The sequence below is a fragment of the Lynx rufus genome, unplaced genomic scaffold, assembly GCF_022079265.1.
Source record: "Lynx rufus isolate CCGP_SWC_20201006 ecotype Redwood Valley unplaced genomic scaffold, mLynRuf1.p SCAF_2, whole genome shotgun sequence".
Classification (NCBI taxonomy): domain Eukaryota; kingdom Metazoa; phylum Chordata; class Mammalia; order Carnivora; family Felidae; genus Lynx; species Lynx rufus.
In genome coordinates this window covers 99,021,789-99,165,967 of record NW_025814834.1, presented here as the reverse complement: position 1 = coordinate 99,165,967, position 144,179 = coordinate 99,021,789, and the positions used below count along the sequence as shown (strand labels likewise).

General features: G+C 37.3%; 1 pseudogene; it reads right to left on the bottom strand.

Annotated features, from left to right (window-relative positions):
- Nucleotides 1-33,910: 33,910 nt before the first annotated feature.
- Nucleotides 33,911-91,522, bottom strand: LOC124514223 (nucleophosmin-like; annotated as a pseudogene).
- Nucleotides 91,523-144,179: the final 52,657 nt, after the last annotated feature.

Here is a 144,179-nt window from a genome sequence, read left to right as displayed (position 1 = left end):
ATGAATGAATAACCTGGTGCCATATGAGGTATAATTTTGAGAAGAGATGCTATGTTTGAGCTAGCACTTCCCACCACTTGTCCTGGGCATGTAGAGCCCTTAGTTGGAGAGTCTCAATAGGACTGCGTGCACTGGAGAAGTTCCCCAAAGGACAAGCTGTTGTTACTAGAGAAAATTAAACGAATGTCTAGCAAGTAAAACTGACATGTCTAGTGTGTTGTCATTTTAAGAGGAGATTTACCTTGACTTTCAATTGTCATTCATATGATTAATTAAATGCATTACCCGAATCAATGATGGCTTACCTTGCTCCTAAAAGGACTTAGAAAAAGGAGGACCAGGTAGTGAAAGCGATGTTAGGAAAGAAAGACTCCTCCAGCTAAATCTCTCGAAGAATTTCTCCTGTGAAAAGTCCTTTATTTTGATTAGCATTTATTTCCCTAACATGTAAAAAACCTGTTCTAGCATGCCAACTATTTGTCAGATGTTGATGGAGGATTAAGTTACTTTGGTATTTTCATCCTGCTGGCAAAACGATATGATGAAACCTCATCCTAGCAAACAGGGACTGGAGACAGGTAGGAGGGGAGGATGTGTCTCTAAGTACAGTACTCTGGGAGATCCCTGTCCTGTGTTAGGGAGGTGAGGGCTGCAGGGATGGGCTCCTGGACTTCCACAAGTCACCCTGAGCATCTCCCACAGAGAAGGAAGACTGAGAAGAGGAGAGGGAACGCAAGAGTGGAGAGCTTCCAGGGCAAGTATCATAAGTAGTAACGAGTCTGTGCCCCTCCAACAGAGGTCACAGATGTGCGGTTCACACGCAGAGCATCCGCTGAAAGAGCAGGCAGTTACCTGTCCTTCCTTTCCATCTTAGTCCAGCTTAAATGTTCTATCCTACATTTCTATCATTTTCATTTTACAGACAGGGAAACTGAGATTCAAAAAAATAATAAAATAAAATAACTCTCTTATAAGTCCATACAGCTAAGCAGTAGTTGAACAGGAATTCTAGAGCAGAACGTTTAGCCCCCAGAGTTCCCCTTTTGACCCTGTGCTATATGGCCACACTGTTTCCCAGTCTTAATTTTCCCCACCTAGGGGTGAAACAGTTTGTCCCTTATTAAGATATTTAAGCAATCAGCTGAGAAGCTGTATGTCCTGGAGACTGGACCATAGTAATGAGGGGGGGGGGGACAGTGGGTAAAAGCTTCCTAGCCTTCCTCCAATCACCCAGGCAGGCAGCATGCTCATGGACTAGAGAGGTCTTTAGCTATAATTGCGGTTTTAATTCTATGTACCAAGCACTGTGAGGGGTGCTTTTACATATTTTATCTCATTCTATCCTCACAAAAGCTTTGTCAGGCAAGTAAGACAATGTGCATCACACAGCCAAGGAAGCAGGCTAAAGTGTCTTTCCCAAGGTCACATAGCTAGTCCTTGACAGGGCTGAGAATATAACCCACGTCACTTGATTCCCAGTCTCACACTTTTTGCACTGTCCTGTGCTATCCTTTGGGACGCTGATAATTGCAAGTCACTATGTGACCTTCTTGGATGCCAGCCTTCTGAAATAAGAACACACAGATCTCCGGATTTCCTGAGATGGGAATAAGGAGGCCTCCTATTGATTCTATCGCTCCACTGTTTCTCCTTGAAGTCTTACAGATTTCCCTTTCCATCAAGCTTTCTTTACAAATAGGGCTTAGGAAAGGCTGGAGGGATGTTTATCTGTCAGACAGATTTCTCTCCTGCAGAAATGTTAGCCTTTTCACATACCACTGCATCCTGCCTTAAAAATGTGTTGTAAACTGAGAGATGTCTTCTGGGACCAGAATGATGGAGGAGACACCTTCAGTCAGAAACAAGTTCAGGCCATAGCTCAAGACCCTCTATTTAGCTCAGGTGAGGGCAAAGTCTTAGTGAATTTTTCCTGCTTTATGGAAACTTGTCTGATTAAATTCCAACAAACTGAGTTAAATAAGCTGGTAATAATTAATATCTAGCATACTGTAAGTACCTATCCTAGTCATTGCTATAAGCAGAAAATAAAAAATACTCTTGTTTTACATTTTTTAAGGTTGTAACAATTGCTAAAGATCATAACCATTTCTTCTCTACTACACATCTATTGCTTTTGTTAATCAATGTAGATGGTGACAATTATAGAGGTTACATTCATATAGGTTTCCATGTTCTATGTAATACTTAACACAGTTACTGTGCATTTCTGAGAGTTCAGCAAACACTTATTGATTGAAGGACTGATGTAGTAGATAGTTATCCACCCTAGGGTTATCGCTAAAAATAATCCCAAAAATTCTGGGAGAGTCTCTCATGGCCTGACTGTTTGTAAACCATGAAAAAAGTCTAAGTGATCAGAAATACAGATGTATTGCACTAAAACGTTTAGGCTTTAGTTTCTAAGTTTGTACCATGTAGCACATAGCCAAAAAAAATAAAAATAAAAGGAAAGTTGGATATTTTTTTTTTAGACAGAGAGTGAGTGGGGGAGGGGCAGAAAGAGAGGGAGACACAGAATCCGAAGCAGGCTCAGGTCCCGAGCTGTCAGCACAAAGCCTGACATGGATCAAACTCACCAAATGTGAGATCATAACCTGAGCTGGAAGTCAGATCCTTAACTGACTGAGCCACCTAGGTGCTCCTGGATCACTTTTTACAAACAAATTAAGTCCCCAATTCTGTCTAAGTAAAGTGAAGGGGAAATTAATCTTGACCCAAATTATCAGTACTGACTCTTTTCAGAAATTTTATTTTCTAAATAATTAACCATAAAATTTTCTGATTTTAATGAACTTTGTCATTCATGAAATCAAACATTCAATTTATCTTTCTAAATAGTATCCAATTATTTGGCATCATTAAGATATGTTCAACTAGTTATTCAAACCTTTGCCTGGATGTTCATGCATTTCTCCATTCATTTATCAGATGCTTACCAAGGAGCAAGAATAAGTTAGGAACCATGCTAGGCAGTGGGGACATAGGACAAACAAGATGGGTTTTGTACTTGAGAAATTTAGTTTTTAGGATGACACAAAGGTAGATTTATCATAAGAGTATGTAACTGGGAAGAGGCATGAGCATGTTTGCATTTTAGGAGGAGAAAACCAATAGAGGGTGACGTGTGATATTGCCTAGAAAGGGGCAGTTGAAAATGCAAAATCCCAGAGGAAATAGAAGAAGGTGGAGTCCTGAGAGTACATGAAGAGGGCTTGGACTGGACCTGAGACCCATCTTCCAACACAAGTAGGGAGAACAATATGAGTAACAGAAATCTAGAGAGGTTTGGGAAGGTAACGATAGCTGTGAGAGTAAACCAGGAGAAATTGCCCCTTGAAAGTTCCAAAGGCCCCTAATAATTGCTAATTGCTCTAGTTAATGACTTTGTATTTATCTTAGAAAAAAATTGACTGTAATTTATGAACAATATTTGTGTGCTCTTTTCTCACAAATTCAGGTTTTCATTTGACACCTCAAATACCTGAAGATGGTAGTTACCGTGGAAGCTTATGAGAGACCCAGGATATTTCCCCCCTTTGATGGTGATGCCTGGTTATAAGCAAACCCTCTGTCACTCTTGCGAAAAGCTGATTTGCTTGCACGTTAAAAAGAATAAAATCTCATAAGCAGAGGGATGGAACCGATATGGATAATAATCAGTATGTTTATTATCGCTTAAAATAGAGAAATAAAGGAGAGTGGCAACTGTCTCAAAGATTTTTATATTGGACTCCTGAAACTTCTGGACCCTTGGCTTATTTTAAGGAAACCAAAATAGGGCTAACCTAGCAGAAAATATTCATGTCTGCCTTTTTGCAAGCACTGAAAACTCTCTGGTCTCAAAGCATGGAAATGTTATAAAAAGTGGGTGTCATTATTATAATAGCTCTATATTTTTCTGGGCCAGAAGCCTTTTTCTTCTTTTTCTTTTGTTGTTGTTATTTTTGGATAACTGTAGAAATAAATACAAGGATGTGCTTTTTATGGACAGAACTATGTCTCCCCAAAATTCCTATGTCAAAGCCCTGGCCCCAATTCCTTAGAATGTGACTATATATGGAGACAGCATCTTTAAAGAGATCTTTAAGTTAAAATGAGGCTGTTACAGTACACTCTAACCCAGTCTGGCTGGTGTTTGTATGAGGATGAGATAACAAGGGATAGCTGTGCAGAGTAAAGGCCACATGAGGACACAGGGAGGAGACTGCCACCTGCTGGCCAAGGAGAGGGGCCTCACAAGAAACCAGACCTGCCGACACATTGATCTTGGTCTTCCAGTCTAGAGAACTGTAAGAACATAAATTTCTGTAGTTTAAGCCTCCCAGCCTGTGGTATCTTGTTATGATAGGTGTGGCAAAGTAACGCATATACAGTGCCACAAAGATTAGTATTTCTAACTGCTCCAAATAACAGCAAAAATTCAGAAGTATGCTATCTTAGATCTTCTTAGATATTTTCCTGTGATAATTCTTCCTGGATCTGGGAAACAATTGGCTTAAGAAACCAATGTTACTAGAGTGTGGTACCACAAGGCCTTGTCCATTTTGTCTCAAGAAATTATTTCTATAAGTTCTTCCTATGGAAGGAAATGGAAGCAACTGAATCTTTCTCTGTCATGATTATGTCTGCTACTTTATAATAATTCTATTTGAAAACAGCAAAGTCAAGCCTTTCTGGCCCAAATGATAAAATAAGTTGATAGTGGATATTATCACTACAAACATCTAAAATATAGGGGGTGCCTGGGTGGCTCAGTCGGTTGAGCATCTGACTCTGATCTCAGCTCAGGTCGTGATCCCACAGTTTATGAGATTGAGTCTGGCATTGGGTTCTGCTCTGAGAGTACAGAGCCTGCTTGGGATTCTCTCTCTCCCTCTCTCCTGCCCCTCCCCTGCTCACACTCACTCACTCACTCTCTGTCTTTCCCTTTCTCTCAAAATAACTAAACAAACTTAAAGATAGATAGATAGATAGATAGATAGATAGATAGATAGATAGATAGATAGATAAAGTAGGTAGGTAGGTAGGTAGATATTAAGAAGAGGGTCAGAGGGGCGCCTGGGTGGCGCAGTCGGTTAAGCGTCCGACTTCAGCCAGGTCACGATCTCGCGGTCCGTGAGTTCGAGCCACCACATCAGGCTCTGGGCTGATGGCTCAGAGCCTGGAGCCTGTTTCCGATTCTGTGTCTCCCTCTCTCTCTGCCCCTCCCCCATTCACGCTCTGTCTCTCTCTGTCCCAAAAATAAATAAAAACGTTGAAAAAAAAATTTAAAGAAGAGGGTCAGAGAACCTCCTGCCATTTCTGGAGAAAGGAGTGAACCAAGTCGTATTTACAAGGCTCTACCATCGATGAACATTTTGACTATCTGTCCCTTCTGAGGCTAGAAGTCCTGAGCATTTAAAACAAAAGAATAAAACCTCTCTAGCAAAAGGCTGAGAAACCAGGGCTGGAAATAGATTCTCTTGTTTGATATTATAATGGGTAGGAAATAAAGAGGTCTTGTTTTTCATTGATTTCTGTCTCTTCATATTATGTTCTAAACGTTTTGAAAAAGAATCAGTTAATCAATTTGGTCCTGGAAAAAAAAAAAGAACATCATCACCAGTGTTAGCCAAAGATCTCAAAATAAGTAGGATATCTAATCAACTACTGACTGATATTGAGGGAAGATGGAATAGCACAGCATCTGCAGAAGAACAGATAATGTTGGAGATGTCTGCTCTGAAGAAAAAGAGATGGGGCCAGAAAAGAAGTAACAAATCTGTGCAAAGGTATCCAGGGTGCAACTGAAGTTGGGAGCAAAACTTGTAGGGACTCAGAACCAGGCTTAAGACTTCATACCACCCCTGTTACTCCACCCACAGCCTACCTTCAAGCGATCACCAAGACCTGTATTTCTAGTACCTCTCAAATGTGTGGTCTCTGCTTTCTTTCTGCCTCTGCCTAGTTCACACCATCTTCTCCTTTAATATGGGGGCAGTGGTATGGGGGTAAGAACCGGAGTTCATATCCTGACTGTAACACTTATTGGTTGTGTGACTTGAGCAAGTTATTTAAACTTCCTAACAAGTTTTTTCTTATTTGTGCTTATTTTAACATTTTTATAATGTTTATTTATTTTTGAGGGAGAAAGAGGGACAGAGCACAAGCAGGGGCCGGGCAGAGAGAGAGGGAGACACAGACTCTGAAGCAGGCTCCAGACTCTGAGCTGTCAGCACAGAGCCTGACACAAGATTTGAACTCACAAACTGTGAGATCGTGGCCTAAGCAGAAGTCAGATGCTTAACCAACTGAGCCACCTAGGTGCCCCAATGTTAACATATTAATGTGATATTAATAGAACCTACCTTATGGCATTATTTCAAACATTAAGTGGAATTTGTGTAAAATTGTTGGTATATAATAAGAGAAAACTATTAGCTATCATTATTCACTTTCATATAGGACTATACTGAAAAACAAACAAAACAAGAAATGTTAAGTTATTCTTCCCTCAAGCCTTGTTCCCTTTTCAATCTATAGTATATACTGTAGCCAGAATGAGCCTTCTAAAATACAAATGATACTGAGTCAGTCTTCTGCTGAAAAACTGTTAAATGGTTCATATCACATTAACATAAATAGCAAAGTCCTTAGCGACATTAATGAAATCCTTCTTCATGTGGCCCCAGCTTACATCTCTAATATGATCTTCCTCGATTTCACTCTCCCTCATTCCCTCTACTCTGTTCTGGAGCCATATTAATCCATCTGATTCATCAAATCTGTTATGTTCTTCCTTCCTTTTGGGATTCTACACTGCCACCTGCCACTGACTTTGCCTAGACTTCTCCCTCTTTCTCTCCCATTTCCTTAGGCTTGGACTCAGTTTAAAGACCACTTCTTCAAGGTAGGCTTTCCTGACCTCAATAATAGGGTCAATTGTCCCTCTTATGGATCATTGCCCACTACTTCCCTTCTCATTGCATGTCCTATGCTATGGTCTGTTGTCTCAATTGGAATGTAAACTGAGAAGGTCTAGAACTAAGCTCTCTGGCATTAAAAGGTTTTAGCACTGTGAGGCACTCAACCATGAGAGCCATCATCAAGAAGATCAGCCCTACAGAACTGTAACAAAAAGTATTTCTCAGGACCAAGTTCTTCTTGGAACTTGGAAATTTAATTGAAGTTAATCAAATCCTAATAAGTGATATTAACATACCTCCAACAAGAAAATGTCAACTGGGTGCAGGGGGTAGTTTAGTACAAAATATGGACAAATCAGTCACAAAGGCAGAATACAATGTCCAGGGCAATAATGTCACAACTTATGAACCTGAACAGGTTTATTTGACAAGTGTACCCTCATAGCAGAGATGGATGCACTAGGATATTAAAATCCCTCTCTAATTTCTTGTGATATAATATTATGTTCATTGAAGCACACTTCTAATTTTAATTTGACTCTCCATTTAGATTCACCAGGAAGGCTACATGTGCATCAATCAGCTAAAAAACTCTCTGGCTGACTCTTTACTTCTGCTGCTCATAGCAAATTGAATTAAAAAAAAAAAGTTGGTATGGTAAATAATATTGATAAGAGTCTCTCATGGATTTGGTTAAAAAGAGACTATCTCAGGGCACCTGGGTGGCTCAGCTGGTTAAGCATCTGATTCTTGATTTCAGCCCAGGCCCTGATCTTACATTTCATGAGATGCAGCTCCGAGTTGGACTCTGCACTGACAGCAAGAAGCCTGCATGGGATTTTCTCTCTCCCTGTCTCTGCCCCTCCCACACTCATGCTCTCTTTCTCAAAAATAAATAAATAAGCATTTTTTTAAAAAAGAGACCATCTCTAAATTAGAAAGGAAAGGAAAGGAAAGGAAAGGAAAGGAAAGGAAAGGAAAGGAAAGGAAAGGAAAGGAAAGGAAAGGAAAGGAAAGGAAAGGAAAGGAAAGGAAAGGAAAGGAAAGGAAAAGAAAAGAAAAGAAAAGGGACAATAAAGCTGGCTGGCTCAGTCAGTAGAACATGTGACTCATGATCTTGGGGTCATGAGTTTGAGCCCCACAGTGGACACAGAGATTACTTAAAAAAAATTTTAGGGGCTTTTGGGTGTCTCAGTCAGTTAAGCGTCTGATTTCTGCTCAGGTCATGATCTCACGGTGAGTTCGAGCCCTGCATTGGGCTCTCTGCTGTCAGCACAGAGCCTGCTTCAGATCCTTTGTCCCCTTTCTCTCTGCCCTTTCCCCACTGGTTCTCTCTCTTGATCTCAAAATAAATAAACTTTAAAAACTTTTAAATAAAAATAAATAAAAAAATAAAAAGAGACCATCTCTGAAGGACGGAACAAGTCTGGATGCCATTCCAAAATTAATGTCATGGATCCACTAAATTAAGATGGAACCTTGGAAATGTGTAGCCACACGAAAGGACTGCCCTTTCTTGAGGTCCTCTTAGAGTGAGTGGTCAGTGTTTGTCTGTGGTCTTGTTCTCTGTGGTTGTGTTGTTTTATTTAATGGAATAACAGTTCCATTATCTGTAAAACCACACAATTAATTAATAAAACAGAAATGTTTCTGGACTAGACTTTAGTCAATGCCTATTAAAGTGGCAAAATTGCTTTTTCCAAGAGTCTTTATGCTTTTTTAGTGTGATTGACTTTTCACATCCAGCTTTTGTTTTCTTTCTTTTCCTGTTTGAACAGCTAGGTTGCATTATACTTTTATTATGCCTCTATTCTACCTGAGAACAATTAAAAATCATTTTCAGAGCTTTATTTCTCATTGTAGGAGTTGTGAGCATTTCTGATAGAGAAAATTACTTTAAAATAATGCTATTTTTCTGAAAATTTCTGTCCTATTGGCAAGTAGGTAGAAATTCAAATGATGTGACAGTGGGGAGAAACTACTTTCTTCCTACACTTCTCACTGATTGTTCTGGTCCATTTCTAAGGGATTGCTTTCTTTCAGGTTACCCTTCTTTGACTACACTTGCTATTCAAACTCATTTATAACTTTAAGTTATAAAGAAGACCATAGAATTGGTAAATCCTCCTATTACTTGAGGATTTGCCCTACATTTTGAAATGCGGATAAAACTTGCCTCAACATCTATATGTTTGGTTCTCAACGATGAATATGTACTATAATCACCTGGAAAGCTTGGAATACCCAGATTTCTAGACCCTGTCACTAGAAATTCTGACCAGTAGGTCTGGGGTGGGGCTAGAACTAGCATTTGTTAAAAATTTTCATGTGGCTCTGATGCTGCACTTCTGGAGACTGACCACACTTTGGGCCTTTACTTTTTATTTCTGATGGAAAGGACTTTAGCCAAAGGCCAGAAACAGTGCCTAGTCTCCCTCTTAGTTCTGGTAAGTTTCTGGGTTCATTGCATCCTGGAGGTGAAAGCCATACATAATTGGGCTGGTGTGCACAACCCACAAAGATGCTCAGAAGTTTATGGTATACATTTTACCAAGACACATTTCATTTTTAGTGGTAAAGTTCTAGCTGCTACTCATAACCTACAAAATGGGTTATTCTTTCTGCAGATTTCCTTGGAGCCTTCATCTGGGTCTATTCAGTAAGCAGTACTGCCACCTTCTGATTTTCAATTGAAAATGTATATACTTAAGGGTTTTCCTTTTTGTTGAATTTGTTAGGTACTCAGCAAGTATTTATTTTAAGATCTTTTCTTCATGAATTTGTTTTCTCCCTTGGATCTCTTATTTTCAATGTTGCTTGTTGTTTCCTGTTTGCACATTTCTATATGAAGTTCTTGTACTATAATCACAGCCCCTCAGTCTTTTATCAACTCTGGCCCAAGGAAACCTCCCTTCCTTTATGAGTCTGGAGTCATGTGCAAAAAAAATATACCAAAGATTACTAAGTTTCTTGTGAGTGGGCTGGTTTTCAAAGATTATTTCTCAAGAGGCATCAAACCCCAGTGAATAGTCTTTTTTGTAAAACTCATTTAAAAAATACCTTTGTCCACCTAACAGAGATTTGTCCTCAAAACACCCTCCACCCCCATATTTGATATTTCATAGAACCCAAAACTATTGAATGAAAAGCTGTTTGTGTATTTTCCTTCAGATGGAAAAATAGACCATTGGAGTTTGTTGGAAGTAGAGAACTTAATCTAATCAACCCTGTGATTTTTGCCTCATAGAGAAAGGTCAAAAGCTGGCTCAAGGTTATATGTATTTAGTGGCAGAGCTGGGACTCTTTCCAAACACAGCCTACTTCTCTGGACAGACCTGGCTCACAAGAGTGCAAATACTATCTCTGGACCATTTCTGTGTCCAAAGGAATGCAATGCTGCAATTGACAAGCCTGGTTCATGTTCCCACCCCTGTGATCAAGGGTCAAGGTTTCTGACCTGACCTGGGAAAGTCATGCCTTTGAAAAAACCTAGGCTTAGAATAAAGTCACTCTCCTAGATTCATATAACTAGAAAAAGGCACAGTTGGAGCTCAGATGAGGTTGTGACTCCAGAGCCCTGGAGTGTTCAGTCCTCCACTGCCCTAAGTTAGAATTATAGGTAAGACATAAAAAGATGATCTTGAGGGGAAAGTGATGACTTTCTGCATCTTTTCCTCACAACTCCTCTGACATAATGAGGTCTTCATTATCCTTCTCCCTGCCTGCCTCCCATTCAGTCACCCTTCCACCTGAGTAAGACTAGGGAAAGATTGTCCAGTGCTAAGACTATTCCATACTGTGTTCTCAGACTTTAGAGGAATGGAAAAGAGTCAAAGGTGAAGACTAAGGATGAAAACCTGACCCTTATTTGTACAATTTCCATTTCTCTATTAGTACAAACTAGTTCTTGATCATGAGCAAATTTATCCCAGTGTCTTAATTTTAGCCTCTGGCATTGGATATTAGTCGTGCCTCACAGGATTATATGAAAATTAAGTGAATTGTGACGACAATGATAGACAGATAGAAGACACTCAGTAAAGAGTGACTCTCATGGTGCCTGGGTGGTTCAGTTGGTTAAACATCCAACTTTGGCTCAGGTCATGATCTCACTGTTCATGAGTTCGAACCCCATGTTGGGCTCTGTGCTGACATCTCAGAGCCTGAAGCCTGCTTCAGATTCTGCTCCTCTTCCACTCATACTCTGTCTCTCTCTCTCTCAAAATTAATGTTAAATTTTTTTTTAAAAAAAAAGAATGACTCTCACTGCAAAAATTTTTATTATTGGCATTATCACCTCAAAAAAAGGTGGTCAGAGTGACAGATCTTATCTTCCCTACTTAGAACTACCTCTGTCCCCTACTTGTAGTAGTCCTTTACTACACAAATCTCAAATAATTTGGACTAAAAAAGCTGACTGAATTTGTGTAGCCATCAGGGAATAACATGTTGGTTTTCCTAAGAGTGAATATTTGAAATCATCCATTAAGGAAAAATAACCCTGCCCCGTGCCCATTTGCAAGGCCAGCAGTGGACAGTGGTTTGGGGACTTGGGCACCATGTTGGCACAGGGACCCAGGCTGCCAATTAACATATCCCAGGGCTCCTTTTATTTTTATCCTTTAAAAACAACCTGCTGGATCATACATGACATCCAATCCTGCCTTATTAACTAGAAACTAAATGAGCATTCAAGAAATTTAATTGAAAGCGATACTCAGAATGCTAATAAGCCTCTGGTCAGGAGGGAGATTGATGTTCCCAGCTGCAAACCCAGCCTGGAGGAAGAGTCTCTGAAGATCTTGTCACCAGAGGCAGACTAAGCTTCTATTTGCTGCCACAGCCTTCCTCACAGGCTCACTTTCACCGCTCTCCCAGCTGTCTACCTGCTACCCAAATTCCTACTTAATCAGTCTCCCCCAGAGAGGCCTCTACCTACTGGCTCCATACCACATCAAGCACGAGGCCAACAGTGTACTTTTGTTGGTAAAAATGAAAAAAAGTTCCTCTGAGTGAGATTGTTAAGCAAATAGAAAGGATGATGCTAGGAAAATGAGGGTGCAAACATTTGAATCCCTTCCTTCTCCATGCAGAAAACCTAGAAAACCACATATGTCCTCGTCTCTAAGAAAGAGCATTTTTCTGGAAACACACTTCAAGATAGACTGCGCGATTCAAACCGTGTGTGTATGTTAAAAAGTGGGTTTCCATTCCCAGCAATTAATAATATTAGAGGATCCTAATCACACTTTGGCCTTTAAGCACATCTTTTCATGATAAATTTCCAGGAACAAGAATATTCTTGAATTTTTATTTTTCCTTCATAATTCAAAACACAGCTGACCTGCTTAAATCTTAAAAGGTGTTCAGAAATGTAAATGTAAATATATATTCATAGTCATTACATTTTGCTCTTCTATAATTGAAACAAAAAAATCAAAGCAAAAAATAAAGCAAAGTAAAATTTCCCAATAGTTACAAAAACAAATATTTCAGCACAGACAAAAATGGAGATAATGATGAAACAGAAGTACTGATTGGGAGGCCATGCTATTAGGTCTCACTTAAAATGTTTATTCCCCAGTGGCTTTTGGAAACTTGCATTTAGCCGACAAAAGAGGCACTGAAAGTATCATCCGATAACAGATAAAAGTGTGAATCATATGAAAAGTTGAGGAGGTGAGTATTTCAAAGTATAAACGCTCCCCGTAGCTGCTTGCCTTGGGCCTGAACATTGATTTAAGGAATCACAGCCTCATCTGAGGCACTTGACTGACTACTTTAGCTTTTCTCAAATGAATTGCAAGACTTTTGCTGAAACCACTTCTGTTCAATTACGCACTGGACCTCTTACAAGATAAAAAGAAGCTTTTATTCTTATTTGTCGTTTTAGTTTAGGAGAGCAAAGGAAGTTTACTATGAGCACATACTCTGGGGAATGACTGATCTTGATCAAATTTCATCTCTAACACTGACTAACTGGGCAAACAAATCTTGGAAACAGTTTCTTCTTCCTTATAAAAGGGATACTAGTATCTATTCCAGAAGACTATTTTAAGAGGTAGAGTAATATACATAAAAACATCTAGTACAGTGGATCTGGTACATAGGAATGCTCAGTAAATGTTAGCCACATGTATCATTTCCATTATCAGATCAAATGCTTTAGATGCCATGAAGAGGAGTCAAGACTTTCCTCCATAGGAGATGTAGAGCAACTGAAGGAGCAGGTGCATCATCAGATGTAGCCTTTGAATCATGGAAACTGTGTGGAAGGTGGATGTAAGAGGGGACTAGGCATGGAGGCAGGAAGATCAAATAGGAGACTGCTTTACAGCTCCCGCTTGGTCAGGGTTGACCTCACAAATCAAAGTACTAGCTAAGCACACCGGAGGGAAGCTTTCACAATTGGGTGATAGAGAAAAGCAAGCAAAGAAGAGCCATAGCAGAGGAACAGACTTGCTCAGTCAGTTATGGTTGTCTGCACTCTCAAAATTGTGCTTTCAAATACTGGCAAAACAAGAGGAAATAGTCTATTCAAATCTTCCCACTGAAAAAGATAAAAACTTGCACATAGCCAAATTAAAAATTAAAATTGATGTCATTCCAAATGCTTAATTCAGAAATAGCAAGATCTCTTTGGGAAGCTGTCAGCTTTGACAGCAACATCTTTTGTTTATAAGACTGTATTGGTAAGGCCCTTGTTAGTTTTCCAAAGCATCTTCACAGTAAATCTGCAAGATAAGTAGGGCAGACACTAGAGAAGAATTACAGAATGAATGTATACCCTGGAAGAGTCATTGGAGACAATCTAGTCTAACTTCTTCTATTATATGCATGAGGATATTGGAGCACAGGAAAAAGCAGTGACTTCTTCACCTATGGCATTGTCAGGACGCAAAAGATTATGCTATGTAACATATAAACCCCAACATCTCAGTGGTTTAGCCTTTAAAATTTTTGCCTATACAAAATCTGTTACAATTTGGACAGCTCACCAGGGCAGTGCTGTTCTAAGTCATGATTTTCTTCTAAGAAATGACTTTATAGACTTGTACAGTTTCCATTCTGTAAGCTCATCATATTTTTGCCCTTTTAGAAACACTGTGCCAGATGAAGAGAGCTCATGAGTTGCCAGGGCTAGTCAAGACAGACCCAGCTTAGAAATGACATGTGTAAATTCTGCCCATAGTCTATTGCCAAAACTAGTAACAAGGGTCTGGAAAATGCAGTGTTTCGTGTGTCCAGAAAGTAGAGGAGAATCAGATATAGGTGGACATCGGTAATCTCTACCACAGGAGTGGTCCAAAACTCAGTTTTCCTGGTGGCCTCTTTCTAATAGTATGTGGCTTCTGGGAATTATCCCTCACTGCAACAGGTGCTGGAAACTGGAGAAGACTAATTGGAAATTTCAGAAAACTCTAATGTTATCTGAACTCTAAATACATTTTTTTCCTCATAGATTTGAGGGAAATAACTTGTTTAACTTCATTCCTTCCAAATATAACTGACTATCTTAAAAAAGAATTATTGAGCTTCCAGGGGATGGAATCTTTATTTTTTCCTTTTAATGCTTGCAACAAGCTACTGAGATTGCTATTGTTAGCCCCAGTGTAGATCAGAATTTTTTGGCGGCAAATAACAGAAAATTAAAAGATTACCTCAAGTTAAAAAAAAAAAAAAAAAAAACAAAACCTAAAAGGAGAAATTATATTGAAGAGGCCCAGGGCTAATGGAGACTCAAATGGGAAAAGTCTTAGGGAAACCAAACTTCCGACAAATGCAATTGGGTTTTATTCAAAATTTGCTGCTGCTTGCTCAGGAGCTGTCCTGTCTTCCACAAGCAACTCTCAGCTTCTCTGAAGCAGTCTGTCTGGTTCGTCCTACATCCTCTGTCACTACCCACCGTTTTCTGCTTTTAGTTTCTTAGTGCTTTATCACTGCTCCTTGTAAATACCTCAAAATCATTCAGCAGGAGTCTCTGTGTCTTGGCCACCCTGAATTATGGGTAGTCCCCTCACTACTAACTGGCCTGGTCTCTTAACATTCCAGTTGCAAACTTCAAAATACTGTATACCTGGTTTATTCTAACGAACCAGGCCTTGTAAATTCTATGTCATCAGCCCACTTAAGGATCAGCTGCTCTTGGATCCGGCACCCAACTAAGCACAAACCTATGCACCTGTGTCTTGGTCAAAGAAGTTGGAGGGGCGCCTCAGTCAGTGAAGCGTCCAACTTTAGCTCAGGTCATGATCTCACAGTCTGTGAGTTTGAGCCTCGCGTCGGGCTCTGTGCTGACAGCTCAGAGCCTGAAGCCTGCTTCAGAGTCTGCGTCTCCCTCTCTCTCTGCCCCTCCCCTGCCCATGCTCTGTCTCTCTCTGTCTCAAAAATAAATAAAAACATTAAAAAATTAAAAAAAAAGAAGTTGGAGAAGCAGTGGTCACGGACACTTTGGGCAGGAGCAAGGACAGGAAGCTACCTACAGAAAGTGGAGTGGGCAGGCAGATAGTAATTGATACACCTAATCTTATGCAAGGTCACTGCTATGGTCTAAATATTTATGTGCCCCCTTACTACCACCAAATTCATATGCTAAAAACCTAATCCCCCAGAAATGATCCATAGAGTAATTAGGGCCTTTAGGAGGTGAGTAGGTTATGAGCATGGAGCTCCCTTGAATGGAATTTGTGGTCTTATAAAAGAGATTCCAGAGAGCTCTCCAGCCCCTTCCACCCTTGAGGACACCATGAGAAGTCTGGGAGCAAGAACAGAGCCCTAACCTAACAATGCTTACACCCTGATCGTGGACTCTCAGCCTCCAGAACTATGAACAATAAATTTCTGTTGTTTATAAGCCACCCATTCTGTGGTGTTTTGTTATATTAGACCAAATGGGCTGACTCACAATGCTACTAAATGTCAGTGTGAGGTTTAAATGCAAAATTGCCTGTCACCTCAGGATCAAACTGAATGAGGAAAGCTTAGGAGCAATACATATGCTGGGACTTAGTCTCTCCTCTTATTACCTCTTACCCTAGATCCTCAACCCTTAAACCAGTTACAGGTCTAGCTAAATAGACACCTCAGAAAAGTAAAGTGTTTTGCCAAAGCTGAAAAAAGTATTTTAGTGCACATTTAGAGATACTCCTAATTGAATCAACCAAACACCAAGTCTGAATGACTAGATAAAAATATTTCCAGACTGGAACTTTGAATTTGGTCTCTTGGGCACACTCACCAATTTGAATCTGCCCAAGTGGGAGCACTACTTGGTTTCAGGGCAAGAATTAATTTTATATCCTTATTTCAAAATTTGTGAATGTGTGTCACTAACAATTCTGATGATTAAACTTTGTCACAAAATCCTAAGTGACATTACACAAAACACTTAGCCCCTTTGCACCTCAGTTTGTGCAACACTAAAATAAGAGGAACTGTATTTTTTTATTATTTTTTTTTCAACGTTTATTTATTTTTGGGACAGAGAGAGACAGAGCATGAACGGGGGAGGGGCAGAGAGAGAGGGAGACACAGAATCGGAAACAGGCTCCAGGCTCTGAGCCATCAGCCCAGAGCCCGACGCGGGGCTCGAACTCACGGACCGCGAGATCGTGACCTGGCTGAAGTCGGACGCTTAACCGACTGCGCCACCCAGGCGCCCCAAGAGGAACTGTATTAAATTACCTCCTAGGGTCCTTACAGATATAAAATTCTATGACTAGCTCACCTTACAAATTTAACATGCAAACGTCTACATCTACTGATTACAACCCGAGGCAAGATCATTTTCCTCAATGCTCATCTTAAATAGCACCCAAGAATCCTTGAAGAGATTTTCTTTTTCACTAAACTGCAGCACTGTCCAGTAGAACTCTCTGTGGCGATGGATAGGGTCTATATCTGCCTAATACAATGGCCTCTGGTCACATGTGACTATTGAGCAGTTCAAATTCAGCTAGTACAACAGAAAAACTGAATTTTTACTTTTACTTAAATTTAAAAATGTAGACAGCCATATGTGGCTAGTGGCTACCACATTGAACAATGTAGGACTGGAGGAGTGTATACTGTGAATGACAAAAGGGAAGTTAAGAGGTAATGATACTATTTTGATGTATAAATTAATATTTGAAAACCAGTAGGGCTTCCAATTTCACATGGAATTGTAGACTCCTTTTTTTTTTTTCTTAGATTTTAGGTAACAATCTATTCTGCGATGATACAGACCTTTCAGAAGCAGGGAAAGAGATTGATGATTTCTCAAGCTGTAGCTCTCTGTGTCAGAAGAGTGACTAATTCACCTAGATAAATATCAACACTTTCTTGAAAAAAAAAAGTAGCAATGGTCTCTTACAATATGTCTCATCAGAGATTTAAGATATTTACATAAGGTTCTTTGCCAAAGACAGTAGCAGGACAAAAGTGTAGATATAAAAGTCTTTAGCAACTTACTGGATTTGAAATTTGGAGCCCTGAATTTCAGTTTTATCTTTGTCATCAATGACTATTTTCTTTAATTCTTTTTTAAGAGAGCAAGAGGGAGAGGGGCAGAGAGAGAGGGAATGAAAGAATCTTAAGCCGGTTCCATGCTCAGCACACAGACCACCAAGGGGCTCGATACCACGATCCTGAGATCATGACCTGAGCTGAAATCAAGAATCGAACACTCGGCCACCTGAGGTACTCAGGCACCCCAATGACTATTTTCTTTTATGCTAAATTACCAATTAATGTAAAATTCACCATGAATTTAAAAGCAGCTTTGGGGGAAGAAAGGTAGTGGTAGAGGAAAGACATCAGGTTTTCCAGCTAACTGACTGTAGCCTTCATTAAAGAGGCTACTACCTAAATTTCAGTAGCAACATTTAAGAGTATAAAATGTCTCCACAGGTACAATCTAACAAATCTCATAAATGATTTTGTCATTTGTGGGTCTGTAAAGCGCCATAAGGGAAAGCTGATTTTTTATTCTCCAAACTTAGATTAACTTCTTCAACCTCTTTAGAAGGGATGGTATAAGTGAGCAATAACAAGATTCCATCTTAATTTCCTATTTGTTGAAACTCTTACTTTCATTTATTTTTCTCTGATGGAATTATATATTTCTAAAAATTAAATTAAAAAGCTTTTCTTGAATACCAACAAGACACTTTTGACAGATGTTCCATGCCTAAGTGATACTCTTTTATGACACATGGATCAATCACAAAACAGTCTGAGCTCTCTCAGATTTACTCAGATTTACGCTGAAGGATCAAGCACTTTCTACTGCCTTTGAGGGCTTCGCACAGCATGTGGCATGCTATCTACTTCACGTGCAATAACTTCTCATTGCAAATGGTCTCCTAATGAACATTTTTAGAGAAATCTTAGTGGTAAGTTAAGAGTATAAAATAAGTTAAGATTCTAATTGTTTGTGGTGATACCAGGAAAATTAACAGTGTGGATGATTGGATGGGCTTCCATGCATGGTTGATTCACAGAGACCCAAGCAGTCATGACTGTCACAAATCACTTTCTCTGTTTCTCAGCTGTCAAGTGGTTGTTGTGTTTTCAAATGTGTGTGTGTCTTATATTTGAATAAATATGGTAGTCATTATTTTAGGCAAGTCTCTTTAATTAACTGAGTCATCCATAAAATGGGATACATGAGGCCAATTTACCACTCTTTCCCAAAGAGTAGATCTTTATACTTCTAAAATACTATGATTTTTAGAGACCTTATGAATTGTCCACTTCAAAGATAAACTAGTTTAGGACATAGTCAAGATGACTGTCTTATTTTCATACAGTAAGACATTGTTTAAACAGAATGCTCAAGAAGAAGGATCTCCTAGTTAACTAAAATTACTACATAACTGAGGTGTGGACCATATCTCTCCCTGCTTGTATTATGTATGTAAGGCCTACTTCCTATTTACTGTTTGGTGTAAGGATAAATATTAGTTGTACAAGGGAAGACAACCTAGGATATTATGATCATTATTTTGGGGTTTAGATATGGAAGATTAAGAAAGAAATGATATAGTGTGTTAGCAGGACACATCCGAGGTCCATGTCTTCATGTTGACTGTACTTATTGTTTATACCAAAGAACAACAAACTTTGTCCACCAAGTGACACATAACCAAAACACTGGTTATGTCAAGCACACTTTGGTGTATAATTCTAAGCAAGCTAGTTGTAACTCCAAATTCTTTTCTTAAACATTTTGTAGATCAACTGAGTGATAGGAGCAAATTTTTAGTAAGAGCATTAAGTGCTTTTATTATTTTTTTTAAAAAGATAATCATTTTCACTGGGAATTTTACTATTATCAGCACACTGTTTTTGATGTGTCTCCAGTCCAGTGTGAAAATCAGACATCTACACCATTTATTTAGCAACCCTGTAACATGTTATTTTCTGTTTTCATCATTTGTATTTATCATGTCTATGATCATACTGTAAAATGGAATATTCTCTTAAATTCATTGTGTGTACTGAGTACTTAGTGATATATGTGGATAGTGATATATTAATAGTCATCTGTCAATATACCAGCCATATATATATATATATATATATATATATGTATACACATTCACATACATGTATGTGTATACATATGCATGTGTATCTGTATATGTACACATACACATGTATACATATATACACACATGTATACCAGCCTGTGTACGTGTTTGTGTGTTCAATGCTTTTGTATCACAATAAAGTAATTACTGAATTAACAATTCTTATTAGTTGCATTCTGATTAACAATAACCTTGCTCTACCAATCAGCTTTCATTCTAATTAAAAAAATAAATTAATGTTTATTTATTTTTGAGAGGCAGAGTGAGAGTGGGGGAGGGGCAGAGAGAAAGGGAGACACAGAATTTGAAGCACACTCCAGGCTCTGAGCTGTCAGCACAGAGCCCAATGCAGGGCTCGAACCAAGAACCACAAGATCATGACCTGAGCTGAAGTCAGAGGCTCAACCAACTGAGCCACCCAGGTTCCCTATCTTTCATTCTAATTTTTAACATGCCTTTTTTTTTTTTATACTAGGAGTTTTAATATAAAGCTAGTGGTACATAGGTTCTAACATTTTTCAGATTATTCATAGTTAAAGGTCTTAAAAATGTTGTTGGCAGAATAAAATATTTGTCTTTCATGAGACTTGCAAAATTATTTCAAAGAAATATGGAAAAGAATATCTTAAACATATCAGTATTAGTTTTTTTTTTTTTTGCACTTTCAACCAAGGAGGATGGTCCTTTCATATTCTAACCTCTTCAATGAATAAAGCATTAATTTTCCTCCCACTGACAACTAGGCCATTAAGAGATTATACAACATTCAAAAGAAAGTTGGGGAAGATTATTTATTATCAATACAAATTGAATTACTGAGAATTTTCCACTAGAGGACATTTTCTTCTCAATTGTTACCATCAGTTTGGTGCTTAATTACTCTCCTACTTTCAAGTGGGATCAGTGACTGTTACAATTCCTTTTATAGAGCACATTTTCTGCTCAGGGACAACAGAAAGATTTATAGTCCCATATATGTTTTTCTTTTCTGCTATCAAATCTCTACATGGTCCTCAGACCTCAGGTAGAGGCTAGAAGATGTACTATAACACTAATGCATTCATATTTTTTTTTAATTGAAAGACTGTTTAACAAATGACTTATCTATTCAGGGAGACTGTTACCATTATGAAATAAGATCAATTTTTTTTCTCTTTTTTATTCTTAGTTGTTATAATTTTGTTTGTGCCTTTCTTAGTTCTTACTTCCAAATTATTGCTGATGGCACATAGAGAGTAAAAGCTTAACATTTCAGAACACTCAGAATTCATTTTCTTTATTAGTGTAGTATAAAACAAGAAATAGAGGCTCATTCAGATTGCATCAACTAATAGAGATAATATCATCTCCAAATAATGGAGATTTACATCATCTAGGTCTCACAGAAACCCAAAGAAAACCTTAAAAATATCCTTAGAAAGCTAAACCCCAAAGAGGCTTGAATTTTACAGAACCTAGAACATAGTTCAGGAAATTTCAAGGAGCCAAGCAAGGCCTCTGGGCACCGAGACAGCTCATAACTTCATTCTTAAGGGCATTGTTTTGGTTTTTCCTTGATGCTCAACCATCAACATGCCAGAATTCCTCTGGTCTTTTCTGCTTCTCTCTGTGCCAGCATTGGGTATCATGAAGTCAAAGGGCCATCTCTGATATCATCACCTCTTACTGGGGTATCAGGGCTACATGATCCAGAACTTGATTATCTATTTCCTAGGTAATATAATGAAGTATAGAATTGTGAATTGTTGCTTTGAAATTAATTTCTGTATTTTAGGAATTAGATTATATTTTTCTCCCAAAAAAACTTTGGCTACCACTACACTGCTGAGGATACTAGTATCCTAGGAATGCTTATCATATCCATAGATTTTGGAAGATTTTAGAAAATTCCTGGGAATGTTCCACATCACCTCTCCCCAACACACACACACACACACACACACACACACACCCCACAGAGTCAGAAACACACAAAAGTTACAGTTTTAACTTTAGCACCTAGCCCTACCATTTTTCTTTTTGAAAATTATGGGCACTAAACAAATGCCTATTGCTTGAAGGGATGATAGTTTGAATGATTTTATCTTGGATTATACAACCTTAGAAGGGGGATAGCACGCTGCCTTAAATAATTTGTATTGTTCAGTCCAGTGCCAAGTATAACCTGAAAATTAATATAATGTTCCTGATGACTAAGGTGGGAAACTATATAGATGTTTCTGTGTTACAAAAGGCCTTTAGATGAATTAGCATTGACTTCATGTGGTCTGTCTGGGAGACATATTTGTAGCCTTAAAACACTTTAATGGTTCAACCTAGCTATTCTACTTATAAGAATCCATCTTGTAAATAATCCTAGAATCAAAAATACATCAGCATTTTATTATAAAATTGTTTATAATTGTAAAAAAAATGAAAGCATTCAAATATCTCATTAAATCTTATTGTGCTATAGACATAAATATATACCATGTGGATATTGAAAAATTTTTAATAAAAAACCCCATAAAACTCTTAATGACATGTTTAAAAAACTCGGAATTAAGATATAGTAGGAAACCATTTAGAAATTATATATGGGGGCTCCTGGGTGGCTCAGTTGGTTAAGCATCTGACTAAGCTCAGGTCATGATCTCATGGTTCATGAGTTCCAGCCCTGCATCAGGTTCTGTGCTGCTACGGCAGAGCTTGCTTTGGTTCCTCTGTGTCCCTCTCTCTCTCTGCCCCTTCTTGGTCATTCTCATTCTCTCTGCCTCTCAAAAATACACTAAAAAAATTAAAAAAGTAAATGTGTATGTGGTGTGTATATAAAAAGACACAGAGAGAAGTTTAAGAGGATATATAAAACATATTAATAATGGATATTTCTAGTGAATAAGATTATGGTTGACATACATCTTCTTCATGGTTTTCTAAATTTCTCAAAACTTCTCTGATAAATATGTAATGCTTTTATGATAAATGAGAGAAATAAGTATAATTTTATCTTTTATATAAAGTATAATACTAACACCTTATTATTAAAAGATGCCATGTGTTTTAAATGTTAACTTATAGTTAACTTATGTTAACTTTATGTGCCCCTGAGGTCACACCACATCACAGGAAAGAAAGACCTCGTACTCTGAAGTCAAGTTTTCCTGTGAACAGGTCCTTATTCTGTCTCATTCCTCACATGTGACTTGAGAGGATCACTTGAGTTTATTCACTTTATTTTTTTTTTATTTTTAAAATTTTTTTAACCTTTATTTATTTTTGAGACAGAGAGAGACAGAGCATGAATAGGGGAGGGTCAGAGAGAGGGAGACACAGAATCTGAAACAGGCTCCGGGCTCTGAGCTGGCAGCACAGAGGCCGATGCGGGGCTTGAACTCACGGACTGTGAGATCATGACCTGAGCTGAAGTCAGACGCTTAACTGACTGAGCCACCCAGGCACCCCATGTTTATTGACTTTAAAATGGGATCACAACATTAGCTTTTCTATATTACTCATAGAATTTCTATGAGTAATAAAAAGAGTTAATAAATACATTAAACCAACTTGCAAAACTAGTATGCAGTAGCCATTCAGTAAATGTAGATGACAATGATGATTATAACTTGGTTTTGCTTTTCATCACTCAATGGAAAATTGCATATTTTCAAAGAAAACATTTTGGGACCTTTGAAAGAAGCATTCCTGCATATATGGAGTAAAAAATTCCAAATCAAGTAAAGAAAGCATAGCATGCTAATTAAATTATAACTTCATGCTAGCTTGATTTTTCTAACCCTCAAGTGTTTTATTTAAAATATAAATAAAGAGCAAAACATTTCACTCTTCTCAGATTTGTTCACTCATCCTATGAGAGATATCTCAAAAGATTAAAAAAATGTGGGCAATTTTAAAGTACAAGCAAAGGGTCAGGCTGGTTCTTCTATTAATAAATATCACAAGGCATTTACTATGTTCCAGGCACTCACCAATTTAAGCACTTTGCAAACAAGCCTTCATTTTACCCTTACAACATTCTTATGCTAGATTCTATCATCATCTTCACTTTCAAGGTGAGGAATCTGATACACAGAGATGTTCAGTAAGTTCCCCCAGGTCACACAACTGATAAAGGGCAACCTAAAAGCAAGCCTAGGCAGTTTGAATCCTGAACCCATGCTTTCCAACTCCCAGCTCTCCTGAATCAACACTTCTGTGCATTCTTCTTGTACCTTGATTTGAAGATTTCCCCTAAAGCTTCTACTGGATTTCTATGGAATTCTTTGCTAGTGGGCCGAGCTTGGGTGTATATAATACCTACTCACTACAATATAAACTCCCTGGAGACAGAACTATTTCCTGCCATGTTTATTGTCACACAGCACAAAGTACAGTGTCTGGAAGAGAGGATACTCACATATTGATGAGTAAATGGACAAATGGATTGATAATAATCCAAATTTGTTTTCCCCTAATTTTAATCTTTTTTTTTAATCCTGCTTTCTTTGGAAGTATGTGAGGCCCAACAGGTAAATTTAAAGCACAAATCATAGTGCCTAGACCTTTTTTTTTTCTCTATATGCCTTGGAGGACTTGTGCCTTCATGATATGAAAAGAAAGCAAAATCCATATCCCCAATGTGTGGGCTCCACCTCAGTTGGAAGAAATCTATCTTCTAGAACAGTCCTTGTGTACATCTCTACTATGTAATGAATTCCTTATCTACACTATTTTCTTCTTCTTCTTCTTCTTCTTCTTCTTCTTCTTCTTCTACTTTTAAAATTTTTGTTGAATATCTAAAGTCTCTTTATTAAGTTAGAGTCTTGTTTGGGAAAGGATGGGCCTCAGAGACCAGGATGAAATCTGAAGAAGGGAAGTTGGCAAGCCAGCAGTGAGGCCATCAAGGTACCTGTGAGTGACTCATGAATAGAGCATAATGTATAAATTTGTCAAATCACTATGTTGTACACCTGAAACTAATGTAACTTGTATATCGATTATATGTAAATAAAAAATTAAAAATAATAAAAGAAAGAAAGGAAGGCTGAGTTATATAGAAGGAGGGGCTGGAGTTGACCTGGGGAGTTGGTGAGATGGCTTGAAGTGTACTATGGGAAAGAGTCTAGGTGAGACATGTTCCAGTACACTGATTATTTCTTATCTATGCTTTTATTCTACATAGCATCTAGACAGTACTTGGGACTAGTAGGTGCTCCAGAAATATTTTATCTTTAAAGGCAAAAGGCCAAAATGACTTTCATAAAAACAAGGGATGTATTCTATAGCAGAAGTTGGTTAACTTTTTCATAAAGGGACATTTTTGCTTTGCAGGCCACATTGCCTCTGCTGTAACTAAACTTTGCCTTTGTAACATGAAAGCAGCTGTAGACAAAAAGCAACTAAGTCCTAATAAAACTTTATTTATAAAAACAGGGTGTGGGCTAGATTTGGCCCACAGGCCATAATGGTTTGCTAACTTCTGTTCTTTACTAAGCCCCACACTGTAGTTTTCTCTTTGCATTCTTCCTACATACCAAAGGGTAGATTAGGCAGGAGAGAGAATGAATTTATCTATAAAACTGTTCCCATTACTAGAAAACCTCAAGAGAATGTGTCCTCCTGAAAATATGTCAAATGCTTCATTTGCATATGCAAAGACAATACGAGGGTTTATTTTATATATCTTTCCCTGCATGAAATCTTTTCCTAAATTCATCTCAATTTTCCTTTAAAACTCTTCATCCTTCCAAACGTTTAAAAGATAATAAATAAAAAATTCCTATTAAAGATAATGTGCTTTCAGGGATCTCTCTGCAAAGAGGAAATGAAGGAAAATATTCTTATTAGGACCTATCACCATCATATAGATTGATCTCTGATTCACCAATTATAAATTGGGAGTTTGCTTTATCAATCAACTCCATCACTTTTCTTATAATATCCCTTTAGGATATTGGAAATAAAACTACTCCTTGGCAATTTCTTAAGGCAAAGGGGAAAAAGTATCTATATAGAAAAAATCTTTGCTGGAAATAAAATTAGAGGCAGATGCAAAGCACCATGCAACTAAGTGGTAAAGTGTATTTCAATAATAATCACCTTTTTACTTCTTTTTTTTTATATATATGAAGTTTATTGACAAATTGGTTTCCATACAACACCCAGTGCTCATCCCAAAAGGTGCCCTCCTCAATACCCATCACCCACCCGCCCCTCCCTCCCACCCCCCATCAACCCTCAGTTTGTTCTCAGTTTTTAACAGTCTCTTATGCTTTGGCTCTCTCCCACTCTAACGTCTTTTTTTTTTTCCTTCCCCTCCCCCATGGGTTCCTGTTAAGTTTCTCAGGATCCACATAAGAGTGAAACCATATGGTATCTGTCTTTCTCTGTATGGCTTATTTCACTTAGCATCACACTCTCCAGTTCCATCCACGTTGCTACAAAAGGCCATATTTCATTTTTTCTCATTGCCACGTAGTATTCCATTGTGTATATAAACCACAATTTCTTTATCCATTCATCAGTTGATGGACATTTAGGCTCTTTCCATAATTTGGCTATTGTTGAGAGTGCTGCTATGAACATTGGGGTACAAGTGCCCCTATGCATCAGTACTCCTGTATCCCTTGGGTAGATTCCTAGCAGTGCTATTGCTGGGTCATAAGGTAGGTCTATTTTTAATTTTCTGAGGAACCTCCACACTACTTTCCAGAGCGGCTGCACCAATTTGCATTCCCACCAACAGTGCAAGAGGGTTCCTGTTTCTCCACATCCTCTCCAGCATCTATAGTCTCCTGATTTGTTCATTTTGGCCACTCTGACTGGCGTGAGGTGATACCTGAGTGTGGTTTTGATTTGTATTTCCCTGATAAGGAGCGACGCTGAACATCTTTTCATGTGCCTGTTGGCCATCTGGATGTCTTCTTTAGAGAAGTGTCTATTCATGTTTTCTGCCCATTTCTTCACTGGGTTATTTGTTTTTCGGGTGTGGAGTTTGGTGAGCTCTTTATAGATTTTAGATACTAGCCCTTTGTCCGATATGTCATTTGCAAATATCTTTTCCCATTCCGTTGGTTGCCTTTTAGTTTTGTTGGTTGTTTCCTTTGCTGTGCAGAAGCTTTTTATCTTCATAAGGTCCCAGTAATTCACTTTTGCTTTTAATTCCCTTGCCTTTGGGGATGTGTCGAGTAAGAGATTGCTACGGCTGAGGTCAGAGAGGTCTTTTCCTGCTTTCTCCTCTAAGGTTTTGACGGTTTCCTGTCTCACATTTAGGTCCTTTATCCATTTTGAGTTTATTTTTGTAAATGGTGTGAGAAAGTGGTCTAGTTTCAACCTTCTGCATGTTGCTGTCCAGTTCTCCCAGCACCATTTGTTAAAGAGGCTGTCTTTTTTCCATTGGATGTTCTTTCCTGCTTTGTCAAAGATGAGTTGGCCATACGTTTGGTCTAGTTCTGGGGTTTCTATTCTATTCCATTGGTCTGTGTGTCTGTTTTTGTGCCAATACCATGCTGTCTTGATGATGACAGCTTTGTAGTAGAGGCTGAAGTCTGGGATTGTGATGCCTCCTGCTTTGGTCTTCTTCTTCAAAATTCCTTTGGCTATTCGGGGCCTTTTGTGGTTCCATATGAATTTTAGGATTGCTTGTTCTAGTTTCGAGAAGAATGCTGGTGCAATTTTGATTGGGATTGCATTGAATGTGTAGATAGCTTTGGGTAGTATTGACATTTTGACAATATTTATTTTTCCAATCCATGAGCAGGGAATGTCTTTCCATTTCTTTAAATCTTCTTCAATTACCTTCATAAGCTTTCTATAGTTTTCAGCATACAGATCCTTTACATCTTTGGTTAGATTTATTCCTAGGTATTTTATGCTTCTTGGTGCAATTGTGAATGGGATCAATTTCTTTATTTGTCTTTCTGTTGCTTCATTGTTAGTGTATAAGAATGCAACGGATTTCTGTACATTGATTTTGTATCCTGCAACTTTGCTGAATTCATGTATCAGTTCTAGCAGACTTTTGGTGGAGTCTATCGGATTTTCCATGTATAATATCATGTCATCTGCAAAAAGCGAAAGCTTGACTTCATCTTTGCCAATGTTGATGCCTTTGATTTCCTTTTGTTGTCTGATTGCTGATGCTAGAACTTCCAGCACTATGTTAAACAACAACGGTGAGAGTGGGCATCCCTGTCGTGTTCCTGATCTCAGGGAAAAAGCTCTCAGTTTTTCGCCGTTGAGGATGATGTTAGCTGTGGGCTTTTCATAAATGGCTTTTATGATCTTTAAGTATGTTCCTTCTATCCCGACTTTCTCAAGGGTTTTTATTAAGAAAGGGTGCTGGATTTTGTCAAAGGCCTTTTCTGCATCGATTGACAGGATCATATGGTTCTTCTCTTTTTTTTTGTTAATGTGATGTATCACGTTGATTGATTTGCGAATGTTGAACCAGCCCTGCATCCCAGGAATGAATCCCACTTGATCATGGTGAATAATTCTTTTTATATGCTGTTGAATTCGATTTGCTGGTATCTTATTGAGAATTTTGGCATCCATATTCATCAGGGATATTGGCCTGTAGTTCTCTTTTTTTACTGGGTCTCTGTCTGGTTTAGGAATCAAAGTAATACTGGCTTCATAGAATGAGTCTGGAAGTTTTCCTTCCCTTTCTATTTCTTGGAATAGCTTGAGAAGGATAGGTATTATCTCTGCTGTAAACGTCTGGTAGAACTCCCCTGGGAAGCCATCTGGTCCTGGACTCTTATTTGTTGGGAGATTTTTGATAACCGATTCAATTTCTTCGCTGGTTATGGGTCTGTTCAAGCTTTCTATTTCCTCCTGATTGAGTTTTGGAAGAGTGTGGGTGTTCAGGAATTTGTCCATTTCTTCCAGGTTGTCCAATTTGTTGGCATATAATTTTTCATAGTATTCCCTGATAATTGTTTGTATCTCTGAGGGATTGGTTGTAATAATTCCATTTTCATTCATGATTTTATCGATTTGGGTCATCTCCCTTTTCTTTTTGAGAAGCCTGGCTAGAGGTTTGTCAATTTTGTTTATTTTTTCAAAAAACCAACTCTTGGTTTCGTTGATGTGCTCTACAGTTTTTTTTAGATTCTATATTGTTTATTTCTGCTCTGATCTTTATTATTTCTCTTCTTCTGCTGGGTTTAGGCTGCCTTTGCTGTTCTGCTTCGATTTCCTTTAGGTGTGCTGTTAGATTTTGTATTTGGGATTTTTCTTGTTTCTTGAGATAGGCCTGGATTGCAATGTATTTTCCTCTCAGGACTGCCTTCGCTGCGTCCCAAAGCGTTTGGATTGTTGTATTTTCATTTTCGTTTGTTTCCATATATTTTTTGATTTCTTCTCTAATTGCCTGGTTGACCCACTCATTCTTTAGTAGGGTGTTCTTTAACCTCCATGCTTTTGGAGGCTTTCCAGACTTTTTCCTGTGGTTGATTTCAAGCTTCATAGCATTGTGGTCTGAAAGTATGCATGGTATAATTTCAATTCTTGTAAACTTATGAAGGGCTGTTTTGTGACCCAGTATATGATCTATCTTGGAGAATGTTCCATGTGCACTCGAGAAGAAAGTATATTCTGTTGCTTTGGGATGCAGAGTTCTAAATAGATCTGTCAAGTCCATCTGATCCAGTGTCTCATTCAGGGCCCTTGTTTCTTTATTGACCGTGTGTCTAGATGATCTATCCATTTCTGTAAGTGGGGTGTTAAAGTCCCCAGCAATTACCACATTCTTATCAATAAGGTTGCTTCTGTTTATGAGTAATTGTTTTATATATTTGGGGGCTCCGGTATTCGGCGCATAGACATTTATAATTGTTAGCTCTTCCTGATGGATAGACCCTGTAACTATTATATAATGTCCTTCTTCATCTCTTGTTACAGCCTTTAATTTAAAGTCTAGTTTGTCTGATATAAGTATGGCTACTCCAGCTTTCTTCTGGCTTCCAGTAGCATGATAAATAGTTCTCCATCCCCTCACTCTGAATCTAAAGGTGTCCTCAGGTCTAAAATGAGTCTCTTGTAGACAGCAAATAGATGGGTCTTGTTTTTTTATCCATTCTGATACCCTATGTCTTTTGGTTGGCGCATTTAATCCATTTACATTCAGTGTTATTATAGAAAGATACGGGTTTAGAGTCATTGTGATGTCTGTATGTTTTATGCTTGTAGTGATGTCTCTGGTACTTTGTCTCACAGGGTCCCCCTTAGGATCTCTTGTAGGGCTGGTTTAGTGGTGACAAATTCCTTCAGTTTTTGTTTGTTTGGGAAGACCTTTATCTCTCCTTCTATTCTAAATGACAGACTTGCTGGATAAAGGATTCTCGGCTGCATATTTTTGCTGTCTAGCACCCTGAAAATCTCGTGCCAATTCTTTCTGGCCTGCCAAGTTTCAAAAGAGAGATCAGTCACGAGTCTTATAGGTCTCCCTTTATATGTGAGGGCACGTTTACCCCTTGCTGCTTTCAGAATTTTCTCTTTATCCTTGTATTTTGCCAGTTTCACTATGATATGTCGTGCAGAAGATCGATTCAAGTTACGTCTGAAGGGAGTTCTCTGTGCCTCTTGGATTTCAATGCCTTTTTCCTTCCCCAGTTCAGGGAAGTTCTCAGCTATAATTTCTTCAAATACCCCTTCAGCACCTTTCCCTCTCTCTTCCTCCTCTGGGATACCAATTATGCGTATATTATTTCTTTTTAGTGTATCACTTACTTCTCTAATTTTCCCCTCATACTCCTGGATTTTTTTATCTCTCTTTTTCTCAGCTTCCTCTTTTTCCATAACTTTATCTTCTAGTTCACCTATTCTCTCCTCCGCCTCTTCCATCCGAGCCGTGGTGGTTTGCATTTTGTTTTGCATTTCCTTTAAAGCGTTTTTCAGCTCCTCGTGACTGTTCCTTAGTCCCTTGATCTCTGTAGCAAGAGATTCTCTGCTGTCCTGTATGCTGTTTTCCAGCCCAGCAATTAATTTTATGACTATTATTCTAAATACACTTTCTGTTATATTATTTAAATCCTTTTTGATCAGCTCATTAGCTGTTGTTATTTCCTGGAGATTCTTCTGAGGGGAATTCTTCCGCTTGGTCATTTTGGATAGTCCCTGGTGTGGTGAGGGCCTGCAGGGCACTTCCCCTGTGCTGTGGTGTATAACTGGAGTTGGTGGGCGGGGCCGCAGTCCGACCTGATGTCTGCCCCCAGCCCACCGCTGGGGCCACAGTCAGACTGGTGTGTGCCTTCTCTTCCCCTCTCCTAGGGGCGGGATTCACTGTGGGGTGGCGTGGCCCGTCTGGGCTACTTGCACACTGCCAGGCTTGTGATGCTGGGGATCTGTCGTATTAGCTGGGGTGGGAAGGCAAGGTGCACGGCGGCAGGGGGGGCAGGCTTAGCTCGCTTCTCCTTAGGTGATCCACTTCAGGAGGGGCCCTGTGGCAGCCGGAGGGAGTCAGATCCGCTGCCGGAGGTTTGGCTCCGCAGAAGCACAGAGTTGGGTGTTTGCGCGGAGCGAGCAATTTCCCTGGCCGGAACCGGTTCCCTTTGGGATTTTGGCTGGGGGATGGGCGGGGGAGATGGCGCTGGCGAGCGCCTTTGTTCCCCGCCAAACTGAGCTCTGTCGTCCGGGGGCTCCGCAGCTCACCCTCCCTTTGTCCTCCAGCCTTCCCGGTTTCCGAGCAGAGCTGTTAACTTATGACCTCCCAGACGCTAAGTCGCGCTTGCTGTCGGAACACAGTCCGTCAGGCCCCTCTGCTTTTGCAAGCCGGACTCGGGGGCTCTGCTTGGCTGGCGAGCCGCCCCTCCGCCCCGGCTTCCTCCCGCCAGTCCGTGGAGCGCGCACCGCCTCGCCGCCCTTCCTACCCTCTTCCGTGGGCCTCTCGTCTGCACTTGGGTCTGGTGACTCTGTTCTGCTAATCCTCTGGCGGTTTTCTGGGTTATTTAGGCAGGTGTAGGTGGAATCTAAGTGATCAGCAGGACGCGCGGTGAGCCCAGCGTCCTCCTACGCCGCCATCTTCCCAGAATCCGGGCTCACCTTTTTACTTCTAATCTAAACAATGTATTAATTAGCACCCAACCAGAGAAATAGAAACTTGTATTTAAATGAGGAAATGCAAGGCAGGAGATTGTGTACATATGTAATTAAGGAATTGACAAGCTAAAGAGGAAAGAGGCCATGTTACTAGAACCCAAAGGAATCAGGATGGTCCTGATGCAAGAGGTGGGTCACTGAGAAGCAGCCAGTGCTGAGCTTCCCCCAAGGCTTAGAGAGGAGAAATAGTCCTGGTTTCTCCCTTCTTGTCTCCCACCAATGCCTCCTGTTGGTTGACTCCATTGTAAAGAAGCTGACAAAACAGCCTGGGAAACAGCCTGAAGGGTTAGCTCCTTATGATAAGGGGCTAAGCAGAGAAAGAGGAAAAAAATGAATGTAAGGGTAACATGTCTGGAACAGTACAAAAGAAAAAGGTGAGAGGGTAACTTCGAACAGACACATTGACATTGACTACAAAGTCCATGAGACTTGAGAAACCACATGCTCTTGACCTGTACAGAGGGGTCCCTCAGTAAAAATTTACTGACTAAATGAGTTAGAGAGGAATGCTGCTAAGAATTTTCACCCGACACAGCATTAGCTTCAAATTCTCCCTGCTCCATTTTCTTGCCTTTCCTTCCTCCCTCCCTTTTTACACCACAGCCACCCAGCTGTTCAGCTGAGCCATACTTGCAATTAAACTAAAAATATTGTTCATCTGAGGCACTGTCTCCTTGAAAAGTGAGGTGCTTAGTTTTCTGTCTCTGTAGTGTCCATTAGCAAGTGTCAGTGGTGGGGCTGGAGGAGGAACACTGGAGGTGGACACAGGGAACTATCACGTGCAAGGTCTGTGGATCCACTGCTCTGGCCTTTGCTCTTGGGCAACAGAAGAGTGCATTAAGCTGGGCTCTCAATTTCTCACCTACCCTGGGCTGCCAACCCATGGTTCTATATTCCAGCTACTGAAAGGACTCACAGTGCTCTCATGACCCATTTTTTTTTTTCCCAGAGAGGTCCTCAAGCAAAACTACTGGATTCCCAAGCAGTGCAGGAGTTCTGTTAAACAAGTAGCCCCCAAAACTTGTAAATTGTATTTTCTTTTTTTTTTTGTAATGTTTTTATTTATTTTTGAGACAGAGAGAGACAGAGCATGAGCAGGGGAGGGGCAGAGAGAGAGGGAGACACAGAATCTGAAACAAGCTCCAGGCTCCAAGCTGTCAGCACAGAGCCCGACATGGGGCTCGAACTCACGGACCATGAGATCATGACCCTAGCCAAAGTTGGTCGTCTAACTGACTGAGCCACCCAGGCGCCCCTATAAATTGTATTTTCTTTGCAATGAAACATATTTGAGTTTATACTCCCAAAATACGTACATTTAAAAGACTATTGTCTCAAGACACATCAGAGACCCAAGATGAGGGTCACAACTAACAGCTGTGGATATAAATTCATGATATAAATAGTGCGTGACTAAAAATTTAGAATTTTGTTAGCTAACTACTTTTCAGATCTAATTAGATCACCCTGATTTTACCTTTTAAGAGTCAATGCTAAGAGTGGAAGTACCAGCTCTTCCTATTTATTCTACATACTCATGCATTTTTAATACTATCTTCAAATAGCAATATTTCAAGGCTCTTGTTCATTTGGTAAGGGTCATTTTAGTTAAAAGTAAAAAATATTAATAACACTACTTAATGGGGCTCCTGTGTAGAACAATGGGTTACAGTACATGGAAAGCAAATAGATTAATAAAGGCCTGATTGTCAGCCCCTCATCAGTGTAGAACCTCTTTCCCTACTCAGGATGACACCCCCATGACATGGGCATACCCATGTGACCCACAGATCCAGTGAGGGTCATAGTGTTAATCTATATACTCAGTATGAAGAAATCTTATTCCTTTATTACTTCCTTAAACAGAATTTTAAAAATATTTTCTCTTTCTGTATTCAAGAAAAAGAAAAAAAAATGATTAAATGGACCAGCAAACAGACTGAAGTATGATTAAAATTATATCGCTTTCCCCTAGAAGGAGAACTATGAGGCACTTTATAGTCCATACACTAAGCAGGTGGAAAGACTTGTGTTGTACCTGAAGAGCGAGGTTGGCCCAGGTGAGCAGGGCTTAGTGTAATGGTTCCATTCTCCACTAGATGGCGCTGCTTAGCTTACTGGGATGAATTGTTGTGGCACCTATAGGTATGTAGGCGCACGTGTGGGAGGGGTGAATATGGCGTCACCCAGCTACCCAGTCTCTAGTATCGGAACTCTGTTCTCCCTGGTCAGCAATCGTGCACCTTTGTCTCCAGCTTCCATCTACTCCCCGCTTTTACACTGTCCATAACCAAGCCGTTAGGTTGCCAGGCAGCATCTCCCTCTTGAGTTTTAGCTCAGATGCGGCAGTGTTTCCCAACCCCTCACTTCTGAGGAACTGTGGCTTTGACCGAGAGTTTTGGGGGGAGGGTCTTGCTGAGCAATGGCCAAGTGCCCGCCTGCCCCCAGGAACATTCGGGAGACTGCGCTGTTGCCAATTCTCAGAGACTGCAGCTGGGTGCCAGCCCACTCCTTAAAAAGTTCACGCGATAGCATTTCAGGGTTTATGGAAAAAATCACAACACGCATCTGGCTACAGGCTTCCCCCTTAAAGTCCTTGTTCCAGCAGCAGTGAATGTGGTTGCTCTCCAGGGCCCACTGGGAACTTCGCCTGTGGGGTGGTCCCAGAGCCTCTACTAAATGTCCCTCAGCAGGGGAACTGCCTCTCCCTGTGTGGCCCAAGGACCCCGTGGACCTCGCTTTCTGCTTCTGCAGATTCACCCTTCCTACCAGAGCACCACCAAGTATTGAGCTGTGGAGTTTCAGACTTTGCACTCCCCCTGTTTATAGAGTCTTAACGGAATTTAAACCCTATCCTTTCTCCTTTCTCCCTTTTTTGTTCAGTCCCTTGCATACTCTCTCTTTTCTCCCCAGCTTCTTTTGGGTGGGGGAGATGCTTTCTGTACTCTACCCCCTTGTCTGTACTCTCTCCACAAGCAAAAACAGCTCTCTGCCGTCATGGCTTCTTTCTCCCCCACTTTACCTCTCCACACCACGTACCTGCTGAATTCTCTGGTTCAGGTTATGCAGATTATTTTGTTATTCGTCAAAACAGTTTTCTATGCATGCAAGATGGCTTAGTGTTGATCTGGCTATATTTCCAAGATGGGAGATGCAAAAAACAAACAAACAAACAAACAAAAAAACCCAACAAAAAACAACTTCCATGCTGTTCCACCATCTTGGCTTCTCCCTGTGACCTAGAACTTTCACTGATAGTTAAGATGATAGGAACCTTATGAGATTAGTCTGCACAAAGTTTAAAATATAACCTGTGTGTTAGTGTGCACCAGTCTATAAATTGACCTAACAGAGATGTTCTCTCCTTTCTCTTTGCATTAGATATTCATGTCTAGCCTTGGAACCAATACAGACATTTTGCTACTATGAGAGAAGGCAGACTAAGGATAAAGCTAACACAAGGACCTAAGAGAATAAAATAGAAAAAGAGCTGCCACCTTGATCGAACCACACCTGAAGAATGAAACTTTCAGTCTTTTCAATAACTAGAGCATAAGAACCCTTATTATTTAAGTCTGTTTGTATTGGATATTTTATCACTTGCCACTAAAAATATCCTAGCTAGTGTAACCTTTTATCTCTCTGATCCTCTCTGTTTCTTTTTTTTTTTTTTCACTTATAAATTCAGTAGTTACTAAGTCATTGTTGTATTGTAGGTCTTTGTGCTTCCTGGTTTGTTGGGTTTTTGTTTTGTTTTGTTTTGGTTTGAAGTGTGTTATTCCCAAAGTTTGCCAAAATTTTCTTAGTATAAACATAACAAAATATATCGGTGTTTCCATTTTCTTTTGCCAAATGATACACTTTTTGATGATAAAGGAAAGTAAAATAAAAAGACAAAATTGAGTTATTAATTGTCGATAGAAAAGTTAAGACAGAACACAATTCTTCTATAGAAGAAGAATATATTGTGCTTTTTTTTCCTCAGAAAGTTATAAACATGAGGTTTAGAACCTCCTCCCCTAACATGATGAACTTAACATATGTTTATAGTCCCCTAAACATAACAAAGCTATTTATAAGGTATTGGGAAGAAAGATTAGGTCAGGATTGAAATACTTCCATTCTGGGATGCCTGGGTGGCTCAGTAGGTTGGGCATCTGACTTTTGCTCAGGTCATGACCTCACAGTTTGTGAGTTCAAGCCCCCCGTCAGGCTCTGTGCTGGCAGCTCAGAGCCTGGAGTCTGATTTGGATTCTGTGCTCCTCCTCTCTTTGTCCCTCCCATGCTCATGCTCTGTCTCTGTCTCTCAATAATAAATAAATGTTAAAAAAATTTAAATAGTTCCATTCTGCTGACAAAGTCACAGTCCTCTGGCTGGGTCCATGAAAGGATCTAGTTCAACTTGTCTTTTGATTTTGTGTCATTTTGTAATTGCTATTTGAAGTAATCCCTGATATTGGTGTGTTTGAGTTGCCTTGGTTTAAACACCAGAAATGTATTATCTCACAATTCTGAAGAATGGAAGTCCAAGATCAAGGTGCTAACAGGGCTTGTTCCTGCTGAGACCTCCCTCCTTGGCTTGCAGATGGCCACCTTCTCGCTGTGTTCACATGGACTTTTCTCTTAGTATGTACATTCCTGCTGTCTCTGCTTCTTCTTCAAAGGACACCAGTCCTATTGAATTAAGAACTTCCCCCCGCCCTTTATGAGCTCATTCAACCTTAAGTACCTCCTTACAAGCCCTATCTCCAAGTGTATTCACATTGTCGATTAGGGCTTCAATGTATGAATTTGAGAAAGGACAGACTTTAGCACATAGCACCCCTCTTTTTTATTGTTAACTCTACCTCTTTGTCTTTCAGCCATATAATTTTGCAATCATCCTATGCATCTGTGCACACTTATCTAAAAGGAAAAGGAGGTATTTTAAAACCAATTTACAAAAGAATATTACCATTAACTGAGGGACATTGATGCTCCAAAGTTTTAGTCATAATGACCCTGCAAAATTTGAAATCAGTCAGCATCCTATTTTGAGACAGGCATTATTTGTTTAGTTTATTTATTCAGATCCAGTTTGCCCCAGTCAATCAAAGTACCCAACACACATAAACACACTGTCCATAGAAGATTAGGCTAATATCTACAGAGCTCCATCACACCACATCTTTATCGCTGTTTCTCTACTTAAGATCATGTTTCTAAGGCCTGAAATAATTATTCCAGCTCTGCCCTTTAAAATCCTTCCCTTACTGTACAACTCACACTGAGACCTACTTCCTCTCCTAACCCTTCTGCTATTCCAGGCTACACTGATCCTCTCCATCTTCGACTCATTATTACCTGCACAATTATAGCTCAGTGTCTAATCCCATATTTGCTTGTTTTGTATTTATGGGCCTGAATTCTTCCTCTAATACATCATTCTGAGCGTCACCCTATTCCTAAATCTCATCACACCATTAAAAGACCAAGCCTTCCCTTGCTGCCTACATGGTCCTAAGCACTGTGTGGAGAGCTGACTAAAGACTCGGAAAAACTTGGGGTGTATTCCCACTTTGGAACAGCAGGAGGCAAAAGGCCTAAATCCCTTCTTTGGTATCTCCCACTTCCAGGTCTTTCCCCTTATGGCTGTTCCCCAGATATTATGTAACTGCTCTGATTAACGCACAGACACTGTATTCGAGTCAATTTTCCCTCTTGCCATTGTAAACAATAAAGATTCAGAATTGAAAACGCTCCTATTAACCTAGCATCTAAGCAAGCAGCTCTTCTAATTTAAACATTTCTATTTTATGGAGCCAGACAAATATGCTTTATTAATAATATTGTCTAGAGGACTTTAGATTCAGGTATATTTATTATACTTATAAAACCAGTCACCGTTTCCATTTCCCATGGACATCAAGCTAAACTTTGTATGAACTTTAACAACGAATGAAAATTGATTAAAATCGTACATGCAGAATTATTTTTTTCCCAAGGATAGCTAACAATTTTCTAAATAAACTTGACCTTTTCACTTCCATTCATTTTAATATAAAGGTAAATGGAAATCACATTCAAACAAGTATATCAATCCACTTGGGCAAGCCTAGAAGCAAACTTATGTCTGTGAAAACAAAAAGTAATTTAGTCTTTTTATTAAGATGTATTGTAAAATCACAGTTGTGACCTAATGCAGATTTAGTAGCTCTGTACACCTATCTATGGTTTTTCTAGTTTTTGTTTTGTTTTGTTTTCTCATTTTTTATCTTTTAATGGTTTATTTGTTTGTTTCTCCAGAATGAGGAACATAGCTCTTCAGGAGAAAGAGATTTAGATATCCTTTCTTTGGGGAATAAATATTTAAAAAAAATAATAAGTAATTATTTACTGTAAAGCCTCCATATCAATAAAATCATCTAACTTCAAATGTTAGCTTACTAATTAGTGCTTTTCAAAAGTGATTTCACATGGATAACCCACTTTAACCTCCAGAAAAGCTCATCAGTTTGCCATCCCCCTCCCCATCCTACTTACCGTACTCACTCCAGTGCAGAGACACCTAAATATAGGTCAGAGACAATATGGGCCCCAAACTGCTCAAAGAACAAAGGTAGTGGAGATTATGGCAAGAGCACAGATACAAGAGACTCTGTCTTTTTTGCACAATATCTTCCAGAGGCTTCCTTTGGATTCACTTCTTTCCTTTCCAGCCCTGCAGTTGGTTGATCTGGGGCTGCCACCCATTTTAGAGCTAGATCCTGCTATTAAGAAGGAGGAAGAATCCAGGATGGGTCCAAAGAGGTAAGGTATATCAGTCTTGTAAGGCCTCTTGCATGCCAGAAGAGGTCCTGTGACTCCCATGTGAGTAGGCCACACCATCAATGTTTAATATGACAAGGAAATATAAGGCCAGGTTTCCAGCTAGCAATTAAATGGATATTTGCCTCGAAGTGGCCTCATGGACCAGGGAGAAGGAACCAAGCATATGAGGAAATGGGGTAGGATTTAATCATTTCAAGATCAAGGGCAAACATCTTGAATCATATAAAAATGCTTATTGTACTATTTTCTAAGCTGAGGTTCAGAGAAGTTAAATGACTTCTACAGTATCACATAATAAAATAAGTGTCATCTCAATAAAGAGCACAAATGGGGACACCTGGGTGGCTCAGTCGGTTAAGCATCCATCTCCCAGTTTAGGTTCAGGTCATGGTTTCACAGTTTCATGGGTTCAAGCCCCACATTGAGCTCTGTGCTGACAGTGCAGACACTGCTTGGGATTTTCTCTCTCCCTTTCTCTTTTCCCCTCCCTGCTCATGCTGTCTCTGTCTCTCTCAAAAATATATAGATAAACTTAAAAAATTAATAAGAAAAGAAAAGAGCACAAATGTTAATTGTTCCTGCAGGGTACTTTCCAGGGTACCTCACAGTAACCTTCGAGCTGTGATGAGAACTTCTAGAATCTACAGTTTTCTGTCATTTGTGACAGCCTCTGGTACCTGTGCCCTATATGCAGGGCCATACCCAGATAATGATGGCCACCTATTGCTGCTGGACCAGGAAGATGTGGACAACAGAGACATTCACCGTGATTCTTTCCTGACACCTGGAAGTGGCTCACACTGTTTCACCCTCCTAAAAGATCTGCCCACATCACCTTAACCTAACAAAATCCTTCCTTCACTTCAAAACTTACATCCTCATTGATGGTTTCTCTGACCTTGCTCTCATAGTTGGAATGATGCTGGCGTGGTGCAGTAAGTTTTCACTAAATAACTAGCTACCAAGTACCACAAATTGGGATACGTTCAAAATACAACAATGTATGATTCTTAGTTACTCTCAAGCAACTTACAGTCTAGTGAAGTTGATTGGCAAAGAAATTGACAGTCACATCATACCACAGTAAAGTCACTCATAAAATTTCAGAGGAGGGGCTTCCTCAAAGAGAATAAATCTTGAGCTCAAATCCTCTCCCCCAAGTGCCTATATTTATAATTATTCATCCAATAGAATAATTAATCACTTTCAATCCAGAGATATCTCTCTAGGCTTTGCTGAATTGCTATTTAAATTTCTCATTTGTATTTAACTTTTCACGTTATCTTCTTAGATGACCTCAAATAGCCATTCTAACTCTGAGATTTTATAATACTATATTTTACCATCTTGACAGTGCTGTAAATTCCCACAAGGCAGAGGCTTCTTTCCATAACTGTCTTGGCTTTTCCAACAAACACACAGCATCAATTCCTGGGATGTAGCTAACACTCTGCTTTCCTGTTTTGTTTTGTTTTGTTTTTACTGAAAAAATGTATGCATGCACATAGGAGTCAAGAAAACTATTGTTCAAGAGTGGCTCCAACAATTACAGATTATGCTTTTTTTAGAAAATTTGGTTATCTTTTATAAACCTGCATTTCCCACATTTAAAATGAAAATAACAAATCCTACATTGCAGGATTGTTGTAAACATTTTTTTTAATTCATAATAAACTATCTAGCTCTCTGCCTGGTCTACAGAAATCCTAAAGCATGATCTTTAACTTATCTCAAGCATTTAACTATAGTCAGAGAGACCTGAATTCAAATACTGTCTCCTCTAGCTACAGATAGTATGACAGTGGGCAAATTATATACCCTGTGTAAACCTAAACATTTTCTTTGATAAAATGGAAACAATAATGATAGAATCCACTTGCTGATGTTTTTGTAAAGATGCAATGAAATGATTTTTGTAGAACACTTAGCAAAGTGCCAAACACATAGAAAACACTCAATAGATGTCAACTTTTAAGATTCTTTTCTGTTAACTAGATTTAGGGACATAATGTGTGAACTCCCAAGATATAATATGGAATCACATCATTTATCCAAAGATCCATTTTGGACACATTGTCCTGGAGGTACCTAAGTCCTAACTGAAGAGTAGGACAAGTCTCTCAAGTGGGGTACCTGGGTGGCTCAGTCGGTTAAGCATCTGATTTTGGCTCAGGTCATGATCTCAGAGTTCATGGGTTCAAGCCCTGTGTCAAGTTCTGTGCTGACAGCTGGAGCCTGGAGCCTGCTATGGATTCTGAATCTTGCTCTTTCTCTACCCCTCCCCTGCTCATGCTCTGTCTGTCTCTCTCTCAAAAACAAATATTAAAAAAATTTTTTTAAAAGTCAACAGCAGTAATATTGCACCATAACAAAAAAATAATATTGAAAATATTGCACCAAACATTTTCGACTGCTGCTTCACTGACAACTAAACCTACCAATGGTTGTGTGTTCACTAAGCAAGGGCTTAACAAGCTAAGAAGGCTAATGAATGTAAAGATGAAGAGGAAAGACACAAATCCTGTGTTTTTATTGCTCATAGTCTCCCTAAGGAGTGAGACATACAAAGAGAATACCAATATGTACTGATAGTTACAGGGCACTTAGGGTACAGAAGAGAGGGATAAGCTCTGTTCAGAAACAAAGCACAATAAAAACAAAAAAGAAGAAGCTCCACTTGAGATGATGCACTTGAAGTCAGTCTTGAAGGCAGAGTGAGGGTTTACCAGGCAGAACAGGTGGAAGAGGAAATGACATGCTTATAGAACCTAAGACCACAAAATGGTCCAAGAAGGCAAAGGGAAATGTTGGAATTGTTTTTGTGTTGGTCCTATGGATGTAAATTGGAGAGACACTAGAAAAGAAGAAATAGCCAACTTATCTAGGAACTCCACCTAAATTTCAGTGACTCCTGGTATTTTTGGAATTACAAATGTATTTCAATTTACAGTGAGTGTTATGCATCCTCTCTTTGGGAAGACACACACACACACACACACACACACACACTTCTATAAAATATCCTGAATACTGGACAAGGTGGGAAGTATAGTCTACAGCCAGGAAAACATTTTTTTTTAGTCTGTTATAAAAGCACATTGAGTATCAATGGGATGAAATAGTAATGGGTATAGGGACTAGTTCTCCAAAATCAATCAATCATCTTTTGTTTTGTTTCTTTTTCCTGGGAGACTGGCCCAGTTCTCATTTCAACAGCTACAACTCCTCCATAGAACACAAAAGCGCTTTGAGAGAAAATTACTCAATCTTTGGGTTTACAGATAAGACATGTGGCTCCACTTTAAGATAATCATCAAAATCCTACCCTTTGGCCACAGTTATTGATTCAGGGGAGGGCATGAGACACATGTTTGACCAAGTGATTTACTGAAAAGTTTTTCTGAAGGCTTCCAGGAAATAAGCATCCTGGCTTTTCTGGGAGGGTTTCCAGAAACAAATTGCACAATCTCTCTCTTTTCCTCTATATGGTTAAGGACATAGTATTTCCAGGGGTTACTGCCAGCCATATTCTGTGAATGTGATAGGAAGTCAAGCTTTACAATTAAGCTGGTACCATGGAAAGAAGAATGAAGAGGTTGAAAGAAACATGGCTTTTATTGATACTTTTGAGTCCCATAATCAATATAGCACTGATATCCACCTACCACTGGGCCCTTTTGATGGTAGCCACTAAGTCCCTTATGTGGTTAAATGAAACTGAATTAGATTTTGATTGGTTGTATCCAACAGTATCCTAAACAATACTTTGCCAAAAACAAAACAAAAAAAGATAGATACTCTATTTGCCCATACAGAACCCAACGCAGTGCTTCCTTTGCACTCTGCCTTGTCCCTCTCTCTTTTGGTGCTTCTGCTCTGCCCACACTGCAGGATCTCAACTCTCAGTACTTAATTCCATCTGTCTCAACAGAGATGGGAGTGTATTAGGAGGGCTTTATGCCCTGCATTTATTCAGCTGTTTAATTTGTTTGTCTTAATAAACAAACCTTCCTCCTGCTAACACTAACATTCTCTTAAAACTCAACTCTATAAACTTCCAACTAGTAGATAAACAAGTCCTAGAGATCGATATGTAACATAGTAATTATAATCAACAACACTGTATTATAAACTTCAAAGTTGCTAGGAGACTAAGTCTTAATTGTTCTCAACAGGCACAAATAATAATTATGTGACATGATAAAAGTGTTAGTAACACTACTATAGTAATAATAATATGTAAGTGCATCAAACCATCACATGGTATATCTCAAATCTATGCGATGTTATATATCAATAACATCCCAATTTAAAAAAAAACACAACTCTAGGGTTTACAATATTAATGATCTCTGCCTCTTTGCTCACTCATCAAAAACTGAGAAGTTTTTCTTCTTTATACTTAGATCTGAATCAAGAATCCCAGTGGAAAGTGAAAAATTCTCTCATAGGGATATGGAGATGGGGAGGAAAACATTCTACCATAATAATGTTTGCAATTTTTTCAGAGTCCCCCAAATGCCAAGGAACTTGTAAGAATCCCTATGTTTAAGGTAGAAATACTTGCATTACGTGTTGAGGAACTACCGAAGGAGTTTAAGGAAAGATACACCACAACCATATTTGTGTTTTTCAAAGATAACCATGGAGGAATGTTGCTAAAATACGTTCAAGTAGAACTCTCCCACATACGACATTTTATTTTTGTGCCTGGAAATTGACTTATCATTATTCATTCTTGTGAAAGACTTGTCTCCTCCCCATCCTTCTCCCTCTCATTCTCCCTCTCCCTTCCCCTCTATGTCTCCATGTTCATGCACCTTGGCCCATTCCTTCATAGTACCATCAACATGCATATAAAAGTTTCTTCTGAGTTTGACTACACTGTGAGACAATTCGGTGGAGTATTGTAGATATATCACCACTTAAAGGTTTATACTTTTATCTGCTCATACTTAGAGCAGCCTGCATAGTAATAGGATCATACTACTAAAGTGGATCATAAGGTCCAGCTTATCCACTTGTTTAAAAATGACAAGCTATTTGTCTACAAAGAAGCACAATGTCTAGCAAGTAAGATCTAGGATAATTGAATACATCACGAGAGCATTTAAAAGTAGGAATTGCCTATTTCTAACCAATGGAACTTATATTTATGGCAGTGTAACATTAAACCATAGCCAAAAGATAGTAATCAGAAAATATGGCATAGAAGGGACATCCCTGACTTACGTAGACAGTATTCAGAATATGTTAGGACTCTCTTGCCTTCATTCATTGGAATGCACCAAGTTCACCTTTTATAAAAATGTTTGTTTATTTTTTGAGGGGGGAGGCAGAGGATTCAAACCGGGCACTGTGCCAACAATAGCAAGCCCAATGCAGGGCTTGACTCTCAGTCACCAAGAGATCATGACCTGAGATGAAGTTGGACAGTTAACCAACTGAGCCACCCAGGCACCTGGGAATGTACCGTGCTCACCTTTCTAAGTGCATGCTGGAAACATGCAGGAGCTAGTTACGCAGTTACACTTGTTTTCTGAGATTCATTCAGACCATAGGTCACTCCAAAGGGTCTTGATCTCAACTTTCCAAGTTTCCCTTCAACTTTTCTAAGGTCTCCTGCCTGATTGAGTTTTGTTCTCCTGACATAGTTTAATCAAGTCTTCTACAGAGGCTGTTACTTACTTTATGACTTTATATGTTGTGTGTATAGCAAGAAGCAGCCGATCCCTCGATCTCTCTTATTACTTATTGCTGCATAGTAAACTACCTCAAAAGGTAATGACTAAAAATACAACATTTATTTCACACACTTTCTGAGGTCAGGTATTTGAAAGAGGGTCAGCTGGGTGGTTCTGGCTTAGAGTCTCTCATGATGTTGCCATCAAGGTATTGAATGGAGCTGTAGTCATTGGAGGTTTGCCTGGGGCTAGAGGATCCACTTCCAAGACAGTTCACTCACATAGCTCTTGGTAAAAGACCTTAGTTCCTTTACACATGGGCTTCTTTTTTATGATATAGTAGCTGGCTTCCTTCAGAGAGACCAACGAAGGATTATCAGAGAGAAAGAGAGGGGAGACAAGAGCAGGGGGTGGGGGAGCTACAGTGTCTCCAATGCCTAATCTTTGAAGTAACATACCATCACTTCTATCATATTCTTTTGACTACACAGACCAACTTTAATCCAATACTTTAACACAGGGACCAATTTAATACAATAATACATACTGAGGGGAATATATAAAAATGTAGTCACCAGAAAACGGGATCATCAAGTGTTTTCTGGGAGCGTGACAGCCATATACCTTCAGTGGGTTCAGAAATCCTACTGCACAGGCCACCCAATTCCCTGATCCAATTCCCATTGCCCTGTGACTTAAGGGGGAATGGAAATCTCTACCAGGTATTTTTCTTTCAATCATATCAAAATATACACGAAGAATGCATCCATATTTTCTGAAAACCATGGTGGAGTTGAGTACAAAAAAACCCAATCTTCATAAGAGGCAAAACTGTGAACTTTCAATTGTGTTATACCAGTAGATAAAAAGCAGAGTTGTAATTATGAAACCATTTATTTATAATACAAATGACACATCAAAATGCATTAAAAATGTAAGATGATCTATTCTTGAGATATGAAAGAAAGAATGACCGGGGCACCTAGGTGGCTCACTGGGTTAAGCATCCAACTCATGGTTTCGGTTCAGGTCAGGATCTTGCGGTTCATGAGTTTGAGTCTTGCATGGGGCTCTGCACTGCCAGTGAAGAGCCTGCTTAGGATTCTTTCTTTCTGCCTCTCCCCTGCTCTCTCCCTCTCTCAAAATAAGTAAACTTAAAAAAAATGACTAACTTATTTCTTTCTCTATTTTGGTATTTTTCAAATTTAAAATAATACATTTTTGTAATAAAATTAAATAAATAAAAAATAAAAGACTAAGTGGGTAAAGGAGCTTTCTTTAAACTATAAATATACTACCATTAGGCCCATATGATAAAAAATTTGTTAGTATCCAGGATTCCTAACCATAAGATATATGAAGAGTGGGAGGAAAAAAGGAATAGTGAGGTATAATATCTTTAAAAAATAATGAAAGCTAGAAGATGAAACACATTTAAAAAAAGAATTGTTTATCTGGAAAAGAAAGTAAAAGAATCATAGAAGTGTGCATTAACAGAAAGAGGTGACAGTTTGACACCTTCTAAGCTGGATACTCAAGCAGACTAAGGTTTTGTGAAACCATAAATGGAGCTTTGATTAGATGCCTAAGACCATCATGTTAGACTGAACCCAAGAGGAATAGTGATACATCTTCAAAGAAAAGAAACAAGGCTCAAATGTTGACTGAGGACCCACATCCAGGCTCGGGTGAGAGATTTTGACTGAATTTAGTATCTGCAACACTCAGAACTTTGCATAGAATAAAGTCCATCTTTGGTAAAAGTCTATGATTCTTGTTCACTAGTTTACTTTCATTTCTCAGGGAAAACAACCAGTTTTGCTAAAGAAAGCTTTGGTTGGCTCCTGGGTACCAGTGGTGAAGCTGAGTGGTAACTCTTGAGTGTTTTATGTCTGATCATTAGGCTAATGGTGACTATGTTAATGATTAAGAGCAAAGTCACAAAGTTTGACTCACTCTGCAGGACTATAATTGAATATTTTAGAAGCACATTACACCTACCCTCATGTTAAAAATGCCCCACTTTTAGGTTTCAGTATGAAATCTAGATGTGATTTTATAAAGTGAAATTATAAATACCTAAATAATGGTGAAGATGTAAAAACTAAACCAAAATCTGTAAGATAGAACTATATTTCTACCTATAAAATAGAAGTATATTTTGAAAAGGTCTGCCACTGCCTCTCCTGAAGGGGTTAGAATGTGACTTCTGGTTCATAGACAGCAAAGAGGTATATTGAGATTGAACTTACTGAAAAAATTGTTGCTGGTTCAATTCTACTAGTGTCTTTGAAGTCTTATTCATAATATGAGCTCTTCTACCTGCATAACTTACCATAAACTTACTTAGATTGTTTTATTTCTACTAACTAACCTTAGTATCTTGCTTTTCTGACAAAGGTCTTCAACTAACCATCACTCAGTTGGGCAGTTACTGATATGCACCAAAGAATCTCTACTAGGGCTGACTAGTTTAGGCCCAGTATGGCAGCTTAGAAGGGTCATTTCTGGTGGCTTTTCTGCATATCAGTTATAACCGAGATATTGTATCTATACAAAGGCAGCTCAACTATACTCACTTGAAAGAGACATCAACCAAGGATCTGACCCATTACCTGAAGAGGTGGTTGGGGAAGATGGGGCATGCTGTCTTCATAATGCTGGTCTAGATAAATTTTGTTTTCCCAATAGCTCCATAATTGAAAGAAAGCAGGAATGTCATTTCTGAGTTCCAACAATGTGGAAGACATCTTTATGCATGCTTGACTTTCATTATATTACTTGATCCTTAAAACCCTGTGTGCTATTAGTATGACCATGTATTTTTCCCTGAAGAAATTAATGCTCATAAATTAGTAACATAATAAATATGCCATAATCCAAACCCAAGCTTGCCAGCCCCCGAAGTTCATTCTTCCCTCATGACACCATGCTGTTTGTTCAAGCCAAGTAGCTTTGCCTCTCCTCTGATGACTTTTTGATTTGCCTCTCCAACTTGGCTTATGGTACACACATGCACACACACATACACACACACACACATACACTGTTTATTAGTTAGCTAAGCATTATTTTTTTTTAGTACCTGTTATTTGATTCTTTGCCAACCAACCACAAAACAAACTGTTTGACTGAATTTTTCATATTGCATCTAGTTTGCTAAATGATAAGGGACATGTAGTAATAAAATAATGTCCCAGAGGACATTTTCACATTTTACTTGCTGTTTCTCTTTTAAAATTTCCATCATTAAAAGTGCCAAACAGCTACAGGCTCTAGATATAATAGCCTCAGCTGCAAATAAAAGAACCATCTTTATGGATGGAAGGTGTGAAAAGGACTATTACATCAGTCTCTCAGCTACTCTCCCACAGAACGCTGTAGTATGTTCAAATAAATGAGGGCAGCAGTTAATAAACTGGTCTTTTAAGATTGCATAAGAATTTCCATATCTGGATTTCATATCATTTTAGAGGCAAGTAAGTGTTAATTTATTTTTTCTTTTCCCCTAATTTTTCATATGGACAAATTTAGGCACAGAGGAGGTAATGAACTTGGCAGAGGGTCAGGAGAAAGACACTGATGGAAAATGGGCACATACTACAGAATGCTGATTTTAGTGCTTCTCTCTTGCATTTCTCCTAATGGAAGCACAGCCAGCCTGTTACACTTTTATTTTATGGTTCACTGAACAGCCGCAATAACAAATTTTAAATACCTATCAAATGTCATAAAATGTCATTTAATATTGTTCTTGGTTTGTAAAGGGAAAATGAAAACTGATAAAGTTCATGTGTATTTTGTGCTGGTTCAATACCCTAAATACCATACTATGAGACTTTCAACAAATATATAGTCAATTTTAGTAATATGGTAATATTAAATAAGAGTGTGCTACATTTTTTCAAGAGAAAGCAGTCATATTAAAAAGGGTTCTTTTAATGATGCTCTAAACAATGTCTGTGGCTGCAACATGGCATAGGTTCAGTTGATAATAAAAATTGCCTTTGAACAGAGTACTCTAAATTTTTACAAGACTCCAATTCTCCTGTGCAATTATGGAATTTGAAATGTAATTCTCCCTGGAACCATAAAAGAATTAGACCAGAGAAACGCTGTTAAGAATAAGGCAAGATAAAAAGGAACTGCTTCAAAGATCCTTTTTATTTTGCTATTTCTTGGTGTCATGTTGTATTCCAAGTCACCATGTTGTTATGGAAAAAGACAACGAGAAAATCCACTTTAGGCAATTGAACATTTCTAAAATGTTGACTCAGGGATTTTCCCCCCTCTGGCTAATTACATATTAATTCACTATGGTCAGCTGTCTGTGAAATACACAAGGAATTTCCAGAGGGATAGGTGATCAGACAATGTATGACTGTGTACCAAATGTTTATTATGAACCCAGCACTGTGTTAGGCACTAGAGTCATACAAACGGTGTATAAGCTAGTCATACAAACGGTGTATAAGAACTGAGAATTGCTAATTCAAACTTGATTTCTATTATCTATTTCACATCCAATTAATTACTTAGTCCCATGGATTCCACATCCTTAATAATCTCTCATATATGCCCATTCTAGAACATCTCTAGTACCATTATCAACAACTATCAAAGTAAGTCCCTAGCTACAAGTCTCCAACGTTGTCCACTTTAGTTCACATTTAATTTTTTTTTATTTTAATTTAGAGAGAGAGAGAGAGAGAGAGAGAGAGAGAGAGCACAAGTTAGGGGAGAGGCACAGAGGCAGAGAATCTTAAGCAGTCTACATGCTCAATGCAGAGTCCAAAACAGGACTCAATCCCAAGATCTTGGGATCATGACCTGAGCCAAAATCAAGAGTTGGATACTCACTGCCTGAGCCACGCTGGTGCCCCTATGCTTTAATTTATTCTGAGGAATATTTTGGAAATAATGTGGCGATGATAACCTTCCTGCACTTCTAACTATTTCAGAGTCTTTATATTTGAAAAAAAAATTAACGTTTATTTTTGAGAGAGAGAGAGGGGGGGAGGGGTAGAGAGAGAGGGGAGACACAGAATCCAAAGCAGGCTCCAGGCTCTGACCTGTCAGCACAGCACATGGAGCTCAAATCCACAGTGAGATCATGACCTGAGCCGAAGTCGGAGGCTCAACCAATTGAGCCACCTAGGTGCCCCAGATCCCTTTTCTATATAAACTCTTAGCTTAGGTACTTATGTCTGATACTGTACCCAATGGTTATGTGGTCTTTCATGAGACATGTTATATCTTTAAAGATGATGATCATGTTTTACTCATCTTTTAGATTATTTTTTTAAGTTTATTTACTTTGAGAGCAAGAAAGTATGTGTATGTGTGTGGCAGAGGGACTGAGAGAGAAGGAGAGAGAGAATCCTAAGCTGACTCTGCTCTTGCCAGCACAGAGCCTGATGCAGGACTTGAACTCACAGACTGCGAGTTCATGACCTGAGCTGAAATCAAGAGTCAGATGATTAACCAATTGAGCCACGTAAGCATCATCTTCTAGATTTTTGACTTAAAATGACTCTGGTACATGGTTGTCAATTCGACAAAGGGATATTTATGGAATAAATGAATAAACTCAAAATAGAACATACATTAATTCCATCCTATTTATTCTTCACTCTAAATTATACCCAATGGTATCTGATTTTGTAGTATTGATTTCTAACATTTTTAAACTAAATGTTATGCTTCAACTATTAATCATATGTTTAATAATCCTGTGCTTCATCAACTATGAGATAAGACATCATAAATGGTAAGACATATTCCCTCCACAAAGATGTTAAAATTTTGGGGAGTGGAGAGAATGTGTGTATTAAATCAATGAAATAAAATTTCTTGAGGTTTTTCCATGTGCTTAGTCTGTGCTGTTTTATTTTATACTCATAATTCTTTTAATCCTCACAACAATCCTACGAGAAGGGCACTTTATTACTTTCATTTTAAAACATTTTTATTTTTATTTATTTTTACTTAAGAGAGAGACAGAGACAGAGAGAGACAGAGAGAGAGAGAGACAGAGAGAGAGAGACAGAGAGAGGGAGAGCATGAGCGAGTGAGAAGGGCAGAGAGAGAGGGAGAATCTTAAGCAGGCTTTACACTCGGTGGAGAGCCTAACATGGGGCTAGATGTCACGACCCTGGGATCATGACATGAGCTGAAATCCAGAGTTGTACACTCAAACAACTGAGCCACCCAGGTCCCCCATTTTCATTTTAAAAAGTAGTAAGATTAGTTCAAAGCAACGTAGGTAATTTTCCCAAGGTTACACAAATTGTAAGTGGCAATGCTAGGATTTAAGTCTCTATCTTAATCCGAATGTATGTTCTACTGTCTGAAACATTCATGATATTCCTTTATTTAACTCATCACTAAGAGGAAACCAAAAATGGATGTATATATATATATTACTAACCTTAACTCTATATTTTCTGGATATATCATACACAGACACACATGTAGAAACACAAATAGAGAATTTCTAAACAATGTGGGAGATATCTTTCTTTAAATATTATCTATTAAGAAATAAAATTAGCTTTGCATGTAAATTATAATATACATCTTGAAGAAAATAGATAACTCAGGAATTTAAAAAACAAAACAAACAAACAAACAAAAGCACTGAGAAATGAGTAGTATTCTGCACTGTTAATGACATCCCACACTTAAGGGCAGGTGCCTCCACACAAATGTCATCTTATTACAAATACATTATATACATATTTTACATTTTAAGATGAGAGTAGAAAATAAGTCTACCCAAATACTGAAGTGTGAATAATGCAAAAAAAATAAAATTCTAAATTTTATCATGCTGCAGGGGAATTGAATCAATAAGATGTTGAAATCAATATCATGGATTATGAAAATAATTTAACTCTTCTGGCTTGCTTTTAAGGGGTTTCAGGAGATCCAGGATCTCTGACATTAGAAAAAGTACATACCTGAATCATTTTTGTCCTTTCTGACTGCTAACTGTTCCCCATTCTTCTATAAACACAAATGCACACGGGTAACACAAGTGTGCATGCACACATACACACATTTTCCATGCCCAATTACGGTTATCCATGTCTTAGTGTCAATCCTCTGGAAAACTACAGTTGAAGATAAACTTTGTCCAACTCATTTCTTTTTTATCAAAGTCCCCAGATGTTCAATGCTACTGTGCTATACCTGGCCAACCAAGACTCCTTTGTCCCTCCCCCTTCCCAAAGTTTGCTTTCTACCCGAAAACCACCATACAATTGATGGATTCAGAGTCCATTCTTGCATGGCTGCTCTCTCCTAGAGATAACTAGATCATCTCCCTGAACTGATAATATTTCAACAAAATATTCCTTTCAGTCACTTTTTATTTTTAACCAAGGATAAACCTGGGCCAAGTCAAAATTATAAGGAAAACAAACTGCATCTTCGAAATCCAAAAATTTTAGACCTGATCCTTTATTCTTGTTCAGTAGAACCTCCTTTCTCTTCTCATCATTTAATAGCTTTCTTAGTCTCCCCAGAACTTTTTCAAAACTGGACCTCATATACATACATATTTTAGCAAAACAAACAGGGTAAAATATAACAGTTGAGTTGATGCCTACAGCTTTTTCAGCAAAGATACTCTGGGTTTAATTTACTAGAATATGTTCTTGATGAGGCAGGATCACCAAGTAGGTTTCTAATATAGGGAAGAATACATAAGAATATAGGTACTACTATAATTCTGTTTATTTACTTTCGTTGATAATGGTAACTATTAATACAGCATCCTTTATTAAACAGCCCAGAAATTACTTCCCTTATGAATCCTACCTAATTCCTCCTTTCTGACCCATGGCATCTTGTGCCCTTCTCTGTCATGGATCTTTTATTCCTACATATGCTTACCACAATTCACCTGGATTGTGGATTCCTCATATGCAGAGACTAGAGCTGGTTCACTTCTATACGCCAAGAATGTAAGAGAGGCTCATCATTAGTCTCCCTTTTCCCCCAGCTTTCCACACTAATCCAGTCATTTAGCCTCTTGGTGCCCAAGCAGAAGGGAAAACACTATTTTTTAGCACAGAATCTTCTGGGAAGTTTTTCCAACCAAGCACAGGCTTGATGTTTTTGTCATATTTCCTGCAAGAAGGTATGGCCTTCTCCACCTCCTTGGATGAATCACTACTGTCTGAGTCACTAGACAGAGCAGCAATAAGGAATATGTTCTAATCCTTAGGTGCATCTAGGTAGGAAAAATAGAGGAGAATCATTGCTCTGACACCTTAGAATCACATGTAAGTCTTTTAATGGACTGTGCCTCTGTGACTTTCCCCATGCTAAGCCCCATCCTCTTATCCATTTGACTAATTCCTACCAGCCCTTCACACTGAAGATCAATGATGACCTCTTCCATGAAGACTTCTAAGATCTCATTTTGCTTATTGATACATATTTCTCAGGATTCTACAAGTATCCTCCGTTTACAGCCATTACAATACATGATCTGTTTACTCTAATTGTTCATTTTATTCTCTGTTCCACCCACTAAATTATAAGCACCTTGAGTTGGAGTACCATGTTTTTAATATTTCTATCACAACACCCTATCATAGTATAACAAGCAAATAATATTCATATAATAAATGATTACTGATAGATGAATAAAAGGGTGAATTAAATTCAACCTTGAACTGGGTACTGTAGAAAATAAAATAGAATTGCATAACATGTTCTTCCCTGTGGATTTCTTTGAGGTGATATGACTCACACATAGGAATAGAGAGTGGCATAATATATTATACTATAAAGTGCTAAATTTATCATCTTTGGGTGTTCAAGGGGAGAAAAATGTTTTTGATAGAATTAGAAGAAATTGTTTTGTTATCGAAAAAAATGCCTTAATGGGAATAGGAAACTGTGACAGGTTAGAATTAATAGACAAGGAAGATCATTCTGCAAAGATGGGAGACTGCATATTCCCAGGTGTTTGTAGGAATGACTTAGTATCTGTGCAATAGAGCCATGCCAAAAAAAAAAAAAAAAGGCAGAAGTTTGGGACATGGCAATAGTCAGAGAAATGGGAAAGGTCTGATCCCTCATTATCACTTTCTGGCATATAAAATAGATAATAATTCCTTCAACTGAAATACCCAGTTCTCAGGGATTCCTACTAGGATTTTGAGGCAGATGCTGGGTTGAATCTCTTAAAATGTATTTTATCAGAATGGGCAAAACTTATAGACTAATATTAAAGATAAAATGTTCAAAGTCAAGGTTTGGGTTTAAAAATTAACACTGAACAAGAATCCAGTCTTTGGTTTTTAAACAAAGGAGATATGTCCAAATAAAAAATACCCAAATCAAGTGGACAATATGGTTTATAAGTAATTGAATTACCAAAGAAATCCTATATGTTTCAAAGACAGACCTGTTAATATTTAACTTCTAAGTTAATAACTACCTCCTGTGACCATACCAAAAAAAGGCCTGCCATGGAAGTACAGTTTCCAAGTAGTTTTTCCTAAAGTTCTCAGGTGTGGCCAAAAAGAATAATCTTCAGAAGTACTACAGAGGACATATGTGGAAGACATAAAGGATGACCAGTCATGCAACTGGAAGGGCTGGAGCCAGTCAACGGTTCCTCCTCACTGTCCAATAATATACCATATTTCCATCAAACAGGAACAAAGGTATGGAGATTACTGTTTCCCTTCCCTACATGGGAATATTGACTCATGTTTTACTGTTTGTTTCTTCACCAACACTGTGTAACAGGTATCTGAGGAATGGTTAAATATAGGTATTTTGCTTATATATTGCAAAATAATGAGTGTCCATCTATATATTGTTCAAATAATACACATTACAGACACACCTCAAATTTAGGGCAGGTTGCAGTAGTTGGACATAACTTTGAGTTCTCTACACTTTGAAAGAGTGAATGCATGTGTGACATATGAATTACATCAGATAGGGAAGCTTTGGAATGTTTTTTGGAGGGAGAGTGTGTGTTTTATATTTAGCAAACAAGTACTTGACTACAGTAGCTACATTCTTTCCCTGCTCATGCCCTTCTAGGAATGGCATAACAAAGGAATAAAAAGCCCTTCTATGAATGGCATAACAAAGGAATAAAAAGCCCACACAGGTGGACATGTAATTTAAGACAAAATAATTCAAGGCCCAATGCTATCTACCATAAGGATGAGGCTAATGTTAAGACATGTGACTCAAGTAGGGCCAATCAGAGTTAGCATCTTAGTTTTTCTGCTGGGGCTAACAGGGTAAATTCTATCTTTTGGAATCATGGAAAGTGAGAATTGAAAGGAACTTAGAAGCAAAGATAAGAAATAGAGAGAAGGAGTAAATCCTTGGGTTATTATGTTCTCATTTTTAGTTCTTTCAGTCTATGGGTCTATCCTTGTTTTGGCATTCTTTTCTTTGATTTTGTGAGGTACTATAGGTTTATTAATAAATTACTATATCTTGTTTTGTTGCTGCTTTAAAAAGTCCAAACAATAGAGAACATTACAAACGTATCTCAAACCGTTTAAAGCAGGCATTACTGGGGCGCCTGGGTGGCTTGGTCGGTTAAGCTTCCAACTTCGGCTCAGGTCATGATCTCACACTCTGTGAGTTTGCTCCCCATGTCGGGCTCTGAGCTGATAGCTCAGAGCCTGGAGCCTGCTTTGGATTCTGTGTGTCCCTCTCTCTCTGCCCCTCCCCTGTTCACACTCTGTGAGTGTCTCTCTCTCTCTCTCTCTCAAAAATAAGTACATATTTTAAAAATTAAAAAAAATAAAATAGATGTTATTATTTTTATCTGCAAAATGGATAAGGAAATTGATAATCAGTAAAGGCAGATAATTCTTCCAAAGTCACTTGGCTCAGTAGTTTTAGAATTGGGAAGTAAGATCTTTCTATTATAGAAAGAACAAGAATGACATGATCCTCTCAACAGATGCAGAGAAAGCATGTGACAAAATACAACACCGTTTCTTGATAAAAACCCTCAAGAGTCGTAGGATCACACCTCAAGATCATAAAAGCCATATATGAAGACCCACCACTAATATCATCCTCAATGGGGAAAAACTGAGAGCTTTCCCCCTAAGGTCAGGAACAAGACAGGGATGTCCACTCTTGCCACTGTTATTCAACATAGTATTGGAAGTCCTAGTCTCAGCAGTCAGACAACACAAAGGAATGAAAAGCATCCAAATCGCCCAGGAGGAAGTCAAACTTTCACTCTTTGCAGACGACATGATACTCTGTATGGAAAACCCAAAATATTCCGCCAAAAAACTGCTATAACTGATCCATGAATTCAGCAAAGTCACAGGATATAAAATTAATGCACAGAAATCAGTTGCATTTCTATACATCAATAATAAAGCAACAGAAAGAGAAATCAAGGAATCCATCCCATTTAAAATCACACCAAAACCATAAAATACCTAGGAATAAACCTAACCAAAGAGGTGAAAAATGTGTACAATGGAAACTATGGAAAGTTTATGAAAGAAATTGAAGAAGACACACGCAAAAAAAATGGAAAAGAATATTCCATGCTCCTGAATTGGAAGAACATATATTGTTAAAATGTCGATACTACTCAAAGCAATCTGCATAATCAATGCAATCCCTAACAAAATAACACAATTCTTTTTAATTTTAATTTTTTTAAAATTTTTTTATATATGAGGGGAGGAGAGTGGCGGAGAGAGAGGAAGACACAGAATCTGAAGCAGGCTCCAGGCTGTGAGCTGTCAGCACAGAGCCCAACGTGGGGCTCAAAACCACAGACGGCGAGATCATGACCTGAGCCGAAGTTGGATACTTAAATGACTATGCCACCCAGGCACCTCAACACCAGAATTCTTCACAGAACTAGAACAAAGTATCCTAAAATTTCTGTGGAACCCGAAAACACCCCGAATACCAAAGCAATCCTTAAAAAGACAACCAAAGCTTGAGGTATCACAATCCCAGACTTTAAGATGTATTATAAAACTGTAATCATCAATATACAGTGTGGTACTGGCACAAAAACAGACACGCAGATCAATGGAACAGACAGAATAGTGAACCCAGAAATAGATCCAGAAACGTATAGGCAACTAACCTTTGACAAAGCAGGAAAGAATATCCAATGGAATAAAAACAGTCTCATCAGCAAATGGTGCTGGGAAAAGTGGACAGAGACATGCAGAAAAATGAACCTGGACCACTTTCTTACACCATACACAAAAATAAGCTCAAAGTGGATGAAAGACCTGAACATAAGATAGGAAGTCATCAAAATCCTAGAGGAGAAAGCAGGCAGAAACCTCTTTGAACTCGGCCACAGCAACTTCTTATTCAACACACCTCCGAGGCAAGGGAAACCGAAGTAAAAATGAACTAATGAGACCTCATCAAAATAAAAAGCTTCTGCACAGAGAAGGAAACAATCAGCAAAAACAAAAAGCAACCAACAGGGTGAGAGAAGATATCTGTAAATGACATATCAGATAAAGGGTTAGTATCCAAAATCTGTAAAGAACTTATCAAACTCAACACCCAAAAAACAAATAATCCAGTGAAGGAATGGGCAAAAGACATGAATAGACACTTCTCCAAAGAAGACATCCAGATGGCCAACTGACACATGAAAAAATGCTCAACATCATTCATCGTCAGGGAAATACAAATCAAAACTACAATGAGATACCAACTCACACCAGTCAGAATGGCTAACATTAATAACTCAGGCAATGGCAGCTGTTGGCGAGGATGCAGAGAAAGAGGATCTTTTTTCCACTGCTGGTGGGAATACCAACTGGTGCAACCACTCTGGAAAACAGTATGGAGGTTCCCCAAAAAGTTAAAAATAGGATTACCCTACGTCCCAGCAATTGCACTACTCTGTATTTATCCAAGGGGTACAGGTGTGCTGTTTTCAAACAGTCCATGCACCTCAATGTTTATAGCAGCACTATTGACAATAGCCAAAGTATGGGAAGAACCCAAATATCCATCAATGGATGAATGGGTAAAGAAGATGTGGTATATGTATATATATATAATGGAGTATTACTTGGCAATCAAAAAGAAGGAAATCTTGTGAATTGCAACTATGTGGATGGAACTAGAGGGCATTGTGCTAAACAAAATTAGTCAGAGAAAGACAAATATCCTATGACTTCACTCATATGAGGAATTTAAGATACAAAACAGATGAACATAAGGGAAGGGAAGAAAAAATAATATAAAAACAAGGAGGGGGACAAAACATAAGAGGCTCAAATACAGAGAACAAACAGAGGGTTGCTGGAGGGGTTATGGGAGGGAGGATGGGTTACATGGGTAAGGAGCATTAAGGAAGACACTTGTTGGGATAAGCACTGGGTGTTATACATAGGGGATGAATCACTGGAATCTACTCCTGAAATCATTGGTGCACTATATGCTAACTAACTTGGATGTAAATTAAAAAATAAATTAATTAAAACAAAGAATTTAGTTGTAGACTTAAAATTACTTTCATACCACCACTTAGAAAATTTTCAGGGATGTAAATATGTCAAAAAATGTATGATTTACTGAAAAATAGAGTAAAAGAAAAAGGATATTTACTTTACCAATATATGGTTCTTGCATGGGCAGAAAATTATCACGTTTCTTTGAATTTTGAAATTTTCTATTTATTAATAATATGACTTAAGAAACATTATAAAAACATGCTTAATAAAAATATAGTCCCTAATTGCTTAAAATTTATGATGGTAACTGCAGTAAAAACATCTCTAAAGAAAACAAAAACAAAAACATGCCCTTTTATTTTTATTTTTTATTTTTTTAACGTTTATTTATTTTTGAGACAGAGAGAGACAGAGCATGAATGGGGGAGGGTCAGAGAGAGAGGGAGACACAGAATCTGAAACAGGCTCCAGGCTCTGAGCTGTCAGCTCAGAGCCCGACGCGGGGCTCAAACTCAGGGACCACGAGATCATGACCTGAGCCGAAGTTGACGCTTAACCGACTGAGCCACCCAGGAGCCCCCAGAATATGCCCTTTTAATACACTCACCAGGAAATTCTTGGTGACCTTGATAGTACACTGCTTTGTAAGGAGAGGTTCACTAGTTAAGAATTCAATCACAGTCAGCCATGACCACTGACTGGGTTTCTGTGGGCTTCCTTAGGTAGAGTCTGATCCATTTTACAAAAACATTAAGCATGTTAAGAACATAGCAGAAATTAGTAAAAAAACTATGCCTACACACATGAAGCCAATATGTTAGCACAGATTTCTCATGATGGAAGAGATGGTAAGTCCTCTTTGATTCACCTACTGAAAAGGATGATCATTTTCTATCCAACACCCCCTTTCCTTTGTGGAACAGGTAACCTAGTGTCTGAAGCAAGCTGAACTCCACCAGCAAAATGTGGTGAACAGGAGAAGAGAAACACAGGACCCAGCTGCTGGCAGCTGGGTAAGACCAAAGGCTTGCTGGATGTTTGATATCCTCTAGTGCAGTCAAGATTCCTACCCAATCAGAGCCCTTTAGCAAAGTACTGAGGAAGGCAGCCACCCTGGTGTGTGAACATTGTGAAAGCAGCCCAGGAGGAAAGAAAGAAAACACTTTCATGTGCTGACCTCATCCTATTTTTCCCCTTTTGTCTTTGCTTTAGCCTCTGCCTTTTATATTTCTCTCTGTACTACAGGATCCACTTCTTTCTAAACTTTGAACACCATATGAACATGTCACATGGAGAGCCATAGTGAAGTACAGGTAGAGTGAAATCAATGCCCTGAACTTTCATTTCTCATAAAGTGGTCAGAGGGTGAAAAGGAAAGTCCCTGAGAGCTCTCTCTCTATGTAACTGCCAGGAAGGTCCACTTGACTTTTAACTCCCACAGGACTCAGCTCAGGGTTACCTGAGAAATAAAATACATTAAAACCAACTTAAGCTGGGAATAGACTAAGAAAAAATCTTCCCTACTCCAAATGCTATTAATAATTTATAGGGTTCTGGGACAAGGATTCTCTGCCCAGGATGGTCAGAGGAGATCTGGGGCAGCCGGAACCTTTGAACCTATTATCACGGCTACAAGTAGCTTTCCTACACAAATATGAGCATTTTGTATTTGTGTCATGACACAGAAATACTAGCGCTGGTCACCTCTCACCTAGGCAGTGGGTTTGAACATTTCATGAGGGGACTTTGGGAAGTAAGAGAATCTCTGAGGTCCAGGAGAATAAATATTGAAAGATGGGATGTCACTGCTACAGGGGGCTGGTGTTTTGGACTCTCTGCAGGCCAAGGTAGTAGCAGCAGAGAGTCTAAGATAGGAGAAAACCTGCATTCTCATGAAAGAGCAGGATGAAGCCAGTTAAGCAGGGACCACATTAGAACTTCACTCATACTCACTGTCCCTATTACAGTCTTAATAGTGATGCAGGAAGGAACAAAAACGTTCTTTAAAAGACACAGAGTAGGGGCGCCTGGGTGGCGCAGTTGGTTAAGCGTCCGACTTCAGCCAGGTCACGATCTCGCGGTCTGTGAGTTCGAGCCCCGCGTCAGGCTCTGGGCTGATGGCTCAGAGCCTGGAGCCTGTTTCCGATTCTGTGTCTCCCTCTCTCTCTGCCCCTCCCCTGTTCATGCTCTGTCTCTCTCTGTCCCAAAAATAAATAAACGTTTGAAAAAAAAAATTAAAAAAAAAAAAAAAGACACAGAGTGTTGAACAGTTCATGCCTAGAGAAGGATGGACCTGTATATGGATTCTATATCCATCAGTTGTTAAATAGCTACATGATAACAAAGACCACTCTGGTTTTGCCTACCCATATATTCTTAGTGCTCAGCACAGTACTTGCCACACAATAGGCACTAAATAAATATTTGCCAATTAAAGAAAATACATACAAAGGAAAAAATAAAATAGGAAGAATTCATCTTACGTTGAGTCATTTACTTGACATCTCATAATCTCGGTGTCCTCATCTGCAACAGGGGGGAAACTACGCACCTCAGTAAGGAGGGTCTAAGAGGATTCATGGAGAAAGAATATATATAATTGTACTTAGTACCATGTTTAATCCATAAGACACACTTGGTAAATGCTAGCTATTGCAGTGATAAACAAAGCTTTAGACATACAGTACCCTTTAGCTTTCCAAATGGAAACCCTGACTAAAGAATGAAAACATGAGTCATACATAATCTGGAGAGCGAAGGTGGTTTTACCACAAGATGAACAGAGATAGCGTGTAGTATATAAATGCCCTTTGTACTTGTTCCACAAGTAACATAAATATCCCCTGGGAAGATGGTATCATAAAGAAGGCTAAAATTTCCCACCTTAAATTTTATATAGACTTTTACTTAGTGAGGGAAAAAGTATGCCCAATTTTAAGGGCATGTCCAATACTATTTGAAAGCAGTATAATAATAATAATAATAATAATAATAATAATAATAGAATAACTACAACAACAATCTGACAATTGCAATTTAGAATTGACTGCTGGGTAAAAACATCTAGAACTGTGGGCTTAGGCAAAGTACAAGAAAATAATCTTCTACAATTAAATAGTTGAGAGTGGTTACCACATCCTGGAAGTATTATCAGATATAAAAGAAAAAAAATGGAAGGATCAAAAGTAAACTCAAATATCATGAACCACAGAATGTCAGGGTTGAATGAGTCTCTAAAACCATGTCTCCAATTTCCAGCTGGCACCTGAATCATGAGAAGATGAATGCCAGTCCAAAGTCTTTTTTTAAGTTTATTTTTTTGAGAGAGAGACAGAGAGAGAGGGAGAGATAATAGGGTAGGAGCAGAGAGAGAGGCAGAGAGAGAATCTACACTGTCAATGTGGAGCCCAATGTGCGGCTCCAACCCACAAACCGTGAGATCATGACCTTGACCCAAAGCCAAGAGTCAAATGCTTAAATGACAGAGCCACCCAAGTGCCCCCAGTCTGAAGTCTTTCAGGATGATTTGGATTTGGCTAGATGGAAGAACAGGTCTAAAAGTATCTTACTTTTCAGAGAAAGACAAGGAAAGAGAGCAAGAGTAAAAAAGAGAGAAAGAAAGAACTAATTTAAGAGTTCCGCTGACTGTTCTAGGAAATGCTGTCAATTATACCATGCTGGAAATGAGTACAACAAGACCTAGGACTTGAATCTTAGTTTTCAGCACTCCTACTGAAGAAATGGGGCTGGGTCATAGAGAAATGCTTTACGTCATCTCTTCTAAGTTTTGCCACTGGGCAAAAACCAGGTCAGGTGTTTGCTAAATTTGCCAGACTGTCCATAGTTGGAAATAATGTAATCTTCCCTAAGCACCATAGTGCTATTTATCTGTTCTTATGATTTCAACATAATGCCACGGCTCTGTCTCACAACACAGATTGTAACAGGGACATAAAATAAAGCAAATTAATTGTTTCTCATGATAATAATGTTAGATGACAAAGAAATAAAAATAGGCTATCTTCTTTCCAAAGCATTTTAAAACCCTAACATTGAGTCATGCTCAGTCTACTCTGATCTAGCATAGACTTCACAAAATGTATTCTTTCAGAGCATTTGTTGTTGTTATTAATGCACAGATATTCCCTGCTGTTGCATAACAGTCAGCCCATGCAGAGCCTCCCTTTTTCCCACTGGAGGCAATTCTTTTAAAGGGACTTTCAGAAATCAGGAATACAGTCAGAACAATAAGCATCTCTGAACTAGATCTTACTTAATGAAAAGTAATTGTTATTTTGTTCCTCATGCCAACTTATCTGGTCCCCATGAAATAGATAGGTATTATTTTAGGAGAAGAAAATATCAAGAACAGATGAGAATGTCCATAAGAAAAAGCAAATGAAATCTGCAAGTGATTACAGAGTGACAGATTTCCCATTACACTCCAGATTCTTGGTGTCAAAGAATCAAAATGGAGCAAGAGAGTCATTGGGAATGTGGGACTGATCTATACATTAGACTGTAATGGACTTTGCACTAGGCAGTCTGATGGTGTTTTCCAAAAAGCTGTAATAGAGCAATTCGAAGAATGCAAAATGCTTGGCTGATATGACTGAACCCTGGAAAGACTTCCATTACTATGTAGCAGTCAAAATTCATCTCCTCTCCAAGTTCCTTTAATGTAAGGGCCATGTCTTAGTCATATCTGCTTTTCTGGGACTTAGCACAGTGTCTGGTCTATCGTTTAATGAAAATGTAGTTGACTGGCCCCAAAATGTATGTTTGAATTGCCTTTGTAAACAATATCTAAGGGAATGGATTTAACAAATTAAAAAAATCAGTTTGCTTTATTTTTTTCAGGGCTATATTCATCAGTATTTCATATTTTGTACCTTATACTTAAAAAGAATTATTTCACTGCATTCAAATAATACCAAATGTATTTTGGTTTGCACTAATGTTTTTACACACATTTTTATTCAACTGACCACTTATTCTAAGAAATGAAGAAATGCATCATTAGCTTTTAAAAAGAAAGACAAAATATTGAATTCTTAAAAGCTAAGGATTTCAAGAATAAAATTAGACTTCTAAGACAGAGTATATAATGTGGAACGAGAGTGGGTATTTCAATCTTCAATTTCAAGCCATTATTTCAATCTTTTCACAAACCTTTTATAACACAGGACCCAGGTGTACAAAACGGGATGAGATAGTTTTGATGGCAAACACACAGGAGATCAAAAAGGTCAGAAAGTAACTGTAGGCTGGAGTGATCACAAAATTATGGAAACCATGAAATAATGTATGAATTTCCCAAAAGAGACATCAGTGACAAAAATATTGAAAGTTCTTATTAAAACCTGCATGTTATCACTCTCCCTCATTTTAGATGTAGATGCTAATATTCATAATATTCATGATATTTTTTTGCCTGGACACTGATGTTACAGTATTTAGAAGATGTCCTCAAATATAAGCCTCAAGAGAAAGTTCCATAAAATATAAAGTACAGATGTGCCAACAGATGTGTTCTAGGTGAGTGGGCAAATGGATGTCCATTAATTACATCCTATTTTAAATAGGAGAGTTATTTTTCAAAAATACCTGTGGAGAATCCTGTCATGACTGCAGAGTCACTTCCTATATCCTACCACTTGTCAACATATTTCAATATGTTGGGCTTACTTGGCTAGGGGTAATCTACACTAACGCTCCAGCTCTTGTTCCGTGACAGACACTATAACAGAAATTAACTTCTCAATTCTTAAAAAAAAAAAAAAAGGATTGTACAATATGAGAGTGTGAAGCATTCTTGCAATCAGCTAGAGAGCCTGAAGGCGGGATTTTGTAATCCTTCTTAAAAATGTATTCTAGCAGATGTATCTCCAAAAAGCAATTTACGATGCATTATCTAAAGTCCTCCTATTGTCCTAAACATTACTGGAAGTAAGACTGACAGCTTCCTCTTCTTCACTCCCACAAACTCAGAAATAAAATATACATAGGCACACACACACACACACACACACACACACACACACACACCCCTTCATCAACTCAGTAGTAGTTAGGTAGTGCTTTAATTTCTGCAATACTAGCTAATAATCTACAATCATGAACTATACTACTTATGACATATTGCAGGGGTCATGGGACAAATGTGGCCAACCATCTGTTTTTTGTAAATAAAGCCTTACTGCAGTAAAGCTATGCTCACCTGTTGATATATTGTCTATGCTATTACAATGGCAGAATTGAGCTGATGCCACCATGACCATATGAGTCATAGAGTCTAAAATATTTACTATCTTTTCCTTACAGCTAGTTTGTTAACTCATAACCTATAGTATAAGTGTCATAATGCATCAGGAATTTATGATAACTTATAGACATAAAAACTGAGTATTTCTTCATTAAAATGATACAAAAAAAGTTCTGTAGTAGGAACACCTAGGGTTTGTTTTCAATCTAATTTTGGCAAAGTTGCAGCAATTATCTCTTAATACTATACCACCAATTACATACAGTGTTTTGCCATAGCAGAGTAAATCATGTCTATTCACATTTCAGTGTGTCAGGTATGGGAAGTTTCTTTTCTGTGTGTGTATGTATATTTATAATATATAGTCACAACTACTTAGTCAACTATTTCTAATTTATAGATAAGTAAAAAGAGGCCCAGATGGTTAATAAAAATTACCTGTTGACACGCAACTAGAATGTGGGGAATTGTGATTTGAATCCAGATCCTCTAGCTTTAAAATCTAAGTTATTCCTAGTAACAGAATAAAGACTTTCTTATTTTTTTTAATTAATTAATTATTACTTTTTTTTTTTTTTTTTAGCTTTCTAGGAAGTTAATTGGGCAAAATGCAGAGGCAACTCACAACCTAGATTTACTCACTGGCCCAAGAGTCTTCTAATATTTAGTTCTAAATAAATACTATAATTGAACAAGAAGAGTCTAAAACATAGCAGTTAGTACCATTACAATAACAGCCAGGCCTTTTAGAGAACAATTACTCTATTATCATACTAGGTAGAAAAGGAATAATTCCACAGACCATTTATGGTTCTCCCTGGAAGTGTTCTCTGCACTGGAAGCCAAGATGTTTTTTCACATTGTAACAACAGATCTCAGCTCCGCCTCTCTGTATTTCAATTTCTGCTCCAAGCAAATAAAATTTAGAATTCTCATTTGAGGTGTTCACAAATAAAATGCTTTGAAACGACTGCCCGGCATTAGAGTTTCATGAACCACTGGGGTGTAATCAGACCTTGTTTGAAAACCACATTCCAGCTCTGTGTACAATATTACCATGGCCACTGCTACTCAGGAAATCTATGCTCTAAACCAAAATGAGGGTCTCAGATTGTTGGAGGACAGAAATGGGTTTCTAATCATCAACAACCTGCTGAGAAAAGACTTCTTTTACAGAGATGCGTCCATGTGCCGATCCAAATGAAAATATAAGGAATTGCCTAAATGATTACTTTTATCCTGAAGAGTTCATTTCCTTAGAAATCATATCATCATGATAAATTTGAGAGTAAATATAGATAAGAAAAGGCAATTACCATTTTACTAATGTCTAGCCCAAATTATGGAAAGTTTGCTAGTAATGTTTAATCAATTTTCTGCATGGGTATTTAATAGTTATTAAGTCCACCAATATTTATTGAGCTTACTGAGTGCTCATCATGTGTGATGCCTGGAGATTCAAATATTAAAAAAAAAATAGATGCTGCCCTCAAGGGCTTCTGTAAATAATAATTACAATATAGGAGCAGAAATGAAATAAAGACATGGGGGAAGAGAAGAGAGAAGAAAGAACCATTCGCTAACAAACATGCAGACCTGATGAGCCAACATCTTCAGTTGGCAAAGGAGAAGAATCCAGAGTTAGTACAGCTCCAAATTTTTCCCATGGCTATAACATAGAACTCGTATGGGAATATAGGACTAGTGTGAAAACAATTTTCAGGAAGAATGAAACAGAATGACAATAACAGTAAAAAAGTAAAAATTCATTCAGATATTTGGAAATTGGATCTAATCCAGAAATAGTAAGGCAAGCACAGGCTTTATAATATATTCATGATTTTATCATAAATGAGAAGTTAGTCATCACCAAAACGTGTTTTTTTTTTCTTTTCTAATTTTCCTGCCTACTAGTTGGAAGTGAAAAAGGATTCCCCTTCATTGTAATTAAGCCATTTGTTTAATTCTTAGTCTCAAGCAGAAGGGCTTAGTAAGTAAAATGATAACTGACTGTAGCAAAAACCTAATCAATATAATGTGATTCATTCATCATGGCATGGTTTATTACAAATGCGAAGATACAGGAAGTGAAACACTCCATATCTTTTATTTTAGGAAGCTTTCACTTTCACTTCACAAATCACATGTAAAAATAGTGGTGGCTGGGTGTGCCTTCTGCAAAATGTTACTTTATCTTCCTCACATAAATAACCACCCTCATGAATCTCAATCAGGCTAGAGTTATTGCAATGATCATCAGATTAAACATGCCTTCATTTGTTCCAAAATAAAAACAGATCTATTTTGCCACAATATATTACAAATTCATCTAATGTACTCCAAATTCTTATCTGCAGTTTATATAGAAATAAACATGATACTCCTTTAACTATATTGATTTACTAAGAAGACAAACACTGCCATTGTCATTTAGCAGCTGTTAATGGCAGGCATGTTTTTAACACCTTTATTTTTAGTTTCTTCATCTATACAATGTAGGGGATAATTTAGTAGCTTGTGATGACTGAGTGGCATAATCTGTGCATGAGGTCACTAGCATAATATGCAGTGCAGAATAGGAGATCAATAAAAGTTATTTTTCTATTAGAAGAAACGCCATAAGATCCATGCCAACCCTCAAGTAACTTAGCATTTATTTCCTTGGTTTCACTCATCCAAAAATAAAGATGGAGGTCAATCGTCATTTTCTGCAGAAGAAACTCAAATCCAGTTAGTATAAAAAGACTTGAATACAGAGGGAGGTGCTACCCAAATGTGCAATAACAATTCCATATTTTACTTTTTTAAATGTATGCCAGAATGATGTTAATAATTAATAGTCTTGCCTAGACAACTATTTTCAAGATCAATATGTAGCATGTGATAAAGTTCAAACACCCATTTTTGATCATTACCAAACAACAAGTTGAGAGGTCAGCTGAGGGGGTGGTAGGAGGCAGAGAAGCCAGGACAAGATTATATTGTTCAGTTAGACGACAGACTGTAAGACTCTAAGATAGCTGACTGGAACCAGATGAAGATAAATATAAACTCCAGTCCTGCCATTCAAACTGTGTGGCCTTGGGTGAAGGACTATTTTTCTCTAAGCCTCAGTTAAATGGGTATAATAAACAAAGTTATGTCTTTGATGTTTGATATTTAAAGTGTTCTGTCCTGGAAAGTTCAGAATACCTAGTAAATATATTTTTCAAGTGTATTTAATTATGAGAAGATTATAATGGGTCAATATCAAGAGAATGGTCCATTTTGTTGGATCTAGTCCTATGAGACAGATGTATACAGAGATAGTCTTGGAACCTTTTTACTCAAATTTTGGTCCAATTTAAAAGAAGTGGAAAGCTGCAAAACTTGTTGGGAATGCTGAATCTTAGGTCTCATTTCAGTCATAAGAATTGGAAACATAACAGAAATTTTAGCAAGATTTTCAGGTAATTTGGATGCACAATGAACTTGTAGAAGCACTGATCTAGAGATGCTTTTAATGGTAATTGTTCCATGAGTGATGGCTATGACACAGTGTGTGTGTGTGTGTGTGTGTGTGTGTGTGTGTGTGTAAATAATTATGTATAAAATGTCATATACCCAGCGCACCAGTATTTGATTAGTTGCAGTGAAATCCTTTATAACTAGCAATTCTCACCATAAAACAGGTAAAATTGGCATGCTAAGTAGTTTTAGTTGTTATCTGCAGAAGTAGCCAATGTCTTACAGAGAAGTAAAAATGTTTGATGATATTAATCAGAAAATAAAAAGTAAAAATTAAAATTATTGAGCATTACCATTCCATAGGATAAGATTAACTATCTCTCTTTTTTGTTTATTTATTTTGAGAGACAGAGAGAGCAGAGGAGGGGCAGAGAGAGAGGGAGAGAGAATCCCAGGCAGGCTTCATGCTGTCAGAGCAGAGCCCAATGTGGGGCTCAAATTCATGAACTGTGAGATCACAACACCAGCCCAAACCAAGAGTTGGGTGCTTCACTAACTGAGCCACCCAGTCACCCCTAATCTCTTTATATACCATTTCTTGTCTTTGAAGGTCAGCACTGTCTTAAAGGACTCTCCAAGACAACTTATATCACAGTCACAGAGGCCAATTAAAAGTGCTAATTCTCAGATACCAAATCCCCAAATATGGTTAATCAGAATTCGTAGGAACTGAGAGTCAGAAGATGAGTTTCTTAGGATTAAGACTCTCAATCTAGAAGACTCTCAAATGACTCTCTTAGGATTAAGAGTCAGAACATGAGTTCATACTCATGTTTTCTCTTTTAGAAGGATGGTTAAAAAATATTAATGACTGGGGCCGAACTTCAAAAATTCTAATTTAATTTATTTGAGTGTGGGTTGCATACCTGGCATTTTTTAAAAGCTCCCCAGGCAATTCTAATGTGAAGCCAATATTACGAACTCCTTGTTTTCAATAGAGCTAATCCTCATGATTAGTATGAAGAATATCTCCATCAAGTTGTCCCCTCCTGACTGTGAAATGTAAACCCTGACACTAGGTTAGAAGGACAGATTGCACGGTAGGATCACAGCATATGCGTGGCTCTTTATATCCAAACATTTATTAGTCACAATCTTAAAGTCCTGATATTGGTCAGGACTCATAATACAAAAATATTTGCCATATAACTGATGATTTATCAAATCAACCCCTATTCAAACAGTTTTCCTGGCTACCACTGACAGTTATCTCTTCCCATTTTGTTATTCAAAAAAAATGTATCCGATGTTTAAAATCCATGTGCAACTGGGTCAGATTATGGAACTTCACATTTCTGCAAATGATCTGGGATTTCACATAAGTGATGTTGAAGAACCACATGCAAAGCCATTGGCAAATAACTTTCCAACAGAGATAGATCAGTTAGCAGGAAGAGATCTGGGAAGCTGATATGGGAGGATCATAAAAAGACAGTTTCAAAGAGAATTACTTGAATTTAAAAAGATTAGGTGAGGTCCTTGGGAAAACTGCTGATGTACCAAAGATTTATATAAAAAGGACCCTGCTTATGAACATGGTGCAGAAATCATCCCGAGTGAAGGATTCTGCTAACTTTAAACTTAGAAAAATATGCTGAAACATTTTTTTTTTAGTTTCCAATAATCATACACAATTGCTACTATAACCTAAAGTTGATAATAAACTAAAATTAATTGCTTTAAAAAAATTTAGTTCCATCTTTTCTAGAAGAAATTTCAAAGAGCACACTATACAATATGTGGTCTGAAATCTGATATTGCATTTTACTCGATCAACTGTCCTTGAAAATAACAACTTTTCTATAGTTTTCTTTCCTCCGTGGTATCTATCACAACAAGAGATATCTAAAGTCCAGAATCACTGCCAGAACAAAGCCATTTAAAAATTTATTACCTGCCAGGATGGGATCTTCTTTGCCAATACCAGCATGACTTGTTTATTTAAGAAAATAACAAAGTTGAAAAGCTACACTGCACAGATGGATCCTGTTACATACACTTGTTTATTGTAAAAGAAGATTTTTAGTCAAAACCTTAAAATACTTTTCCCTTTGCTCTGAGAATTTCACTTGTGGTAAAATACAATAATCTAAAATATATTACGTCATTCAATGGGGCATTGTTAATTGTGGTAAAAATGAGAAATCCATGTAAATGTACCATATTAGGAACGCTTCAGTGAAGTAAACACATTCAGTTAATTGAATATTCTAAATCTATAAAAAATAATGTTATGAAGAGTTTACAAACATCAGAGAATACTTATGTTTTAATGATAGGTGAAATGAACAGGATATACATTATCTTTTCAGTATAGTTTTAATTGAATTATAAAAACACACACATAACAAAAAACGCAACAGTGTATGTAAAACTTTTAATAGTATAGTGAGTCAGGATCATAAAAGTCATTTTTCTTCCACTTAAAATTTCCTTACATACTTCTAATTTTTATTTATTTATTTATTTATTTATTTATTTATTTATTTATTTATTTTTTATTTTTTTAATTAAAAAAATTTTTAATGTTTTTATTTATTTTTGAGACAGAGACAGAGTATGAGCAGGAGAGGGGCAGAGAGAGAGGGAGACACAGAATCCGAAGCAGGCTTCAGGCTCTGAGCTGTCAGCACAGAGCCCGACACGGGGCTCGAACACACGGACCGTGAGATCATGACCTGAGCCAAAGCCGGACACTTAACCGACTGAGCCACCCAGGCGCCCCAATTTTTATTTATTTTTTAAAGAGACAAAGACAGAGCGTGAGCAGGGGAGGGGCAGAGAGAGAGGGAAACCCAGAATCTGAAGCAAGCTCCAGGCTGTGAGCTGTCAGCACAGAGCCCAAAATCGGGCTTGAATTCACAAATCAAACCACAAACTCATGACCTGAGCCAAAGTCAGACGCTTAACTGACCAAGCCACCAAGGCGACCCTCAAATTTTTTAACATATTCCATGAAATACTTCAATTATTAGAAAAATAAAATTAAAAAACTTGCAATTTAAAGTTCACACTAATGCAAAACACTTTTTCTCAGTTTTATAAGTTTAACTAATTCATCAGGATTCTTTGTTTCCTGACAGATTACAGTGGAATATAACTGCCATTCAAGAAATTCAAGTTCAAGTATTCATAGGTTCTAGTACTGACATGCAATAAATTCACTAATGAACTTGCTTTTAATTAATATTTTAAAAAATATGATCTAAATTTTTTATAGCTAAATGAATGCATTTGATAGAATAGAAAAAATGTTACTTGTATGAAAATCAATGTTTTTAATATGACACTGGAAAAAAAATAACAAAAATAGAAACTAAACCACTAGTCACCAAATCTTCCCTATTGGACAAGTACTGAGTGGCAAATGCATGGCCTCAGTTTTTTCCTAGCACAGTCAGTTACCGTTATCTATCAAACTGAATCTACATGTGAATTACAAACTATTTGCCCATCCTATACACTATATGGAGCTATGGAAGGGGAACAGATTTAAAATCAACAACACACTTCAGACCTGCAGGCTAGGTTGGGGGTAGAGAGGATGTGTTGACAGACACAGGAACTTACAAGGTGTAATATGTCAAGCAAATTAAGTGGCATACTGAGAAAGAGAATGTTACATCTATCTTCTTACCCTTTGTACCCACCTAATATAATACTTAAATCACAGTACTAAGCCAGTAGCAGATGGCTAATAATTCACTGAACAGCAGGTAATACAATAGAAAGATGTTATTGGAACTGGGAGGACCCTAGAACACAGGGGAGGGCTGATATCATTCTTTTTGACATCACTGTTGGGAATATCCCAGTACTAGGAATAAATGTAATTAAGAAAGAATCTGCATATGGAGAAAAGGTCTCAATATTTTTTGTGAGAGTATGGACTGGTAGATATTTCACAGAGCATTTAACAACAAGCACTAATAAATTATTTGTGGAGAGCTGCTATAAATTACAAGAAGTAACACATGCAGTTCCCAGAATCAAACAATCTCCCACAAATCCCCATGATAATTTTTGTGTTAGAAGAAAAAGAGTACAAAAAGTGTAACAAGAAAGGTCAACTGGGAAAGATATGGGTTCTCACTAGCTTACAAATTGAGTCTTCCAGAAAGCAATCAGCATGACATCCTCCCCATTTCTTTGCCTCATATTTCATCTGTTATCTCCTGAAGCTGGGAAGGAGCCTGTGATTTCAAATTTTACAAATGGAACATAATCAGAAAGTGTTGACATAAATATGCAATCACAGAGTATCAACACAAACAATTCAGTCACGCAAAGAACAGTTACCTAATTTATCTATCCAAACCCTCTTTGTAGGGAGAATGGGAGAGAGAGGTAAGAAGGGAGAAAAAGACAGACAGAGGAAACTTATATTCCAGAAAGAAAACATGATAATTCTATCATTTCCATTAACACTGTTTCTCTTTGAATGCTTTTTTGGTCTGTTTTTAAGTGTGACCTTGAATCCCAATAAATAGAAAATTCATAAATACAGATTTATATAAATTATATTCAAAAAATAAGATATCTATTTGGAAAATATAAGCTTGAATGCTTTTCACTCATCATACACAAAAATACACAACAATAGAGGGGTATCAGCAAGGCGGCCAAACAAGATGTCCCCCTCATGCATACCCTATGAGCAACAATAACGTGGCATTCATCCACAGATAAAAATGACTTCCTGGGTTTTAAGAGCCAGGTAGGAGAATGTGGAACCCAAGTGAAGGTCAAAACTGAGGAGAGCCATTATGAAAAGGCAGATTTGCTCCCAGGTGGCTGACATGCCAAGTAAATTCGCAGCTACATATTCAGAAACAGTTCTATTTCCCTAAGGACTTCACCACACCATTATTTGTCTTGGTCCTGTCACTAGCACCACATGCCAAGGGACCTGGGAGGAGTTACCTCACTCATGTGTGTGTTGGGTAAAAGACGTTCAAGATTTGGTCACAGTTTTAGACCCTGAAGCGGCTCATGAATGAGCTTCAGCTCCTCTTGACCACAGTCTTGGAGCCCCTGGAGGTAAAGCTGCCAAATTTAGTCAGATCATAGATTCTGCAAGGGCCCTGTAACTGGGCTCCAAACTATCTCTGCCACAGTGTGTGAACAGTCCTTTTAATACAGTAACCTATGCCACTGGAGATCTTGAAAGGGCCCTATACTTGGTTCCCCTCACAACCAAAGTCTGACAGTAGACCTGCCAATCCAGGGACCCAGCAGGAGACAATCCCGTTTGCAATCCCAGAGATCCTGAAGAGGCTTAGAGTCAACTCAAGCCCCTCCAAGCCAATATTTATCAAAATCACTTAAAATGATAAACACCTACATTTAGGGAAAAAAAGGAAGATCTGAAATCAATAACCTAACTTTATACCTCAAGATATAGAAAAAATATAATCTAATCCCAAAGTAGCATAAGGAAGGATATAATAGAGATTAGAGAAGAAATAAATGATGAGACTGAAGAGACAACAGAAAAAAAATCAATAAAACAAAGAGTTGGGGTTTTGTTTGTTTGTTTTGAAAAAATAAACAAAATTGACTAACTTTTGGCTGTACCAAAAAAGAAGAGAGAAGACTCAAATAGATAAAATCAGAAATGAGAGAGAAGATATCACAGCTGAGAGGGCAGAAATACAAAGAATTACAAGATGTTATCATAATTATGAACAACAAAACTAAAAGAAATGGATAAATTCCTAGAAACATACAAACTCCATGACTGAACCTTGAAGAAGTATAAAAAATGAACAGATCCATAAAAACTAAGGAGAATGAAGCAGTTTTCAAAAAATTCCCAAAAAGAGGGGTGCCTGGGTGGCTCAGTCAGTTAAGCATCCGACGTCAGCTCAGGTCGTGATCTCGTGGTCCGTGAGTTTGAGCCCCGCGTCGGGCTCTGTGCTGACAGCTCAGAGACTGGAGCCTGTTTCAGACTCTGTGTTTCCCTCTCTCTGACCCTCCCCCATTCATGCTCTGTCTCTCTCTGTCTCAAAAATAAATAAACATTAAAAAAAATCCCAAAAAGAAAAGCCCAGGACCCAGATGGTTTCATGGGTGAATTCTACCAAACACTTAAACTCATGCCAATCCTTCTTAAACTCTTCCGAAATACTGGAGAGGATGAAACACTTCTAAGCTCATTTTACAAGGGCAACATTACCCTAATACCAAAGACATTTAAAGATTACAAACCAAGAAAACTACAGGCCAATATTCCTGATGAATATAAATGCAAAAATTCTTAACAAATACCAGTAACCTGGAAAGAACCTAAATGTCCATCAACTGATGAATGGATAAAGACATTGTAGTTTATATACACAATGGAATACTACTTGGCAATGAGAAAGAATGAAACATGGCCTTTTGTAGCAATGTGGATGGAGCTGGAGAGTGTTATGCTAAGTGAAATAAGTCATACAGAGAAAGACAGATACCTTATGTTTTCACTCTTATATGGATCCTGAAAAACTTAACAGAAGACCATGAGGGAGGGGAAGGAAAAAAAAAAAGTTAGAGAGGGAGAGAGCCAAACCATAAGAGACTCTTAAAAACTGAGAATAAACTGAGGGTTGATGGGGGGTGGGAGGGAGAGGAGGGTGGGTGATGGGCATTGAGGAGGGCACCTGTTGGAAGGAGCACTGGGTGTTGTATGGAAACCAATTTGACAATAAATCTCATATTAAAAAATAAAAATAAAAAAAAATAAAAACAAAAAACAAATACTAGTAACCTGAATTCAGTAACACATTACAAAGATCATACACCACAATCAAGTGGGATTTATTATTGGGATTCAAAAACAGTTCAACATACACTAATTAATAGACATGACACACCACATTAATAGAATGAGGGATAAAAATCATATCATTCTCTCAAGAGATGCAGAAAAAATTTTTGACAGAATTTAACATCCTTCCGTGGTAAAATATCTCAATCAATTGGGTATAGAAAGAACATATTTCAATGTAAAAAAGGCCATAAATGAAGAACCCACAGCTAACAATGTACTCAACAGTGAAAAGTTGGAAGTTTTCCTCAAAAATCAGGAATAAGACAAGGGTGCCCACTTTCATCTCTCCCATTTAACACAGGATTGGAAGTCCTAACCAGAGCAACAGGACAATAACAAGAAATAATAGGCATCCAGATAGGAAAAAGAGTAAAATTGTCTCCGACTGCATATGATATGTCTCATGCAAAGATAATACTAAAGACTCCACCATAAAACTATTACAACAATAAATGAATTCAGTAAATTTTCAGTATACAAAATCTGTTTTATTACTCTATACTAACAACAAACTACCTGAAAGAGAGAGAAAAAAATACAATAATATTAAAACTATAAAATACTTATTAGGAATGCATTTAACCAAGGACGTGAAAGATGGGTACACTGAACCTGTAAGACAATGATGAAGAAATTAAAGAAGACATAGACAAATGAAGAGCAATCCTGTGTCCATGGATCAGAAGATTTAAAATGTTTAAATTTTACATACTACCCAAAGTAATCTACAAATTCAGTGCAATCCCCATTAAAATCCCAAAGTCATTTTTCACAGAAAATAATCCTAAAATTTGTATGGAGTTACAAAAGACCCTAAACAGTCAAAGCAATCTGGAGAAAGAAGAACAAAGCTGGGAACATCACAATTCTTGATTTCAAAGTATATTACAAAACTATAGTAATCCAACCAGTACATACAGTAGTGGCACAGAAAACGATACATAGACCAATGAAACAGAATTCAAGAGTCCAGAAGTGTACCCATACACATGTGGTCAACTAATATTTGACAAGAGAACCAATAATACTCACTCAATTGGGGAAAGGATATTTTCAATAAATGATGTTGGGAAACTGAATATCCCCACACGAAAGAACAAAATTGGACTCTTTTCTCACACCACCCTCAAAAATTAACATGAAATAGATTAAAGATTTAATTTAAGACTAGAAGAAAACATAGAGAAAATCTCCTTGATAATTGTTTGGATATGGCACCAAAAGCATAGATAACAAAAGCAAAATTAAACAAGTGGAACTACATAAAACTAAGAAGCTTCTATGCAAGAAAGGAAAGAATCAATAAAATGAAGAGCAGCCTGTGAAGTAAAAGAAAATATTTGCAAACCGTGTATAAGGTAAATGGTTAATGTTGAAAACATATAAAGAACTCATATAACTCAATTGCAAAAAGATTAATAATCACATTGAAAATGGGCAGAGGACTTGGATAGACATTTTTCCAAAGATAATAAAAATACGGCCAAAATGTTCATAAAAAGGTGCTCAATATCACTAATCCTCAGAGAAATGCAGATCAAAACCACAATGAGACACCTCAAACCTGCTAGAATGACTTCTATAAAAAGAGAAGAAATAACAAGTGCTGGTGAGGATGCAGAGAAAGAAAACGCTTGTGCATGTTGATGAAAATGTAATTTCATGGTTGCTATGAAAAACAATATGGAGATTCCTCAAAAAGTAAAAAATAGAACACCATATGATCTAGAAATCCCATTCTCTATCTATCCATGTATTCTAGGTGTATCTGAAGGATATGAAATCACTATCTCAAAGAGATGTCTGCACCCTAATGTTCACTGCAGTATTATTCACAATAGCCAAGACATGGAAACAGTCTAAGTCCATCAATGGATGAGTTAGTAAAGAAAATATGAAATATATAGAGAGATGTAAAGAGATAAATATAATGGAATATTAATCAGCTATAAAAAAAGGAAATGAAGTCATTCAAAACAACCATGAGATGGACTGTGAGAGCATTATGTTAAGCAAGATAAGTGAGATAGACAAAGACAAAAAGCTGAACTCATAGAAAACAGAAAATAAAATTGTGATTGCCAGGGGCCAGCAGGTAGAGCAAATGGGAAGATATTGGTCAAAGGGGATGAAACTCCAATTATAAGATGAGTAAGTTCTGGGGATCTAATGTACAGCATGATGACTATAGTTCACCATTACTGTATTATATAGTTAGAAGGTACAAAGAGAGAAGATCTTAAACTGTTGTCACTACAAAAAATGTAATTATGTAAGATGATGGATGTATTCACTGACTTTATTGTGGTAATCAATTTTGCAGTGTATAAATGTATCAAATCATCACACTGTATACTTTAAAGTTATACAATGTTATGTGTTAATTATATTTTAATATAACTGGTATATTTTTAATATAAAAAAATAATTTCCAGAAATAAATTGATGATCAAACTTTCTAAAATATATACACATACACACACACCAAAAATTCTCTAAATGAGAATTAAAGGAAATTATAGAAAAAATACATGTATACCTTTAAGAATAAACAAAAATTTTAAATTCAGAAGCAATATCCATACTAGAAAATGTAAATAAATGTGCATGATAAAAAAATATGGTTAAAATTTAAGTGAGAGACAGTTGAACATATTTTCAGTTATCTATACAAGATCTTAAAAAGTAAAATTCTTATGAACAAAATTGTTCAATTTCAAAAAGCAAAGAATATAAATGGTCTTATTATAGAATATGAAATAAAAATTACCAATGAAATATGCAAAGATATTCAACTTTTCCAGTAACCCAAATGTGAAAAACGTCTACAAAAGACATCTTTCTTTTGTGTGTTTTTATCTATCAGAATGTCAAATATACAAGTTTATTAAAAACATTTTTGGCAAATAAGAATTTATAGAAATAGCCAATTCTCATATTGTGATGGTAAAAATATAAATTAATATAGGCAATATGGAAGACAATTTGGTAGTGTCTGCAAATTTTAAATTATGTACCTCCTGTGTCACTGAAATTACACTTCTACATATCTACCCTAGAAAACCATGAGACATGTGTCCAGAAGCCAGAAATAAAAAAATATTCACTTTGCCAAGAAAAAAAACAGCAAAATAACTTATTAAATGATAAAAATAACCCCAATGCCTGCTAATGGAGGAATAGCTGAATAACCTAAACTAATGAACTAAATAAATATTACAGTGGTTAATACTATGTAGCTGTTGAAATGATCAGATTTATATGTGTACCAATATTCTAACACTCCAAGATCTATTGTTTAGTGCAGAAAACAAGCTACTGAAAATTCTTGCATAATAATTCAATTCATGTAAAAATTAAAAAAAAATAAGGGCTCCTGGGTGACTCAGTCTGTTAAGCATCCGACTTTAGCACAGGTCATAAGATCTCACAGTTAGTGGGTTCAAGCCCTGCATTGGGCTCTGTGGGCTCTGTGCTGACAGCTCGGAGCCTGGAGACTGCTTCAGATTCTTTGTCTCCCTCTCCCTCTCCCCTGCTTGCCCTTGGTCTCTGTCTGTCTCTCAAATAAAACAAACAAACAAACATTACAAAAATTAAAAAAATAAGACGAAAATAAAAACATGTCATACTATGTAATTTCTGTAAGTGAATAGGTATTTGAAAGGATTCATATTAACTGATAATAATTAATACCTCTTAAGAGGATAGCTTAAAGGTAGTGACCAAATAGGTTATCAGTCTTAATTGTAGTGTTTGATTTTTTTTTGCCAAGATAATGTATCTATTAGTACTAAATAAATTAACTACAAATTTGAGTATCAACTTCATGACAGGCACTAAACTAGCCTTTGTTGAATAAATGGATGGAAGGAAGGAAAATGTTAGGCACGGAAAGAGGGAGAAAGAATGGAAGGAAAAAAGGATGTATGTGTGTAGTAAGTGGAGGCCCAGGCAAAGGTTTTGGACCTTTGGATCATACAATAGATGGGGACATATCAAAGGTTTTTCTATATTGGGGAACTACATGATCAACATTGTCCTGTGGGAGGCCAGCTGTCTGCAAGATGGGGAAGCATGGAGAGAGAGAGGAAAGGGACAGAAGTTCAGTCCTGAAAATGTAGGGATGAGTGATGACAGAGATTTAAGCAAGCTCAAATGCTTATGAAGAGTAGCAAGTAGAGAGGGAGCAGCTGATTCCAAGAAAGGAGAAACATAATAGTGCAGGGCTCTATACTCCAGGGAAGTGCAGGAAAGAAGATCCTGAAAAGAGTGAAGATACTATCCTTACGCAGAAGAGAGGACACATCCTCCCTCATAGCAAGTGAAAAGAATGAACAGAAGGAAATGGAGATGCAAGGCACTGATGACGATGCAGTGGCAGGAACACAGAGCAGTATGTGTGCAGCCATGTGATTTTCCCCCGCAGGGCTTTGCAGGCTAGGTGCAGGTAGGAGATTACAAGATCTTGGACTCATCTTGGGGATGTGCCACGTGGGTACAAATATAGTCATATTTCAGAGATCCCCATATGGGACAGGAGTAAAATAAAAAGCCCCAAAGTCTGAAAAGTATATGGGAGTGAAGTAAAGAGGAAGAGCAAAGGATGGGGTGAAAGAAGTTTTTCTCTCTCATGCTTTTTTGTTTTTGTTTTTTTAAAGCAGTTATTTAATGGGAATGTTCTACATTCTGGGCATTGTTCTAAGGCTGAGGTGACTTACAGAAAAGGCAGAAAAAAATTCTTATTCTTATGGACCTTATGATGTAGTGGGAGGCACAGAGATAAATGTGTAAACTAAATATGTAAACAAGAAAAAAACATGTTTTCATAGGACTAAAACTATGTAGGAAATAAAAGCTACTTGCTGGAAAGAGTGGTTAGTGAGTATTTTAACAGAACTCTGAGAAGAACGCATTTGAGCAAAAATCTAAATAATGTAAAAGAGGCAGCCAAGCAAAGATCTAAGAGAAATGTTTCAGGCGGAAGGAAAAAAAAAATAGTACAAAAGCCTGAGGCTGGACTAAGCTTGGCCTCTTCAAAGAAAGGAGATAGAAAAATTCCTGTAACTAGAGTATAGTGATTAAAGGGGAGGGATAGGAAATAGGATCTAAGAGGTCAGTAGGGAACAAATTGTACAGGGCTTTCAAAGAGTATAGATAATGTCCTATTGGCAACAGGAAGCCAATGGAGAGTTATAAGAAGGTGGTGATAGGATCTGATTTAGTCTCTAAGAAAAGCAGAGGAGCAAAAGTCAAGCTGGTAGCCAAATAAGAGAATACTGAGAGGTCCAGGTGTGATAAAATGGCAGCCAGAATGCCTACGATAGTGGTAAAAGTGGCAAGTGGTGTTTGGATGCAGGGTAAGTTTTGGAAACAACACCAATAGGACTTGCTTATGCATCTGATATGAAGAAACAAGGCAAATAATTGAGAAAAAGATATAATTCAGTAGAGAGGTGGAAGGACAGGAAGTTAAGTAGAATGTGCAAATGTAAAATAATAGAAGTATCTGTTACATGAGAAAGAAAATTTCAACATGTTGTCATTGAGGAGGGTGATTAATCTGAAATAATGATGAAGACCATTGTTTAAGAGGTCAAACTGAAAGAGTGGGTTCTGTGATGAGATATCACATGGGGTGGTAGCAGGGCTTGGCATGAATAAAGGCAATAATTGAGAAGCTAAAATATTTAATGAATTGAGGGAAGAGGTAGGAGAGTGGTAGTTACCAGATGATAAAAGCCCCAGATAAGCAAAACTTCTTATATAGAGGTGAAAATTAATGAGTTATGTGTAGGAATGGGGAGTGGGTTTTATTCAAATCCTTACACAAGGTATATAGCATTGGGAAATCAGAAATCTTAGTGTAAGAAAGTACAGAGAAAGTGAGTCAGGCCAGAGAGAAATCACGTGGCCAGGGAAGCAGCTGAGAATACAACATTGGTTTTCACTGAATCTCTCAGTGGCAAGCAGTACTGAAATTCAGAGGGAGTCTAATGTGGACCCTGAGAAACTTAACAGAAGACCATGGGGGAGGGGAAGGGGGGAAAAAAGTTACAGAGAAGGAAGAAGGCAAACCATAAGAGACTCTTAAAAACTAAGAATAAAGTGATTGTTGAAGGGGGATGGAAGGGAGGGGAAAGTGGGTGATGGGCATTGAGGAGGGCACCTGTTGGGATGAGCACTGGGTGTCATATGGAAACCAATTTGACAATACATTTGATATTTAAAAAAATAAACAAATAAACTTGGAAAAAAAATAAATTCAGAGTGAGAAAAATAGGATGCGAATTTGGTAGAGCATGTGGGTAGGTGAACACGCCAGTGGGTGGATGGTCCTAGAGATTTGTATCTTGCAGTGTGACTGAGAGTAACAGGGATAAAACAACAGTGAGTTTATCTGGCTATGATATTTACAAAACAATGTGAAGTCAGCTCTTAAGCAGATGAAAGTGCTTTTGCAAGAATGAAAAATGTCGTGAAAGTTATCCAAGGGATTGGTTTTTCTGAACCTATCCAAAAACCAGGGGCATCCATAGCAAGCCTGGAACTTAGGAACAGAGGAGCAGTGGCTGGGTGGGCAGGTTGCACTTGAGGGATGAATTCTGAGGCATGATGAACAATATGGTATAGTCATATAGTCACAGCTAGCAGAAGAGGGACATTTATAATGTAAATAGGGAAAGAGAATGTAAGGACAGCAAAAAAGAGAGTCCTGGAGGATAGCAAATTTGTTATCATGAAGAGGGGAGAATCTAAGCATGGAAGACCACCATCACTCTAAGGAAGGGAGAAGTTGGTAAAGGAACATAAAAAAATGAGATCTATGCACAAAGAGGTGTTGAGGAAAACAACAGTTTCAAAATGAGATACTTGGCAGAATCTGCTATTTCATCAAGGTCCTAATACTTTAGTATCACTAACTATTACATTTACAGAAGGGTAATGCACACCTTATGAAAGTCCCAAATGGCTAGTGCCTTGGGTAACCTCCTTTACTTTTGTTCCAGAGAAAGATGGAACATGCTTGTTTTGGCTTCAGATCCACACGGACTCCCTTATTCTGCTCAGTTAAAAAGAATGAGTCATGGTGGCATGCATGGCCAACACAAGGCAAAATGAGACGAAATTTGAGACTATATTACACTGAAATCACTAATACCCCCAACTCCATACAAGTGACCTGGGATGGGGCCCAGGCCCTAGTAATTTTTAAATGTTTATAGTTTAAAAATTCTAATGGAGAGCCAGGGTTGGGAATGACTGACACATACGGAGAGAAATATTTCCAATTCTTTCTTACATAATCACAACAGTGCCATTAGGAAAACTGACAAGATAAGACCAAGAAAGAAAATTATAAACATCTCCAAATGTAAAATTCCCAGCAAAATATTAGCAAATCAGTTTTAATAGCATATTAAAGTTTCAATGAAATGTAACCAACAGAGGTACATTCCAAATTTGATTAGAAATGTGATTACTACTCCCTAAAAAGAGTAAAGGGAAAAGTATATGGAAAATTGTAATAAATGCCTAATAAATTTTTAAAAATAATGTAAGAAACTAGGAGCTAATGGATTATGTACCTTGATAAACACATATAAACACATCTTACCAGCTGATACATATCCTGTTTACTGGTGAAATCCTAAAAGCCTTGCCATCAAAGTCAGGTTTAAGATACTGTTATTTGTGGGGCACCTGGGTGGCTCAGTTGGTTTAATGTGCAATTTTGGCTCAGGTTATGATCTCATGGCTCGTGAGTTCGAGTCCCACCTTGGACTCTGTGCTGACAGCTTGGAGCCTGGAGCCTGCTTCAGATTCTGTGTCTCCCTCTCTCTCTGCCCCTTCTCCGTGCATGTGCTCTCTCTCTCTCAAAAATAAATAGATGTTAAAAAAGATGTTTAATATACAAAATACCCTATCTTTGTGGTACATAAATAATAGCAGTTTAGAAATGAAATTTTAAAAATATCCCATTCATAGTATCAACAGTAAAAAAAAAATCTTGAAAATGCCTTTACTGGATCCTGGGAACATGGCGGCATAGGAGGACGCTGGGCTCACCGCGGGTCCTGCTGATCACTTAGATTCCACCTACACCTGCCTAAATAACCCAGAAAACCGCCAGAAGACTAGCAGAACAGAGTCTCCGGAGCCAAGCACAGACGAGAGGCCCACGGAAGAGGGTAGGAAGGGCGGTGAGGCGGTGCGCACTCCACGGACTGGCAGGAGGGAGCCGGGGCAGAGGGGCGGCCTGCTGGCCAAGCGAGTCTGGCTTGCAAAAGCGGAGGGGCCAGACGGAGTGTGTTCCAACAGCAAGCAGGACTTGACATCTGGGTGGTTATAAGCTAACAGCTCTGCTCGGAGAACGGGAGGGCTGGAGGACAACGGGAGGGAGAGTTGTTGAGCCCCGGACGACAGAGCTCAGCTTGGCGGGGAACAAAGGTGCTCACCAGCGCCATCTCCCTCGCCCATCCCCCAGCCAAAATCCCAAAGGGAACCAGTTCCTGCCAGGGAACTTGCTTGCACCACGCAAACACCCAATGCTGTGCTTCTGCGGATCCATCCCTCCAGGCGGGTCTGACTCCTTCCCGGTGCCTCCCTCCCGGTGCCGCAGGGCCCCTCCCGAAGCGGATCTCCAAAGGAAAAGTGAGCTGAGCCTGCCCCTCCCGCCCCTGTGCACCTTGCCGATCCACCCCAGCTAATACCCCAGATCCCCAGCACCACAAGCCTGGCAGTGTGCAAGTAGCCCAGACGGGCCACGCCACCCCACAGTGAATCCCGCTCCTAGGAGAGGGGAAGAGAAGGCACACACCAGTCTGACTGTGGCCCCAACGGTGGGCTGGGGCAGACATCAGGTCTGACTGTGGCCCCGCCCACCAACGCAAGTTATTCAAGATAGCACAGAGGAAGTGCCCCGCAGTCCCGCACCACTCCAGGGACTATCCAAAATGACGAAACGGAAGAATTCCCCTCAAAAAACATCCAGGAAATAACAACAGCTAATGAACTGATCAAAAAGGATTTAAACAATATAACAAAAGGGAATTTAGAATAATAGTCATAAAATTAATCGCTGGGCTTGAAAACAGTATAAAGGACAGCAGAGAATCTCTTGCTACAGAGATCAAGGGACTAAGGAACAGCCAGGAGGAGCTAAAAAATGCTATCATTGAGTTGCAAAATAAAATGGAGACAAATACGGCTTGGATTGAAGAGGCAGAGGAGAGAATAGGTGAACTAGAAGATAAAATTATGGAAAAAGAAGAAGCTGAGAAAAAGAGAGATAAAAAATCCAGGAGTATGAGGGGAAAATTAGAGAACTAAGTGATGCACTAAAGAGAAATAACATACGCATAATTGGTATTCCAGAGAAGGAAGAGAGAGGGAAAGGTGCTGAAGGTGAAATTGAAGAAATCATAGCTGAGAACTTCCTGGATCTGGGGAAGGAAAAAGGCATTGAAATCCAAGAGGCACAGAGAACTCCCTTCAGACGTAACTTGAATCAATCTTCTGCACAACATATCATAGTGAAACTGGCAAAATACAAGGATAAAGAGAAAATTCTGAAAGCAGCTAGAGATAAACGTGCTCTAACGTATAAAGGGAGACCTATAAGACTCGTGACCGATCTCTCTACTGAAACTTGGCAGGCCAGAAAGGAATGGCAGGAGATCTTCAATGTGATGAACAGAAAAAATATGCAGCCGAGAATCCTTTATCCAGCAAGTCTGTCATTTAGAATAGAAGAAGAGATAAAGGTCTTCCCAAACAAACAAAAACTGAAGGAATTCGTCACCACTAAACCAGCCCTACAAGAGCTCCTAAGGGGGACCCTGTGAGACAAAGTACCAGAGACATCGCCACAAGCATAAAACATACAGACATCACAATGACTCTAAACCCATATCTTTCTATAATAACACTGAGTGTAAATGGACTAAATGCTCCAACCAAAAGACATAGGGTATCAGAATGGATAAAAAAAAAAAAAAAGACCCATCTATTTGCTGTCTACAAGAGATTAATTTTAGACCTGAGGACACCTTCACATTGAGAGTGAGTGGATGGAGAACTATTTATCATGCCACTGGAAGTCAAAAGAAAGATGGAGTAGCCATACTTATATCAGACAAACTAGACGTTCAATTAAAGGCTGTAACAAGAGATGAAGAAGGGCATTATATAATAATCACAGGGTCTATCCATCAGGAAGAGCTAACAATTATAAATGTCTATGCGCCAAATACAGAAGCCCCTAAATATATAAAACAATTACTCACAAACATAAGCAACCTTATTGATAGGAATGTGGTAATTGCAGGGGACTTTAACACTCCACTAACAGAAATGGATAGATCATCTAGACACAGGGTCAATAAAGAAACAAGGGCCCTGAATGATACATTGGATCAGATGGACTTGACAGGTCTATTTAGAACTCTGCATCCCAAAGCAACAGAATATACTTTCTTCTTGAGTGCACATGGAACATTCTCCAAGATAGATCACATACTGGGTCACAAAACAGCCCTTCATAAGTATACAAGATTTGAAATCATACCATGCATACTTTCAGACGACAATGCTATGAAGCTTGAAATCAATGACAGGAAAAAGTCTGGAAAACCTCCAAAAGCATGGAGGTTAAAGAACACCCTACTAAAGAATGAGTGGGTCAGCCAGGCAATTAGAGAAGAAATTAAAAAATATATGGAAACAAATGAAAATGAAAATACAAGAATCCAAACGCTTTGGGATGCAGCGAAGGCAGTCCTGAGAGGAAAATATATTGCAATCCAGGCCTATCTCAAGAAACAAGAAAAATCCCAAATACAAAATCTAACAGCACACCTAAAGGAAATAGAAGCAGAACAGCAAAGATAGCCTAAACCCAGCAGAAGAAGAGAAATAATAAAGATCAGAGGAGAAATAAACAATATAGAACCTAAAAAAAACTGTAGAGCACATCAACGAAACCAAGAGTTGGTTTTTTGAAAAAATAAACAAAATTGACAAACCTCTAGCCAGGCTTCTCAAAAAGAAAAGGGAGATGACCCAAATAGATAAAATCATGAATGAAAATGGAATTATTACAACCAATCCCTCAGAGATACAAACAATTATCAGGGAATACTATGAAAAATTATATGCCTACAAACTGGACAACATGGAAGAAATGGACAAATTCCTAAACACCCACACGCCTCCAAAACTCAATCAGGAGGAAATAGAAAGCTTGAACAGACCCATAACCAGCGAAGAAATTGAATCAGTCATCAAAAATCTCCCAACAAATAAGAGTCCAGGACCAGTTGGCTTCCCAGGGGAGTTCTAACAGACGTTTAAAGCAGAGATAATACCTATCCTTCTCAAGCTATTCCAAAAAATAGAAAGGGAAGGAAAACTTCCAGACTCATTCTATGAAGCCAGTATTACTTTGATTCCTAAACCAGACAGAGACCCAGTAAAAAAAGAGAATTACAGGCCAATATCCCTGATGAATATGGATGCAAATTCTCATTAAGATACTGGCAAACCGAATTCAACAGCATATAAAAAGAATTATTTACCATGATCAAGTGGGATTCATTCCTGGGATGCAGGGCTGGTTCAACATTCGCAAATCAATGTGATACATCACATTAATAAAAGAAAAGATAAGAACCATATGATCCTCTCAATCGATGCAGAAAAGGCCTTTGACAAAATCCAGCAACTTTCTTAATAAAAACCCTCCAGAAAGTCGGGATAGAAGGAACATACTTAAAGATCATGAAAGCCATTTGTGAAAAGCCCACAGCTAACATCATCCTCAATGGGGAAAAACGGAGAGCTTTTTCCCTGAGATCAGGAACATGACAGGGATGTCCACTCTCACCGCTATTGTTTAACATAGTGTTGGAAGTTCTAGCACCAGCAATCAGACAACAAAAGGAAATCAAAGGCATCAACATTGGCAAAGATGAAGTTAAGCTTTCACTTTTTGCAGATGACATGATATTATACATGGAAAATCGGATAGACTCCACCAGAAGTCTGCTAGAACTGATACATGAATTTAGCAAAGTTGCAGGATATAAAGTCAATGTACAGAAATCAGTTGCATTCTTATACACTAATAATGAAGCAACAGAAAGACAAATAAAGAAACTTATCCTATTCACAATTGCACCAAGAAGCATAAAATACCTAGGAATAAATCTACCAAAGATGTAAAAGATCTGTATGCTGAAAACTATAGAAAGCTTATGAAGGAAATTGAAGAAGATATAAAGAAATGGAAAAACATTCCATGCTCATGGAGTGGAAGAATAAATATTGTCAAAATGTCAATACTACCCGAAGCTATCTACACATTCAATGCAATCCCAATCAAAATTGCACCAGCATTCTTCTCAAAACTAGAACAAGCATTCCTAAAATTCATATGGAACCACAAAAGGCCCTGAAGAGCCAAAGGAATTTTGAAGAAGAAGACCAAAGCAGGAGGCATCACAATCCCAGACTTTAGTCTCTACTACAAAGCTGTAATCATCAAGACAGCATGGTATTGGCACAAAAACAGACACATAGACCAATGGAATAGAATAGAAACCCCAGAACTAGACCCACAAACGTATGGCCAACTAATCTTTGACAAAGCAGGAAAGAATATCCAATGGAAAAAAGACAGTCTCTTTAACAAATGGTGCTGGGAGAACTGGACAGCAACATGCAGAAGGTTGAAACTAGACCACTTTCTCACACCACACATAAAAATAAACTCAAAATGGATAAAGGACCTGAATGTGAGACAGGAAACCATCAAAACCCTAGAGGAGAAACCAGGAAAAGACCTCTCTGACCTCAGCCGTAGCAATTTCTTATTTGACACATCCCCAAGGGCATTTGACGCATCCCAAGGCAAGGGAATTAAAAGCAAAACTGAACTACTGGGACCTTATGAAGATTAAAAAGCTTCTGCACAGCAAAGGAAACAACCAACAAAACTAAAAGGCAACCAACAGAATGGGAAAAGATATTTGCAAATGACATATCGGACAAAGGGCTAGTATCCAAAATTTATAAAGAGCTCACCAAACTCCACACCCGAAAAACAAATAATCCAGTGAACAAACGGGCAGAAAACATGAATAGACACTTCTCTAAAGAAGACATCTGGATGGCCAACAGGCACATGAAAAGATGCTCAACGTTGCTCCTCATCAGGGAAATACAAATCAAAACCACACTCAGATATCACCTCACGCCAGTCAGAGTGGCCAAAATGAACAAATCAGGAGACTATAGATGCTGGAGAGGATGTGGAGAAACGGGAATCCTCTTGCACTGTTGGTGGGAATGCAAATTGGTGCAGCCACTCTGGAAAACATTGTGGAGATTCCTCAGAAAATTAAAAATAGACCTACCCTATGACCCAGCAAGAGCACTGCTAGGAATTTACCCAAGGGATACAGGAGTACTGATGCATAGGGGCACTTGTACCCCAATGTTTATAGCAGCACTCTCAACAATAGCCAAATTATGGAAAGAGCCTAAATGTCCATCAACTGATGAATGGATAAAGAAATTATGGTTTATATACACAATGGAGTACTACGTGGCAATGAGAAAGAATGAAATATGGCCCTTTGTAGCAACATGGATGGAACTGGAGAGTGTTATGCTAAGTGAAATAAGCCATACAGAGAAAGACAGATACCATATGGTTTCACTCTTATGTGGATCCTGAGAAACTTAACAGAAACCCATGGGGGAGGGGAAGGAAAAAAAAAAGAGGTTAGAGTGGAAGAGAGCCAAAGCATAAGAGACTCTTATAAACTGAGAACAAACTGAGGGTTAATAGGGGGGTGGGAGGGAGGGGAGGGTGGGTGATGGGTATTGAGGTGGGCACCTTTTGGGATGAGCACTGGGTGTTGTATGGAAACCAATTTGACAATAAACTTCATATATTGAAAAAAAAAAAAGAACAACCCATAAGTTTAACTCTGCTTCAATCAATAAATATTCAACAACTAGTAAAAAAAAAAAAAAGAAATGCCTTTACTAAAAATATACAAGACTTATATGAATAAAGTTACAAGACTGTGGAAGCAAGAAGAAAAGTTTAAAACACTGGTGAAATGCACATTCCATTTTGTATCATGTCAGTTTTCTATAAACCAATTAGTAAATTTAGTGTAAGCTCAGTGAAAATTTCAATGAGTATACATCTGTGTGTCTCTCTGTGTTTAAATTGCAATGTGTCAAAATATTTTTTAATGTTTATTTATTCTGGGAGAGACAGTGAGAGCTTGAGTTGGGGAGAGGCAGAGAGGGAGACAGAGAATCCCAAGCAGGCTCTGCACTGAAAGGTTCTGCTCTCCCTCATGTGGGGCTCTAACTCATGAACCGTGAGATCATGACCCAAGCAGAAATCAAGAGCACACACACACATACACACAGAATAATGAAAAATAACTTATCCTAAATGATATTAAAACATATAACAAAACAACCAAAATTACAACAAGATCTTGTCGACGCAAGACTAGAATAACCACTGGAAACATTTTTTGGAAGTTTAAATATACCCAGGACACAATGATAATCAGAATACAGGAAAACAAGTATTTCAAATGGACAAGCGAAAGATGGATTATTCAAAAAGTGTTATTGGGATAACTTCCAGCCATTACGTAATAAGCCAGTGCTCCCTCACTTCACCAAAATAAATTCCACACGATCTATGATTTAAATATAAAAATATGTATAAAATATTGGAAAATGTGAGGAAAGGTGTGTGTGATATAAATCTTAAAACAAAATATTGACAGATTTCACCACATAAAATTTTTAAATGGCACAGTAAAAAGCACCACAGAAAATGTTAAGGGAAAACAAAAATGTAAACGTTATATGGAACAAACTGACATAATGATATATTTTTAAAAAGATGCCTTACAACCCAATAGAAAGACAAGCAAAAAATATGAACATAAGATGTAGGGAAAAAATTGAGAAGTAATAAATATATGTGGAGATAATCACCTTCATTAATTATCAAGTAATGCAAATTTAAAGTTTTTTTCATATATCAAACTTGAAGATATTCCAGAGATGATTTGTAAACCATTTTTTTGATATACAGAGAAAAGATAATTTTTATTTTGCAGAAAATATAAATTAGCCTAACCTCTCTGGAGAATAATTTAGTCATATTTAGCCAAATTTAAAGCACTTCGAACTCTAAGACTTTATCATATATAATTATCCATGTATGAAAACAATATGTGTGTGCCTACATATGTAATAGAGTGTGTATGTACATACATATACAAAAACATATATATACACACATATATACATGCACTTACAAATGTCCATTGATGCATTGTTTGTGAAAGCCAAAAGTGAGAGAAGACTGATTTAGTCTTCTTTGACTCATCCATACTATGGAATATTATATAAAAGTAAGAGACGAAATAGATCTCTCTGCATTCAATGGAAAGATACCCATGGCATATTTGTTAGTCTGAAATACATTCTGCAGAACAGTATGCACAGCATGATCTGATTTATGTCCTAATTAATATTTACATGTGTTCTCCTTGATATACAGCTATTTTAAACTTCAATATGGTTAGGATTTTTTTAAGGACATATATTGATTTTAAAATGAGCTAGCAACAGAAATAGATTAAAAGGTGTTTCTTAACTTTGTCCCCAAAACACAGTCTAAATGGACTACTGTTATCAAAAGATTACAATGTACTAATAGACATTACACATTTAAACGTATATTGCATGGTTCAGATGGCATCTGTAGGGGCTTCAATGTCTTAAGTCAAACTAGTTTTGCTGTGTAAGTCACTGACAATAGTAGTGAAATGGATGATTGGGCAAGAGAAAATGTGTACGTACACAGAGGAAAAAAATGAGTAAAATTATGATAGCTTCTATATTCTTTTTTTCTTTCTTCCTAACCTCTTTTATTTCTCTTTACTTCTGTCTCCCTTCCAATATTTATTGCATACCTACTATAAAAGTCAAGCCATGTGAAATAATTGACCTAACTGTTTTTGATGTATAACAAAATCCATTCCCTATGATTTGATCTCATAAATTTTAGTCAATCTCCATTATATTCCTATATGGTGAACATTATTACCCGCATTTCTCTTTCTCCCTCTCTCTCTCTCTCTCTCTCTCTCACACACACACACACACACACACGCATACATACATGTGTATGCACACACATACACACACACACCATTGAGAAAGTTACTTAAGCTTCAAATAATTTATTTTGTATTTTATTAATATACTGAGTTTATTTCACATGTATATTTTTGTCTCCCCACTTCCATTTGTCTGACCACCACTGCTATCATAACATTCCACACATATTTAAAACCAAGCAAAGGTAAAGCTCCATTTTGAAAAACTAAACAGACATTTTGGACAACACATTTTTGGCAATGGGACCTGGATAATAATTATCAGACATGGTATGGAAAGTTGACACTTTGCATTAGCATATCAACTGCTACATAAATGAAATAAGATGGGAAATTTTAACAAACTAAATAAAATATTTCCTTTAAGAGACTTCCTTCACTGCCAGTGACCTTGAATAGCCTCACTGGTCAGTCATCCAGAAGCAACTCTCCACACAATTGATGAACTTGGCTTCCAGGTTAGGAAGACAGCCACCTTTTACTATATTTGCTTACATGTTTGTTTTACTGTCTTCTACAGAACTAAGTTCTTTTGGTGTCTTGGGAATGTTTTTGCTGTTTTTTGAAGGATTCTTCACCTTTTGACCTTAGTGTTAACGGTTTTGCATCTTTTTCATTCTGGTTTGATTTTTGTGCATTTTTTGGCTTGAGTATTACATATAGTATCGCATATACATTTGTTTGCTGAAGTTTTTGCTTCACTTCCTCCTTATCAAAATCATCATCTTCAATATCTTCATCAACATTATCAACTCCAAGTTTTGCTTTTTTCTGTGGAAACTTGCTACCACTTCCAGAAGCGGGTCATTTTCCAGATGTACTTAGGGGGTTCACATGACTCAGCATCTTCCTCTACAGCTACTGAGTCCTGTTCGCTAATATGCATAGATCCCAAACCATACTTAGCCATAAGACCACAGGTGGTGGTGTTTCAGAGCCCCAAGACAAACCAGTGACTGTACCAACATTTTCAAAGTTGTCAGTGAAGTACAATTGGACTGCCTTCACAATTCATTGCCCGTGCTTCCACAATGTACAATTCATCCTCTGCATAAACCCCTAAACTGATTGTTTTTAAAGAAAACTTGTGTTCATTTTCATCATTTCCCACTTTAAAGTCAGCTTTTAGTTCACAACAGTTCTTGGGGCTGGAAGTCCAAGATTGGGATGCCATCAGTGGGGGACCCTCCTGCAGGGTGTAGATGTCTCATTGTAACCTCACATGGTAAAAGAGGCTTATATTATAAAGAGTGTAAATTTCTTGCATAAGAATACACAAGTCAGTGCAAGAGCCCACATTAGAAAGAGAAGCTTGTGTGACAACAAATGACAATATTTTATCTTATTTAATGATGTGTTTATGTCATGAATGGTTTGCATTTCTTTGTATTATTGCAGATTATCACTATGTTGTTTTGTTTTAATCATTCACTCATTCTTTGTTCACTCACCATTTATTGAAAACTTTCTGATGGTATGCCAGTAAATGTTTAGTCACATGCTCTCTGGGGAAAAACTCTTTCCCTACCTAATTCTGTATTAGAAATACTCCCACCACGCCTAATGTCAAACTACCAATGCAACACCAAACAGCCTGAACAGTTCTTTAAAGCCTAACAATCAGCTCTTACACACTAGCACGAGGGAGACCCAGCACTCCACATATCACTTTCCATATACCACTATATTCCATATACCACTTTGTTTGGCATTAGGGAAAAAAGAGAAATAATGTGATTTCTGTCTCTGCATAATCCAGGATCTAGAAAAAGAAACCGATAATCAACAACACAAATGATAAATTTTAGAAAAAGAGAATATTTTCAAGTCTGTTGTCTTCCTGACTTTTTCATCTTTTCAATGAGTATTTATAATAATGTTTCCAGTTGAAAGTTATTTTGATCCCTCTCAAAACTATAATATAGGTAATTAAAATTTACCCTAGAGTTTAGCCAGAAAAATATTGTAAATCAAATCTACTTCAAAGCCTTTTATTCATTTCATTTCCAGTGAGTAAAAATTCCTTAATGTTATTTCACCTTGTATATCCTCCCTAATGTGACTTTTACTAGCTCTATAATGAATTAGAAGAGAACTAAATAGTAGTAACTACCCATGCTACATGGGATAATTACTGTAATCACACCATCATGATTCTCTATATTGATGTATTTTTCCTTCAACACACCCAGAAAATTATTTACTTCGAAGATGATGAATGACTTACAACAACAATTCAGACAGGTATTATGATGATAGGTAATAGGGTAAACACAATTTTCCCTTGAAATAGAAACACAACATATTCTGTACGTTAGCATGTGTAGATTCTGTGTTTAAAGATACTCTACATTTTGCAGACATCAAATGGGGGCTCTGATTAGGATAAGCCTCTTGACATTGACAAAGAGAGATGTTTTAAACGTGGTTTCTTCCTGAAACACACTATGTTCTTCACAATTAAAAAAAAAAAAAAAAGAAACAACAGTTCATTTTTTTGTGTGTGAGAAAGCCTGTTTCACTTAGCAAAAATGTTCATGGCTTAAAGGCAGCCTAAGTGACAAATTACTAAGTAATTTTAAATGTGTCATTTTAACTACTTGAACTGAATTGTTTTCTTGTGTAGGTAAGTATGTTGAAAAAATAAAGTAGTTTATAAAACCTTTCACCTGAAAACTCTTTTCATTATTGTAGTGTCAGCAATTCAACACTCAGTCTGATACTCTGTAATGTGAAAGAGACAAAGTTTCTGCAGAAAGATATAACTCATTTATTGATATAAGACCATCTTCCCAGCCACAATACCAAAGATCCTTTTAGAGCAGCATGCTGCTACAGATAGATATGTACACCAATTACTATAGGCTGAACAACTGGTGGTCTTAAACATACTTGTATTACTGGTTTTTAAAAATTACACGAATTCTGCTTGCATATACCTTTATTTAAAGCCATCACAGTAATTAGAATGGTTTTTGGTACTGTTTTTGTCTCAAGCTAGAGTTATTTGGAGTTCAACTGTCACACTGAAATCTACAAAATTTTTGACTTATACATTAATTAGAATTTTAAAAATGGTAATCATTAACGATGGTCAGTAGGACAATTATGACCAGAAAGTGAATGCAATCTTGACATTTTTTTTTTCCAACAAGCACATCTTGAGCTATTTACTCTATTTTAAATCATACTAAGTGGTTGTTAAAAATACAAAGAATAAGACTTGGCCCTGTCCTAGACAGAGACTTACAGAATACAGAAACATAAACAGGTACATATGAGAGAACATGATGACAATTCATTACATGTAACTACAAGTTGAGGTCAAAACATGGGAGAGAGAGTAGGAAATGAAAGGCATGACTTTTAAAACTTCAAACAAGATTTCTCCTATCAGAGAGGTGTAGAATGGTCCTCCAATACAGAAATGAAAGGTCAACAAATATTCTCCCTGTTGTTAAAGGCTATGGTTCTCAGTTTGGGGCACAGATACGTAACTGACCATTTCTGCGATGGGTCATATTCTTTCAATCTTCATTATATGTAATTTCACATGGGTTGAGTTATTTGTATAATCTACTCAATAGTATTAAAACAATAAGTTTCTCTTCTGTGAACTTGTCATTTACTGTCACACATATTAAAAAAGCTGTGCTCCATAACAAAATACATTAGCTCTGCCCATACCAATAACTAGTGGTGAGACTCATGAGCAAGCATCACATTTTGCTGAGTTTGGGTTTAATTTTGAAGTATTTGACTCACATTGTTATTCTTATGATATCCAACAATTACAAAAGCATGAAAGATATTTTAAGAACATATAGGAAGAACATAATTATTATGGAAATGAAAGTTGAGATAATTAAATTTGAAAATAGTGAATTGACAAATATTTTACATACATATACCAGATAAATTATTTGTAAGTGGCAGTCAGAAGGTCAGGTGGTGACTCATACTTAGGCTAACCATGTGTCCTAGTTTCTCTGGGACAAGTCCAATTTACAAGTGTTGCCTTGATGCCTTTCTGATTTGGCATCTGTTCCAGAATTTTCGTTCTTAAACAATGCCATTTTATTTTAAATAGTTGAATTCAAATGACCTAGTGTAGGTCTGGGAGTTCTCCACTTTGTACTGTGAGTTTCTGTGATCTCTCTTAGCACATGGGACACTTAGGTTCACGGAACAGAGTTCTTGCTTTAACTGGTGGTTAAATTTAAAGATAAACAGGATCCATACCTTACTTCTTTCCCAATCCTTCTAAATGCGCCACAACTTTAATTTAACTCTTTAAGGCAGAGCGTGGCGGGCTTTTTCTGATAAAATGAGACACACTCAGAAATGCTTCAAATCTCCTGGGGAAGAAGCAGAGGAATTTGATACTACCCCCTGAGGACCCACTTGGGGCACCATTTGCTTCCACCAGGGCCATAGCCAGTCCCACAGTCCTAAAAAGTTCAAGCCACCAAGGTATTAGTCAGCAAGACCAATGGAAAATGTAGGAAATATTGGAAGTGTATATGTGAAATCTGAGTGGGAAACAGAAGAAGCCCTGCCTTAGCAAGAGATACAGTATTCTGATGTGTGGTGCCACAACTGTTGTTTCCTTATTTTGTGGCATAAAATAATCATTTTATTTCTTTATTTCACAATAATCCACTTTAGGAGAAATAAATGAAAAATGACATGAAATAATGAAATAAATGAAAAATTACAGTTTAACGATGAGATTTCTGCTTCTCAAGAAAGTTGATAATGTAACTTGCACAAAATATATGTCATTAGTGATTATCCCCCATAATAATTGTAACAATATCACTGATCATCCTAAAACTGGGGAACTCAAGTCTACTTAAAAACACCTCAATGGGGGCGCCTGGGTGGCGCAGTCGGTTAAGTGTCCGACTTCAGCCAGGTCACGATCTCGCGGTCCGGGAGTTCGAGCCCCGCGTCGGGCTCTGGGCTGATGGCTCAGAGCCTGGAGCCTGTTTCCGATTCTGTGTCTCCCTCTCTCTCTGTCCCTCCCCCGTTCATGCTCTGTCTCTCTCTGTCCCAAAAATAAATAAACGTTGAAAAAAAAATTAAAAAAAAAAAACACCTCAATGGCCTTCAAATACTATAGTTAATTTAAGATAACTATACTGGAAAAAAAAAGATTTAATACATGCAGCAACAAAAGACACATTTATATACCATTCTATGCAAAGTGACTTTTTATTTAGATCAAATTATTCTTCTTCTAAATTCATCTTGCTCACTTTTACTTCCAAGTTTTCATGTACAAGAATAAAATACAAAGTGATAGCTGCTAATTTATTGGCTTGAATAAAAGAACTTTGGAAACAGTTAAATGAATCTAGTTTTACATCAGTGTTGCTAGACTCATCAAACAGAAAGTTAATTTCAATAGTAGTTCCATTTTTTTCCTTTCAATTCATGAAATTGAAGTAGAACTTTACAAAGTTTATTGTTTGTACTAGGATTTTCTAGACAGACATAAACAAAAGTACCAAAAGTATATATGAATATATATGTGTGTGTATCTGCACGCGCACACACACACACACACACACACACATATTCATGTATAAAGAGAGAGAGATTTATTTTAAGAAACTGACTCATAATTAGGAGTGAGTTTAGCGTATATAAAAAAGTATGCTCTCAAATAAAAATATTATGGTCTACAAAGAGCGTCAAATGAGGATCTCAATAATTTCAAAGTTATTAACCATAAAATGCAATTTTGAAGATTACATGTTTGAAGACTTCATATTTTTATGAAAAATAATTTAAATAAGACCATATTGCAAGTGAATATACATTCTTCAGAAATATACAAGCAATGAGGTTTGAAACAGATACAAATAACAATTGATTAAAGTATGAAAATGTGTACCAAGAATAATTAAGCTGCATATGCTATAGTTTTACTATCCAGATAATACAAAGGAAGATTAATTTTGCTTTAATAAAATGTATATGCTGCGTGTATATTTTGAAAGAATTTTATTTCTGAAAATACATTTCGAGTTATACAGGTCTACAAAATCAATAAATCCATTGTATTAATCAATCAATCAATATTGTGATAATTGTGGCATTTAATTATTTTAATATCCTTTTTACTTTTACAAATGCCCCATTTGGTTGATGAATGATACGGCCACATATTATGTGAAGAATTCTACCTCTACACTAAAAGTCGCTAGTGATCGACTATGCTAAATGACAAAATAAATTAAAAAAACGAAGAAAGATATTCAAGTTTCTGGCTCCAGGATTGTTAATTATATACAATGTCTTAGTAGTCAGCTGATAATTCAGGAAAAGTTTGGAAATTAATTTCAGAATAAGCACAAGGGCTGAATTGCTGCTTGAACTTTTGCTGACCATAAATATATTTTTGTTGGTATTCTTATTAATAGTTTTTAGTTTTTTATGAAAAGATACTTTCAGGTACCTCAAAGGCTTTACCTGCTTTTACTCTAGAAACCCTGTAAAGTAGGTACTACTTTTATTCACCTTTAGAGATAAGGAAAACAAGAGGCTTGGCAGCAATTCTAAGGTGAGAGGCCTGGGAACATGTGATGCAGCCCAGATGTGCATTCTCTCTATGTGCTCCTTGGAAGTAACACAACAGAGTGACTGGTGAGCAGTGAATGGGTAGCATCTTTTGCCAAAGATAAACTTTTCAATGTTAGAAGGATACAAGATGGTAAACAACATAAATCCTTAAGCAGGAAAAAAACTGTGCATAGCTTTAAAACACCATGGGACCTGCAGGCTTACCCTACTCTTCATCACGTTGAAAGAACTTTAAATTGAACTTACCTTTTTTTTTTAATTTATTTTTTTAATTTACATCCAAGTTGGCATATAGTGCAATAATGATTTCAGGAGTAGATTCCTTAATGCCCCTTACCCATTTAGCCCACTCCCCCTCCCACAAGCCTTCCAGCAGCGCTTTGTTTGTTCTCCACATTTAGGAGTCTCTTACATTTTGTCCCCCTCCCCATTTTTATATTATTTTCGCTTCTCTTTCCTTATTGAACTTGTCTTTTGAGAACTAGCTGTGTCTCTGAGTATAAGTGTGTCTACAATATACTGTTCCGTTTTCAGGCATTTCATGTAGGATGGAAAGGATTTTGAGGTGGTTTTTCCCTCTGCTACCTAGACTCATCCAAACTGGAGAGCTAACGAAATTTCCATGTAGGGAAAGGCAAGCTCATGGCCAACATTTCTATGTTAGATTACTAAATTCCCATTGCACCACCTCCCATTGGGCAAGAGGTAATGTGTCTTTCTCTCAAACCTCAAATTACTGATTATAGGGCACAATTATCAGTGTATAGTTACTGAATATTTTTAAAACTCACAACATTATTTGATAAGAATTTTTGCCCAAGTTTTAGCATGTAGAACATCCTCTGGCAAAGCCATTAGAATGTTTCAGATTTGTACTTACCCCACTTCTACAAGGCGCTCCTGATTAAACTTAGATTGCATTCTTATTAGCACTCACACAATTTAGTCCTTTGTAAAAATGTACGTTTCTATTTGCACTCTTCTTTTCTGAAGTCTTATCTCCTCTCTAGCAGCATTTACTCAATATCCCTTGAGCACGCTTTGAGCAATAATAGTACACAGAGTGGGATTTGCCAAGCATGAATATTCCATAAGGATCGCAAGGATTCTGTAGTTCACTGACTCCATTGTCTTTGAAGGCAAAATTCAACATGAACACGGAATTCTGTTCTTCCTTTGCAGAGCTAAACAATAATAGTATCCACATATTTTGAGGGTAATTTATATTCAGTGAAAAATTATTATTCATATAGGCTCAAAGTTTCCTTACTCATTTGCATTTCTTCCTTCCCTAGATTCTCAAAGCATGTTGAAGGAAGGAGTCTACCTTTCAGGTTACACCCACTAGAAAGATGTCAACAAGATAAAGAGGAAATTAATTCATAAATGACTTTAATTTAAAAATAAGGCAATTACTATTATTTGGACTGGGATATAGTTGGACAGTAGGACCGGATTTTATTCACCTTTGTTCCCAGTATATAAACACAACACCTAATATGTAACATTTGTTTGATAAATGAACATTTGTTGAGAGAAGAAAACGGGGGTGGTCAAACTGTGGCCACTGAACTAAATCTGGCCATCCCTTATTTTGCAAGGTCCCTGAACACACTAATGATCATGCACTTACATAATGTCTATGGCTACTTTCATGCTGCAAAGACTTCCTGGCCTGTAAAGCTAAAACAAATTACTATCTGGCCCTTTAAAAAAATGTTTCCTGGAGCACCTGGGTGGCTCAGTGGTTAAGGGTCTGATTTCAGCTCAGGTCATGATCTCATGATTCACGAGTTCAAGCCCCACACTGGGCTCTGTGCTGACAGCTCAGAGACTGGAGCCTGCTTCAAAAATAACTCCTGTGTGTCTCCTTCTGTCTCTGCCCCTCCCCTACTCACGCTGTCTCTCTCTCTCAAAAATAAACAAACATTTAAAAAAAAAGTTTCCTAACGCCTGCATAGGAGAATGCTTGAAAAATGCAAAAAAAAAAAAAATCACTAGTCATCTTTTATATGCTGTAATTTTTGGTAGTTACAATGGAATCATATATAAAATTTAGTACTTTATTTTTTATTTACTATATCATACACCTCTTTTCCATCATGGCCCCAGTTCATATTCTGTTGCAAAGATATGTTGTATAACTATTCCTCCCTGGCCCCAGTTTTCATGGGGGCGGGTAGATAAGGAGACTCATACATATAAACTGTAAGGTGCTTCCAAGTCCGGTTCTCTGGTTCTGTCTCCCTTCCACAGCTGTACATGTGACTTTAAAAGTTAAAATTATGCTCATTTATTTATGGGGCACCTGGGTGGCTCAGTAGGTTGAGCGTCTGACTTCGGCTCAGGTCATAATCTCACCGTTCATGACTTCGAGCCCCATGTCAGGCTCGATGCTAACAGCTCAAAGTCTGGAGCCTGCTTCAGATTCTGTCTCCCTCTCTCTCTGCACTTCTCCCACTCATGTTCTCTCTCTCTCAAAAATAAATAAACCTTAAAAAAAAGTATTCTCATTTAATTCTAACATATCTGAGGGCAGTGGAGAGACCAGATTCTAAACTCTCCTCTTATAGTCAAAACTGGAAGCCTCTGGGTCTTTGATGAACACCCATCATATGGCTCCTATTCGGAGGTCTAAATATTCATGTTTTCATACTCAAAAATAAATAAATGAATAAAGAGTTTCCCACCTCTGCTAAAAGGAGATGACGACCCATTTTCTTCCTAGGTATTCTTTTTCATAGAAGCCAAATTATGTCAACTTTAGAAATAAAATATAATAGAAAATCACTATGTATGTGGCTTTTCCTGCTTTTTACACTTTTAATCTGCTCACTGGAATGTTTATTTAAATGGAATATTAATTTTATAGTCATGTATTCATTCATCCACTTGTTAAAAAAAAAAGCTAGGGGCACATGAGTGGCTCAATTGGTTAATCGTCCAACTCTTGGTTTTAGCTCAGGTCATGATCTTGCAGTTTGTGAATTTGAGCCCTGCCTTGGGCTCTGCACTGATGGTGGGGAACCTGCTTGGGGTTCTCTCTTTCTCCTTTTCTCTCTGTCTTCTGCTTATGCTGTCTCTCAAAATAAGTAAATAAAGTTTAAAAAAAAAGAAATAAAGAAGCTAAATGCCTAATATATGTCTACTATTAGGTGATGCATTGGAGACAGAAATACAATTATGATAAATATCATACCGATGAAGTTCTTGGTGATGAGTTGAATTCTAAATCCTGAAGATAAAAGATAAGTCCCACCAATTAGTATTATATTTAAACCAAAACTCAGTATCATACAGGCCTAAAAATTTTTAGTCTTAGTTTAAATATAATACTGGTTCTGACCTGATCAGCTGTATATTATGATCTCCAATTATGTTCAAGTTTAATGATAGGTAGAGTCTCTGGTGGCCAGAACCATGAGGTTACTAGTCTAATTGGGTTGCTAAAGCAAAAATAACTCCTGTAGACCCCATGACTGCCCCCAGGTTTAAAATTACATTGCTGAATAAATACAATGCAATGATTGATGTATGCGGGGGCAGCTGGGCCCCATCACTTCTCCAATGCGTAGTCTGTACAAGCCCATTGGAACAAGCACATTTTCTTGGGATCACAAGGCTTATATTTCTAGGAATTGTTGCACACCAAAATGCCAGGGCCTCTAATATCTATACAGATTCCACACAAATTCCTCTAATCAGGAAACAGGAGAAATTTTCTGTAAGGTCTGTCTTAAACAAGTTAATCCTGTCATTCTAAAAGACAGCTGTCTTTCTTTCTTTGACAGATGTGAAGAAGCCACGAGTCACTTGTACCTTTGCTCAGAAAGCAAGAAAATGGCAACAGAGACAGGACTTTGCATCTGGGGAAGAATCTTGTGTTTTATCTCTTGTGGCAGTTGTGGGCAGCATCACAATCAAAATGATGATGAGGAAGATAAAAGGGTACATGAAAATCATAAGCTCATATCTCTTTGGGCTAAGATAAAGTGTGAGTGAGGAGAGGGAAGGACAGAGACATAGAGAGGCTGCTCTTGGTCAGGCTGTTAGGCGGGGGCTCATGAGAAACACACTTGTTGTCCTATCTCAAACAGTAGGACAACCACCTTCTTAACTTTGTGTTGGTTTCTGTAGTTAGTGGAGTCCACTCATTAGACTAGGTCCAAAAGGGTAAGGCATACAGCAACATTCAAACACTCCATGAAGCATATATTTTCTCTTGACCACTATGTCATGAAATATGGTGCTTATGAAATTATGGGAAGCCTATGCTATGTCACGGGAGTCTAGACTGCCTCTATAGCATCCATAGCATCCTTTGTCTGCCCTATGCTACTGTTCCTCTTCATCCCCCTGATTGTGGCTGGGACTACAAATGCTGCCAGTAAGATGACCATTCCCTAATCAGTTGTACCTTTGAGTCTCTCAAAGTTGTTATGACCCTTCTACTACCTCTACATTTATCCATATACTTCTTTAGTGAGAGAGAAGAAAAGGAGTTTAGAATTTCACTTCCATGGACTGCCTGAGCTCCACAGATCAGCTCTGAAAGAGCTAGCTACAGGTGCAAAAAATGTAATCAAAATATAGTTTAACATGCTCTGGGTTGGCCAACCGCGAGAATCTCAAACTTGGTACCCTAAGTTTAAAATATTCAAACTGCAGATTCAACAGTAGAATTTTATATAATTGCTCCCTGGATATTTGCAGATGATACAGACTAATGTTCCTTCCCCCAAATTGCCTCTCTTACCTATCTTTAAACTCTCATTAATAATAACAACTATGATTCATCAAGTGCTTATAATGTTAAGGATACTGTTCTAAGGGCTTTACATGTATTAACTCATTCCTCAGGGGAAGGTCCTCTTATCATTCCCATTCTACCTTTTATGGCATGCAATCTGCAAAGAGATTAAGTAAACTGTTCAAGGTCACAGAGCTAGTTAAGTAGCAGGGCTGGGTAAATCCAGGTAGTGTGACTCTGGAGAGCCCAAGCTCTTAATGATTAAGCTCCTTTGTTAACCTCTGGGCTCATTATGCAGCGGGAATCTTCATTACTTTGTCATTATTTCATTGAGGAAGAGATGTTTTCATGGTGTTGCTGGACCACACATAGCAAAAATCTTACTACTGCCCACATTTTCATAAAGTACCATAACACTATTGAGCAACCAAATGCCAAGGAGTCCCTAGTGAGTTATAAATGCCCTGCATCTCTCTCATATTTTTAATGTATCAGTCAACAATTGATTTATACTACATTTGGGCAGAAAAATAAAATATATACATAGAAGAAACTGGGGGCCCTGAGTTATTTAGCTAATGAATGTAGGTAAGGTAAGATGTGAGAAGAAGACTAAAGATAGAGAAATGCAATGTGCTGACTTTATTGTCTGAATCCTTCCAGAGACACTGCTTCTTTTCCATTTTACCATACAAATTATGTAATAATACCCCCCATACTATTATATTACAAAATTTAGTTTCTTTTTCATTGATGCATTCATGACAATAACACATATGCCTCAATTTGTGGAGTAATTGTCATGTATATTATGTACACATATTACAATTTCTCAAGCAAAATCAAATTTGCTATAGGAAACTCCATTTACCTTGTTTCTGCCTCCATTTACCTGAGACTGCCACCAATATAGCACCCAGTATAGCAGCAGACCTAAAAAGAAAGCAAAACCAAGCAGCCCCACGTTCTTTCTAGAGTCCCCAGTAGTTAATCATATTCTGACACAAATCTACTGGAGAAGTTTTAAATGCCAAGTCAAGCATGACTAGACATCAAAGATTATAAACTTTCTTTTTTTTTTGGGGGGGGGAATCCATATTAACATGGAAGAGTGGAAGCCATTTATATTATTTTAGAATTCTAGAACACTCATCTGACTTAAATATTTTTTTTCTTTGAAAGAAAAGATGAATGGGCATATATCACTTTGGGCAGAATTCTCCAGAAAGTATAATCTACAAGTACTACATTTATCTGAAACTCTATTTTATTTTAAAGGTCGTGGCTGTATAATTCTGGCTTTAGCAAGCAGAAATATTTTTCAAAAATGTGGTCTAATTTTATTGTTCATCTTTAAATATTCATTTCATATTTGATGGACTAGAAATTTGAAATTCAAATTACTGCCTTTCCCTTTATTCTTAGCAAAATCATCTAATAATAAGAGTTGCAGTTCATTTATAAGAAATACAAATAAAATAAGCTTTATAATTTAACAAGAGCTAATTAAAATTATTTGAAAGCCTGTGCTTACGAGTAAACTGTAAATTCTAGTTGCATAACTCAGATTTTTTACAAGTGATTTTAAGGAAATTGTTCATCTACTAAGTCATTGACTCAAGAAAGCTGAAAGGGATCTCCTACAAAACTCTCATGTAACTGATGAGGTCTGGAGAGTTTCCTTAGCAAGTACAAGGTAACTTTCCAATAAGTAACAAAGTCAAGAATTAAATTAAGGTCTACTGTCTCCAAGTCTTTTGACCTTTCTAAGAAGCATTTGGTTAAGTCATACTAGAAACTAAGTAAATGTTTTTAAGATTTATGTCCAAGATCTAGCCAGAGTACCTTGTCTCAAAACCAAGTTCAGGGACCTTGTCTCAAACACAAATCAGGTGACAGTGGGTCACCTATAGGGTAAATGCTTTTTAGTAAGACACAATATTCACATGAATCTCCCTTTTTAGAAGATCTAACTAGAGGTCAATGACAAAGCCTAATTATTCTAAAAAAATCAAAACACAAAAAAACAGTGTCATAATTTTCTCCAGATGACACATGTAGGTGTTAATATTAAGTACATTCGATATGAAATCTCTTAACATAAATGTCCATTTACTGAAGATAGTGGTCAGGCAGGAAAGATGGCATAGCCTACTCATGCCCTTCCCCTTTTCTTCACTCCTGTTATCAGTTCCCTAGAGGGCCTACCCTAATCCAGTGTAGCCTCATTTTTGCTTAAATGCATCTGAAAAATTCCTGTTTTCAAATAAAGTGGCAGTTACTGTACTGAGGATTAGTACTTACACATATCTTTTGGGGGGACACATATTATTAATACACTACAACTCCCAAATACATTATTTTCACTTTTAATAAAGGAAGCACTCCTACATGAAACAATGAATGGACTCTTGGATGACTGTTTTCTGAACCAACCATAAATGTTTGGCCAACTCATAAAAAATAAAAATAGAGTATCTGGATTTGATACCAAATGCTATTTTCAGGTTGATATGGGCATTTTTTAAAACTCAGAAATGATGGGACTCCTGGGGGGCTCAGTTGGTTGAGCGTCTGACCCTTGATTTCAGCTAGGACATGATCTCGTGATTTGAGAGCTTGAGTCCAGCACCAGGCTCTGCACTGACAATGTGGGGCCCACTTGGGATCCTTTCCCCTCCTCTCTCTCTGTCTCTCTCTCTGTCTCTCAAAAAATAAGTAAATAAATAATCTTAAAAAAACCAGAAGAATAACTCAGCAATGGGGCACCATCCCTAACATGTCAGGCCATGTACATCCAGTACAGAGATCAGTCAATAGTTCCAGGTGAGTAGGTCTGTCCATCACCCTTATTACAATTCATTGGAACATTCATTTTTGAATTTTGTGTTTTAACTTTTTACTTGCTAAAGCACTATAAACTATCCATAGTCTCCTCTTATATCTATTTATAGAAGAGGGACACTGAGACCCTCCAGCTATACACATTCCCTGGGCGAAAGCATCCGAACATGTCTGACACAAATCAGTGTTTGCTCATTTTCTAGAAGATTTAATAATTTCACCCAAGAGTAGGTATGAACACAGGGCATATGTGACACAAACTATGGGATACACATCTGGAGAGTGATGCTCATGTCTTTATACCTGTGATAAAAGCCTGCTTATTTCACTTTTTGTGAGCGATTTGCCATCATTTATGTGATTATCATATTAATATGATAGACTCTAACTTCTTCAAGGGGAGAAGTTGAAACCTGATCCATCTTAATAAGCTTTATAGCAACTAGTATAATGTTTTGCACATAACATAGGTTTAAATAATATTTACAGAGTAGTTATAAATGTATAAGCTTTTAAGCCCAAACTAATTACACATGAATAAATTTGTTCTTGAATTTCATAAAACACAAAGAAGCTGAACCCATTTTTCACATGCTAATACATCTGATGAAGGCATTTCTTAATGAGTTGGTCGCACATATCATGCACAAAGAAATTTTATCAAATTTTAGTAACGTGTTATTTGGCAAAAATAAATACGTTGAATAATAATTACACCTTGCCTTCTCACGATGAGTTATCCTTAAACTATGTATAAAGACCACAATTATTTTTAGCTTATGACATTAACTTACAGAGAAAAGTTTTAAAAATTGAAAATAACTTGTATATAGATCTGACAGGCTGATTTATTTGAACAAGTGTTTAAAACTCCAATAATAGCAACTAATGACTAACATGGTAATATTGTAAGTTATCAAATTGAATTATGACTAGTTAGAAATAGGTGCACTGAAAAGTTTCCATTTAAAACATAATTGGAGGAAAATGCCTATTTCTGGCCAAAGTTAAGGTAAAAGCTGACAAAAATCCTTAAAAAAAATTTTTTTTAATGCCAGTTAATGACCACAGAGAAAGAAAGAAAAGAAAGAGCATGGAAATAGAAATGGAATTGAGTAGAGTACAAATTTTCTTACAAAATTTAAGGTGTTAGGACCTATGAAGAATTACTAGGAAATTGAACCTACACATTAATCTTCCAGGTTTGGAGGCTGGCAGGGCCATCTGGTACCAACTCCACTGGCTCATCAGATCCCTGAAAGGTCCAGTTTACAATCTTCCCATATGCACAGTCCTGGTTCCCAAGCTTTTCCACCAAGAGTTTGAGGCAAAAATGATGCTTATATACTCGTCTTTATCTTTTTTGTTTTTTGTTTGTTTGGTTTTGCTTGGTTTGGTTTTTGGTTTCTTTTTTTTTTCTTTTTTGCTTTTTGTTTTTTTCTTAATTTGGTTTGACCACTTAGACTGAAAGACTTTGTTTTTAAGTCTTTAATCCATTTATTTTTGGAGGGTGTCATTCTATTCTTAAAGTACAAATATAATTAAGCTTTCCTGAGATAGCTTGTATGTTCTTCTTCTCTAATATAATTGTCTACTTTCTCATCTACTCCTTCCCACTATTCTTCTACATAAGTCTCCTGCAGTACACACACCCCCACACAAACACATTCCATAATTTTAAACAGAAATGTTGCCTTACTTGCTACATATCCTTATCACCATGCACAACACCACATAACAGGGGTTCCATTATATTTGGTTTCCTTTCTCCTTTTATAGGTTATGGGAACATACAGATTGCAGGTATTTACTACAAGATGGTTCACTTTAATAATATCAGTGATAAGCAATTTATGTGAACTTTATTTTTCCTTTCCCTGTTGTCTTTTATCTTCTTTTCTTCTGTAAATCACTCTTTCCTCTGCTCTAAAAATGAGTCCCTTTCTTTCTTTCCTTTTATTGATCTTGTTCCAAAAATTTTTGGACAAACTCATTACCTAAGTTTTAACAATGGACACATCCCAAAGGTCAGGAAGAAAATGAGTATTTCTAAGACCCCAAATCAAATTTTATAGTTATCAGATAACTTGGCCAAAGTTTTCACAATTAAAATTTTTGACTAGTTCAATGAATTCAAATACTGAGAATGTTTGCCCAAAATTACTCATTTTGAGAAGAACTTCAAAGACTTCACTAACACTGAATCACAACATATCTAATTATTCCTTCAAACAAAATATACTCTCTATATCAATGCACCTTTATGAAGCCCACATAAACATACAATATTATGTCTTTAAACTTAATAATCAGGACCTCAGAATTTAATTGGAAGTCCTAAGTTTTGTTTCTGACCACCAAATTTTAACAAGCTTCTCTCCTTAACAGAATTATGTCCCTCTTTCAGCAGAGTCAGAAATAATGGAATTGTTCACTAAAAATAATGAGATGCCTTTGTAATGAGTAAGTCCTGATCTATAGCTTCTGTCTGTAAAACAGCTTTTAAATGGAAAAAAAAAATTAGATCCTATGGAGGTCTCACCTTGGGCTATACAAGGTAACCTCAAAACCACACTTAATTATGTCAACTGCACACTTTAAGAACAATCTTACCAAAAAGTAGATTGACTAGGAAGTTACTTTTGATACTCAAATGGATCTGGGGGAGAAAGACAAATAGAAAACAAGCAAGAGGACACTATCACTGTTTTTGCTTTCATGAGCCATCATAACACTTTTCTCTTTCTTTAAAAGAAAATTAAATGTTTATTTATATTTGAGAGAGACACAGAACAAAAGCAGGGGAGGCACAGAGAGAGAGAGGGAGACAGAATCTGAAGCAGCCTCCAAGTTCTGAGCTGTCAGCATAGAGATAATGTGGGGCTCGAAGTCACAAACTGTGAGATCTTGACCTGAGCTGAAGATGGATGTTCAACCAACTGGACCACCCAGGTACCCCAATAATGCTTTTTTCTTAAATAATTTATTCTGATGGAAAATGGAGCACTAGTCAGTGAAGGGTTAATCTCATTTCTCAACCCACCAGACACTTGTACTCTTCAAACTTCTAAACACACTTTTCTTGCTTTAACTGCTTCTTTCATGCTGTGAAAATGGAACATAATTTTTTACTGAAGCCATACAGAATTTTATCAAGCAATTTCTTTAAACACCATGCATTTTTTTTCAAGGGCTAGCACAATATAGCAGTAACTAACTTTCCTATTATTTCCAACCATACTGGTTGCCTCAGCCATTCAACATCTTGTTCTTTGTTTGAACCCTTCTTATCCAAAGTCATTAATGACAAGTAATATCACTTTGTTAATAACAATCACAATAATAGCTCCTATGTAAGTGTTGATTATGTCCCAGTCATGGAATGCACCTAAAATACATTGTCTTTCTTATTCAGTATTTATAAAAACCCTATGAGGTACGTATTTTGTGTATGAGGCATTAGGGGTTCAAGAATATTAATCACATATCTAAGATACAACACAAAGTTAGTGACTAGAGAGGTCAGATTGTGAGGAAGTTGGGAAAAAATGGACCACAATTGATATTATTTTTGAATTACACATCTATTTCTTAAAATATAGGGCTCATATCTTACACCTTATTTTACGATGTTTTAACTTATAAACTTATTCAAGTCTTGGGGTTCCTGGGAGGCTCAGTCGGTTAAGCGTCCGGCTTCAGCTCAGGTCATTATCCCATGATTCGTGGGTTTGAGCCCCGCATCAGGCTCTATGCTGACAGCTCAAGAGCCTGGACCCTGCTTCGGATTCTGCAACTCCCTCTTTCTCTGACCCTCCCCCACTCATGCTCTGTTTTTGTCTGTTTCAAAAATAAACAAACATTAACAAAATTTTCTTAAAGTAAATAAAAATAATAAACTTATTCAAGGTCTCACACAACACCTCAGTCCATATGCTTCTCCCCCTTTAACTATGCCTGACTTCAGCGTGATTGGCCAAGTAGGTTTAGTGCCTCCATAACCCATTCCTGGCAATGCAGTGCTGCCATATCACCCAAATCTTCTCAAGAGAAAAATTCATTTTCTTAGGTAAAATAATCCTGATTTTTAAAAATCGGAAAAAATTTTCAGAGGCACATGTGCAGGTCAGACCTGGCTCAGAGGTTGTCAGCTTATATCCTCTGCTTTGCATTCTGCTAGAATACTTGAGGACTGCAAGATTTCTCAATCGTCTTCTCTATGGTTTAAGCCCCTGGCTTCCACAGGCCCTTAGAATTTAAGTCTGCTCTTTCCTTCCTTCCTTGTACTCCATTTTTAAGTGATTACAAATCGTTCTCATTGGCAGATAGATTCTCCTTCTTTCCAAGCCTTGGCACTGAATATTCAAGACAATAATGGGAGTGAACTGTTATATAACTGGGTGAGTCATTTAGCCTCATGTAGCTTGTCTGTATCTATGTAGGCTACTTACCTACCTGAGGACCCAAGTAGGAGCAGGAACATTTAGAATCTTAAATCAAACGCAGTTTACTTGTATGTGGAGAAGTGGTGGGTCTTTGTTGGAATGGCAGTTGGGGTGGTAAGGGCAGGGAAAAAATGGGCCATGTCGGAACTATTTATTTGTTTTTTACTAATTTCCTAAAATTACTTGAGAGGTGAATACTGATATTCCACAGTGAAACTGAACAACAGTGAGAAGACGTACTGTATCACCACTAATAACATCAACCAGACTACGGGAAATAGACTTGGAAATCTGTGGATTCCCCTAGGACATTTAGTATCTTTCTCGCTGCCTATTTTATGAGAGAAAAAGTAATACAGGGAGGCTGGTGTACAGGCATTCCCACAGAGAATATTCTTTTAAATCTCTAGAATTTTATTTAGTCCATGGAGGTCTGAAGACTTTGGCTACAACCCTACACACAAGCACAAAACTGCTCACTGACCCAACCGCAGAGAATCCCCTTAGCTTCAGGCCTTTACAAGAAGCTTTAAAGCTTCTTTGGCTTTAAAGTTAGGATAGAAGTAAAGAAAGTCTCTGTCTTATTGAAGGGCTGCTGACAACCTGTTGTCAGCAGAAGCCCCTTGGGAGGACACAAAAGATGCATGGAAACAAAGTCTAAACAAAATGACCTTTTAGGAGGGCCAGGGAACTTTTCTTTTTTTCACCTTTCCTGCTCACCACCCTGCTATTAGGAAGTGTATTCATTTTCTAGGCCTTCTATGACAGATTACCACAAAATGGGTGACTTAAAAACAACAGAAATGTATTCTGTCACAATTTTGGGGGGCGGAAGCCTTCAATCAAGGTGTCTAAAGGAACAGCTTCCTCCAGAAGCTCTAGGGAGATTCTGGTCCTTGCCTCTTCCACCTTCTGGTGGTGCCAGGCATTCCTTCCTTATGAGTTATCACTCCAGTCTCTGCCTATCTCTTCACCTGACCTTCTCCTCTGTGTCTTCAGCTCTTCTCTTATGAGGGCACTTAGAATTGGATATAGGATGCACCACATAATCAAGGATAATCTCATCTCAAGATCCCTAAATAAAGTACATCTGCGAAGACCTTTTTTTTCCAAATAAGGTCATATTCACAAGTTCCAAAATGTGGAAATATCTTCTGGGAGACCACCATTCAAACCATCACTGGTAGAGAATACACACACACACACACACACACACACACACACACACTCTCTCTCTCTCTCTCTCTTCTTCTTCTTCTTCTTCTTCTTCTCCCTCTCCCTCTCTCTCTAATGAGAGAAAAGAGGGAAGGCACCCATAGGCAGCAGCATGGATTCTGGATCAGTGACATAAAGAGGTTCCCTCACTCTATTCACATATTGACCATATTTCTGAGTACAATAGATTTAGGCTGAATCTGGAGATGGGAATTATCCTCTTCACCCTAAACATCTGTGAGAAAATGGGTCTTGCTTAGAATCTCTAAGGAATTACATTTTTTTCAAATGCTTACTGTGAAAAAATGGATTAGGGAAAACGTGCTTGGCATTTACAGAACATAAAATCTGACAGGCACTATCAATTAGACATCCACTATAGCACACCTTCAGATAGGTGTTTTGCAAATAAAAGTCAATGCAACTCAGAAAGCTGAAATATGTGCAGAGCGTGTGGTTTCAATGATTAAATGAATCTAATGCACCTGCTGCTTAGACAATCTCTGCTCATCAACTTGGTCCCCAAACACATTCTATGGGACTAATTTAATGCTAGCTACTGGGAATAAAGCAAAATCCTATTGTTTGCAATGGAAATTACCTTCTCAACTAAGACAACTAAGAAGATGGAGAAAGCCTATGGGCTTTAACAATCTCTCTCTCTAGGGCTTTCTTAAGACGTGTCACTAGAAGCTGCATTTGCCTTTTTTGCTCACATACCTGCCTACTCAATGAGGTAGAAATGACATACTTAGTCTGGAACAGTTTCAGAAAAATTGAATGCTTTCTCCCAAAATTCACTTAAAATCTCAACCTATGGCTTTCAAATAGTTTCCTATGCAGGGGAATCTCCCAGCACACTCCCTTCCTTCCCACTTGGGAATTCTGAAAGCATCCCATAGGATGTAGGTCCTCCAGTCTTGTTTTACTTTCCCAGTCTCATCTGTCCATCTGTCTTTCTCATCCCTTGTTTGCCCCGACCCTGTTTGTTCATAGAGGCCTAAATTCTTCCCTAATAAGTGTGCTTCCTGGGCTGTAATCAGCTACAAGCTTGTTAGAACAGCAGCACCTCAAATACCATCCCAAATTTATTATCTGCATCTTAACTGTAAATACATCAAAGTGTGTGATGTACTCTCTAAGTCACACTTGCTTGCTAAGTTATAGCAGTTGCTTTGTTTTGGTCTGGCCTCCCAGCAAGTATCTTTCATGTTCAAAACTCCACTTCTTTATCCACTACATGTATAGAGCAGTGGTGTTTAACCCTAGCTGCACATTAAAATTACCCGAGGAGTTGTGGTTGTTGATATTTTTTATTGTCATCAGAAAAGCCCCACCCCTCAGAGATCTTAATATAATTTGTATGGGATGGAGCACAGGTACAGTCTTTTTTGTTGTTGCCGTTTAACTTTCAGAAGGAAATTCTAATATAAAATAACATTTGAAAACACTGTTACAGGATAGTGGTTTAAAGTGTGTTTCCTGAGTTAGTAGTGTCAACATCACCCAAACTTGCTGGAAATGCAAATTCTTTGCCTCCCTCCAAGGTTTTCTGAACCAGAAATTCTAGAGGTAGGCCCAATAAGCTGTGTTGTGACAAGCTCTCCAAGTGATTTTGATGAGTTTTAAAGTTTGAGAAACACTGCCATCAAGTATCTCTTGCCACTTGCTCAAAATTCTATGCAAGGCATGTAAATGAATAAAGTTTGGGGTTTACTCTGGAATAACAAAAATTTGCTTGGAGGAAACATTAAGTATAGACAGATGCAAACATGACACATACTTTCAGAGAGAGCCCTGTAATTCTAGTCAGAATGTGACTAAATACAAGCAAAGTGCATGTTAACAGGAAAAAAAAAACAAAAACAAAACTACTATTCCCAAGTGGAAGGATTTCTATGGAAAGAGTTAATTTAGGCAGGTAACACAGTATAAATAATAGGAGGGAAAAGGACATTTAGGCAATTAGGTTGATTTATTACGAGATATACCATACATACATACATACATACATACATACATACATACATAAGTAAGTGGTAGTCAAACTATGGAGGAATTTGAATGTCACTCTAAGTCACTGAGGTGTTTCTAAAAAAAATACCAGGAAAATATTTATTGTATGAGTTGCAGTTAGCCCAATAAAAAGGAAGGAAGAGGACAGAGAAATTTTCAGGCACTGAAAAGAGCATGTACAAAGGCCCTGAGACAGAAAAAGCCATGGTGTCTTCAATAGAATCTCATATCAGAGATCACAAAGTAGTCATTCAAAATGCAAGGTAATAGTGCTCATCTGTATGGGTGATGTGAAGCTGATATTGCAGAGGACAGATTGATAGGAATTGTGACCTTGAAAATGTAATTTAATTCTAAAAGACTCCCTTCCTGGTTATACTTAATAAAATTCTCCCATCTATTAAGGTCTCCTTTATCTCTCATCCATCTTTCTAATTTCTTTATCTTAATGTAAACTAAGGGGATGCTCTGAATAACTAAAAAGTTGAAGGTAGGGAAATTTTTGTGATACAACACAACCTTGAAGGTTGCCATAGTAATAAAATGTTGAAAAGTAAATTTAATGATGGCTGCATGGCATTCTTCATTTGTAACTATAGCTTCTTTCTTGGACGACTATCATTTAGTATCACATCCTGGGCTGATTCCCAATGCCTTAAAAAGTAAAATGAAATGCAGTGGGTACTTGATGATTTTGGATGCTTCATAGATATTTTTGCTTTTTTGGGTAACAGAACTCCAAATTTTCCTTACCATACAGTCCTGACAGCATACTCTATCTACCAAAACCTTCTTTCTGGATCTCAATTATGTGCTCTTAAATGGAACTTCAAGAATAGAGCATGGAACTAAGGTCTGGGCAATTAGAATTCTACACTTCCTTGCTCACAGAGACTTAGTTTGAATGCCCCCAGAACACTAGATTGTAGAACTTAATGAGTTTATTTTAAATTTTTTTTCTGGAAAAGGAAAATAACTTGACCAAGAACATTTAAAAAAAAATGTTCCACATTTAAAAAAAATGTTGTCCTGTCAGCTATCATAATATCATATATACAGCAATTAAAATAGTGATATTGGTTAAGTAATAATCAAATAGATTAATGGAATAGCAGAGAGAACCCAGAAATAGAATCAGACATGTGGAATTTACATTTTTAAGAACATCACTTAAAAATTAGTAAGGAAAACAAAAATAGTTTTAGAAAAATGGAGGATTTCATAAATAATGTTAGAAAATTTGGCTATTTGGGAAAATAAGTGTTAGAACCTTACTATATAGCAGCCCAAAAGTAAACTCTAGATAGTCTAAAATGCTAAATGGAAAAATCTCACAATTTCTTTTAAATTATTGTTGCATACTACAATCATCTGGTGATCTTAAAAAAAATCTCAGATCCATTTAAGTAAGTATCTGTGAGAGTGGAACTCAAGTATTCTTAAAATTTCTCTGGTTTCCAATACGTATCAAAGTTTGAGAACCATTGCTGGTTAATAAAGAAATGTATTCCTCAGCTTTCTAGTAGTCAAAGCAAAGAATAGGTTAAAAGTAACTGGCAAAGTTTCATTTAAAAAAAAAAAAAAGGCCAAGGGGCACCTGGCTGGATCAGTCCACAGAGAGTGTGACTCTTGATCTCAGGGCTGTAAGTTCAAGCCCCAGGTTGGGTGTAGAAATTACTTAAAAATAAAATCTTAAAAAAAAAAAAACAAATCATTAAGATTTCCCAGTTTTCTTGGTGAAAAATAAGAAGAAATGTCATCATTTAAAAACTTAATAAATTAACAGTGCGTTCTATAAACCTGTTAAATTAACAGTGGCTTTATACAACTAGTATAAACTAGTTGGGCTTTTCTACCTTTAAAACTAGTTAGAAGGATCCTAATTGTCTGGCCATATAGTAATCAAGACAAAGATTGAAGAAAACTCAGCAAATTTATCCTCTGTAAACAGCCTGAGTAGTTATCAATTTGGATAAACAGTGACTTCACCGTCATCAAAAATAGTTAATTTCAAGTTAGGTATAAGTACTGCTCTAGTCATTAATTCTCCATATCATTTAGTACCGGGTATGCCTGACACCACAGTCTTAATGCAGAGTTTTGGATTTGAAACATCTAGACCAATTCTCCTTCCTAGCACTGTAGATCATATAACCCTTTCACCCTGAGTTTAGACATAACTTCTGAATCTATCATAAGCTCCGGGCTGTCACTATCAAATAATTATAATTGGCATATAAATTGAAATGCACCTACAGAAAATTTTCTGCTTCATTGTGACACAAGGAGGAACCCTTAGATGGTTAATACAGCAGGAAGTGATACTAGAAATATGGCTGAACCCTTAAAACTGGGAAAGGACGCTGGGGGGGGGGGTGAAGATGGTGCAACAGGTGTTGATAATTGAGATCTAAGACCAAGGTTCCAGAAGGAAGAAATCAGGTGTCAAGAACTGTAAAGAGTCTGATATTTACCAGTCAGAAATTTACAAATTAGCTAGCTAGTCTCATAGATACTCAAAGAAGATAGGAGATTCCTGGATCAGAGACAAAGGACTCTGTTACTGAGAGCACAGGAGAGAGCATGAGGTTTGCCTTTGTCAAATCAATTGCCCTTGTCTTTCAAGTGCCATGGGGAGAGTTGGTAGGAATCATGTGGAGCTGGGCCTGGGGGTTGCTGTGCACACAGATTTATGCCATAGCTGAGGAACCCTTAGATTATAAAACACTCAGTCTATGAAGGGGGCTGGAAGCAGACCTGTCCAACTTTTATCCTTTTATCATATGGTCTTCTGCCCTGGAGGGAGAGAATAATACCTCTATCTTCTAAGGTTATCTGCTACACAAATGTTCTTAGAAAGGTAGTCCAAGGAAATACCAAAAAGTGAAGAAAAACCATGATATCTTAAGGGAGAGTTTGGGGTGTACTTGGTGTCTGATGGCAGCAGCTCCCTTTATTGATGCAAGATCATGGTCTGGTTTTGGCCACCTGGCTGGTTTAAACAAGACGTCTAAGGTAAACAGGCGGGCGGACATTGCTATCATCATAGGTACCCAAGATATTGTGTTTGCAGAAGTGGATCTGTGAGCAGGAGAGCAGTGTTTGATTTCCCAGCCTGTCTGCTTCCTTTGTGGAGCATGGCTATCACTGGAAAGGGACTCTGTGTGTGTATATGTGCATGTGTGTGTGCATGAACACTTAGCTGTCAGGCTAAGTATATATAGTGTATATACAGGCTTATATACAGCCTTAGTACAGGCTAAGTATATATAGCTGTCAGTATATATAGTGCATATACTAGAAAAAGAGAAATTATAATAAATTAACCACCTTCTGGCCCCTAGTACACCCCCCTCCCCCCGCCCCCCTCCCCCCCCAAAGAAATACCATGGCAAATTCCTTCAGCAGGAGGAACAAGGGATAGCAGAAAGGACCTCAGAATACGAAAGGAATAAGAGGAGACAAAAAAAAATTAATCATAGTAAACACAATTAGCAGCCCACATTATATCTCAGTTTTACAAGGCTGATGTCTAATGAATTGGGTTTCCACTTAGAGAAATACTGTGTGAATTTAGGATGCAATAGGAATTTACACTATTAATATAATATTCTTACCGTACAGACTTAAGTCTCTGAAGGTAAAAACAAAGGTAAAGCATTACATGTTTTTACCTACTGCACATGAAATTCAATAGATTTGCTTCCCAAATATACTTCAATTTTCCTTTATGGATTTCATTACAGGTGTACAACCTACTAAGAACATAGCCAAAGGATATCATTATTATCTGATGCCTTACAACTCCAATTAAATTAGTCACTTTAAGAATGTTGAAGCCATTGGGGAAATTCCCTGACACTAAATGGCTCTGACATTTTCAGCAGTCTTGGTTTGTTCAGCACAGAGAACAGCTGGAGAGGTAAGGGTACAAGATGTGCTGATTGCAAGTCAAAGAACTTGAGGAATGTCTAAATTAAACACACTCACTTTCCGCTTACTTTGAGGGACAGCCAATAGGAAATGGGCCCCCTGAGACAGGGAAAGCAGTAGCAAAGGTGAAATAGAAAGTTGGACACCTGGAGCCATCCCATAAGCTTCCCACAGACTTTCTCCTCATTCACAGCTGCCCTGATTGGGTAGTATGTTCAGCTTGCTTGCCCCAGGATGCTACTGAATATGTATCATGAGGTAATAATCACAGATAATTGAAAGATGTCATGCCATGCAACACAGTGTAGAGAATATCATCTGTGACTAATTGGTTAGAGGGTCTTAGACAAAGCTCTCTTCTGCTTTGAGTCTCACTTGTCTCCTTCATGAAATTAGGCACTCACTACATCTATGATATTTAAAATGCCTTTCTGTAAAGTGGTACAAGTCCAAGGAGAAGCTTTAAGGATAACCTGGTGAAGGGTAAGAGAACAGGTTAAAGAGAAAGACCAAGAAACCAGGTTTCACCTTTCCCTTCAGCCAGCTCAGATGGTATCATTTTACATATTTAATATACCTATAAATTTTAATTTTAGGTAAATATCCTATGCCAAAAAGAATTTAATAAAACTGGAATAAAAAGCTCTCTGCTCCCACCATTAATAATCATTTAGTTTTTCAAAATTTTATCCTAGTGATAAACCAACAACAACCCCCCCCACTCTCCCTCCCCGCCCCCCACACACATGCACACACACTGGAGGCCTTAAGTCTTCAAGGAGTCATAGTTTCATACAATAAAGGAAAAGTCCCTTGGGAAACCCAACAAGACTCAGTCAGAGATTCAGATATAGAACCCTGAAAGGGAGTCCACTTGATGCCTCCTGGGAAATAATATATAGGCTTTAGGTGAAAATGAATAGTGTTTTAGTGTGGTCTCCTTGTTCGTTTACCTCTTGGGAAGGGAATTTAGCAGTAGATAATGCGGTGATAGAGCCATATCTAAGACAGAGCCCGTTAGATTAATTTGCTCTTGGGGAGATCTTCTGAATTACAGAAGCAGTGAGACAGATGAGAGTGTATCTGGACAAAAGTTCCCAAGACTCATGCATGTACAGTCTGCTTTCAGGAGTTTCATCACTAAAGCAAAGCAGGTGAAATGTCTCTCATCATTTTTGTACTTCAGCCACTTTGACCCCCTCTAATGTTTTCGATGCTCATGTTAGTTCAATGCTTTCTCCATTCATTTCTTTTTTCATCCATTTGCAAAAAGACGGGAGGATGGGAAACCTGCCTGGTGTCACTAGAGAGTTCTGTGCCACTAAGGGCTGGCTTGATATGTCACCGCCCACACGTGACTTTGAATGAGTGCAAAACCAGCTTTCTCACTCTTTCTTCAGAGTTTCTGAGAAGGCCTGGATTTGGAGTTAAGAAGATATTTTGATTTGTTCCACAGATAGCATAAAATCTAGAAATATTGAAGATTCTTCAGGTAAGGAAAGAATTTCCATATTAAAAACTCTGCCCCAGTGAACTTTAGTGGGAAGATCAGTGTATAAAGGCACACATTACAGGGTAGAATCTTCTGTTCCTTATGCCATGAACTTGAACTCAGACCCAAAATGTTGTGACTGTGTGTCCCAAATGTCAAAGACAACCTCAAATCAATCTGGAAACATTCTAATTGGCTTTTGCTGAGAGAAAAAATGGATCCAAAATAAGCTAGTCACCTTATGAGAGAGGTATGATATACTGTCAATTCTCATGATATAACCTGAGTGAGAACCACTGATGGAGAAAATTCCCAAGAAATATATTTCCATGAAAAAATTTCTTAAAAATCTATGTCCTGTCACCTCATATAGTCTTCAGCTGTCTTGGCTTGTGCATTAGACTAATTCATTTTTAGGGCTTACCTCAGGAGACTTAATTTAGCTGTGAAAATAATAGATGGGTAACAAAAACAAGTATACTATATAGGGAGCAATAAACTGTCTCAGTAGAGTTTTCAACCAGAAATATTTTGGAACAATTCACTTACAAGAATAAAGAATGTACCCTGCCACATTCAAAGCCAGGTTAGTACACCTGTTAGATGAAGTGAGTATCTTGGACTCCTTCAAGTCACTCAACACATTTAAAGTACTTCTTAATGACTTAATTTGGCAAGGTAGGGTCTGCATCTCATTTTGAATACTTTACCCCAAGAGTTTGTACAGCATATGTTAGGGCCTTAATTTGCATTTATGACAACTGGATTTCACCAAGAGAAAATAGAAGGTGGAAGGGGAGCTTTGTATATTTTTATATCTATACTTAGAGAATCAGTAAGCAACTGACTTGTATTTCCATTCACTCAATCAGGAATCAGGAAGAACTACCGTTGTCACCCTACGTTAGGCAGGGAATTTAATTTGTGTTGCTTAATGAAAACTGTTGCCAATAAATATTGACAATAAATGAAGAAGATAGGCAATTTTTTGAGTCTAGCATTGAGACTAATCAACAGGACATTCCAAAAGGCTGAAACTGAGAGCCTGCCTTTACATTAAAACCAACCTCACAACTTTTGAGAAATACTGATTTCAGAGCCCTTCACCCAGAGACCTTGATATGGTCAAGTAACAGTAATTCACTGACTTAGCCCTATTGACAATGAGAATTAATCACCAGTGCCACTTCATGGAACTTGAGATTACAAGTGATGAGGTTTAACAATCAGGAGACAAGAACCTCTTTCACAGGGAGATATTTAGAAATACACAGTTGGTAGCAAATCACATACACACATACATACATATATGTGATTAAAAACTATATACACACATGATCATGTGGTTATGTATTTTGGGAAAAATTCTGTTACTGATGTAAGTAGAGCATACTGTATAAGTTTAGAAGAAATGAATTTGATTAGTAAAATATAAGCAAATTAGTGAGAAGGGCAAAGAGTATGGATCATCAAAAAAAAAAAAAAAAAAAAGAGAGAGAGAGAGAGAAATAAACCAGAACCCAGATGGAACTTAACCAAGAACAACACAGGGTATGCATATTACTCAGCACTACAGAAACCACTCCTGGTTTCTCTGACTATAGTGAGTCTGGCTCAAAGTAATAATATTACCTGAGAAGAGTCACAAGCCAATGAATAAAAAACTAATCAGGTTAGAAATAATGATGGTCTGGTGAACTTCACCTTAGAGGAGGGTTTGCGATCGGGTTTTGGAAGGCTTAGGCAGAAGGTAAAGTACAAGATACACCTTGGATCATAACTAAAAAGCTTTATCTGCATCCTGCATTCTTAAGAGATCCATGAGAATGGTTAGCAGCATGCCCTGTTCTTACACTGCCAAAGTACCAAGATGAATGAACTAAATGTTCAACGGCATTGTCTATTTGTTCTATTAGGTGACAGTGATATATGGGACAGAGGATAATGCCTTTGTCAATGGGGGACTGTGTGAGCTTGCTCCTGGAGTGAACTCGTGCCCCTGGCTACCACCTAGGAGTCTGGAAACCCCTCCATAAAGGTAACTAGGAAATCAGGACTGAAACTGTTAGAATAACAATGTGACTGGAACACTACACATTCCAAGAGTTTTGTGTCCTAGAACCAACATGGTGTTTGGAAAAATGAATGTGGTAAGACTGAAAGCCTTTGAATTTATACTACAACTTCTGTCTTCACACTCCGTGTTATACAGGAACAAGTATACTATCCATGTGAGGCTACCAGTGATCCATGGGCCCACTGTCAACAAAGAATGTGAGAGAGAAATAAAGAATATAAAAACATGATAAGCTAATTGCACTTGTTTCCAAAGGTGATCCAAGCAGGTACTCTGCTTGGGTTCATGAGATCAGGGTTGTTTCCAGTTTTACTTATACAAACAAACATCTACAACAAAGTCATGATGGTTTCAATCTGTGTTAAGCAGATGTTTGCTTAAGAAACACACTTGAAGTGAGAAAGGGTGTTTTTCTGAGCTAGATGGAATTCCTAATGGTGAGGCTTTTACTTCCTCACTGTGCTCTCCTGGTGATTTGTTCCTGTTGCTCTCATGACAGCCATTTATTTTACTGTGGTTTCCATAGCTGCTGACATACCTACAGCCTGAGGGCATGTGCACTGTCTTAACTCACCCATCTGCGATGCCTGCCAGGAGCAATGCTGGCACCTAGTAGCTGCTTAATGATGTAAAGAGGATGTGTTTGAAAATACAACCCTACTTAGTTCTTGGTTTAATTTTGTTTTGCTTATTTCCACTCATAGGAGGGAATTGCAGTCTAGATAAAAAACAAACAAACAAACAAAAGAAACAAAACTTGAATTGCAGTCTAGACAAAAGAACCTGGGCTTAAAGTCAACACGTCTGGATTTGAATCTCAGTATAGTTCAGGAACTTGAGAAAGACACTTAATTTCTTTGATTTTGAGTTTCCTCTCTTGTAACACAGGGATGATTCTAACTCTATGCTAGCATCTTATCTTGATAAGAAAAGAGTTCTTGCATGTTAAGGAAATCAATAAACTAAAGAGAATTTGGAAAGCATTATTTTAAATCTCAAGCCATAAACATGATTATTTCTTATATACCAAAATATTGTCCTCATTGTAGAAGATAGCAGGACTCTCAACTGCAAGTGTATTTCAGTTCTGACCTAGAGGCCTATGTCTGTGGTTATCAGCGAGGCAGAGGCTTAAAACTACCCAAAAGAGTAGCTAAATTTAGTGATCATTAAGAAAGCTAATACTAAATTATAATGCATTGAGGAATGTAAGTGAAAACAATACAATCTGTGTCATCACTCTAAAGCTAGAAAACATTTCTCATTACTTTCCACACCTGGTGAGGGATGAAGTTGGTTTTATGTTTTTGAACCACTATGATTTAATTATGACCTATAAGGAGTACCAAAAAAGAAAAAAAAATGTAATTTTATCCATTTTAATCTTTATTTTTTGTATCCATTCTTTTTTAATCATTTGCTTCATTGAGCATTTACATGGTTAATTTCACTGCGTTATTCTAACTCCTGAATTGTGGGCTTTTATTGGGACTTTATAAAGTTCCTCATTAGAGAACACTAACAGTTTAAAATGGAATTTAGTTGTGGCCAGGAATCTTTATAAAATAGCTAAATGGCATTGACTTCAAGTTATAAAGCAAGACCTTGAGTTCATTTTAAAATTTAGAATAATATTTCTGAGAACACTTTTAAGTACCGCCCACTTTGGCAACATCCAGCAGGTCATTTCATCTGTTATTACCATAAGTGTGGGTCCTTTGGAGGTGGCCTCTGTGAGAAATGCCATTCATGACTTCTCTACTGAGAAATCCCATAAGAAAAAGCTCTTCATTGCCTTACACATTTGGGAAGGACACTGCTTGTCATAAATATTGAAAGCAGTGACAAGAACAAAGTGACCTATCAGGGGGGAAAAAAAAGTCTTGAAAAGAGAATGAGAAATGAAAAGAATATAGTAACTAATGGGATATGGACAGAAAAATGAGAACAAAATTTGAATTTACACAGACTTACTAGGAGTGAAGTCTTGGGAAAACAATTTACCTTCCCTGAGCCACCATTTTGTTATTGTTAAATAGGGATTATAGCAACCATTGTTGAGAGAGTTGAATGAGCCTGTTTATGTAAAATGTACTAGATGCTTATGATATATTTAATCTCTTCTAGCTTTCTCCTCTTCAAGACAGACAGAAAATTAAAATCAGAGAATGAAAGAAACCCTGACAGAGGTATACAAATTGCCAAAAACCTTGAGGCTTCTACAATGCTTGGCTCTTCTGGAGTATTATTAGGACAGAGGGGCACCTCCTTCGTCTTCATTCTGAAACCAAGTTGACTTGGTACTTTGTCTTCTGCTCCCCCTTCCCTGCGGCACACCAATAAGGAAAGTCAAGAGGAAGAAAAGAGACACCTGGCTCATGGAGTCAAGGGATTCCTTAGGATAATTATTTTCCTTATTCTCTGTATGGCTGACTGGTAGAAATGCTTTCAAGCTGGAGCTATCCTAGGTGTTCACAATGCAGTGGAGCAAGTGGTCACCCTGAAGGTGAAGGGATGGGGAGGATAGAGATAGGAGGGTCCAGAGGATGACTGTTACAATCAAAAGGCCATTAGGGCTTTAGATAAGGCTGGGTTGCTGAATTAAGGCATGGCTTGGTATGTCCTCTTCCGCTACGCGTATTTATGCTACAGATGAATCAGAGATACTTCTGTGTCCACTAGGGTTGGTTTAAGTTATTTCTGAGTCATAGGAAGTAATGAGAAGTCAAAAAATCAGATCAGTTTGTCATCTAATAAAATGGGCAAAGAAGACAAGATGTTAGATTAAGAGAAGGCATTCTGAGGTCAGAGAGAACGTCAAATAAGGTTTGATATTCTCTGGGTTTTCAGACTCTTTCCAGTTTCCCAAAGCCCACCAAAGCATATTTCAGTGACTGAGCCCACTGTCGGATATGGTGTCCAGTCCTCCACCTGTTCTCAAAGAATCTTGAATTAGGGAATCATGTGCCAATTACTTTTTCAAAATTCACTTGAGATCACAATCTGCTAATGGCAGAGACCTCAGTAGAATCTAACAACCATTCTATACAAACCAATGTTCTGATTACTACAGTGCAGTATACTTGTCCCATTTTTCCCACTCATTCTCATTCTTTCCATAATTCCTTAAGAAATAAAGACAGAATTGGCCAAAATATTTTGGAATCTTAGGCAGACTGAATCTCAGTACCTTGAGCAAGTTTTCATTCCAGACATTAACTGATTTCAGTAGAAGTCCATTTGAAATCTCATTTTGTTCTCCAAGGAGAAATATTTGCATTTACAATCATTTTGCAAATAAGAAAACAATCAATCGTGGGGTAATAATTTGAAAAAAGAAAAAATAAACACACACATACAAAACATTGCCCAATATCTTCAGAAGAACCCAAGATAGAATAAAGTCCTTGAACCTGAAATGTTCTTTGCATAATTAACCAATTACTTCAGTGTGTTTTCTACTAGCTGTTTGTCACTGATCTTTCCCTGGGCAGCCTGTGCTACATTATGCTAAACTAACTCCTGTATGGACTACAGGAAGTAGTAAAAGTAACAGACCAGGTGATCATCTCAAAGTCTTCAATGTTGTAAGAAGCTTGCCCTAAATAAAAATTCCCTTTAACCCAGTAATGGTCACCTACATAACACAAAGAACTTTAAAAACATCATTATCAGTATTATCAATTTGTTTACCCCTTCATTTCAAGGCTAATTTTTTTTAAATGTTTATTTATTTTTGAGAGAGAGAGAGACCATGAGATGAGGAGGGGCAGAGACAGAGGGAGACAGAGGATCCGAAGCAGGCTCTGTGCTGATAGAGCATGGATGTGGGGCTCAAAGGCACAAACCATGCGATTATGACCTGAGCAAAAACCAACAGTCTGATGCTTAAGTGACTGAATCACCCAGGTGCCCCAAGGCTAAATATTTTAAATAAAACCTGCTTGCTTGCTTAAGGATCTTAAAATGTGAGAAATGAAAATTTCACCCCAGACTTAGGAAACATCCTTTTCAAACTAGTCAAAGGAAAACAGTATCTTTTAAACAATGAATAAGAAGAACTTAAGCAAAGTACAATGTACATTAATTCACTAATGGTTCTTCCCAGGTATTTATCTCTAGTTGTCTTTCCAAATATAAGCAGTAGCAAAGTTTCTTCCTACTAAAGCTCATATTAATCCTCAAATCCTCAAAAAAAAATAAAAACAAGGTAAGTAATCTGTATTTTTAATTTCTTTCTAGGTAATATGCAGTTTAAATAACATTTTGAAAATAAGAATGGAAGACTGCATGAGGTACATGTTTTAGTGTCTCCAGAATACTTTGTTTCTGCCTTGAATGGAAGGGTCAATCCTTAAGAAGGCAGCAGGACCATTTGATGTGTCCTCATACCACCCCCCAACTGCACTCTTCTGGCTTGGATACCTGGAATACTGGTACTGTAAATAATCAGCAGCAACATCCTTTTCTCAACACAGATCTTCAAAACAAAGTTGACTGGTCTCTACATTTATAACACCTGTGTTAAGTTATAAAGTATGTGACCTCAGGGTCCACTGGTCCTCAAGAGCTGAGGCTAACATATGAAATCAGACTTTATCTGAGTATTAACTCACAAGAGCATTCACTTGTTCTAAATTTTTAAAAACAATTTGCAGTCATTACAGTTTGTCCACTCTCTGCCCCCAAATGATCTGGCAGAAAAATCTCATTGAGATATTCTCTCTGTTGTATTTGTTCATCTGTTTGGTGGTGGCTGATGTGTGGCTAGAGTGAAGAGAAGGAAAAGGACATGGGCCAGGCCAGGATGGACATTCTTGGACTGCCCACAGTCTCACCGTGCATATGGCATCATAGAAAGAAGCCCTCCTTTCTTTGTAAATGTCATCTCTGCCCCAATTCCAGGACATCTAGGAAGACATGGACCTAACCATAGTGCTTTTGAAGTCTGGTTCACAGACCCTTGGGGAGGCCATAGACATTTGTCAGTAATCCGCAGAGTCAAAAGAGTCAAAACTATTTCCATAATAATTATAAGACATCCTTTTGCCTTTTCGTTGCATTGACATCTGTACTGATGATGCAAAAGCAATCATGAGTAAAACTGCCAGTGCCTTACCATGATTCAAAGCAGTGACACCAAACTGTACAAGTAGTCATTGTACTTTTCAATGCTACTCACTTGCAGGGGATTAAAAAAAAGTGCCAATTTCATATTAAAATATGTTTGTTGAAACCAGAGAAAATATTACAATTTATTTACAACCTCTGATTACATAATTTTTAATATCTTCAGTGAAGTGGGGAGTTTGTATAAACAATTCTGCATGGTGGTTATTTCAAGGAAAAGCACATGTGCAGTTGCTTGAGTTTTGAGATTAACATGTTCTTTTTTTTTTTTTAATTTAACATGATTCTGACTTGAAAGAATTATCAAAAGCTATAGTTATTCAGATTTGGGTATTTAGCAGACACTTTCTCAAAAATAAACTACTGAATCTGTCACTTCAAGAAAACATCAGACAGTTTGCAGGCCAAAAAAAAAAATCAAATTCTGGAAAATGTGCATCTGCCACCCAGATACTGACAGCTTTCTGATGAGAACACTGTGATATAAGCAAGTTCAATTTTCATGCATTTTATACTGAAGTATGTCAACATTTGGAAGATCCACATAAGTAAATGAACATATATTTTTCATGAGCACTGAATGATGTTACGTAATCATGCATGAATAAGAACTCCATTCAATGTGTAATGAGTGTGATAAGTTCCCTGATAGGGTTTCAGATATTCCACTGCAGCTACTCTTTAGTAAAGTGCCACTTGTAGTCTACAACCCTGCCATCCTGAACGCTTCCGATCTTGTCTGATCTCGGAAGGAGACTGCCACTTGTAGAGTTTGGGTGTCACATTAAAGAAGAACACCAACAAATTATCTGAAAAGGCTAACATACTCCTCACTTTCCAAGCCAAATATCTAAGTGAGGCTATATTTTCTTTGTATATATATACTTCAACCAAGGCAACATATCACAACACATTTCATGCAGAGAAAATTAGTAGAAACTGGATGTCCTCTAAGAAGTCAGACTTCAAAGAAGCTTCCAAAATTGTAAACTAAGGTCACTTTTTTTCCAGTATTTTTTGGCAAATGTAGTTATGTTTTGCTAAAATATGCTATTTATATTCATATATAATGGTTTTGCTATTTTAAATAAGTTAATGAATATTTTAATTTTATTTTCAATTTTAATTCCTCCTATGGTGAGTATCATCGATATAAACCTACATCAATGAAAGCTCTTTGAAGTCCTGGATAATTTTTAAGAATGTCTAAGAGTCTTGAGATAAAATAATTTGAAATTTGTTCCCTTACTGCAAATCAATATGCTCAATCTACTATTATAAAGTTCAACAACATAACAAACTCTCTAACGCAGGGACCAAGACATTTACTAAATGTCAGAAAAAAGTTGGTGGGTGACCTTTGGCTTCAGAAACAGTCACTAACAGTTTTATTCATATAGCTTTATATAAATTATGCTAGTAACCCTAGTAAGCTCAGTATGTTTCATTCTGTAAATCAATGATTACCATCAAGATAGCAGTCATAATTTTCATTCATGTAATTTCTGATAACAATATCCAATTATCACATCCATTTTACGTCCACTTTGTTAATTTCATGTTAAAAGAAATCCAATAGTGCTCAATTACGTTTGCCTTCAAATTAAATTAGCATTACATGAATTTAATGGGTATCTTAATTGGACCATGCTATTAAGAGGATTTTATACAAATTAAATTCCACCTCTGCATGGTTCAACCTTTTTTTGTGTTAAACACAGGATGCAAATTCTTTAAAACATAAGAAGCATAAAAAAAATCTTCTATTACAAACAGAGAGGGACAGCAATGAAAAAAAATTAATACAAAATTTAAATAAGACTCATTTCAGCAAGAAATTACTCTATTGTTTGTATAGTCCTTCTAGTAGTAGTGAACTTTCTTTTCCACTAACATATTAAAATCTCTATTTTGAGGGGCGCCTCGGTGGCGCAGTCGGTTAGGCGTCCGACTTCAGCCAGGTCACGATCTCGCGGTCCGGGAGTTCGAGCCCCGCGTCAGGCTCTGGGCTGATGGCTCAGAGCCTGGAGCCTGTTTCCGATTCTGTGTCTCCCTCTCTCTCTGCCCCTCCCCCGTTCATGCTCTGTCTCTCTCTGTCCCAAAAATAAATAAACGTTGAAAAAAAAATTAAAAAAAAAAATCTCTATTTTGAAAATGAAGCCATACAGCCCAAACCTCTAAAATTTGTGTAACCTTTTTGAAGTCATGAACTACTAAACCCAGACTTGCTTGCTTTTTGTTCTGTTTGTTTTTGGCCCAATAATCCCCAAATTCACCAATTCTTAGGACATTTTAATTTTATTAAATACAATCATGCAATCAGATCACAAAATGCAGTCAGATCACAATGTACTTCATCAACAGCCTAACAGTAAAAAATTTCTATTGTCCTTCTGTATGACTGGCATTAATTTGATTTTTCTAGTTATAACAATGGACAACGTACAATGAATAATTACTCTATGCTTAGCAATCTGATGATAATTTTGTGTAAATTAGGTCTAAATCTTGTTACATTTCTGCATAGTTGGTTTTACTATCCCTAATTCATAACAGGAAAAAATGAAGCTCAGAGAAGTTAAAGAACTTGCCCAAAGTCACACAGACAGTAAATCAGATAACCTATTGATTTTAAAGCCTGTTTTTTCCACAGTGTTACTTCACTATGGCCTTTGCAAAGGAGTGGAATATTCTGCCTTGACAGACAGACTGCCCTGGTTTGATTCATGGCTCTGTCACTCTGTGGCTAATGTATTTGTGGAAATAAATCCTCTGCCATTGTGACCAATTCATGACAGTAATAAACATGGATAAATAAGAAACTAAAAGAAATGGCTCCCTATGGACAATGAGGTGAGAGGGACAGAGATGAGGATAAGCTTTTTCTGAATATACATTTTATAATGTTTTAACTTTTGAGCTGTATAAAGGATTTGCACATTTAAAAATAAAATATCAAAAATAAAAAAATTGCAGATGCTAAAATTTAACACAGAGACAAATGAACTTAATTGCTAACAAAGTCATACAGATTAAAGAATTTCTTCAAATATTTCTTCAAATACAGTGTTACTACTGTATTTTCTTGGTAGAGTATCTTTAAAGTACTGCATATCTGTTAAGTGTACCTGCCAAGAAATTGTAACCAAATTTCAGTCAGCAAATTTAATAATAACACACACATAAACACACACAATTAGGATGAAGTAAATTATAACCCATTAATATAAATTAAAATCCATGAAAAATGGTAAGAGCCAAAACTTTCAGTGTAATAAAAAAATTAACTAAAGTAAATATAAATCTATAATGTTAAATTTGTAATGGAAATATCAATGCAAAGTACTTCATTTCCTTTTCAAAATATCACTTGCCTTTGTCCACTCAAAAGACCCATATGCAATGGTAGCATGGCACCATGTGAGTAGCAGTAAGCACACCCAGTACCTAGATTTTGCTTTCTCATGATCATTTCCCATGGAAAACAACCAGAGCTCTTTAGAGAAAGGGCTGATTCCAAAGTATGGTTTCCAAAGTATGAGGGGATTCTGGCACAGAAGTAACAAAGTAGCTACTGGAGTCATGTCACAAATAGATAAAGGAGCCAGCTAGAAGGAGTACCCACTGTCATATATGCAATAAATGTAAGAGCAAAAATAATCATGACAGCATTTAATTGTTATCCATTAATTTAAATTAAAATCCCTAAGGCCATAGTAATGTTCAAACAAAAGAAAAAAAAGAGAATAAAAAGGAAGACTTTTTTTAAAGAGGAAAAAAAACAGCTAATAAATATAGAAGGAAAAAATATATTTACAATTTTGTAAAGCCATAATACTGTAATTGGTTTAAAAATGTATCACCATTAGTTGAGAAGTGGTTGGGAAACAGGATTCACACATTTCTTACTAATTATTAAGATAAAACTAGAACATCACAATGGATCAATCACAATATTAGCCAAGTGATTAAATTCAGAATCTCTAATGGGGAGGGGGGGGGAGAGGAAAGTAGGAGGAGGAGGAGGAGAGGAGAAACATTTAACCTGAAGGTAATTTAGTTAAGCTTGCCACATTGGTCCCTGGAGAACATGAACTATGTCCTGATAGACTTGGGACATTCCAGCAGTTTATTTTCACTGTGGCAAATCTTTGTTCTGGATGAGAGCAACTAGCCAGCCACCATCCCTAGCTTTTCTCTCTCTCAGGAATCAACTGGGCATGAATGCACCAACATCCCAGCTCTAAAGAACATAGATCAAGCATTCAAATAGTCTCTGTGCAGCCTCTTGCTTTAGACGTGAAATGAGGGGAAAGCTTCTCCATCCCTCATCCATGATGGGGAGGGGCAGGTACATGGTAGGGGAAGCACACAGTAGTCTGATAAATCTTTTCCCAAATCTTCTTACTTACAGCAAATTTCCTCAGGCTCCCAAATCTCTTTAATAGACGAGATGTAGTTGGTCAGCTAAGGGTTGCAAAACTGGTGGTTGGCCACCTCACTGACAAGTTCTGCTTAGTTGACCTGACACTATGTGCCTCTTTGGCATGAGGATATAGTTGGCAGCTATTCTCTCAGGATTAAACCATTCCTGAGATCAGAAGATACCTAATAGTGTATTTTTCATCATCATATGTTTGTCCTTTCATTTAATTTTTAATGATGAAATTAAAATGGAATGGGATGAAGAGGAAAGACAATGGATAGTTTGAATTAATAAACTGACCTTTCCAAGACAGCCTCTGCTTGCCTTATAACTTTGAAATTATTTTAGGTTTGTGAGTATTGGTCTGAACTGGACAGAGTAAAAAACGCTGCCTTAGTTAGGATTTCCAGTTGTCCTTCTGAAGCTTTTAAAAATCTCAATATAAACCCTTAAGAGGTCACCAGCACATTTTGAAATAGTATACTTTCCTATTAGTTATGTCTAAATTAGAGAAATTTTAAATTATTAAAAATTTAATTAATAATGTGCTTGAAAATTTTAGAACCCTATTATAAATTATAGAGGAAAAGTAGCATCACCTCTGAGGGCATTATTGCTAAAATGTTCATTTATCATCTTCCAAATTTTACTATTTATGTTTAGATGTATATGTACACACACACATATACATATACATACGTGTTATATGTATACATATATACATATACATAGGTATATATGTGCACATATATACATATACATATGTATATAGATATACACACACATACATGGTTTACAGCACTTTTTTTTTTACTTAATCCTCTATACCAAACATCTATTTATATAGGTAAGAACATATCCACATTATTATTTTTTATGGCTATGTTATAGTCTCTTGAAAGGATATTCAAAAATTTATTAATTGGTGGCCAGTGAGGGGTTTTTTTTATATTTTGAATACTAAAAAATATATATATCACTATAAAAACCCTTTTACAAACCTTTGTATCTGAAAAAACTTAACTAATCTTTTGTTAAGAGCCATTATTAAAAGTATACAAAAAGCATTTCTTTCAATTATGTTATCACTTGGATTTTGAATGATCTAAAAGTTTTCATGTAATCAATCTGCCCCAGTGAGCCACTGACAGAGTGTTACATAATTCAGCAAGGGCAGAGAGGCAGGCTGACAGTTGACTGTGAAGGCAAGAATAGAGGAATTTTCATTAAAAAAAAAATCAATCTTCTAATCTAAAGCTTTTATTTTATAAATTAGGATATATTTATTCAGGTTTGTTAAAGTTTAAAACTCAGGTCTCAGTTTATACAGTTTGTTGTTGCCAGAGCCAGGACTTATGACCCCTGTGTCATCTCTCCACTAGCCAGTTGTTCTCAAATTTGGCTGCACATCCAAAACACCTGAGGAGCTATTTAAAATAACCCGTGGGAGGAGGCAGCACTTGAGCTACCATCTGTCTTGTGTGTTGTGATAAAAGAATTATAAACCATTATCCTGAATAAACCCTTAGGTTTCCTCTTAGCTGTCCTTCTTAGGGGTCTTGAAAAAAGTAAAATTTTGTATCTGACACAGACAAGAATTAGAAGATTCCCAATCTCCACTCTTTGTCTCACCAATTTTTCCATGTATTTCAAAATGTGATGTTAAGAAACAGCTCCACAGAAGGATAAAATGGCTTCCTGAGCATCGTGAATTAGTCAAAGAGCCCTTCCTGCACTTCTCAACACATTTCAATGTCACTGCTACTCTCTTAGGGTAAGATTTCCTCAGCAGCTCAGATGGGTGAAGAGGCAGTACACAGGTTATCTCAAGGGAGGAGAATTTCACTTAGATTGGAGAATTCATGATGAGAGGCCGTCAGTAAGAATGCACAAGTTGTTAAAGGCCAGGTTAATGATTAAGGTTGGCAAAAGACCTCACAAATGAAAAATTCTAGCTAATTATTTTAGCTGAATAGCTCTTTCTCTCTTGGTTTTCATGTCTTAATGAAGCTGGTAAAATTTCCAATGAAATAATATTCCAATAAAATGAAGAGACAATTAGACATCTTTCATGACTCATATGACTAGGGCCCTACCCATTTAAATCTCAGCAGGAACTATCTTTGTTGAAAAAATTGCTCCCTGCATAATATCAATGTCTAATTCAAAACATACACACCTTTTCTGGTTTACAAAGAAATTAATCTTGGAGGAATTAAGCACAAAACATTCAAAATCCACAATTATACTATTTAGAAAAAATCAGCCTCACTGTATCTCAAATATTAGTTTTTAATTTAAGTCAAGGTTCAATGTGAAAAAATCATGTCACCTGTCAGACTTGCTTTATAACTCTCCAGAACTCTAATAATGCCACTCTGAATTTAAATGACAAACATGGCTAACAAGTTCAATGAGTAAATTTTATTACTCTGCCTGTACTCACTTATATCTTCAAAAATCCTCTTCGCCAGTGGTCTGCAAAATCCAAGCCCCAACCAACTATGGTAACATCTCTAGGGATGTCCCATATGATCCTGAAACCATCCAGAAATTAACTCTCTGAAGCCATCATGGTTCATCTTCTGAGAGGCATTCTCCATCACAGCTCTGCCTATGGTTGATTAACTCCATTTCCAAGATATTCCTAGTCCTGTACCCTAAGAGCAATAAATGTGCACAAATTCTGAACTCTGACTTCAATCAAATCAAGGGTGGTGCCCAGGAATATTGCAGTGTCTGATCATTCCAACATCTTGCAACACTCCATCTCCTGTACCCAGGGATCTCGGCGGCTCCTAGCTTCTATACACTTAACCCTATGACTCCATATTTTCCTCTTCCTGTGCTCTTACTTTCAACTACAGAACATCCCCAACTTGTTCCTTCTATTTGCCTTCTTGACTGCTGTACAATTATTACATAAGACCACAGAGCTCTTTTGGGATTCAATGCTGGGGCTGGTGATTTTAGCAGCATATTTGCCAGGTTTGGTTTACCCCAACAGAAACCTAGATCTGCAACAGGATCAGCAGTCAGTCATGGGTTTTTAGCATGGGTGTTTGGCATGGGTGTTTCAGTGACGTAGCATACAGCATAATCTGCAAGAGGAGAGACTGATGAAAGTACATTTTCTATGGAGCAGAGAAATACATAGAAATCTTGAAAAGAGTCTGATGTGGTCACAGAGGGCAACTTCAGGTCAGATTTTTAGATACTATTGGATTCCATTTGCTCTCTTAGCAGCTGATACAAGATACTAATGTTTTTACTCTACCTTGCATTCTAATTGGCAAATATTTCTTCTAATTGGCAAACAAGACCTGGTAAAGTATTATGTGCCCAGATGATAAAAAATACTACTTGCTACTGCTGTCACAGCTGAAGACAATGTTGAGATTATGTTTTAAAATGATCACATATTCATTCATTCATTCATTCATTCATTCATTGGAAACTGCCTAAATGCTCTAGAACAATACAACAGCAAATTAAATTAAGCTCCATCCACTAGATGGAATAGTGTGTAGCCATTAAAATAATAATATGAAGAATATTCTGCAACATGGGAAATGTTTATGAAAGAATATCAAAAAATGCAGAATCTCAAGTTATAAGCAATCTCTTAGGGTCAGCTCTATAACAGATACAGTAGTAGGAGACTGTGGCTGATATTTTTACTTGATTTCCCAATTTTTAATAATATTACTTGACACTTGGTGTACTTTTTCTATAAGCAAAAGAGATCTGAGCAATTTCAGATGTGTTTCCACATTGTTACTCTACCTCGGTCCTCAGTGCCAGCCAGATCTTCATTCCTAGATGAGAACTGGTTCAAGATGAGTGACCCCTAACTAAGCCTCTTCTGAAACTAGAATTAAAAAGAATTTTGCATCCAGCAACTGCCGTCAAAATTCTCCTGGTGAAATGAGGCAAGTCAAAAAACATACCTCATGTCTAAATAGCCTGTGGTTTTTGAATATACTTTGGAGATTTGGCATTGAAGCCATGTGCACATTTTACATAATTATAAAGTATAATTGAGATTTAAAAAGAAATCCATAAATTTTAAAAGGAAAACCTATCTCCTTACCTAACTTGCAGCACTATTCTAGAGAGGGAATGACTCCAAATAATCATAAAACATGGTGTGTTTTTGCTGTACATCCATAATGATATATACCCTAAGGGTAAAATTATATTTGCAAATAATAAGTTATAAACTGTTTTCGGATAATCATATTGTTAGTGATAGTTTTCTAGTATGTATTTTTTATGTAGTGTTAGCTAAAGCAAATGAGTAATTATATTTGTTTGTTGAAAACTAGGACTTTTTACATGGGAGTAAGAAGGAAAAAAAAAGGTTGGTGAGAATAAATTAAAATCCTATAGCCCTGAATTTGAACTGGTCATCAATATAAATTTGTATGTAATTTTTTTTTAGAAAATCTCTTATGCTTGTTCAATGAAAAGACATACAAATAATGACTAATTCAATAACAAAACTATTCTTAATTCCTAGATCTTACATTCTAGAGAAAATTCTGTTTTCTAATGAAAGCAACCAGTGTTTCTTGGAAATATGGCAAATTCCAAGGCTGCAACAGGAAATACATGAGATGAGCCTGAAGTACCTTATATGTCAGAAAAGAAGCTCCTAAAACTATTGAAGTGTCAACTTGAATCATCTCCCATGAGCACAAATGTCAACATTTGAGCTTCAGTAAGGTTAGCAAGTACAATGATTTGAAACACATCAAATGTTTCTCAATCCATTTGTTCATAATGCCATTTTCTACAAATCCAATGATTATGTTTGGAGACTATTAGGGTATCTACTCATGGTTTTGAAAGCTGATAAATAAAAAGCTTCAAGCATTTATCGTGTTGTATCTTAGAGTAACCAACAAAATAGTTGATAAGGAGAAGTTTCTCTTTACAGAAATATATCTACATAAATGAAGAGGGAATTATAGGATTATATCACCACCCTTTTTCAAGTCTTAAATAATGGTTACCAATGACTGATGATATCACAAAATGAAAGATGAAACAAAATATAACACCTGATAGACACACACAATGCTGTCTATAAAATAATCTTCCCTAAAACAGCATGTGTAAATCTGATCCAGCCTCTTTATCAAACAATTGATAGAAAATACTGTAGCCTGAAGATGTTGTTAAGACTAACGCAAAGATGCAGTAAGCACAATCCATAAGGTGGAAAACTAGAGGACACACAACATGGTATCTTCAACAATTCAACAATAAGATAATGATTACAAAGTCGCAAAAGAAGCAGATAAAAACATTAGACATAAATAAAAAAGAATATAAGCCTTATTTGAATCATGATTCAAACAAATTGAAGACAATTGGGAACACAACTTGGATATTTGGAATTATTATAGAATTTTTGTTAATTTTTTATGTGTGATAAGGGTATTGGGATATATATATATATATATATATATATATATATCCTTATACATAAATTATATATATATTTCTATTTCTTAAATACATACACACACACGCACACACACACCCTTATCTCTTGGAGATGCATGTTATTTACAATTGAAATTATGTTTCTTTGACATGTGCTTCAAATCAACGAAGTTGAGGAAATAAATGGGAGTATGAAAGAGACAAGATGGGCAAGATGGATGATGGGGTTCATTTCTATTCTGTTTTTGTTTTGCTTGAAATTTTTGTTCTTTAAAGAGTTTAACGAAGTCTCATATTTGTTAATTCAGCCAACAACTTTTAACGTGGACATAAACATATTAATTATCATACTGTACATAACACTTTTATAGTGCATATGTCTTAATTACTCATCACCATATGTGTAGGAAAACACCACATGGTACCTAATATATATGGGGGTCTATAAATTTCATTTTAAGTTAAAATCTCTGCAATAAGAACTATTTTTTACATTTTTAAAATAGGAAATCACTAAGTAGCAGATGGGTTTGGAACCAGACAATTCTGACTTCATACCATGCTATTTCAATAACTTAATATTCAAATGACATTCAGGGGTATTTTTTTTTTCAACGTTTATTTATTTTTGGGACAGAGAGAGACAGAGCATGAACGGGGGAGGGGCAGAGAGAGAAGGAGACACAGAATCAGAAACAGGCTCCAGGCTCTGAGCCATCAGCCCAGTGCCTGACGCGGGGCTCGAACTCACGGACCGCGAGATCGTGACCTGGCTGAAGTCGGACGCCTAACCGACTGCGCCACCCAGGCGCCCCATTCAGGGGTATTTTGGAAGTGAAACTATATCATACCTCTAGTCTGCAAAAAAAAATTAAAATTAAATAAATCAATTATCTCCTACACTCCAGAGGATGAAATTTAAGCACCCTTTCATACCCAATTGTCTGCTCATCATTCCCTGAACTTACCAAGCATTTCTATGGCTCCAGAATTTTAACCCATCAGTCTTTCCCTGGGGAGCCAATTTTTCCATTTAATAAGCTTCTACTCATCCTTAATGATCTTCTAAAATTATCCCTTCTTACAAAGACTTCTCTGGTCTCAAAATAGAACTAGTCATTCCCTTTTGAATGCTTTCATAGTTCTCTGAATGGATATATTCACAGGATATATCTATTCACAGTGTAACAATAACTACCATTTATAGAATATTTATCAGGCACCAGTCAGTGCTTCAAGTGCTTTATCTACATTAAACTAATTTATTCATCCAAGAATCTGAAGTATTACTACCATCAAAGTTTGACAAGTAAGGAAACTGAAGTTCTTCCTTAATGGATCAAATCCATTTGCTTTTATATTAAAAAAAATGTATGTATATGTGCAAGGCACCTAAGAACTCCTTAGTAACTTTTGGGTTGTTCAAATATTTTAATTACTAACTTAAGTAATTTATTTAAAGAAAAGCTATTTCTCAGCAGCAGTTTTTAGACAATGTAGAAAAAAAAAAGTTTGGACTGAATTAACTCCTGTGATGTAGATCCACCTGCTGGAATAGATTGATACCTTGACTCTTCTCAGAAGAAAACAAAAGTAATTATTTATGCTATGAAGCTCTTTATTTGAACTATTTTCTTGGTTATTTTCGCTGTTGTAAAGCTTTTTACAAAAGATTTTTTTTTAATGTTGCCATTTTTTGGTGGAATAAGGTCATGAAAGATTTTGACCAGACTGTTTCTCAAAATCTCAAGTGAAAATCAGTTTTAGAAAAAGACCTCAAATTGCAAGAAACTAGCAGTGTATCTCGATTGACCACAGAATACAATTTGAACAAATAATGTGCTTTCTAGTTCATCTATGTTATTTTTAGAATGTATTTGTCTTGTAAGATGAACTATAGTGCTGCTAGCAATTGTATCATTTTGGAGAATGTTTTAATATGCAGAAAATATTGGCTGTTTCTGTAAGTACAATTCACAAGAGATTTCCTACTTGTGATAATGTGACTACAGTTACAGCTTTCTTTTTATCATAGATATATGATGCACATTATTTCTACAGTGCATTTTAATATTCAGTGTATTTTTGCTATGTTCCTTTAAATGTCAGTACATCAGCAGCCTAGGTCAGTCAAATTCTCCTTTCGTGTGAGAGGTGAAAGCTAATGAAAAGGATTTTGACTCCTCCTGTCTCCTACTCAGTATCTCCACTTCATTTTAGCTTTACATCCTGAATGTATTTATTTAAAACATGCCACTTTCCTTATTATAACCCTGTTTCATCTTGCCACATCAAAATTGTCAACCATTCTCATAATACCTTCTGCGTCTGTCTGGGTTCATTTGGTTTCATACAGCAGAACTTCAAACCCAAGTGGTTGAGACAAAAATTAAGTCACACATGCCCAAGCAAGCAAATTCCTGGTGCCCAAGTCTTTCTGTTCTCTTTTACTTGACCCTTGCTTTCTTTTCTAATGGTATCCTTCTCAAATACCTTCTCACTTTTGGTAGCAATATGGCAATTAAAAACCATGAGCTTCTATTTTTGGAGCTTAAATCCTTAAAATAAAGATGACCTTGGGGCATCTGGGTGACTCAGTCAGTTAAAGTCAGACTTAATTTCTGCTCCGGTCAAGATCTTGCAGTTCATGAGTTCCAGGTCAGCAATGGGCTCTTTGCTGACGGTGGTGGGGGGGGGGTGCTGCTTGCGATTCTCTCCTTCCACTGTCTGCCTCTCCCCTGCTCATGATCCTGCTCTCCCTCTCCCACTCTCTCAAAATAAATACATTATTAAAAAAAGAAAGTACAAGATGACTTTTCTATCCCAATACACACAGTGGCCATTTATACCATCTGAACTAATTACTGTGGTCTGGGAAACGGATTTTGTTGATTGTCCAGACCTATGTCACATGTCTATCTCTAGAGATGACGGAAAGATGTCAGCACTACCAGAAGGACACACACTGAGCATGGGGGTAGGGTAATCTCTCAAAAAAAAAAAAAAAAATATATATATATATATATATATATGCATGCATACAAGAGCTGTCACCAAAAAGGGCAATGGGTCTGGGTAAGAAATAGTAAATATAACCTATGCAGTATAGAACAAACCTCGAGACAATTATAAGGTAATGCAACAAAACAAACAGTAAATATAGATTCAGATTATATGGGGACAATGTACAAACCAAAAAGTTACAGTATGGTTTTATCCAGTTGATTAATGCCTTGTTTTTTTTAATGTTTGTTTGAGAGAGAGAGAGTGTTGAAAGAGAGAGAAAGAATATGTGTGTGTTTACGTGAGCAGGGAGGGGCAGAGAGAGAGAGAGAGAGAGAGAGAGAGAGAGAGAGAGAGAGAGAGACTCCCATGCAGGCTTCCTGCTGTCAGCACAGAGCCCAACACAGAGCTTGATTTTAGAAACAGTGAGATTATGATCCGAGCCAAAATCAAGAGTCAGACATCCAACCAATTTAGCCATCCAGGTGCCCCAATTAATTCCTTTTGAATTTCAGTTTCCTTCTCTGTAAAATGTGCAATGACAATGCCTCCTTTATGAAGAGCAAATGAGTAAGCATACATCAAATGTCCATGTATTTGCTTGCCAAATAGTAGGGACTCAGTAAAAGCTAGTTTTCTTCAAGACCGAGCATAGGTTCATCTCATATAGGAAATTATCCTCCACTACTTCTGTCTTTTCATATGTATCTGCTAAAGTCCTACTGGTATTGGAGCCCATTGCACATTTTAGCTCTTAATAGCACATAGTAAATACAGTCTCCATATGCTGGTGTGCAAATGCCTTGTCTTACTGACTCATTTTCAATCTCTTTATGGGATGAGATAAATTCTTTATGCCCAGTCCTAGCACCCAACCCTGGATAACCACTCATTCTGCACAGAGTAAGAGAGGCATTTTGCATCTTGGGACTGACTATGGTATCAAATCTCATTTTGAAAATACTGGATTACATATAAAAGCATGAACAAGCAGAAGAAATAATAAATATAGAAAAAATATAGAAATATAGAAATAAATATACAAATATATAAAAGCATGAACAAGCAGAAGACATAATAAATATAGAATTGGGGAAAGCTGTACCTATGAAATGAAAGAGACTGTGCATTTATTTACATAGGGAATGTAAAAGGAGGAAAGTTTAGGAGGAAAGAAAGGGTTAGTGCCACCCTGCTGAAACTGTGAGGATGGTCTGAGTGCCTTTAGGAGATACCTTCTAATTCCTATGAATTTCATCATATTCAGTGGGATTACCTGCATGTCGGAAAAAATAGATCTTAATATGTATACTTAATGATCCATTAACATATAAAACAGACATTAAGAGGTTAGATTTTGGATAGATCAAGATTTGAGCCCAACATCCACCATTTAGAATCTGTGTGAGCTTAAGCAAATTACATAACTTTTTAAGCCTTACAGAATTTGTAGTTAGGGACCTATATGGGAATGTGAATATTAAATAAGATGGTGCAAATAAAGAGCTTCTTCCCACACAGTTGGGAAAGTAATAAACATTAGCAAAGATCAGATCTTTTGTTATGTTATTTGGGAATGTATAAAGCATAAATGGGCTTAGGTTTGATTTAGAGAAATTCAAAACCTAAGCATTACAAGTGAACGGCACACACGAAAGCATTTGCCTAATGTCCAGATGGGTGAGTCCAATGTTGATTCTTGCTTCATTTTCAATCCTATTTACATTGGTTCATTCTCAGTGGAGAGAAAAACCAGATGACAGCTGGGACCAGGTTCATCTCTTAGAAGCCCACAAGATTTCTTATCTGTATCCAAGTTTTGGCTTGTATTTACTTGGACCTTAACAACAACAACAACAACAACAACTAATAATAATAATAATAAACATTAAAAATATAATTAAGTTGCTAATACTCCCTTGGTATAAATATTAGATGCTCATTTTACCAATTCCACAATATTTGGGAAACATCAAGTAATTACTGCCAAAAACAAAGTTTCCATGATATTCACAGATACATATAGAAAGAGGAATGAGAATATCACCCATGCGTCAATAAGAGGCTGAATATTTGTTCATCTCGATGAAGAGTCCATTTTAAGAATGGATAAAGGAGGCTTTTGAAGTGGGTGTGAGGGACAGAGACAATATATGAAGTTTTCATTTTGCCCATTAATTGGCCTAGTCTTTCCTCTGAAACCTTCTGAATACAATCTTTAAAATACAGGCATAAAACCAGAGAGAACAAATGGTTTTTTGCTCTGTTGATTGGAAAAAGAATTTCCAGATAATTCTTGGGGTAAAGGTGGCAGGCATAGGAATTTTAGAATACTCTAAATAGTTTTTTTTCACCCCTAATTAAATACTAGATTTCCTTGTTTAACCTTAATTAAACCATCACAATCTCAGCCCATTATAATCAGTTAAATTAACGTTCTGAATAGGAAAAACGATTATTTCAAATAAGGTAATAATTAGCCTATAAACATTATTCTAATGGCCACCTCAACTCCCTTTTTCTTTTGAAAAACTGGTCCACTCACTGGTAGTCCCTGAAAATGACATACCCAAGCCCACCAGTGTTCCTTTATTTTCTTTGCCTCAAGTTTCGTCTTTATTTCTTGTTGTAGCTAATTCTCAAATAGTCCTGCAAAGTGGGTCCCTCATATGCACTCTAAGGTCCTATAGATCTAGGAGAGAAGTCCTGCTCATCTATTCTGTGTGCAAATGTTGCTTTCTCTTCACTACATTGATAAACCTTTGAGGTCAGAGGTTTACCTTCTATCTTGTTTTTCAAGTTTTTTCATATAAATGGTTGCTGATTACTTGTTCACTTATATAACATGCTTTCCTAAATACTGGCTGGGCACTGGGGAGGAAAAATTAACAACACACAATTTCCATCATTGAAAGTTCATAGTCTAATAGGAAAAGATGAGCATATCAACAACTAAATTTAATATGATATGATATTGGAGGAGTTGTGACTTGAGCATTAACAGACCTTTTAAAATAACTGGTGAACAGTCCTAAAAGGGACTTTTTGAAATAAGGATTTCATTTGGGCTACGATGGAAAAGAATAGGAGAAAGCTGGTTTAAATAGAAAAAGTAAGCTATGATCATGACTCCAAGAGGAGTAGAGATAGAGCTAGCAATGACAGGGGTGTCGATGCTGATGTAGTAATAAAGTTAATATTTACAAAAATTCTTCTGTAGATCCTTTAATCAGAGCCGCATACAGAGGCTACAAATAGAAACTGAAGAAAATGTATTCACAAGGGTCTAAGGGAATCTTATATTGACAAGCACGTTGGAATAGGTTCCTCTCTTGCAGTCACAGACCTGATGTGCTAAAGGGAAACTACTGTCATTTTTTTTTTTTTTTTAGCTTAGCAGTAACCTGAGGAAAGCAATTCTCTGTCAATTCATTCAGGGAAGTGGATTGGAGTGGGAAGAGATAAAGTAGAATTATTTTCAATGGATGAAGCAAAATTGTTCAAATATTTAATGTTTGGAAAAATTTTAAGAGCATTCTGATGTTTGTATTATCACCTGGCTATTTGGAAATTATATTAATGTTTTTAGATTATTTAAACTACATTTGACTTTCTGCCAAATATTTCCATGCTTACCGTTAACTATATGTGTATTTTTTCAATGTTTCTAAAATGCAACAAAATAATTTTCTTCCTTACATTTTTTAAAAATATTTATTTATTTTGAGAAAGAATGCACATGAGCAAGCATGAGTGGGGATGGGGCAGAGAGAGAGGAAGAGAATCCCACACAGGCCCCCAAGCTCTGCACTGTCAGTCTGGCAGTGTAGAGCCTGACATGGAGCTCAGTCTCACGAACCATAAGACCATGACCTGAGCCAAAACCAGGAGTCCAATGCTTAGCCAACTGAGCCACCCAGGTGCCCCCTGTTCCATTTTTCTTAAATTTTGCTCTCATTACATATATGGATACATGTATATTCTCCAATCATTCTTATGATTATTCATCGTAATCCATACTGTTCACAATTGCTATAACGTTATCTCATTCCTAATTACAAGCTCTGTCTTTCAGCCAATTTTATTGACAAGGAATAAATCCCTGCCAATATTCTACAACATTATCTTTCCTTTCCAATCTGCTGATCCATTGCTTCCTTGCTACAACTTCTTTCTAATCAGTATCAATGATTCATGATAATGCTTAACCTTGAGCCCTCAAGCTTGAATCTATACATTTAGGAGTAATATAGAAATTGTGGCTTTTATCTAGACAATTAAAAAATAAATAAACAGCCCCTAAGCTCTTGTTTCACATATACAGAGTGCTATATTTGGATTTAATTCTTAGAATATTAGACTTAATATAGCACTTCATTTTATACTGATTATATTTTATCTGCTGCTAAATTTGCCTAATGCCACAAAAAAAGGTCTTTCATATAAAGCTTTAGTCCACATGACACCAATGTACTCATCTGTTACTTTGTTTCATTATGTTTTCGTCCCCACCAAGACTACTGTTATTTAAAGTAATAATATTGTAAACATGCAAGACTTTTGATGAAACTACCCCCTCCCCATTACCTATTTTTTTGAGAGAGACAGAGAGAAAGTGAGCATGCCAGCAGGCAGCAGAAAGTCAGAGGGAGAAGGAGAGGGACTCTAAAGCAGACTCCATGCTCAGTGCCCAGCCCAACGCCGGGCTTGATCCCACGATCGTGAGATCATGACCCGAGCTGAAATCAAGAGTTGGATGCTTAACCCACTAAGCCATCCAGATGCCCCTCCCCATTAACTTTATAAATACTTTTAAGAAAGAGTAGTGAGAAGAATGTGTCATTTAGATTCAAGAAGTCCTGAGTTCTGGTGTTCACTTCGCTTTGAACAAATGTTCTTTCAGAATTTATTTTCCATTCTACTTTAGTTTTCCTATGTGTAAAAGAAGGAACAGGAAATAGTTTATTGATCTAGTAGGGTTTTAATAAGAAGATTATAAAGAATATAATCTGGGGTATCTGGTGTGTTTCTGGGGATCTAGCCAGCTCAAACTGAATGACTGCATCATCATTTTCATTATTAATATTTTGAAAGAGATTATAGCCACATGATAATGACTATCACTTTTCATCTTTTTTAGAAAGGCCTCACTTTTCTGAGCTCTCTGTTGCTATAAGAACAGAGAAATCTTTATTCTTGATATTAATAGATGAATATGGATGGCTAATCACTGTATGAAAATTACTATGCACTCCCTTTTTAAAAATTTTCAGTCGGTTGAGCGTCCGACTTCAGCTCAGGTCACGATCTCGCAGTCCGTGGGTTCGAGCCCCGCGTCGGGCTCTGGGCTGATGGCTCAGAGCCTGGAGCCTGCTTCAGATTCTGTGTCTCCCTCTCTCTGTCCCTCCCCCGTTCATGCTCTCTGTCTCAAAAATAAATAAACGTTAAAAAAAATAAAAAAAAATTTACGTTTGAGGAATTTGCAACACTAGTCAATCAATTCCAGTATCTTGCCAATTACAAGTATGAGATACTTGATTAGAAGATTTTAAAAGCTAATATAGCTAATCTGTCAATATTAAGGTGATGGTCACCTTATTATTACTGAAACATTGTTTCTTTTTTTTTTTTTTCAACATTTATTTATTTTTGGGACAGAGAGAGACAGAGCATGAACGGGGGAGGGGCAGAGAGAGAGGGAGACAGAATCGGAAACAGGCTCCAGGCTCTGAGCCATCAGCCCAGAGCCCGACGCGGGGCTCGAACTCACGGACCGCGAGATCGTGACCTGGCTGAAGTCGGACGCTTAACCGACTGCGCCACCCAGGCGCCCCTGAAACATTGTTTCTTGATACCTGTTTACATCATAATCCTCATTTCAAAACATATTTGTCCCATGATAGGAACCTGGAGAAAGAAATTGTGTAGACGCAATAGGCATTTAAACACACAATCTGTTCCCTTGCTTTCTGTATTAGCTGACACAGAGTAATCTCAGATAGTTGTGGTGACTGATAGCTCACTAGCTTAAACCAGCTGGTTGCCTGGCCCCACTAGTGGTTCAAGAGGGCACTGCTTAAACTGATTTAACCAACTGATTAATTAAACTGATTTAATTCCTAGGATGAGAAGCCACATAAACATAGACTGTGCTTCCACTAATAAGGGCAAGGAAGGGCAATATTCAGTTGATAATGTAATAACCAATAATAAAAAGAAGGTTCTTTATATCATCTTTAATTGAGTGGCTAATGTATTTACACAAATATCCACCAACTGCTTGTGCTAAGTGAAAACGAGTGTGAAACTTGGTACTGATCTTTATGTAGCTTATGCATGTCTTCTGCATACAGGTTTTCAACAAGTAAAATAAGTAGACGACACTAAATCAACAGTAAATTGAGGACCAGACTGCATAGACTGACATCCTAAATGATTTTACCCTGGGTTCTAAG